The sequence below is a fragment of the Abramis brama genome (assembly GCF_963993115.1).
Source record: "Abramis brama genome assembly, chromosome: 4".
NCBI lineage: Eukaryota > Metazoa > Chordata > Actinopteri > Cypriniformes > Leuciscidae > Abramis > Abramis brama.
This window is the reverse complement of record NC_139966.1, coordinates 3,389,927-3,534,105: the sequence shown is the minus strand read 5'-3', so window position 1 is coordinate 3,534,105 and position 144,179 is coordinate 3,389,927. Positions and strand designations below refer to the sequence as shown.

General features: G+C 38.7%; 6 protein-coding genes and 3 long non-coding RNA genes across 20 annotated transcripts in view; 3 read left to right on the top strand and 6 right to left on the bottom strand.

The window, feature by feature from the left end:
* LOC311081592 (cytolytic toxin-alpha-like) overlaps nt 1-41,400 on the bottom strand; it is an 83,504-nt gene extending 42,104 nt beyond the window's left edge. For all 11 annotated transcript variants that reach the window (XR_014605938.1, XR_014605939.1, XR_014605940.1 and 8 more), the window contains exons 1-3: nt 41,289-41,400; nt 17,726-17,843; nt 17,490-17,586 (exon numbers count right to left, since the gene is read on the bottom strand). Coding sequence is in view for 5 of the 11 variants with exons in the window: in XM_084112138.1 (XP_083968264.1) it covers nt 17,490-17,586; nt 17,726-17,809 (181 nt within the window). In the remaining 6 variants the exon portion in view is untranslated. The remainder of the gene's footprint in view (nt 1-17,489; nt 17,587-17,725; nt 17,844-41,288) is intronic.
* A 14,779-nt stretch (nt 41,401-56,179) lies between these two features.
* LOC311080684 lies at nt 56,180-57,549 on the bottom strand. The gene is made up of 3 exons (XR_014605675.1): nt 57,405-57,549; nt 56,596-56,726; nt 56,180-56,361 (listed from the first exon to the last, which is right to left on the bottom strand). It is a non-coding gene; the product is annotated as an uncharacterized lncRNA (long non-coding RNA).
* Nucleotides 57,550-59,722: 2,173 nt separating this feature from the next.
* LOC311080685 lies at nt 59,723-61,103 on the bottom strand. Its single transcript, XR_014605676.1, has 3 exons — nt 60,878-61,103; nt 59,955-60,062; nt 59,723-59,777 (listed from the first exon to the last, which is right to left on the bottom strand). It is a non-coding gene; the product is annotated as an uncharacterized lncRNA (long non-coding RNA).
* Nucleotides 61,104-72,837: 11,734 nt separating this feature from the next.
* LOC311081828 (tripartite motif-containing protein 16-like protein) lies at nt 72,838-89,292 on the bottom strand. 2 transcript variants are annotated; one of them, XM_084112533.1, is made up of 10 exons: nt 89,101-89,292; nt 86,306-86,581; nt 86,012-86,074; nt 85,771-85,833; nt 85,385-85,419; nt 80,678-80,773; nt 80,347-80,580; nt 77,999-78,155; nt 77,806-77,853; nt 72,838-74,092 (listed from the first exon to the last, which is right to left on the bottom strand). In XM_084112533.1, the coding sequence occupies exons 2-10, from the start codon at nt 86,562-86,564 to the stop codon at nt 73,578-73,580; spliced, it is 1,470 nt and encodes a 489-aa protein (XP_083968659.1). In that variant the 5' UTR covers nt 86,565-86,581; nt 89,101-89,292; the 3' UTR covers nt 72,838-73,577. The 2 variants fall into 2 exon arrangements, with proteins under 2 accessions (XP_083968659.1, XP_083968658.1); XM_084112532.1 differs by lacking the exon at nt 89,101-89,292 and having other exon boundaries at nt 72,839-74,092; nt 86,306-86,654.
* On the top strand, nt 89,154-92,877 carry LOC311081829 (E3 SUMO-protein ligase ZBED1-like). The gene is made up of 6 exons (XM_084112534.1): nt 89,154-89,765; nt 91,009-91,129; nt 91,228-91,367; nt 91,463-92,259; nt 92,361-92,639; nt 92,737-92,877. The coding sequence occupies exons 2-5, from the start codon at nt 91,066-91,068 to the stop codon at nt 92,563-92,565; spliced, it is 1,206 nt and encodes a 401-aa protein (XP_083968660.1). The 5' UTR covers nt 89,154-89,765; nt 91,009-91,065; the 3' UTR covers nt 92,566-92,639; nt 92,737-92,877.
* Nucleotides 92,878-103,282: 10,405 nt separating this feature from the next.
* Nucleotides 103,283-105,118, top strand: LOC311081452 (zinc finger BED domain-containing protein 5-like; the record flags this gene model as incomplete). The annotated part of the gene is made up of 1 exon (XM_084111989.1): nt 103,283-105,118. One exon carries the CDS (start codon nt 103,283-103,285, stop codon nt 105,116-105,118), a length of 1,836 nt encoding a protein of 611 aa, XP_083968115.1.
* Nucleotides 105,119-106,439: 1,321 nt separating this feature from the next.
* LOC311081586 lies at nt 106,440-120,186 on the bottom strand. Its single transcript, XR_014605937.1, has 5 exons — nt 120,063-120,186; nt 119,677-119,783; nt 110,501-110,575; nt 109,043-109,181; nt 106,440-107,108 (listed from the first exon to the last, which is right to left on the bottom strand). It is a non-coding gene; the product is annotated as an uncharacterized lncRNA (long non-coding RNA).
* An 11,880-nt stretch (nt 120,187-132,066) lies between these two features.
* LOC311082035 (uncharacterized protein) lies at nt 132,067-134,584 on the top strand. Its single transcript, XM_084112781.1, has 4 exons — nt 132,067-132,329; nt 132,900-133,135; nt 133,239-133,423; nt 133,559-134,584. The coding sequence occupies exons 1-4, from the start codon at nt 132,074-132,076 to the stop codon at nt 134,331-134,333; spliced, it is 1,452 nt and encodes a 483-aa protein (XP_083968907.1). The 5' UTR covers nt 132,067-132,073; the 3' UTR covers nt 134,334-134,584.
* A 1,353-nt stretch (nt 134,585-135,937) lies between these two features.
* On the bottom strand, nt 135,938-139,186 carry LOC311081529 (G2/M phase-specific E3 ubiquitin-protein ligase-like). Its single transcript, XM_084112076.1, has 4 exons — nt 139,023-139,186; nt 138,382-138,554; nt 137,014-137,228; nt 135,938-136,395 (listed from the first exon to the last, which is right to left on the bottom strand). Exons 1-4 carry the CDS (start codon nt 139,164-139,166, stop codon nt 136,151-136,153), a joined length of 777 nt encoding a protein of 258 aa, XP_083968202.1. The 5' UTR covers nt 139,167-139,186; the 3' UTR covers nt 135,938-136,150.
* Nucleotides 139,187-144,179: the final 4,993 nt, after the last annotated feature.

Here is a 144,179-nt window from a genome sequence, read left to right as displayed (position 1 = left end):
TTGGAGTCGCGTTCACGCAGAAACAACATACGCATCCACGGGATCCCAGAGGGGGCAGAGGGAGACAATATACCGGAGTTCTTAGAGACATTCATTAAAACGGAGCTGTCCCTCCCCGATATCACCCTCTCTATACAACGCTGTCACCGATCCCTTGGAGCCAAACCACCGCAAGGTGCTAACCCGAGGTCCATGGTTGTCTATTTCCTGGAGTATAAAACCAAAGAGCTGGTGCTCCGCAGCGCTTGGAAAAAAAATAACATCCAATGCGACGGAAGAAGAGTTTTCTTTGAGCAAGACTACCCAACCGAAATAGTCATGAAAAGAAAGGCTTACTCCACCATCAGAAAGACACTTAAAGAAAAGGGGCTCCGTTTTCAGACTCTTCATCCAGCAAAACTCAGAGTTTTTCTTGACACTGGTGCAGTTATCTACAACAGCGCATCAGAGGCGATGGTTGATTTGAAGAAAAGGGGATTGATGTCGAGCGGGGGGGCCGGGACCCCGGCTGAAGACCGGGCTACACCCGCGACGAGACGGAAGCAACCTTCCTGGGAAACAGCAGGTGATACATCACGTCGTCACCGGGATGCACGCATGAAACACATCAAGGAGAAACTAAAGGGATTTCGACGCAACGAAGGCGCCATGAGTGACTGAATAACTTTTGAAAAGACCGCCCGGTAAGAGTGTAGCCTATCTTATGTCTCTATCGGTCCGTATTTCCAGGAGGTAATATGAGACCAGGCGAACTTTCCTATTCATGTAAGTTCGAGAAATTGAAACTGACCACATCTGGGAATGTATGGCTGTTTTTTCTTTCTTTTTGTTTGTTTTTTCTCTATGTGGACGGCTCTGATTTTATTTAGTCAGAGATTTTGGTCCACGGTTAGAGGGGCCCCTCCCAGATGTAGGGCTTCCCCTCTAGTTTTGGAAGTAGAACTCGTACTTCAGAGATGGAAGTCATTAATGTTAAGCGTGTGTGTTTATGTGTTAAGTTTGATTTTGTTTTACAGACAGAAGTTCATTTGTTCAGGCCTTCTAGGGATGTTTAAACGTCTTGGTAAACATTTTGATTTTCATATTGACTGAAATGCCTCATCAAAAATATAGAATAATCACACTTAATGTAAACGGATTACATAATCCTATTAAAAGAAGTAAAGTAATCGCCAAAATGAAAAGGGAAAAACAAGATATCATTTTTTGGCAAGAAACACATCTTTCATATATTGAACATGAAAAGTTGCGGAAAATGGGTTTCAAAAATTCATATTACTCCTCCTTCGAAAAAGGAAGTGCGAGGGGGGTGGCTGTACTGATTTCAAATAATGTAAATTTCCAGTTCTCCTCACAAATTTCTGACAAAGAGGGCCGATACTTATTGGTCAAAGGCTTTATCGACCACAAAGAAGTTACATTAATGAATGTCTATAGACCACCAGGACATGATAAACAGCTGATCAAGAAAGTTTTTAATATGATCTCTACGGAAACATCAGGTGTATTGATTTGTGGGGGGGACTGGAACATCCAGCTACAGCCATCCTTGGACTCCTCAAATACAACAAAAAATATAAGACCTGAAGCGCTTTATGTTAAAAAAATGCTTAAAGAAATTGGAATGATAGACATATGGAGGGAACTGCACCAATATGATAAACAATTTACTTTTTTTTCTCACCCTCACTCCGCATATTCGAGAATTGATTATTTTTTTATGCTAAATTTAGATAGACATAGGATTATAAACTGTGATATAGGGATAAGAGATGTTTCCGACCATGCAGGGGTGTACTTAACTTTACATTTAGACAACAAGCCCAAAGAGACTTTGTGGAGACTTAACACTAGCCTTCTGAATGATCCTCAGTGTCAAAAGTATATAAAGACAGAATTTAAAGAGTATATGATTATGGGATGCTGCAAAAGCTGTTATTAGAGGTAAACTTATGATGTGGTCTTCCCAGAAGAAAAAGGAAAAAGATAAACAAATTAAAGACCTGATTGAAAAATTAAAATCATTAGAAAATAAACATATGGAGCATAATGACACTAGGGTTCTTAATGATATAATGGAGACTAAACGTACCTTCAATAACCTATATGAAAACCAAGTAGAGAAGAGAGCTAAACTAATTAAACAAAATTTCTATGAAAATGGCCCTAAATCAAAAAAATTACTTGCATGGAGAATACGTAAACAACAGGCTGAGAGATTTATACATAAAATAAGGGACCATAGGACCAAAGAGATGTATCATAATTTGGAAGACATAAAGAATGCCTTTGAAACATACTACACAAAATTATATGCTCAACCTCGAACAACTGAGTCAGCTGTCATATCATCCTTTCTAACTTCTTTAGACTTACCATCTATAGGGACAGAGCAAAACAAAATAATAACTCAGGAGATAACAGACGATGAGATAAACAAGGCAATATCAAGATTAAAAACAAATAAAATGCCAGGTGCAGACGGGTACCCATCAGAATGGTATAAAAACCTTAGAGAAATCATAACACCAATGCTAAATGATTGTTTTAATTATGTTCTTGGAGGTGGTGAGACCCCATTGTGCTGGAGACAAGCAGTAATCTCAGTTATCCCTAAAATGGGTAAAAACAAAACAGACTGCGGCTCCTATAGACCTATATCGGTTTTAAACATAGATTATAGATTATATGCGTCAATACTTGCAAAACGACTGGAAAACATAATCCCGGATTTAATAGACACAGACCAGACAGGCTTTGTAAAAAACAGGCAAACCCAGGACAATGTGAGACGGGCTCTCCACCTCATTGATCATATGAGGAACAGTGATATGGAATCCGTAGTTATAAGTCTTGATGCCGAAAAGGCTTTTGACTCTGTCAGATGGGAATATTTATATTTGGTCCTTAACCGATTTGGTTTTAATAAACATGTAATTGATGGTTTGATACTCTTCTCCTACTGCTAGAATTAAAGTAAATGGGGACTTATCTAAAACAATATTTCTTGAAAGGGGATGTCGACAGGGTTGCCCCCTTAGTCCCACTCTATTCGCCCTCTTCATAGAGCCTCTGACACAGGCAATTAGAGAAGACGATGATATAACGGGAGTAGTAATAGGAGACACACAACATAAGATATGTGCATATGCGGATGACATACTCGTGACACTTACCAATCCTAATATAAGTTTGCCTAAATTACTATCTCTTCTTAAAGAATTTGGTTCATATTCTGGCTATAAACTAAACCTGCATAAAACTCAAACGCTTACTTTCAATTACGAACCACAGGAAAATATTCATAAAATCTGTCAATTTAAATGGAAAGGTAATACAATTAAATATTTAGGGGTACAAATACCTAAAGAGATCTCGGCCATTTATGACCACAATTACATTCCTATAACAGCTGATATTAAAGCGGACTTAAACCGTTGGTCACTATTACCAATGAATATGTACAACAGAATAGATGCTATAAAGATGAATATACTGCCCAGACTGCTTTTTCTTTTTCAATCATTGGCCGTTGAAGTGCCCCTCAAGCAATTCAGTGATTGGAATAGAACTATCTCATCTTTTATTTGGGGAAAACAAAAACCAAGGATTAAATTTCAAACATTACAACTCCCCAAGGACAAAGGTGGTATGGCTCTACCATGCTTGGAAAATTATTACAGAGCAGCGCAGTTACGTTCTCTGGTCTGTTGGTGTGACCCCGTGTGTGATGCAAAATGGAAGGACCTAGAGAAAAATCAAATAAGCATACCTCTTCAATCTATACTGGGTGAAAAAACTCTACTGAAAAAACTTCTGAAAAAATTAAATAACTGGATGGCAGTCCCTCTTAAAATCTGGCACAAACTACTTAAAGATAAGGAATTTGAAAGAAATGCACGAATATTACGTTGGGTTAAATATGATACAGAATTCGCACCAGCTGGACTGGATGGTAGATTCAAACACTGGACCAATTCAGGGATCACTTCATACTGTATAATATCTTCCACTGACGGTTTGCATACTTTCAAAAAAACTCATAGATACATACAATTTAGGGAAAGAAGACTTTTTCAGATACCTTCAACTGAGACACCACTTTGATAAGCATATTAAAACTACCGGAGAGAAGGGAAGGGACCTGATTAGAGTATTTGTTGCTGCATATAAGGGTAATACTAACAGAAAACTGATATCCAGGTTATATTCATGCCTACAGCTAGACAGGGGACTCTCAACAATGTATGTAAAAAAGAGGTGGGAGAAAGAAGCTAACATAGAGATAAGCGAAGATGACTGGTTGAATATATGTAGGACACAATCTACCACTTCCAGCTCAGGTCTGTGGAGGGAATTCACCTGGAAAAACACTTTAAGATTCTTTATAACTCCTAATATAAAAAAGGCACAGAGTAACAATTCTGAACATGGTCAGTGTCGGAGAATGTGTGGTAATATGTCTGCTGGTCACTTTCATATCTTTTGGGAATGCCCTATTATTTCTTTGTATTGGATAGAGGTGGTGAAGGCAATAAAGTCAATTCTGTCAGGTCCATTAAGTCAAGAACACACAGACAATAAAAATAATTTTTATTGAATAGATTGCAAACAAGTTGATGTTCCTGAATTGAAATTTGGCGGTATGGCTCTGTTCAGGGAGTCCTCTGACCTTTCATGAGCACCATGAAATAGCAGAGAGTCAGAGGACAGCAGCATTAGGGAACGCTCACATAGTTTAGGACTGTGAGAGCTAAAATATCCCCCAAACAAAACCACACCTGGCAATCTCTGAGATACAGAGGATGATTTATTTTAACAATTATATGCTTAGTAATCTACGAATATACGGATAATTTGCAATATGTTATAATCATAACGTTATTTTGAGTAGATGAGCTATCCCCAGAGCCGCCTTAACCTAATGTTAGGCCCCGGGGCTGAGAGGTTTTGTAGGCCCCCCATCCCCTCGATTTATAGAGTCTCATTTTAAAAAAGTGTAATAGCCTATCTAGGTAATCTACATCACAAAATGCATTAGTTTCTTTCGAGACCTACAACAGTGAGTTTTTTATATTGTTTTTAATTTTAATATTGTTATTAACATATCACTGAGCACATAAACACAAGAAACTTTATTTAACAACCACACACTGCAACTAAATTTCAACTTTATGCAAATGAGAAGCGATTTTCGCGAGCGACAACCAATAGGAAAGAAGCCTTTCAATGGAGCTCAGCTCCCGTCACCGTCTCGAGTGCAGTGCAGGCAAGACAGAAGAGTTCAAGGGCGATTTCACTGTTTTATATGATTTGACTGTAACTAACCACAAACATGAATATAATAAAATGATGCATGGAAAAGAAACTTCCGACAGTCTCACTGAGTTTAATTCATACATTTATAGTTCGAGTGTTGTAGTTTTATGATGCAAGTTTAGCACTGCTGCAGTTCATTTTACAGTTTCCCCTGCATTATGTTGACTATTAGGGACAAGAAAATTGATTATTTGTCAAATTCGGATGACGTTTTAGTAATTTATGACAGTATGAGTGAGTTTAATTTGTAGATTGATCGATCGTTAATCTAGTAAATTATTTAATCCACTGAACACTGCTGTGTGGTAATATAAAAACACTCCCAACAGCATACTGTTTCTTTTGAGCCTAATTCCTAGTCAAATTAAAATGATATAGTTGTATAATATCACTTGTAATGGTGTTTTGTATAGATGTGGCCAGACGAGCAGTCTAAACGCCTCATTCGCGCCGCGGGACCTCTAGACGCGCATAAACGCGTCTGTGCATTGACTTAAAGGGATACTCCACCGTTTTTTCATATTAAACTATGTTATTCCCTTAACTAAGACGAGTTGATACATACCTCTCTCGTCTCAGTGCGTGCACTCAATCGCTCTGGCGCGCGGCGAAACTTTGTTAGCACTCAGCTTAGCCCAGTTCATTCAATATCTTCACTAGAGGGAGCGGGGGCCGGTGAGAGGATTTTTCACGAGTGAAGATATTACTGCGCCAAGTCGAAGTGCTTCCAAGCACTTGCTATGGTATTCCGCCATACAATATAGTTATCCATTTTACACGCTTAGAAAAGCGCAACGTTTTGTTTTGTGTCACCGTTCTAGGTCGAGTTACACTACGCGAGTAACTGTATTTAAATGTGGAGGTGTTTGGTAGCTTCTCTGCTTGGCCCATATTGAATGAACTGGGCTAAGCTGAGTGCTAACAAAGTTTCGCCGCAAGACAGAGCGATTGAGTGTACGCACTGAGACGAGAGAGGTATGTGTATCAACTCGTCTTAGTTAAGGGAATAACATAGTTTAATATGAAAAAACGGTGGAGTATCCCTTTAACATTGAAATCACTCGCGCCAGACGCTCTATTCGCGTTTGGTGTGAACGCACCATTACAATAACATTAGAGCGACAGCACTACCAACGCCCACAAGCGACTAGCGACAAAATCTGACAAGTTAAAACAATGACCTTTTCAGCTCATCATGAACCTGAACATGGGAGGCCCCTGAACTTGGGAGGCCCCTGGGCTTCAGCCCAGGTAAGCCCGTGCATTAATGCGGCCTTGGCTATCCCCCCCCCCAAAACAGAAATTGAGTGTCTCGAACGGTGTCGTCTGAGCCGCCCTAATTTAGCGATTTAAATAATAGTAAAAATTATTAATTAATTACTTAAATGACTATCCAAGACCGCAATAGTTAAAACATGCTGTTTACCTAGAATTATCGGTCTTTGACGGTCTACAATGTAGCGCTATGAAGAGATGACTAAGCCACCTTCTGAGAAACGAGCTAGATGAAGGAAGTAAACAGCTGGTAGAGCATCCAGGGGAGTTATACTGAGCAGAGCACGAGCAAAATAATGATCAATGTGTTTAATAGCGAAACAATCAGAGACTTGAGCTCATGGCTTTTTGGGCGTCAAGAATAGCCCGAACGGAGATCACGTGACCCTCCGGTAGCAATGGCTGTGTAGTTCGACTGCTCCCTGACTCGGTATCCTTAATCTAACTGTTCTCAATAAAATTATCAATGCTTGGTTAGTCTTTGCTGGTCTGATAACGGTGCAACAAATGAAGATGGCAAAACGTCAATTAACGTTGGCTTCCCCAGAGAAAAAACGAGTCAAAGACCCTAATAGTGTTCCTGAGGGGGAACTTCGCGCCATTGTTGCTGACGAGTTAAAGATGCACCTTAGCTTCGTCAGGGAAATGTTTAAGGAAGAATTCGCCCCAATCGCGGAGAGACTTGGAATCCTGGAAGAGGACGTTCGACTGGTCAGAAATAACTTTGACAACATGCAGGCAGCTCTTCGCAACGCAAAGAAAGACACCGTGGAAGTGAAGCTAGCAGTGGATTCCCTTCAGGAAAAGTTGGCAAGAATCGAAGACAAAAGCCGTCAGTCCAATGTCCGTCTAGTGGGACTAAAAGAGGGCGTAGAAGGAGATGACCCTCTGCGATTTATACAGAATAATCTTCCTAAATGGATTCCCTCTCTTTTTGGCAAAGTACTGGAGATTGAAAGAGCTCACCGTATATATAGCGGTGAGCGCGCAAAATCTACCCCGCGTACGTTCATCTTTAAGATGCTGAGGTATCAAGATCGGAATGCGATCCTGAATGGAGCTCGTGCCGCTGGACAAATTCTTCATAATGGGTCTCCACTGCTTTTCTTCCCAGACTACAGCACTCACACTGCATCTAAGAGAAGAGCGATGGCATTGGCGAGGAAGAAGCTAACCCAGTCGGGAATTACGTCTTTTTTGCTCTATCCCGCGGTAGTTAAAGTTACTCACCGAGGGAAGATCTCACTGCTTGAGACACCGGCGGAGGTTGAAAAGTTCATCCTTAATATGAATCCCACTGCAAAATCTTCCCGGAAGGGAGCAGAGGCGGTCGTGTCACAAGAATCCGAAGAGAAGGAGCATGAATCTGCAGTTCCCATGGAGGACCTTACTGAGACGGATTGATTTTCTTTTGTTCATCCGGAAAATGACCGGGTCAGGTCAGGTGTCGACGGACGAGCCGGACTGCTAGTTGGCCGCGTATCCAAAGACTGTTGCGTTAAGGGCAGGTAGAAGAGTGTGTTTTAACTCTTTGCTTGCTGCCCGTTCTTTTACTGTTCTTGTTTGTGTTTTTCTGTTCCATGCCCAAGTCCGCCCACGTAAGTTTAATTTGTTTTGTTTACTTTTATATGCGTAGTGTTTATATGCATTCATGTATGTATATTGCATATTTTCTGATTGCCGCCCACTGTCTTTCCTGGGGAATACTTTTTGGTCCTCCCGCCTCGTTCTGTTTGGTCTGCATAGCTTTTACTCATTCATTAAATTATGGCTTTACATATATTGTCATGGAACGTTAATGGGTTAAATAGCCCCATCAAGCGGACCAAATGCTTAGATTATCTAAGATGTAAAAAGGTCTCTTTTGCCCTTATACAAGAGTCTCATTTGAAGTCAGCTGACGTGCATCGCTTTCAGAATAGATACTTTAAAATTATTTCCTCCTCTTCGGCCGTCAATAAATCTAAAGGGGTGCTGATATTGTCTAGGCGTTCTACTAACTTTTCTGTTATACGTTCTGGTGGGGATAAAGAAGGCCGAATTACCTATGTTGTTGGTTCTCTAAATAATACTAAATACGCTTTTGTGTCTGTTTATGCACCCAACGAGGGTGATCCGTTATTTTTTCAAGAATTACTACGTTTAGTTGTAAGTTTGGAGGACTGTCTCGTGGTGTTAGGGGGCGACTTTAATGCTGTGTTAGATCCTCAGCTAGATAGATCTCATGCCTCTAAAGCTGATTCAAGGATTTCTGGTTGTTTTAACTCATTCTTGCGACATGGTAACATATGTGATGTTTGGCGTTTACAAAATGATGGTTCCAGGGATTATACATTCTTTTCAGCTCGTCATAAGAGCTACTCAAGGATCGACTATTTACTTATATCTCCTTCTCTAATTCCCTATATTAATAAAGTGGATATTCTGCCACTTCTTTTATCTGATCATTCCCCAATAATTTCTACTTTAACTCCTGTATCATTGGGCTCCAGACACAATCGCTGGAGGTTTAATACTTCCTTGTTAAAGGACAGTACATTTGTGGCTGAATTACGTAACTCTTTGAAGGAGTTTTTGCAGATTAACAGGGACTCAGCTTCTAACCCCCAAGTATTGTGGGAAACCACTAAATGTTTTGTTAGGGGTAAATGTATAAGTTATTCATCTTTCAATAAAAAGCGTAGAGAGAGTCGTATAATTGAATTAGAAAAACAGATTGATCTACTAGAGAAGGAACTAAAAGGTACCTTTTGTGAGACCAAAGCCAAAGAAGTTAACGTCCTTAAATCAGAATTAAAATCAATATATTTGCACAGAGCTGAATTTTTCATACACCGTACTAGACAGTCTTATTATTTCAATGGAGAACGTCCATCTAAGCTTTTGGCTTTGAGGTTGAAGGACAATGAATCTAAGGCCAGCATATCTGCTATTAGGCATGAGGGTTCAGTGTATACTCAACCTAAGGATGTAAATAGAATATTTGAATCATATTACAAACAATTGTACACATCAGAATCCAACACTGACCCAACAAATTTTGATTTATTCCTTAAACATTTAGATCTTCCCAAATTAAATGATTCTCAGTGTGATATATTGGACAGCCCTTTGACAACTGAAGAATTGAAGTCTGCCTTGGACTCCATGAACAGTAATAAAGCCCCTGGGTTAGATGGGATTCCCCCGGAGTTATTGAAGGCATTATGGGACATAGTGGCCCCCTTGATACTTAACTCTTTTAATTTTGCTTTAGAAAAAGGGGCTCTGCACAGGGACCAAAATACAGCCTTAATAACTTTGCTTTTGAAGAAAGGGAAGGATTCACTTGAGTGTTCTAGCTATAGGCCAATTAGCCTTCTATCCACAGATTCAAAGCTGTTAGCAAAAGTCTTGGCCTTAAGATTGGATCGGTGTGTTGGAGACTTGATCAAGTATGATCAGTCGGGTTTTTTAAGGGGGAGATTTGCTGCGGACAATATACGTAGACTTCTTCATATTATTCAACTAGCAGACACATATACAGCTTCCTCTGCAGTCCTTTCTCTGGATGCAGAGAAAGCATTCGATAGAATTGAGTGGGAATTTTTGTGGTCTGTCCTGGGATGTTTTGGGTTTGGTTCTTTTTTTGTGCAAGCTGTCAAAACTATCTATTTTGATTGTTCAGCTAGAGTTCTTACTGGCCCTCATATTTCTCCTTCCTTTCGTCTTGGCAGGGGCACTCGCCAAGGATGTCCCCTGTCACCTTTGCTTTTTAATTTATCATTAGAGCCTTTGGCCCAAGCGATCAGACAATGCTCTGCAATAGTCCCTATAAGCTGTATGAATACGTCTCATAAGATTTCACTCTATGCTGACGACATTTTGTTGTATCTATCAAATATCACAGATTCGGTCAAAGAATGCTTAAAATTATTTGATACATTTGGTAAACTGTCCGGTTATAAAATTAACTGGAGCAAATCCATACTTTTACCCCTTAACTTAGCAGCTAAATCAGAGATTCAGGCCTTACCCACTATGGTTCCAGTCAGCGACCAGTTTAATTATCTTGGGATTAGAATTTTTTGTTCACTATCTCACATTTCTAAGTGGAACTACCAGTCTCTTCTGGATAAGATTTCAAGCAATCTTCTGTGTTGGTCTCCACTCTGCTTGGCTCTTCATGGTAGGATGGCCACTATTAAGATGAATACACTTCCGAGGCTGAGCTTTTTATTTTCAACTTTACCTCTGGCACCACCTACTGGTTATTTTAAAGAGCTTCGTACAGCAGTAACAAAATTTTTGTGGAATTATAAACGGCCTAGAATTCGACTCAAATCGATGCACAGGCTAAAACCTCATGGAGGCTTATCGCTACCGGATTTTTGGTCCTATTATTTAGCATACCAAATGAGACCACTTAGGACATGGATGGATGTTGACTCCCCTGTGCCATGGCGGGCCCTAGAGACTAATATTATTTACCCATTGCGTTTACAGGATTTACCTTTTACTGGAATACCCAAGAAAGCTCTGGAAAAGTTTGGTCCAATTATATGCCATTCTATCAAAACATGGAGAATGGCAGAAAAGATCATGGGAGCTTCAGATTCCTACTGTGACTCTACCCCCATTTGGCATAATAGTAATATCTGTACAGGTAATAAACCCTTTGTTTCCAAATGCTGGGTTAATTGTGGGGTTTATACCCTGAAAGACTTGTACAGTGGTTATGGACTTAAGTCCTTTCAGATTCTAAAGGATGAATTCTCTCTTCCAGGATTTTCCTTCTTTCTGTATCTAAGATTGAGATCTGCGCTAAAAGCATATGGAGTACCCTGGTCGAATAAAATATCTTCTCATCCTATGATAGACTGGATAGATTCCAGTATGGCTTCTAGGGGTATTGTTTGCATAATTTATAAATCGCTCGTGGTACGACAGTATTCAAACATTCCGACTGAGGACTTCTGGGAGAGACAACTTAACAATGTGATTGACTGGGAAACTGTCTGGGGGAATTGTTTTGCTACCTCAAAAAATCCGGCTCACCAAATGATGCACTTTAAGTTAATTTATAAGGCATATGCCACACCCTGTTTACTATATAAAATGAAAAGAAAATCTGATCCTTTTTGTCACTTGTGTAATAGTAAAAATTTAGGTACATATATGCATATGTTCTGGGACTGTTGTCAAATTGTGTCAGTCTGGTCCTCAGTCCAGGACTTACTAACAGACCTTCTGAAGATTCCGATCCAAAAGGACCCTCTGATTTTCCTTCTGCTGGACGATTCCTCGCTGTCACTGTCTGTCAATCAAAGGAGGATTCTGTCCGTTGTCCTTACTGCTGCTAAAAAGGTTATCCTAAAGCTGTGGTTGGAACCAACTACCCCAGCTTTGTCTATCTGGAGGTCATATATACTGGACATTGCCCTTCTGGAATGTACCACAGCTAAAGTGCTCGGAGCCAATAGAAAGACAATACAATTTTGGTTGGACCTTATTGAGACTATCAAGAAGTTTTTGAGATCCTTCTAACTTTGGGTCAATTCTATTTTAATTTCTTGTCATATTTATTTATTCTATGTATTTATACATAGCCTTACGGTTATGGGCGATCTTGGGCTTTGTTGTAAATAGTTATATACACAAAATGTTTAATAAATAAAGAATCACAAAAAAAGAATAGCCCGAACGTCGGGACGGAGGTATCGTTCGTAAGCAGCAGAAGACCACCGCCCCATAGCTTTAAGGGTTAAAACCGGAGCAGATGCTGCCGCTGTTGTTGCTGCGCCGATGCGCAGAGAATGAGCAGTATAGCGGTCTGGGGGCAGTCCACAGAATTGGCAAAGGAGGCGTAGGTGACAAGAAAACCAGTTTCTGGACATTGTTTTCCCTGCCTGCGTGACGAACAGCGGCTCCTGCGGATCAGCACTGGGGCGGTACCTCAAATAGGACAACATGGAAATCAGAGGACAAAACACAGTGTTAGACTCAGAGATGTACACGATTACGCCTTTAGAATTTTTATCAGTTTTTGAATGTTTTAAAAATAATGTGAAATGGTGATCATGAATTGAGACATCAGAAATTGTTAGATTGAGATTTGGGTCAAATGAACAAGTGCGTGAAGAAATTTCACCACCCCTTAGAAAACCAAAAAAGGCTGTGAGAATGACTGTTTCTAACAACTGATCGGTGTACGGCCCAAAACACCCATCCCGTAATTTTGATATGATTTGTTTAACCAAAGGTAGAGTAAAAGGGAGACGTTTATCATTGCCTTGTGGAGATTGTCTTTTGATCCCGTTCAGCAAAAGGCGAATGGAAGGATTTTCCAAAATACTGGAGGCAGATGGATCCAGGCAGTGCATATGGAATTGAATGCCAGCGACCGTACTTTTGATTGAAGAAGGCTGCAGTTTTCGATCCTCGAAGCAGTGGACTATAAACGCACTAACATATGATATATTGACAGGCAGAGCAGCTACAGATAAAGCAGCACAAAAACTGATGAAATAAGACCATGCAGAGTCATACGATTTTAATGTAGAACTAGCCAAACCCCCCCGCATGTACTGCGCAGCAGAATGCATATAGGATTGAAGAGGGTTATTCAATCTAGAATGGTTTGGCTGAAAGGCGGGCATTCCAGGCTTGATTGTGCTGCAGCTGGACACAGGAGATGAAATTTCTGAAAATTGAAACGAGACAAAGAATTGGCCACTTGGTTATTCAAACCGGGAATATGTTCTGCATGAAAATGATAGTTCCCCATAACTGACAGCCATGTAAGACGTCTCATGAACCTGTTGATAAATGGAACGGATGAACGCCTCTTATTAATTATATTAACCGCAGCTTCGTTATCGCAGAAAAACATAATTTGTTTCCTAGCCCAGTGTTTACCCCACAGAATGCATGAAACGATGATCGGATACAATTCTAATAGGGCTGTCGAGAAATCACCGGCAGGTAAGGAACGCAATTCTTCCGGCCAGGCGGACGCAAACCATTCGTTTTTGAAAATTCCCCCGAACCCTACGGAAGGTGCAGCATCAGTATACAGATTAAGAGCTAAAGATGATTCCATGAAATCATTAAGAAAAAAGGAAATGCCATTCCATTTATCTAGAAGCAGAGACCAAAATTTTAGCTCAGATCTACATCCTGCGTCTAACGTAACTATATCACTGAGAGCTTTTGCAGATTTAGAAAGGTCAAGAAGCCTGGAAATAAATGATCTGCCTTGAGGAATTACTCTCATCGCGAAATTAAGGTGCCCCAAAAGAGAGAGCAAGTCCCTTTTTGAAAAAGATTTTGAATTTTTTGCGACTTTCATAACTTGTCTTATTCGAGCTAATTTCTCAAGGGGGAGTGAAGCTTGCATGCGATTTGAATCGAGAGAAATGCCTAAGAATTCGATGACTTTGACTGGACCCACGGTCTTTTCCTCCGAGAGAGGAACGCCTAAAAAAGTGCGTTTGAGAGTCGAGATAGAGAAGTCTGATTTTTCGGAAGGAAAATCTACCAGGAGAAAATCATCTAAAAGATGAAGGACGAAGAATAATTTCTCGTTATTAAGAAGAATCCAGCACAAAGCCTCAGACAAGGTATCGAATATTTTTGGACTGCTACGACAGCCAAAAGTGAGTCTAACCGCAAAATACAATTTTTTTCTCCACTCGACACCGAACAAATGCCACTGTGAGGGATGCAATGGCATAACTTTAAAAGCATCGGAAATATCTGCCTTTGCAAGCCAAGCTCCACGTCCTGCCTTTTTTATGAAATTGATGGCATCATCGACGGTGTTATAAAACAGAGAAAATGGGGCTAAAGGAATAAGGCTATTGATGCTGTCAGCCAAACCATTGTGGGGAGCAGAAAGGTCGATAATTAAACGTTTTTTACCCGAATATTTTCGAGTGGCTACCCCTATAGGACTTACCCTAAAAATCGGGAAAGGAGAATTATCAAATGGGCCTATCATGAATCCTTTCTTAACCTCTTTCTCGAGCAAGGCATCCACAATTTCCGGCTCCTGAGATGCGGACAATAGGTTATGGCAATGAAAAGATACAGCAGGAAAATGCAGCAGGCCAGCAAAAAAACCCTGAACAAGACCAGTCAGTAAATAATCCACAAAACCGCGGTCAGGATGCTTTCTCAACGCCTGTCCCAGCTTGGGGACGTTAATGGGAGTTGATGGTTTTATTTCTTTCGCTCCATTTTTATGAAGCGGGTTCTCCTCGGGCACACAGACTTTGGGTGGGCGTTCCCACAGTAGCTACAAACATGAAAATATTTACAATTATGCATCCTACAAATATTTTCATTGAAATTAAAGCAGATAGGAGTACCAAAGTTATTCACCTGGGGGCCAGATTTGTGGCTCGGGCCGGGATGAGACATGGAAGAAATAGGCTTAGATTTAGAGCATAAATTAGAAGAATGCGAGAGAGAGCCGCAAACAGAGCAGGACAGGATTTGGTGACCTGTGAAGTGTCTACTTATGAGCGCGAGATCGACCACGGACCAGTCTAGTCTCTGATTAAAGCGTTGAATGAACATGGCTGCCTTTGCAGAAAAAGACTTGTGATACTCGTAGAACAGAACCCCACCGTAAGAGAGAGCTAGGTCAGAAATAATGGCCAGATAAGTATCTAGTTCGGCTCTGCGCGCTGGTTGGACCTCACAAATAACATCCCTATAAACTCCAAATGCGGTACAGAACTCGGGAAAAGTTAGAATTTTTGAAAGTCTAGGGTCCCCATCTTTTAGCTCGACCTGTACGTCACCACAGTCTACTATACGCCGTTCACACAGCTCGGAGCCCAGCAAGAGTTTAACGAGGTTAATGTCATTACCTGCCAATATCTGTCCCCTCAGCTGATGAGAGATAGCAGCAGCTGGTGGGAAAAAAGGCGAGCCAGTGGAAAGAGGTACGGCGGTTGCTAGGGTCCTTTTAGGTACAAATTCCGTGGTGACGTCATCAACTTGAGGCTGGCGCGGATCGGAGACAGCAGCGGTTGAAGCCAGGGTGGATGTCGATTGAGCAGAGACGGTGGTCGAGGAAGGTCTAGAAAGGGAGCCGCCTTCCAGTGTTGATATCCTAGCGGACATGTCGAGGAGAGAAGATTGGACATCAGAAAGTGCCATAAGCACTGGATCATCTGCTGAAAAAGCACTTTGGCCCGGACGAAAAGAGCAGCTGGCCCGTTTTTGTGCTGGGGCTTTGCTGGCCATCTCAGGATTTTTTCGCTTTGAGGTGTGCTTTTTTCCGGAGGACTGGGGAGGAGGCACCGGCGGAGATTCAACAACTGGAATAATTAGAGAATCGCAGAGGAGGACAAATAGGTCCTCGTGAGAGGCGCCACGCGGAGGCTGGATGTCATTTGTAAATAGGGTTTCCAGTATCTTTGCCACGGGCCAATCGCCGATGCATGGTTGGGACGAGGATTTATTCGCCAACCGCCGAGAACTCCTACGAACGGTAGCGTTATCTTCCGGGCAGGCATCCTGCCCCAGCTGGTCCGATGGTGATGCCCGGGTTTCCTCAGAAGAGTCTTGCCATTCTTCCTCGACAGCGGCGGAAGTCATAGCCGACAATAGGGTGAGTAGAATCAGTACTTTTACGTTTAACAACATGAGTGATTTATTAGTGTACAGAACAGCAGTAGTGAGCAGCAAGCATGTATGAGCAAACTGAATGTGCTTTAAATAGGGCGCCTTGTTTGAGCTTGGCCATTGAGCAGCGAGGGGAGTTAACCAGCTAATGCAGCTCAGCTGGAGCAGATCAGCTGACGGGGCAGTGTTGTTAGCAAATAGCATTAGCAGCGTCTTGACTACCTGGCCTGCCAGAACTGACGCTGACGCTCAATTAGTCGGCTCGGAGCTTGAGTTTAATTTCAGTGTTATATATTTAGGAAATCTACCTACAGGGCTGAGAAAGGTAGATAGATATTTGTTACAAATACTTTTAGCAGGTAGCAAGAAAGCAATAACTAGGAAAAGGCTAAGTAAAGATTCCCCGACAATTGCTGAATGGATAGAAATAGTTAGGGAAATTTATGTTATGGAACATTTGACTTTTTCTTTAAGACATGCCCGAAAGAAATGTGAAGCATATTGGGAAAAATGGATATCCTATCTGAAAACAAATTGAGATGTATAAGCCTTTATTTATTTATTTTTATGTATTTATTGTTTTCCATTTTCTTTTTCTTTTCCTGTTTCATATGATGCTGAGCAATTCTGTTAATCATGATTTTGCCTGATGTCCCTTGGTCTGTCTGTCTGTTTTTATTTATTTATTTTTTTTATTTTATTTTTTTCTTGTCAAAAATAAAAAAAAAGAAAGTTTAAAAAAAAAAAAGAAAGGTTGGGGCATGCCAAATGGTAGGGGCGCGGAGAAGGGTCTTTATTATTGGTCGTGAAAGCTGTCGGCCAAGGTGTGCGGCAGGGTTAGTTTCTGTTGTAGCAATTGACCTGTCGGCACACCTCCTTTCTGCACGCTAATTGCTCCAACCTGCAGCTACCCCTGTCTTGTTTTCTGGTCTGCTTTAGTAACACAGTCACCAAGCAGTGTCTTTCCCATTGGATTATAGATGGTATTGCTCTGTCCTATGAGACTCTCATAATGGCTTTGCATCTGCAAATCCACAAGGACTTGTTGAGTTCCCTTCGAAAGGGAACGCCTCAGGTTACGCATGTAACCTGGTTCCCTGAAAGGGGAACTAGATGCTGTCATGGTGTTGACACTATGGGAATGGCATTACAAACCCCTCTTAGGGAACTGGGTTACATACATAACCAGAGCTAATTTTTCCTTCAAATGATATTGAATCTGTCCAGTGATATTTTTGATAGCACATTCACATTTTGTAACAACATTTCAATCTTACCTGGATGTTTTTTGTTTCCTTCGTCTGCTAAGAAATGAAGTCCTCTGGTGTCTCTATTTAAACTCTGAAGTTCATCAGGTTTGGGTTGTAACAATTTCTATTTTTGAAGGAATGGTTCATAAAATCATTTTCTAAAAAAAAAGTAAAAAAAAAACTTCCACAAAGATTTTTTATCCTTAATCTCATGAAATTCATCTTGTTACACTTGCACATTTTGTCTGAGGGAGTGCACTTACCTGTGCATTCACCGCAGCTAGGGTCGCCAACCATAGACAGTAGATGCAGCTCGGCTGCTTCAGGTACGTCAAAAGTGCCGCCATCTTGGAATCGTCAACAAGGAGACCTGTTTGAATGCTTGAAAGGAAAGGAGATGCCTGTCACGACCTTTTCTTGTCTAGTTTCATTGTCATATTCTGCTTAGTTTTCCCTGTCACCATTTGTTCTCGTTCTTTGTTTGTTGTTTCTTAAGTATTCCTTTCTAATTACAGTGAGGAAAATAAGTATTTGAACACCCTGCTATTTTGCAAGTTCTCCCACTTGGAAATCATGGAGGGGTCTGAAATTGTCATCGTAGGTGCATGTCCACTGTGAGAGACATAATCTAAAAAAAAAATCCAGAAATTACAATATATGATTTTTTAACTATTTATTTGTATGATACAGCTGCAAATAAGTATTTGAACACCTGTCTATCAGCTAGAATTCTGACCCTCAAAGACCTGTTAGTCTGCGTTTAAAATGTCCACCTCCACTCCATTTATTATCCTAAATTAGATGCACCTGTTTGAGGTCGTTAGCTGCATAAAGACACCTGTCCACCCCATACAATCAGTAAGAATCCAACTACTAACATGGCCAAGACCATAGAGCTGTCCAAAGACACTAGAGACAAAATTGTACACCTCCACAAGGCTGGAAAGGGCTACGGGGAAATTGCCAAGCAGCTTGGTGAAAAAAGGTCCACTGTTGGAGCAATCATTAGAAAATGGAAGAAGCTAAACATGACTGTCAATCTCCCTCGGACTGGGGCTCCATGCAAGATCTCACCTCATGGGGTCTCAATGATCCTAAGAAAGGTGAGAAATCAGCCCAGAACTACACGGGAGGAGCTGGTCAATGACCTGAAAAGAGCTGGGACCACCGTTTCCAAGGTTACTGTTGGTAATACATGGTTTAAAATCATGCATGGCACGGAAGGTTCCCCTGCTTAAACCAGCACATGTCAAGGCCCGTCTTAAGTTTGCCAATGACCATTTGGATGATCCAGAGGAGTCATGGGAGAAAGTCATGTGGTCAGATGAGACCAAAATAGAACTTTTTGGTCATAATTCCACTAAACGTGTTTGGAGGAAGAAGAATGATGAGTGCATGGGGGTGGTAGCATCATGCTTTGGGGGTGTTTTTCTGCACATGGGACAGGGCAACTGCACTGTATTAAGGAGAGGATGAACAGGGCTATGTATTGCGAGATTTTGGGGAACAACCTCCTTCCCTCAGTTAGAGCATTGAAGATGGGTCGAGGCTGGGTCTTCCAACATGACAATGACCCAAAGCACACAGCCAGGATAACCAAGGAGTGGCTCTGTAAGAAGCATATCAAGGTTCTGGCGTGGCCTAGCCAGTCTCCAGACCTAAAACCAATAGAGAATCTTTGGAGGGAGCTCAAACTCCGTGTTTCTCAGCGACAGCCCAGAAACCTGACTGATCTAGAGAAGATCTGTGTGGAGGAGTGGGCCAAAATCCCTCCTGCAGTGTGTGCAAACCTGGTGAAAAACTACAGGAAACGTTTGACCTCTGTAATTGCAAACAAAGGCTACTGTACCAAATATTAACATTTATTTTCTCAGGTGTTCAAATACTTATTTGCAGCTGTATCATACAAATAAATAGTTAAAAAATCATACATTGTGATTTCTGGATTTTTTTTTTTTAGATTATGTCTCTCACAGTGGACATGCACCTACGATGACAATTTCAGACCCCTCCATGATTTCTAAGTGGGAGAACAAAATAGCAGGGTGTTCAAATACTTATTTTCCTCACTGTATTTATAGTTATAGGCTGCCTGCATTTTTCTTATAAAATAAAGATACTATTATTATTATTATTTTAATTACTATATTATATTTAATCTTAAATACTGTATGTTTATTATAATGAAATGGTGTTATTACTACAATTATAATTATTTTTTATATTTTTTTAATCATAATAATTATTATTAGTCATATTGATCTATCTATTGAAATTGTGCAGCCCTAGTTGCTCCTGATATCAGCTTGTTCACAGTTTTGTTGTCATTTTTTACAGGGACCAGGGGGCCGTTCTTCGTACGTCGCTAACTCAGTTAGCTGGATTTGATTGTCGGCGATTTGGTATGATCTTGGATTGTTTGGTTCTTCGACGCTCATCCTGGACTTGCTGTCATAGCAACAGGTGCGCAAACTTAAACCTGCTCGGGAGCAGAGGCTTATCTCATGTTAACAGGATTAGATCCCGGCTTCATAAGCGGAGCTGATACGGGAAGTCCAGCGCAGTGCACTTTCTGAGATATATATATTTTTTCTCGTGACTTGTGAGATTGTTGTTTACATTATTAATTTGTTGGAAACGCACATTTATTTTCGACTTGTCGGAGTCGGGCTTTAACTACAGCACAAACTGTTTGCATTGCCCTAAGATTATTTGTGAGTGGCTCAATTCCTTTACACTATTGGAGATGCGGAGAACGTTATGGAAAGTGCTGTCGTCTCATTCGGAGTTTACCTGGCGTTTTTAGGTTTAAAAAAACAGTTTTAGTTTTTTTGTGGCATTTCCAAGCCACTTAAGAGCCAGTGTTGCAAAGCAGTTTTTTTAAAGCAGTTTTTTTTTAGGCTATCATATTTTTTTATGAAGATTATGCAATCATGACCACATCATACATTTTGAGCGGGAGTACGATATTTTTATTGCTGCCGCACATTCGGACAAGCCAGCAAAGACCCAAGCCTACATCCTTCTCAACATTGCTGGCCCAGATGCCATCGAACGAGAGCGTTCTTTCGCCTACGCTGCTGAAGTGCGCGTGCCGGGAGATGGCGGAAGGATCATTACACATGCTGAATCTTGAGAGGACCCCGAATGTTTGAAGAAAAAAATTTGTGAAATCTGCAATCCTCAAAACAACAGGACGATGGAAAGACACACATTTCATACCAGAGGTCAGAAACAAGGTGAGAGCATTGAATCATTCATTAGTGATTTAAGGATTAGGGCTAAACTCTGCAGTTTCGGAGTGACAATTTGAGAAAAGCTCTGTTAAGAGATAGCGAGCTAACACTTGCCAAAGCCATTTCAATCTGTCGGATAGGCAAGGCAAGGCAAGTTTATTTATATAGCACATTTCATACACAATGGCAATTCAAAGTGCTTTACATAGAAGAAATTAAAATAATAAAAAGAAATAAGACTAATTAAAACAGTTTAGAAAAATAAAATAAAATACAGTACAGTACAAACAGTCGGACGAACATTGGCACAGTGCTCATTCAGTAAATGCACAGCTAAACAGAAGTGTTTTGAGTCTGGATGTGAATGTGACTGTAGGAGCCCGTCTGATCTCCTCTGGAAGCTGGTTCCAGCATAATAGCTAAAAGCAGACTCGCCATGCTTAGAGTGAACCCTTGGTGTTTCTAGCTGATATGATCCGAGTGATCTGTTGGGTTTATATTCTGTGAGCATATCTGCAATGTATTGAGGTCCTAGGCCATTGAATGATTTATATACCAGTAATAATACTTTAAAATCAATCCTAAATCTAACTGGGAGCCAGTGTAAAGACCTGAGGACTGGTGTGATATGTTCATATGTTCTGGTTCTGCTCAGAATCCTGGCGGCAGCGTTCTGTATGAGCTGCAACTGTCTTATGGTCTTTTTGGGAAGGCCAGTGAGGAGTCCATTACAATAATCCACCCTGCTGGTGATGAAAGCAGGGGCGTCATGAAAGCCAAAATTCTGGGGGGGCACAATCTGAGAAGTTGCAATTATTTTCTGACGGGTGATATGGATCATGTTAGGAGGGATCAGGGGGTTTCTCCCCCTGAAAATTTTTAAATTCTGGCTGCTAAACATACCATTTCAATGCAGTTTGGGAGGGACAGAAATACCTTAACGGAGCTAGCAGCAATAACCCTCCTCTATCTGAGGACTAAGTTAAAGTATCTATTTTGTAAGTTTATGTAAAAGACAGGTTGATGAAAGAACTGTAAGCTCAAATTCAAAAGCTTTTGAAGTCTACTTCATTAAAGCATGTTTACACACACACTTACTGTACACTTAGGCCTACTACACATGATTTTAAAAACAGTACCATTGCAGTTTTTATGTTATGATTTTAAATTGGCATGTGACCTAAGAACGATCTTACATTAAAGGTACATAAAGGTGCTGAGGTCTGACTTTGTGGTGCTCTGAAATTAAGTTATTTTAATATTAATATGTGATGAAGGACTTTGAAAGAAGTTTGACAGATTTCAGTGCTGAATAAGGTTAACACTACCCCGTTTATTTGAAAATGGTTAATATTTGACAGAAATGTAAAAAAGTTATCAAATCAAACGTAATATATTATATTTAATATCATCCGATAACTAATTCAATGCCGATTTGTTGCTTTGCCCACTTAACACTTCAAGACCATCTGTAAAACATTGCCAGCTCAACGTGCGAGACGCTTGAACATACACAGCAAAGATTCTAGAGCGCTACGCGCGTAGACACCATATTAGGAAAAAGGGGCGGGCTGATGCTGACCGATTTATTACACATCCAGAAGAATACATTTGAGTCGTTATAGGCTCTGGTATATCTGGCACGTGCCCCCTCACTTTGAATGGGCATGATGCCACTGGATGAAAGCATGCACAAGTTTCTCTAAGTCTTGTCTGGAAACAAAGCATCTAATTCTTGCAATATTTTTCAGATGATAGTATGCTGATTTAGTTATTGCTTTGACATGACTACTGAAACTAAGGTCTGACTCTAGTGACACACCGAGAATCCTGACTTGATTTTTTGTTGTTTGACCCCTAGAGTGAAGGTATGCGTTCACCTTGAGAACTTCATCTTTGTTTCCAAACGCAATGACTTCAGTTTTGTCTTTGTTTAACTGAAGAAATTTTTGGCACATCCAACTGTTGACTTCATCAATGCATTGGCACAGGGAGTCAATGGGGCTGTAATCGTTAGGCGATAGGGTTAAGTAGAGCTGTGTGTCGTCTGCATAGCTGTGGTAAGCAATTTGGTTCTTTCTCATTATTTGGCTCATTGGGAGCATATACAGGTTGAACAGGAGTGGCGCAAGAATTGAGCCTTGAGGGACTCCGCATGTCATGGATGTCCACTCAGACTTATGGTCTCCTATACTCACATAATAACCTCTCCCAACTAAGTATGACCTGAACCAGGCATGTACTGGTCATCGGGACTACCGGGAGATTATTAATCGTAAATATATTCTTAAGTATATTGTTGTATAGTCCAATTCCGGGCTTATGTGTCTCTCTCATGAAGCCGCATGAAGCTGATGCGAGCTACGAGACTGACAGGTCTAAACGTGTGATGAGCACACGTGACGTGTTCACTGAACATTGGCCAATCAGAATCAAGTTCAAGTTCTAGACTTGAAAAGCGGCTGCTTTATAACTGCAGCGATGTGATGATGTGCAATGAAATTCAAGATGTTAAGTAAGAAATAATTGACGACAGGCTGTTGAATTATTAGAAAAATAATGCACACCCGAGGTGGTAATGCGGTCACGACGCGAAGTGAGGCAAAAATTAGTTTTATTCGAATTATTATTATTTTTCTAATAATTCAACGGCCTGAAGTCAATTATTCCGCTTATACTACAGTTACCACACCTCGAAACATTGTTCAGATTATGTATTTCAAGAAGTTGGTAAAGTTTTTGTCATTAAAACGCTCTTGTATGTAGGACTAATTTCTTACGCATCTAATCCAATGCCTCTGTTGCTAATTCCAAAACGTCATTTTAGAGTTAGTAACGGAGGTTTGAGCCACTGATAGCAGACTAATGCTGGGGACACGGGTCACGACTAGCTGACACATTCTCTGACTGTTTTCATCGACTGCAGCAGATTTTAAACACCGACTTTGAACACAGACTGAACGCGCTGAACACGCCTTTGGGGCATGATCAGTCATCAAATTACATTCATAAACCGGCCTTAAAGTGTGTCCCTGGCTTTATGCAGTTATTAATGCAGTTATTAGAGAGAGAGATGTTGCAATAATGAGACAGAAAAGCATGTGCGTCAATATTATTTATTTATTTATTTATTTATTTATTAATTCAATTCGTTTTAATTCATTCGTTCATTCTTTTTTTTCTATTATTGACAGATGACAGTAGACTAGCCAAATAAATGAAAAAAAAAAAAGCCTTTTAACAAGTAGGCCTATCAATAATTATGTATTTGTTATTATCTGCAATAAAAATCCGTGCTGCAGGACTATCCATTTATTTAGCATATATTCAGTTTTATTTTCTATTGATTATAGATAGGAATATACTTTATTTATTAAAATTAAACTGCATGTTTACATTGATTGTGAAGCTAGACATTGAAAATTGCAGATCAAGCGCATGGGGCTAAATGCTTTTTCTTGTTATGAATTGTATCCTATTTTCCGTTATTACAGTTGACTAGTTGGCCCGCCTCCAGCCGCTCGTTTTTTTCCGGAAAGACTCGGTACAGCCTATCTTTCTTTTATAAATATAATAAAACTAAAGACTTTTTGGAGATATGAAGGATGCAATACTACTCTATAGGTACTCAAGATTAACAGGAGATTGAGTGAAAATGAGCATTTCACCCCCCCTTTAATGTACGTATAGACATGTAGTGTGTGTCTGTTTACATGCATAGTGGGCCGGTCTGGATGTGTCATGATTCTGCACTCATGTCCTTGATTTTCTTTAGTCTTGAGGCAGAATCATGACAGACCCGTGTTTTATGTGCAAACACATGGCCTTTTGCTGGCCATGTGCTTGTGCTGTCTCGTTCCTTGCCCCACCCCCCTTGTTATCCTCGTTTAGTCATCATTGCTTTAACCTGGTTACCTGTTTCCCTCATTAGTTTCTCCCTATTTAATCCCCTTGTGTTTGCTGTCTGCCGGTCCATTGTTACTTGTTACATGATACAAGCTGTCATTCTTTATGTGAAACCAACCGTGAGTAACCTGTTAAATGATGTTTTATTAACAAGGTTCGGGAGGAGCACGTTCAGATAATTAACACAAGTGGAGAGCACTCAGCAATCAATGGTGAGAGGTGTATATATACGCAGCAGTCTCACCTCATTTCATTGACAGTTTTTGCAGCATCCCTCCACCACCCCTTCTCCACGCTTCTAGTCCTAAACACTTACATACGGGGGGAGTACTCTGGGTTCGGGCCGAACTCCGAGCTCGGAGCCCTCCCTCCGGACAGCACGCCAAATACGCATTAAACTTTACCCCTTCAAAATTATATGTAACTGTGAACTCGTGAAAAGTCTTGTGAAGAGTTTGATCTGTCTTAGCTGTTAATTTATTGTTCAGTTTTCTGAGTCTTAGTCTAGTCTTGTTAGTCTTACATTGTCGATCCTGTCTTGTTTTGCCCCCTCGTGGGTTTTGTTTTCCCTGTTTTTCTGTAATAAACGTAGTTCACTTGCATACTGTCTGCATTTGGGTTCATCTCCTTGCACCATCATAACAGGATGAAGTCCAGGGCTGATTTTTCGTCCCAGTCCAGCCCTGACCTGAACCATTTAAGGACTATCCCAGAAAGCCCCACCCAGTTTTCCAGCCTGTCAAGAAGTATGTTGTGATCGACAGTGTCAAATGCAGCACTGAGGTTGAGTTGTACCAGCACTGATAATTTGCCTGAATCAGTATTTAAGCGAATATCGTTTATTATCTTTATGAGCGCTGTCTCTGTGCTGTGGTGCGGTCGGAAACCAGATTGAAAATTGTATGTGTCCAAATTGTAAGTATCCATTCGAGCATAAGGCCATCCTTAAAAATATTTTGGTTTGCAGTTACAGCCAAAAAAAAAGAAAAAAAACGGGTCGGTAGGTAGGTATATATATATGTATTTTTTTTTTTCAAGATTCAAAGTAAAAAAAAAAGTAAACTTTTGGTGATGGTGATTTACATAGGTATGGATTTAAACAAATTAGCATATTGTTACGTTACTGACTGGGTCTTCAACCCGTGCCTTCGGGCGCATAATTGCAAACCTCATTTTGATGCAGGCTATATAGACCACAATCATTTGAAATCTTTGTCAAAAAACATGTTTATTGCATGAATTCCAGCTGCATTCATTTGAAGAAGAAAAAAGTGAGGCAGAATCAAGAAATAAAGAAGCCTCTAGATTTCAATTAAAGTGGATTTTCAGAGGAAAACAAATAAATTAAAATGACTAGAATTCACAAAATAACAGTTAATTGCATGGACATGCAATGTAATACCCATGAGAAAACATGTTAATGTGTTACTGAATGTTTACATCCATAAACAAATACTGTATATCATGGAATGTGTAGGAACCCTGTTAACATGACATCCCTTTGACCATTGCTCTGGCCAAACTATAGCATCTTTGGAAAAGGTGCCCTTTTAAGTGCAGGCTTGTGCTTGCACTGTGGGCAGACTGGCAACACAATTTTATAATTCTTCAGAAGGTCTTTGTCCTTCTCAGCCCCAGGTGCTGCACAATATGCACATACATCCTTCCTAACTTTCAGGTTGTCTGAAGCATAGTAGGCAAACTCTATTGGAGTCGGACACACCAGCTGCAACCTGATGAACACTGTGCCATGCAGGGAATCTTCTCCTAAGACAAGTGGATATCCTTCATTATTAACTGTTATCCTTATCCTATAGTTTTGTTTTATAACCTAAATGGACAGAGACTTGCCTTCTACGGTCAACATGGAACCACAGTTGTAGTCATGCTTGAATAGCATTCTCTGGAGTGCCCGCTGATCACGAACTGTCAGTGACTTGGCATAGATGCAACGTGGTTTTCCAGTCATAACACTGGATTGTAGCTCGTGCATTCTGTCCCACAAGAAAACTGTTCTTGCATCCCTAAATCAGCCAAAGAACAACAATAAAGTTTGCTTACAAATGGCAAGATTGCTTATGTGATTTCATGCAACAAACACCACCACAACACTGTACATCAGTTAAAACCTACAGAGAACAGCAGATAACATGACAAAGTTCAGGAGTGTGTCAAATTCTTTAAATGCATACCTGTTGTGTTTCTGCGACAGATGTCAGAGTTTCCTTGCTTCCACTTGGCATGTCTTTTTCAGATGTTTCTTGTCCAAACAAGGAATCAAAAGACTGAAAGAGTGCTCCATCTTCTGAAAGCAGAGGATCTGGTGTCCAAGCTGGTAGGTCTCCCTCAACACTGCTTCTCAAGGGCTTACAACAAGCACAATCACCACATTTGCGAAATTGCACAATGTAATTTCTCTCCCTACAATGTTTGGCCATGAATGTTTTGTAGTTTTCCTTATTTGCAAGGTCTTTCTTGTGGTACTTGCTGATCTCTATTGAAGCATCAATTTTGCCAATAATATCAGCCTGTTCCTGATGGATTGCAAAATCAGATGCTGGTTCCAGAACTGTGAATGGCCTTTCTTTCAGCTGAACACGAGTGATGCGCTCTTCCAGTAAATCTTTCATAGATTTGACAGATCCACTCCACTCATCTCTGAGCTTCTCCACCATATTGGCTTTCTTTCGAATATCCTGCATCCCACCACAGCTTCTCAAAACCTGTTCAACTTCTGCTGAGCATTCCTGTCTGTACAGAGAAATTTTTTGGAAGGCAAGGTTTAGAACAGACATGATTCGCTCCACTGGATTTTCCCAGCTGTGTCCCGGTGCTGTGCGTCCAGCCACAAGAATGTCCAAGTCTAGCGCCCTGAAAACAGCAGCCAGGGACAGTTTTACACCTTCATAGGTAACCCTGTGGTCAGGCCCTCCGTCAGAATAAATGATCAAAAAGGGCTTCACCTTGTCCATGTCGTTTCCCAGAAGCCTCATCATCTCTGTTGCGTGCCGGAAGGCACTGCTAGGCTGGAATATGGAGTCCTTCAGGAGCACAGTGACTTGACCCCTATAGAAGAAGTCATCAACAGTCTCTGGTATCTCAACATTGAGGTACACAGATGGAGTAAATGACCCTTTCTGTTGCTGGTCATGGTCGAGGGCTCCGAGCAGACCACTTGAAGCTACTAAGGACTTTTTCTCCCGCACTCCAGATGACATGGCTAATCCTGGCTCTCCGAAATCTATTTTAGACTTATCATCTACACAGAGAAACGTTGTTAAAACCCTGTACTCGACTGCAAAGGGCCGCATGTACTTAATGAAAGCTGTGCAGTAATGGTCATCTGGGTGTGATGACCGTAGCTGTCTTGTCTGAACCTGAAATTTCATGTGTACTTTACTTTTGTACAACTTTGCCACATTGCTGTAAGCATTTTTGGGAACAAAGGCAAACAGTAGAGTAGTCTCACTGGGGATCGGAGTGTTTGGTGGACACTTCTTGGATACTCTTTCAATTAGATCCCTCACAGAGATGAACTCGGACAGGTGGGCGACCCCATGACGTCTTTCATCAGCTGCAGTTATCTGCTCAAGTTCCATGTTCAGCTTATCAAAGAAAGTGTCAAAGGTGTCTTGGGGACGACCTTTATTTAGATGACGAAGGTCAGTGACAAGTTCAAGGTCCTCATCTAAGATTGTCTCACTCGTTCATCAGCAGCCAGGTTTTGGTCATCAGATGCGTCAGATAAGTATTCAGCGTAGATGTGACGTAGATCATGTTTCGGCAATGAGTTGTTTGTTGCTGACGATACGGTCTTGATGAAATCCTTCCGCATTGCTCGTGTATGATAGACGGGCAACTTGGATTCCATTGTTTTCATTATTTGGACTGCCTTGGTCATTGACTCTTCCTCCTCTCTCATGGCTGGAACTTTCCAAAAAATGCAAACCCCCCCAACATTGCCACCAGGATCATACCTGTATAAAAGATTAAAGATAACCATTTAATAAAGGAGTTTCTCCCTCCATCATATCAAAAAACATTGAATACAAGTAACTTAACAAGTGCTGTTGAAATTAGCAAGAACTTTAGAGAACATTAAATTTGGGTACACCAAAAGCAGTAAACAGTTTCTACACTTCAAACACAATGTTTCAATGTTGAGTCCAATCATCACAAGCACTATGTAAAAAAAATATCCTTATGATCAACTCATACCTTATTTGGTCAACAGCCACTCTCATAGCATCGAATCCATCAAGAAAACGTTGCCGTTCTGTTCTGTTCTTGAATGGTGATGCTGCATGTTGACATTCATCAAAAATTATTGGCTGGTAAAAGTCCTTGGTGTTCACAAGGTCCTCAATTAGGGAGTACATTGTTTGTTTTGGTCCTCCTTGAAGTGTAGGACTTCGACATTTTCGGCCAGTTTTCTGACTGGATGAGGCAGAGACTGACGAACCAGTTGAGCCTTTGACGAAAGGTCAAGGAATTGGGCATATTCACTCATGGAAACTGCTAGCTGTTCCAGGTCCTTGGCATAGCCCCCCCCAAAGTGGAGGGATACTCCACTTTAAAATGAAAACTCTGTCATCATATACTCACCCTCATGTTGAGCAGAATATCAGAAAGGATGATATTTAGAAGAATATCAGTAACCAGACAGTTTCTGGTCTCATTGACTTGCATAGTATATATTTTTTTTCCTACTATGGAAGGACTATCTGGTTACTGACATTCTTCTAAATATCTTTCTAAATATCTTTCTAAATAAAATTCATACAGGTTTGAAACAACATGAGGGTGAGTATATGATGACAGAATTTTCATTTTAAAGTGAAGTATCCCATTAAGATCCTGCTATCAAAATTGTGCTGTTGATTCATGCTGTTGTTCATTTTGATTGCATTAATTACCTTTCTGGAATACAGGTTACGGATCCAGACTGGTTCAGGGCTCTTCTTTGATTTTTTTCTTTTGTACCATCCAGATACCACAACGTGTTTACGATTGCAAGCACGTAACGGCTTATATCGACATTAGCCATTGATCCAGGGAACTTTATTTCTTGTTTCTTCATGTCAGAGACCACATCATTAAAATGCCGATCTTTAGCTGTAACAAAACATAACATTATCGTCTTAAAATGTATAGCTTTAAAAATGTTGTAATGTTAGAAAAAGTAAACAAAAAATATATATCATATGAAAATATATTATGAAAATATATATTTAATTTTAATGGTGTTACTGGTTACTATGTTATACTGTTTTACTTGCATCCACCGCTAGGTGTCAATGCAACCTACAAATGAGAGAGCGGTTTGCTTTCTTGGGCTGTCACTTTTGTGGAAAAAATCCTGTTCGATTTTTGAGACATAAGTCTTCATTGAGTCGGTTGTAAAATCGATTTTGCATGTCTAAAGACGTTTATATACGGCAAATACCACCAAATATAGGCAAATCCACGGACAACTAACAGACATTAGGACGAACGTAAAGAGGGCGCTTGAGAAGAGCACAAGTCAGCAATATTTTTGATGATTTATTGGCGTGAAGTTTCGTGCACAATGACAAACAGGAGTGCAGCATTCTCGAAAAACAATAAGCAGAGTGGACTGCCATAACATGAATGAAAAACATTACTGCAGGCTTCAACATGGCTGTCTTTACAATTAGAAATGTAAAAAAAAAAAAAAAATGCGATTCTAGTCCGAATCTGTATCTGTATGCATGCCATGAGACTGTCTGAATACCGGCAGAATTCACATTTTTGTTGTAAAAAGAGCCACATTGTGCAGACGTATATTTGCTGTTATGTGTGTTTGTCAGAGCCTGCAGTTGCGCGTTCGCTGCGGGCGTACGTTATCGCCTTGCAAGCCTATAGCACAACTTCATGTATTGCCTACTCCTTGGTACACAAATTTGAACTTTAAGAATTTCGAATAATGACCGCCTAAATGTAGGCTCATACAGACGTATTTCACAAGCATATCTCAAAATTCTCCATCTCATACACTATTGAAGTTAGCTTCTAACGTTAACAGGAAGGCTAGTATGAATGCTAGCTTTAAATGTAGCTTTTCAAAATGCCTGCTCTGCTACTCAAGAATGCAAACTCACCATTATTGCAGGAACGAAGGATCGGGTCCTTCGGGGTCTTCGTCTGGCCCATCATGATGGAAAATGCATTCCTTATGTTGTTGGGTGGTGGCTCACTTTGAAATTTCAATTTAAAATAAACCACTTTGATTTTAGGGTCAAATTGTCGCACGTCCTCAATAGTTTGAGTTTCCTCCACCAACATTTTAGTGGTTTCCTTCAGGTCAGTCGACACCGTTAGAATAGAGGGGAGAAGGGATAGGAAAAGATCTGGGCACAGTTTTTCCAGAACTTCGTGCCAAGTTAAAGTGGTGTCGAGTTGTTTTAATGAATTTTTTAGATGTATTATGGTGCCCGAACCCATATAGCTTTGAACGTTGATCGCGAACATTTTGTTTACTGCAGCCGCAGCCATCATTCAAGCGCGAACCATTGACTCACAGTGAATGAAACGAAGCGAACGTACAGGCGTGTGACATCCGTTAACCAATGGTGTAAAAATAATCATAAATGACGTCACAGGTTTTTATTTAAAAGATAGAACGTAGCCAACGTTTGTATGTAGGCCTAGGCAATTTATATTCACAATACTTACTAAAATATAAATAATATTTTATTGCTTTTGTATTAGTTGTTTGAGGAGTAAAAAAAAAAATTGGTCGGTCTTAACGCAAATTTACAACCGGCAAGTCGGTCGGACTGAAAAGGAAAATAAATAAATAATTGGGTCGGTGCTAAATTGACAGGGTCGGTCGTGTTACGGCAAACAAGAATATTTTTAAGGATGGCCTAAGAATTTGTTCAGCTGATTGAAGACAACTTTTTCAATGATCTTGCCTATGAAAGGAAGATTTGAGATCGGCCTATAGTTGCTTAATATGGTCTTATCCAGATTGTTCTTTTTCAGGAGGGGCTTGATAACTGCAGTTTTCAGGGAGTTTGGAAAACTACCAGAGAGAAGTGAGGCATTTACCACTTCTAGAAGATCTGCTTCTAAACTGTTTAACACACTTTTGAAAAAAGATGTGGGAAGTGTGTCAAGGGCGCAGGTTGATGTTTTAAGGTGCTGTACGGTTTCTTCCAAAATTTTGCAATCAATTTCTTTGAAATCAGACATAGTAACTACTTTCTCAGGTGGTCTGATCTGTCTGACCCCAGTGCAACTCAAGGATGTGCTGATCACCTTTCTGATATTACTGATTTTCTCAGAGAAGAAAGAAGCAAACTCACTGCACTTGTTGTCTGAGAGCATTTCACTGGGAATCTGGCTTGGGGGGTTTGTCAGTGTCTCTACAGTAGCAAAAAGAGTGCGTGCGTTGTTTAAATTGCTGTTTATAATATTTGAGAAGAAAGTCTGTCTAGCTTTGCCTAGTTCCATATTGAAAGCATGAAGGCTGTCTTTGTAGATGTTATAATGGACTACAAGTTTAGTCTTCCGCCACATGGGCTCTGCTTTTCTGCATTGTCTTTTCATACACGAGATGACCGAGGAAAGTAGCAAGAAGTTATCATCACAAAGTAATGCTGTCAGTGTGAATTAGGCAGTTAGGTTAGTTTCAAATAGAATGCAGTATGCAATAGCACCAAGTCGCATCAGCGGAAAGAGCCCCTGCAGCTCCACCCTGTTCCAGATCTGCCATGGTCCACAGTGGCCGCAGACATTCTTGATTGGCATGGCAAACATTATCAAGTTCTCGTGGATTCGTATTCCGGCTGGTTCGAAGTCGACCTCCTTCGAGACTTGATCAGCCGTTATATCCAAATTAAAAAGACACTTTTCGGTACATGGTACGCCTCACATACTCCTCACCGACAATGCTAGACAATACACCAGCCAGCATTTTAAGGATTTTGCTGAGCAATGGGATTTTACTCATACCACAAGCAGCCCAGAGTTTCCCCAGTCAAATGGACTTGCGGAAAGAGCAGTCCGCAGTGCCAAGCAACTCATGGAGAAATCACACAGGGATGGGTCTGATGTGTTTCTCAATATCCTGAACCTCAGAAACATTCCCTGTGACCCAACATTAGGCTCTCCTGCTGAGCGCCTTATGTCTCACCAAACTCGCGCAGCCATTCCGGTGAGCACTAAACTGCTGGAACCTACCCCGAGGAATGTCAAGAAAGTCACCACTCAACTCCTCAACAAAAGACTCACACTGAAGCGCTGCTATGACAAGTCGAGTCACCAACTAGTGGTTGTAACGCAAAGAAGATGGCCAGATTACCAGCTCTCTCTCTATATATATTTAAATTACTGAAATTACCAACAAACGAACTCTGTCCTTCTTGAACTGTCTACAAACAACAGATGGCATCTATCAGCTCAAGTAACTCATTGATGGCTGTCTATAGACACCTCTTTTATGAGTTTACACGGGAAGCCACGAGCGCAAGGCGCCACAATGTCTGAGATTACGCAGATCCCCTAGGGATATTCTTAGACACTGATTTACACTTAAACACTGATTTATACGTCAGAAAACAACAAGACTTTGTCTGGCCAGATGCGCTGGCTAATGATCTCATCAAACCAAACACACACACACACATAGGCAAGAGAGCAAAAGTTCAGCGGCAGCGTGAACTCTCAGTCCTGGTCACACACACACACACACACACACACACACACACACACAGAAACACACATGGATCCTACCACGTGTGATCAAAATCATTTGGTACAATGTTTAAAATGTATTTTCTTGATGGGTGCATGATCCCTTGTCCCAAACATTATGCCTATATAACTTTATTGGTTTGTAATCAATGTGATGTGACTATAATCGTGTATCTGTGTGTCATTATGTCATAGCAGTGCCATTCATGGTATCGTCTTGTTCCAGAGATCCCAACGGTCTCGAATGTTTAACGCAACATATCAGAGGATGCATTGTTTTATTAATACCAGTGATATTAATGTTACGAACGAATCTATCGTTCCAATTTCTAAGAGGAAGGGGGGTATAGATCTCGAAACGTCAGGAGGTGTGCCCGATCCGTTGTTAAAGACGGTTGGCCCACGTCCATGAGAGGGCGTGAGTTTTGGCCCCTTCAAAATATCATGCTTCCCTTCGCTCTTCTCTGATTCCTCTCTTCCTTCTTCGACCCCGCTGATTCCACTTCCTCTCTTCTCCGGTCGCTCTCATCCCGGACCTCATCCACGTGTAGCGCAGCTCCATGGCAACCAGCTGAACAGGCCTCGCCGTGGCCTCTGGGACACAAACCCCCGCGCCATGTAAAAGTCTGCTGCCTTAGAAACCAAGATGTCTGGCCTCTTCCGCACGGAAGACGAACTTTCTCGGTAATGTTACATCCAGTGAGCCTTTAAACTTCGCGGCACCTGAAGACGCAACAGAAACAGGACACCATCCGCGCTGTCCTGCCAGTTTCAGCATCGCGCCGAACAGAGAACAAACGTGCAAGTGACGGTAACCTTATCTGATAAAACTGCTTTCCAGGTTGTCTCGTGAATTTAGGTTTCTGTATGTAATAATTACTAGCTTTTCTCTTCTCTTTATTCTCTTTTATTTCTTTCTTTCATTTCATGTTATCCTGATCACGTATTTTCTTGTTTGGTTAAATGTGTGTTTGTTTTATTGTTTTGTATTTTTACGTACGTTTATATTCGTAACTCATATAATCTCTAGTTTTGCATTTATTAAAATTCATAAATACTTTTCACTGTCTCTGTATTTGAAAGCCCACCATTCTAAAGTCAATGAAACAAAAGATCTTAAGCTACAAGCTCGATATTAGACTACATTCAGTAGTTTTAATTAATAAACTCAATAAAGTTTAATGTTCGTGGCCAGAACCTAAACTTTAGTGGAGTTTGTGAATACCCCTTCTTAACTGTACTGACCTTACATCTACTCACTGGCCGAGTTAAAGGTTGGTCAGACCAGTTACAGAACGAGGTAATCTCGATAATTGATAAAATAAATGTACATACGACTTATGAATTATGACCATGAGTCATAAATATTAATATTCCCAAGATTCCCCATATTCTTGAGCTAATTCATATTTACCCAGAGTCGTATTCGTTACATGGTCCGCATGCAGACAGCAATGTGAACAGTAAAGGAGATGAGTAAGGAGCCACGGTCCTACATAGTTCAAGCAGATGGGAAGGCTTATAGGAGAAATCGCCGCCACATACTTCCTGTGGCTGAGCAGCCATTACCGCAGCTCCTTGACGACCCAGACCCTCAGGACACCAGCTCCCCTATGGTGGACAGTTTCCCTTCACCACAAATGGCGACACCAAACACTGCGCAACCAAAGACCCATCCTCCCCCCAGCCCAAGTCCACAGCGCAATCACTCATTAAGAACCACGACACAACATACACCACACGTTCAGGTCGCATCTGCAGACCAAATCCCAAATACATGTGAAAAAAAAAAAAAACGTTTTCTTCTTTGTGTAATTTCACCCCAGCTATCCAGCGTGTTCAGTATTGTGACATTTGATGGACTTAAACACTCTTGGTGATTAGTAGGCTATGAAGGGGCCTAACTGTTAAAGTGCAATGTGGGGTATTCACGGGGCCGTTTCTAGGCATAGGCAAACTAGGCGGTCGCCTAGGGCGCAAACAGCTGGGGGGCGCCAGTGAGAGCCCCCACCCCACCAAGAGATTTTTTATTTATTTATATTGTATTATTATTATTAATTATATTCTATTATATTTGCACTAAGTGCCTGTCTTTTTGGCAAAAAGACGCCCACCACTAAATATCTACAAGTGGCATAGGGCGTAAGGCGTATCTTTTGACGCGTTCGACCCGAGTTCGAATCCGCCTTTTGCCGAACTCGCTCTTCTCCCTTTTCCCAACACATGAGATGTATAATTTATAGCCTAGCATAAAGGTCTCTATCGTTATATTTTGCCAACGAACTAAAATCGAAACCGTGATATGGCTTTGTGCCTTTATAAAACAGCACAAGACTTTAAGTATCCTATAGGCATTCTGTTTGTGCTGCGTGAAAGAGAAGTGCGCACTTTGCTCACGCGATCAGCATGGTGATCTGGTGTTTTCTCCAAAATAAAAGCTCAAGGGTTTATTTCTTGCAAGTGAGGAAATTAGGACAAAATTATTGTAATTTTCCTATACTATAGTGTAATGTAAAATATCCTTTTGAAATATTTTAATTTATTTTTTATTTTATTATTATTATTATTATTATTATTATTATACATTTTATTTATAGGCGCCTTTCTTGACACTCAAGGTCACCTTACATCATCATCAACAACAATAACAATATTTAAAAACAATGAGATACAATACAATTAAAAGAAAATGCAGTTGTGGTCAAAGGGAGTACGCTATTCTAAACAAATGAGTTTTAAGTTTGGATTTGAAAAGTGTAAGAGAATCAATATTACGGAGGTCCGGTGGAAGCGAATTCCAGAGCTGAGGAGCAGAGCAGCTGAAAGCTCTACTCCCCATAGTAACAAGGCGGACACGGGGAACGGTGAAATGAATAGAAGAAGAGGATCTAAGAGTACGAGCGTGTGTAGTCATATGGAGAAGATCAAAAAGATACGAAGGGGCTAAATTATGAATGACTTTAAAAGTAAGGAGAAGTATTTTATAGTTGATACGATAAATGATAGGGAGCCAATGGAGCTGTTGTAAAATAGGAGTGATGTGATGAATAGAAGGGGTACGAGTAATGATACGAGCAGCTGAGTTTTGGACCAGTTGAAGTTTATGAAGAGTTTTATGTGGAAGGCCAAACAAAAGAGAATTACAATAATCTAAACGGGAGGTAACTAAGCTGTGAACAAGAATGGCAGTGGAGTGAGGCGTAAGGAAAGGACGCAGACGGTTGATATTACGAAGATGATAATAAGCAGACCGGGTAACATTATTAACATGAGATGTAAAGGAGAGGGTGCTATCGAAGATGACACCCAGACTCTTAACCTGAGGGGAGGGAGAGATAAAGGAGCAATCAATGGGAATAGAAAAATTATGGAGTTTGTTTAATGTTGATTTTGTACCTATAAGAAGCAATTCTGTTTTATTGGCATTTAATTTAAGGAAGTTTGAAGTGAACCAGGATTTTATGTCAAGAAGACAGTTAGTAAGGGAAGATGGTGGAAGTGTGGAATTAGGTTTGGTTGAAAAATAGAGCTGGGTGTCATCTGCATAGCAATGGAAATTAATCTGATGTTTACGGAAGATGTAACCAAGGGGAAGAAGATAAATGATAAACAGTAGGGGCCCCAGAACAGAGCCCTGGGGCACACCTGTAATGACAGGGACAGAATGAGAAGTGAATGATTTTAACTGAATAAACTGAGTGCGTCCTGAAAGATATGAATGAAACCAGTTAAGAGGTGTGTTAGTAATTCCAATAGAAGAGAGTCTGTTCAAAAGGATGGTGTGTGAAATAGTATCAAAGGCCGCACTCAAATCAAGCAAAAGAAGAATGGATAGTAAACCAGAGTCAGCCGCTAGGAGAAGGTTATTAGTAATTTCAAGTAGTGCTGTTTCCGTGCTATGAAAAGGACGGAAACCAGACTGGAATTGTTCATATAAATTATTGTAGGAAAGATGAGTATGAAGTTGAGCAGCAACTATTTTTTCCAGAATTTTGGAGATGAATGGAAGATTTGAAATAGGACGGAGATTATTATAATCGTTGGGATCTGAACCAGGTTTCTTAAGAATGGGAGTTACAGAAGCTGTTTTAAGAGAAGAAGGAACAATTCCAGTGGTAAGTGAAGAGTGAATAATGTTAGTAATGAGAGGGGACAGAAAAGAAACAGTGGCTTTCACAAGCACAGTTGGAAGGGGGTCTAATCTGCAGGTTGAAGATTTGGATTTTTGAATGAGTTCATTAATTTCATTTACTGAGGGTAAGGTAAATGCTGAGAGTAGACAGGTGGGAGCAAATGAAACTGGGACAGGTGAGTTCGGACCAGAAGTAGACATAAGGTGCTTGTGGATATGTTCAATTTTTAAAGAAAAAAATGATAATATAGAATTACAAAAATCAGAGGAATATAAGTGTGGAGGAAGTGGATCCCGAGGTTTTATGAAGTTTGTAATGAGAGAAAAAAGGGCCTTTGAATTTCCTTCACTTGAACTAATTAAACCAGAATAATAGGTGGTTTTAGCTTTGGAAATCGAATCTTTGTAAAAAAAGAATGTGATTTAAATACATGTCCTTGTGCACAGTGAGATTCGTTTTCCTGTAAAGTCTTTCAAGTTGTCTTCCTTTTGTTTTTAATTTTCTAAGAGTGGGAGTATACCAAGGTGCAGAAAGAATAAATGAAACAGTCCTGGTTTTGAGTGGAGCAAGATTATTAAAGAGGTTATGAAGGTTGTAGTTGTAGTGAGAGAGCAGTTCATCCGGGGTAGAGAAACTGTCGATACTGGGAAAACTAGTGATGCTAGAGGATAAAATGTCCAAGTTGATATCCTTAATATTTCGGAATGTTATAGTACGTGGGAGATTAGATTTGGAGAGTGAGAGATTAACAGTGAACGAAAGCAACATGTGATCGGAAAAAGGAAAAGAATCTGCTTTACAGTTAACAGGTGTAACACCTGAACAGCAGATTAAATCTAAAATATGTCCTTTATTATGTGTGGGAAAGTTTATGTATTGCAGAAGTCCAAAACTATCCAGACAGGATGAAAAGTCTTTGGTGAGAGTGTTGTCAACATTATCCATATGTATATTAAAATCCCCCAGGAGTAATATATTTGATGAAAGTGTGGATAGGTGAGTCAGAAAGGCAGCAAGGTCATCAATAAAATCCTTGTTAGGCTTTGGTGGGCGGTACAAAGTAGCAACAATGGTGGGAATAGGTCCAGAAAGCTGATAAACAGTAGCCTCAAATGAGTGACAGACAGGAGCATTGACAGGCGCTGTCCTCCACTTCTCACGATAAATTATCGCGAGACCTCCCCCACGGCCAGAGTCACGTGATTGAGAGATGTAAACAAATCCCGGAGGAGAAGCATCATTTAGTGAAATAAAGTCATTTGGCTGCTGCCACGTTTCTGTTAAACACAAAAAGTCAAACTTACGGTCAACGAGGAGATCCTTCACAAGATGCTCCTTACCCGTAAGTGAGCGGATGTTAAAGAGACCGAAGTTGACAGTAGTGTTACTGTTTTTGACAGCCGTGTTAGCCGACCTAGCTAGGCGGGCCAACACACTATGATCAGCGCAGCGACCGGCATTCCTCAATGGACGTCGAGTAGTGGACCAGAAGGACTTTATGGAGTTGGATTTATCATACTGAAAGTTCCGACGAGAGCCACGGTGAATGTATTTCCGACGAGGCAGGTATAAAATATCCGGGTGTGAAAGCAGAGCTGGTGGTGGTGGATCGTCATGTAGATATAAACGGAACCTCAGAAGCTCAGCTGTAGAATACTGGAACAGTGCAGTCGATGAATGAGAAACCAAGGACAGGACAGTCCAGGCGAGCACAAGCCACACATAGTTAATCCACATAGTTAAAGGAAAACCGGAGAGCAGCGGCAGCAAAGACGCGCCAGCGTTCACTCGACCGTGATATTTTAATTTATATAGTACATGTATAGGCTATATGGACTGTATGTCACAGGAATACTTATATAAATCATAAACACCAGTGATAATGTAATGTAGACTTGAGACTCTATAACTAAAAATATGCTTGAGCCCTCTTTAATGTCCAGGTACAAGTCAATGCTTTTTCTTTGTTCAATGTGCACAGTTCATGGGTTGAAGCCGGTTGAAGCTCTTAATTTTGAGCTCTCAAAGTGCACCAGATTGATGCATTTAACCTTAAAATGTAAAAAAAAAAATCTTGCGGGGGAGCATGCCCCCAAACCCCCCTAGTGGGACAGAGGTCTACCGTCTACCCAACATAGTTTTACAAAACCTTATGGGAAAGAACGATAATTTATGAACTTTACTCCTTCCAGCATAGTTCAACAAAAATCTTGCCTAGGGTGCCAAAAAGGCTAGAAACGGCCCTGGGTATTCATCTAACCTAATTTGTTTGATTTATATTACAAAGTTATGTTTACCAGTATTGCCTTGTTTGATAGGGCTAAAGACTAAAAGGAAGGGATGTAGGTCATTTGGTTAAATGATTATGCAGTTTGTTTATTACGAGCCACCGTACTGTGTTGTGGCATCCAATCAGAATGCCCGGTGGCGGGGTGGACTTTATCTCTGGTCTGTATCAGCTGGCAGTTATCGAATGTTGAGATTAAACGTAGTCACTTACATTCAGTGTGATCATTGACTCAAGCTAACATAATCAAACATTCTACAGTTTACATTAGCTCTGTTGTTATGTATCGTCAACTGTCCCGCGTTCTCATTAGTTTACATCAGCTCTGTTGTTATGGAAAACTTATAAACTGTTAAAGACAGGCCAACCGTAAGCAGACCTGTAACTATACAAGGCTGTTAATCGTAGTCTATGTGTTTGTCAAGTCATCAATTTGCATTATTTCATTTTATATATATATATATATATATATATATATATATATATATATATATATATATATATATATATATATATATATATATATATATATATATAGCAATGAGTTTTTTAACCGGGTATGCTGGGTGATGCGTTATGTACCAAACACGTAATGTATGCATTATATATATATATTATAGGGATGCACCAATAACCACTTTTTCCAGAACGAGTCCGATACAGATACTTTAATTTTTGGTACTCACTGATACCAAGTTACGATACTGATACCAATACCTGTATTTTCACTGCATTTGTAATTTTTAAATGTATTGGGTAGAGAAACCAAAAGAATGTAAATCATATTATTTGGCTTAATTTGTTCAGCAAATATATATTTCCTTAAGTTATTTTCATGCTTAATTAAGCCTGCTAAAATGCATTGTGTGTGTTTCTGTTACTGTCACGGTGTATATTTGATCTATCATTTAACAGCACAGCACATATTTAGAGCTGCTTCAGCAGGGCTCAGTCTTGGATTGGGTCAGTGGTTCAAATGTTCAGAGGCCAGTGAAATATCACAAAATGATCTATTGCAATTTTGATACTACAGCAAAACTATAAGCCTAATTAATGTCAATTTAAAACATTATTAAAGACAAGTAAATAGTAATAAAATATGAACAAATAATCAGTTTTCAAAAACATTTTCTGAAGGTTCCAAAACAAATTCACAAAGCAACCATACTTTAAAATCCCTGATAATAACACCACGTTTGGCACAAACCAAGTCAAACAAGTCACAAGTCAAAAACCATATATATAGGAAAAAATATATATTTAACTTTTTTTCCATGATACCACAATTGTTTGATTAACATTAATGAGACAGACAGACTATATATTATGACCTACTTTACAGTAATATAAAAGTTAAAATATAATGTAATAGTTAATTCAAACTTTGCACTTTCTAGTCTCTCTTCTAGTCTCTTTATGGTTTCACAATTTCTAATGTCTATCCTCTGAAAAACTTGCATTATATTTTCCTTTCAGTGAACCTTTACTCCAACACCTTCACACTGACACTGCCTGTTGATATTGTTTTAAAATCACATCTTACCTGGAGTCTCTGCTCTTGATATGGTAAGAAGTCTGTAGTGATATTTATAGAACTGTTACTGAGGAAATGTCTCACGCAAAAGTGTGTTGTCAGTAAAAAAGCATTCTCAGAGATGTTGAGAAAGGTTGGAGGGGAGGTGGCCCAGTGGACATTGCCCCTTTGACCTCGAAATGCTATTTAGAGTGAGGTACGGAGTAGAATTGATCAAAATGTTAGTTTCTGAAAACTGTATCCAGATCCAATCAGTAAAGTCACACATTCAAATGCATACATCATGCCCTGTCCCAAACGGCACACTTCTGCCGGATTCACAGACAAGGCTTGAGGGTTAAAATGCATGTTTAAACTGTTTTAACTGAAAGCATATCTTTTTCTAAGGCAGGTTTATAAAAACTACTTTAAGGTCCTAGTTTAACTAAGGCCTAATCCTGGCTTAATCTAAACCCTATCTGTGAAACCAGGCCTATATGTGCTTAGCATAAGTGAACACACCCATGCTAAAGTTGACTAAAAAGAGGAATAAAAAAATTATCTTTTGGAAATTGATCTTAATGCCTTACTGTTTGTCTGGTTCGGATATTTTTTCTTTTTCATCGGAACTCTGTGTTGATTACTCCGTTTCTCACTATTGCTCACTGACCTGGACTGTTGTCACTGCACTGACCACCTCTGCTGTCTGCAAGACGTTGAGAATACTGTGCGTGTCTGTGCAGCTGTTTCGCGCCTGGTTGGATTACTCCACTTTTTCACTGTTTAAACTCTGAACTGAACTGTTGATAAGTCTGCCATCGGGCTGCTGCGAGCTTTCTTCCCTGTTACATCTCTACCACACTCGGCTCCTCAGATGGGTGAGTTACCGCTCTCTCTGTCGGTTGCGCTGTTTGTTTACTGCTTACTATCTGGGTGCGTTGCCTCCTATTTAGTCAGCTGTTTTGGTGAAGTGACGTTCAGGTTTGGCTAACGTGGTTTTGCTTTCACTTTCTCAGTATCAACATGCCTTGTGCAAAAACATTTTTTTATTTTTTCCTCTGCCTTATTTTTTGTCTTACATCTGTGATGGATATTGAATATTCTACATCACAACTGAGGGCCTTTAACTGCCGCCCTCGTCTTGATTCGGTGACGTATGAATACTGCCAGAGACTAGGGATTCTCCGTCGCCCAAGTGACATACACCATTCGCGGCGCACACTCTTGAGTTCCTTTTGTTCAAAGCCTGATGCTCCTCCTTGCATCTGGACCAACAATAGACTATCGTCCATGCCTAGACAACTGCCTGCCGGTCCCACCATTCAGCGCTCTCTGATCTATCTCACTGATAGCGATCAGCAACATACACCTAATTTGAATCCCTCGCACCATCACTTTGCACTTTTGAACTTTTGTCGATCAATTTCAGACAAAGCCCCTTATCTCAATGAAATGATCACTGACAATAACCTTGACATTTTTCTTCTCACTGAAACTTGGCAAGTTCCTGAAGATTTTCTACAGTTAAATCTACTTACGCCAGATGGATATAATTATCTGTACAGACCGCGACCCCATGGTAAAGGGGGTGGTCTCGCTATCATCCATCGTGATAACTTCCGTATCAAGCAACTTGACTTTCATGACACCAATACATTTGAGTACATGGTTTTGAAGGCTGACTCTCTCATAATTATTTTGCTCTATCGACCTCCTAAGAAACTTCCAGAAACCAGAAACTTCTTTTCTGAACTCAGCGAACTGTTGACCCTTGCCTGCTCATTGTCATTTCCCATTCTACTGCTTGGTGACTTTAATATTCATGTTGATGCACCAACCAGTTACTTTCTATCTTTGAATGTTTTAATCTAATTCAGCATGTTAATTTTCCTACTCATACGCGTGGTCATACCCTTGATTTGATTTGTACATCAAGGGCCAATATCTCTTCCATCACTTCTACTGACACTGGTATTTCTGATCATAAACTCCTTGATTTTAGCCTCAGCCTGCCTATGCGTAAGAATTGTTCTAAAACTGTCATATCTTACCGCAATCTCAAAGCTGTTGACACTGCATTATTTTGTACCTCCGTTTCCTCTTCTAATCTCTCTGATGTCTTTGATATCTCTTCACCCTCACTGATACTATCTAACTATAACTCCATAATCTCGGATATCTTAGATAAGCATGCTCCTGTCAAGACCAGAAGTGTCCCTTCCACACATTCGTCTCCTTGGTACACTCCTGAGCTCCGTATCTTAAATGCCACTGGTAGACGGCTTGAGCGTTACTACAGGAAAACTGGCCTGACTGTTCACCATTTGGCATTTATTGAACATATCAAAAAGTACAAATCGGCCCTGAACCTGGCTAGTTCCAGTTTTGTATCTGCTACAATTAATAAATCAAGCAACAGGCCAAAAGCATTATTTAACACAATAAATAAACTTACCAAACCTCCATCTCATGTTGCTCTAGCTTCTGATGAACTTTGCACTTCATTCTTGACTTACTTGCTAGAAAAGACAGATGCCGTAAACCAGTGCCTCTTTAATGATGCTACTAACATTAGTTATCTACCGAATCAACCTGGTCAATCCCTGCCTCTCTTTTCTCTGTCTACTCCTTCTTCTGTCTCTGAGTTAATCTTGAAATCCAACCCTTCATCTAGTCATCTTGACCCTGCTCCTACTACTCTTCTGAAACTTTGCCATTCAGTTATTTCTGCACCTATCTCTCACTTCATCAATGCATCTCTTACCTCTGCTTCATTTCCTCTGTCACTCAAAACTGCAGCTGTTACCTCTGTTCTCAAGAAACCCAACCTTGATCCCTCAGTTTTATCTAATTATCGTCCCATTTCAAATCTCCCCTTCATAGCTAAATTACTGGAAAGTACTGTTGCCTCCCAGCTTCAGTCTTTTCTAGTTGAAAATAATCTTTTTGATCCTTTTCAGTCTGGTTTTCGCCCTTTGCATAGTACTGAAACTGCACTAGTTAAGGTACTGAATAATCTGCTTCTCTCTGGTGATTCTGGTTCTCTGTCTATGCTCCTGCTGCTCGACCTCAGCTCTGCCTTCGATACCATCTCCCATCAACTACTCATTTCGCGCCTTTCGGATGTGGGTATTTCTGGTGCTGCTCTTTCCTGGTTTTCTTCCTATCTCTCCGACAGACTGTTCTACATTTCACTTCAGGATTTTCGCTCACCTACTGTCCCCCTGAAGCAAGGTGTCCCTCAGGGATCTGTTCTTGGGCCATTATTATTTATAATCTATATAATACCTCTTGGTCAGATCCTCCGCCGTCATGGTTTTAATTATCATTTTTACGCTGACGACATTCAATTATATACTACCTGTACATCAACTTTATCTCTCACAGCTGACAAAATCTCTGCTTGTGTACATGAAATAAAAGATTGGCTTCATTCAAATTTTCTAAAACTGGACAAAACTGAGATTATTTTCACTGGACCTCTGTCACTCAATAATAAAATTCCTACCAACTTCACCTGTGAGATCGCTGGCTCTCTTATCAAACCATCTAGTACTGTTAAAAATCTTGGTGTAATTTTCGATTCCACTCTATCTTTCCACTCTCACATTAATTCTATCACTAAATTGGCATTCTTTCATCTACGTCGTATCGCTCAGCTCCGTCCCTTTATCAGTATCTCAGATGCTGAAACTGTCATCCATGCATTTGTCACCTCACGTCTTGATTACTGCAATGCACTTTTCATTGGCCTATCAGCTAGCTCCATTTCCAAATTACAATACATTCAAAACTCTGCTGCCAGACTACTCACCCACACCAAGCGTTCTGCACATATTTCCCCAATTCTGCATGATCTTCACTGGCTTCCTGTGGCTTATTACCGTTTAAAATTCAAAATTCTCCTTCTCACTTTTAAGTCTCTGCACGGCCTGGCTCCCCCCTATCTCTGTAACCTGCTTCTCCCCTACACCCCTACTCGCTCTTTACGATCCGCTGATTCCAGCCTTCTCGTCGTCCCTCGGCATCGCCTTGCTTCAATGGGGGGCAGATCATTCAGTGTTGTTGCGCCCAAAATGTGGAACTCTCTCCCCCGATCACTCTGTTCTGTTAACACTATCTCTGAATTCAAATCCATGCTCAAAACTCACCTATTTTCTGAATGGTATAATTCTTAACTTTCCATTTTTATTTTTATTTCAAATTTTATTTCAAATTTTTTTTTTTTTTTTTTTTTAAAGTTATATCTGTTTGTATTCTGCTGGTTGCCGCCCCATCTATCCAATTCTCACTTACTGTACTTGCACTCTCAATTGCCTACTGTTGTTCTGTCTGCTGTCTTTGTCAACTGCCTTTATTGTTGTTTGTTTATTGTAAAGTGTCCTTGAGCTCTGGAAAGGCGCTATATAAATAAAACTTATTATTATTATTATTATTATTATTATTATTATTAAATAAAATAAAAATAAAAATGAGGAAAACTCCAACCTTTAAGGACACCAATTTTCTTTGTGAATGAATAAAGTATCGTAAATAAATAAATGTTCTTCCTTAAAATACAGGGTGCATAAGTCTGGACACCCCTATGTTAAATTCCCATAGAGGCAGGCAGATTTTTATTTTTAAAGGCCAGTTACTTCATGGATCCAGGATAATATGCATCCTGATAAAGTTCCCTTGGCCTCTGGAATTAAAATAGCCCCACATCATCACATAGCCTTCACCATACCTAGAGATTGGCATGGTTTTATTTCAGTTAGCCTAATAGCTGGTTTGATTGAGAGATGATCTTATGGAAATTACCCCATGCCCCATGGTTGTATTATTAAAACAGAATGAATATGTTGAAAGTGAACTCTGAAAGGTGAATATGGATTATTGAGTTTTTAATAATGAAAATGTGTGTGAAATGTTTTGAATTTAAATATTCACAGCTTAAATATACAACCATGTTGAATTTCAGCCCATAAAAATAATACAATGCATTACAATGCAAGTGTCACCATTATGTTCAGTTATATTCAGTTCATAGACCTTTAGTTTGTTTTCATTCCTCACATGTGTTTCCTTGTTGGCTATGTGTTTCCCGACACTGATCAGTCACCATGCACACTAATCACATTCATCACATCTGCTCATCGTTTAGTTAATCGGCACTGTGTATTTAAGTTCTGAGTATCATCAGCATAACAGTCAAAAAAACTAATGCCATGCTTGCTAATGATATCTTAAGGGCCTGAGTGTGCTCGTTGTACCATGGCGTTGGACTATTTTCTTTAATCTTCTTTAAGCTCAAAGGAGCAACTGTGTCTAAAGTAGGGATGGACATTTTTCAAAAATATTGTATTCGAATATTTAACATGGTAAAAATCGTAATATTCGAATATTCGTTTATTTAAATGATGTTTAACGAGAAATACATTTTTGTCATTTTACATTTTACAAGTTTTTGTCACCATATCTGAACAAGCTTACGATTAGGCAATATACACCACAAGCTTAAGTTATATTTTAAGGTTTTCTTTTAGTGAAAAACATGAAGCAATATGTGTAAACAAAAAATATAAAGAACAAAAGCATTTAAGCTCAAGCAGCGCGAATGAAAAAAAAATGCTATTAAAGCAGACTGCGCCAGTTATCGTATAGAATGTACATATACACTTGAGTCAGAATATGGCTATCGTGTTTATATTGTTTCACATGTTCATGTTGAGAAAAACAATAATATCCACATGATTGAGTGAGAAAACGTCTAACAGCACATTTTCTGTTCTTAAACTATGGCTCAAACTCATTTTGCTATAAGGCATCATCTCGTCTCACGCGGGGTTCAGATGCGCTTACCAGCAGTCGTGATGCAGTGATGGACCAATATTTTTTCTCTATTATTTTTTTCAATATTATTTAGCAAGATCATTTTCATCTAAGTAATTACAAACTTCGCGAGGACGACATTGTGATTAAATACAATCAAGTTGTTAACGCTCCACAGCGCTACCCAATGCATTTAATTATATCTGTGAGTTAGTGGTTGGGATTTATCATGGATTCACTGCATTTACGGCCAGAAAAGCAACGTAGTTGCCTAAATAGGAATAGTATTTTAGTTTTCGAATAATAATTACAGATCGAATATTCAAATATTCGTGCACACCCCTAGTCTAAAGTGCTGGAAAAGAGAGAGTCAATCATTTCTGTTGCAATATCGAGTTCTTCTGAGCCAGGGATGGGCGACTGGCGGCCCGCCTCCTCATTCAGTGCGGCCCGCGGGTCAATTTTCAAATACCATAGAAATGTTGGTTTCACGGGTTTTACCGCATCTGAACAAATTCCAAATGGTAATGATACAGTATACCGATAGAGGGCGCCTCCTATGCAAAACACTTAGTCGGACCTGCTTCACTACAGTCAACGATGAAGAGAAAGAACCATGAGAGGTAAAAAAAAGAATCAAGAGAATCGTTCTTTTCAGACGAGATGGGAAACAGATTATCTGTTTACAGAATTCAAAGGTAGACCTATGTGTTTAGTGTGTTTGGAAACAAGATCAGTATTCAAAGATTTCAACTTAAGTCGCCATTACAATACCACACACAGGGACAAATATGGAAAGTACACCGGAGCTGCTAGGGCTGCTGTTATAGCTGACCTGAAAGTGAAGCTCGATCAACAACAGAGTATTTTTACCAGAATTACATCCACACAGGATTCTGCCCTCAAGGCGTCTTACTCTGTGGCACTGGAGCTTGCTAAAGCCAAGAAGCCCTTGTCAGATGGCAAAATGGTGAAGAGGTGTGCAATGGAAATGGCCAAATCATTTGGAGACGAGGATATGGCTAAAAACTTTGAAACTGTCTCCTTGTCCCGTCGCACAGTGACACGCAGAATTTTTGACATCCATAATCACGTCGATGGCAAACTGAAACAAGTCATGCACGACTGCAAATACTTCTCATTAGCATTGGATGAGAGCACAGATGTGATGGATATTAGCCAGCTGCTGATTTTCACTAGAACAATTGGTGTCGTTGCACAACACTACTAAAGGGACGGATATTTTCAACGCCGTTAACAGTGTTGTGAATGAGTATGATGGCTTTGACAAGCTGTCTGCCGTCGTTACTGATGGCGCACCTGCGATGCAAGGAAAACACAATGGATGAGTAGATTTTAGCGCTGAATCTAATCTTTATTTTAATTCTACAGGAGGCTCTCTGTGCCAAGACACTTAACTTCAGTCACGTTATGGATCTGGTGACTACAGTTACAAATCTCATCCGAGGAGGGAATAGGTCTCTCAGTCACAGGAGGTTTGTAGCTTTTTTGAATGAAGTGAGTGCAGCGTATGGGGATTTACAAATGCACACAGAGATTAGATGGATGAGCCGAGGAAAGGGTCTGGAGCGTTTTTTTGCGTTGCGCACCGAACTTCCTGTGTTTTAGGAGGTGCCTACACATAAAAACTCAGAGACATAGAGTTTCTTTGCGATATGGCCTTCCTTACGGACGTTACCTCACACCTCAATCACCTGAACACACAGTTACAGGGGCGAGGCCAAACTGTATCCGACCTTTACGCACACATGAATGCATTTTGGCGTAAATTAGAGCTTTTCAAAGAAGGATTTTCATCTAATCGTCAAAAATGTGCACACTTTCCCGCTTGTGAAGAGATGCGGAGAGATGTCCCTGAATGCAAGAACATTTTTCACAAATACAGAGCCGACATCGAAAGTGCCGCTTACATGATTTCCACGCCATGCAGCCACGAATAGTGTTATTCACTGATCCCCTATCTGCTGCTGTCAGCGAGCAACCCTCCGAGTTGCAGCTTGAACTCTGCGAAATTCAGTCAGACCCGTTTTTCAAGCAAAGCGCAGTGAGAGGGGAGTTTCATTTTGGAGGTTACTACCAGAGTCCCTGTAGGTGAGATATAGCCTATGGTGGAAAGTATGCTTATGTTTGTCTGAGAGCCCACAATGTTTGCACTGGAATAATAAAAAATAAAAAAAGTTTGCTACTCAGTAATGTGTTTTGTTTGTTTATGTTAAAAGTTCATTAAAGAATAGAAGCAGAAAAAATTGATTGAGTAAAAAAAAACTGAGTATGGAAATGCAGGTTGATTCACTAAACATTACAGTTTGTAGTCTGTGATACAGACATACATATGTTTTGTTCTTCTAAAATGGTAGCTCTAATTTTCCAATATCCCATTAAGTTTTTTCACTTAATAGGCTACTTTTCCAGTTTTGTGCCATCATTTGTTGTTTTTTGAGAGCAACAATGTTTGCACTTAAATAATAAAAAAATGTTTGCCACAGTAATGTGTTTTTGTTTGTTTATGTTAAAAGTTAATTAATGAAAAGTAAAAGGAAAAAATAATTGAATATGGACATGCAGGTTGATTCACTAAGCAGAGTCTGTAATACAGACATACATACATTGGCCCTCATTTATCAAAAGTGCGTACACCAAATTTCCAGCGTACACCCAAAACCACGGTGACTTTGAAATTTATCAATATGGACGTTGGCGTACGGCACGCTCAAATCCTACGCCAGCTCAGGAGGTGGTGTACGCACGTTTTGAGTGCGGGAATGCGCAGAAAAACAATTCCTAACACCACAAAACGCACTGACAAACTAAAAGATATGATATATTATGACCCACTGTAAAAAAACAACATAGTAATTATAAACTTCAGTGTTTATTTTTGTGCAACATGGACTTCAATGTTTAATTTGTGTGACTTTACCAAAGCATTTGAATTGTAGGCATATGTATTCCTTAAGTTGCGAGCCTGTGCGCTTTACCTGACGTTTCAAGCCTTGTTTATATTTTCGCCTGGCTCCGCAGACTGCGCGCGCACCTCCCCAAACGGACGAGGCGAAATACTCGACGCGCTCGCCTTTGCACTATTCTTTGAAACGATGGTTAGGCCAGGGTTAGGCCCGGCAAGTGTGCACGGACTGGCTTTAGTAATGCAAGGCTTTCAATGACCAAAAAAATAATTCAGACTGACAAAATAATAAAAATGACATTCTTCTTCTTTTAAATAATAATAATAATAATAAAAATGACGACATTCTTCTTCTAAATAACAATAAATGTCATTGATAATAAAAATCTAGAAATCAATTTTGTTTCTTTCCACTTCCCTGGTTTCGCTTTCTCTTTCTCAAAGAAGTTTCTCTTCTTTGCCGTCTTCCGTGTGTCCATGGCGTAAAATGAGGGCGTGGGGGGAGCGGAGACTTGAATATATAGGGGCGTGTTATTCTAATGACGCTCGTTTTCAGCCGCGGCATTTATCAAGCGCAGGTATTGCGTACACCTGGATTTCAAAGGTACGCACAGCTTCATAAATCAGGCGGTGAGAAGAGTGTAAGCATAATCTTACGCCAACATATACGCCCGTTTCTACGCAAGAATGATAAATGAGGGCCATTATGTTTTCTTCTAAAATGGTACCTCTAATTGTTGAGCTGAGCTGCAGACCACACCCCTTCTGTCTGGGTGCTTTGGTACTGGGTGTGGTTCCCAGCTGCAGACAGCTAGTTAGCCACCAGGTGGGAAGAATCTGGTGATTAAGGGAAGTGGAGTCACTCACAGGATGGTAAGCAGACTGGGAAGATGTGTGGAGAAACTGGGCCTGGAAATGATACTGCAGGACTAAAGCTTGTTTGAACAAGGAAGGAGTCGGTGAGCATTCGTTTGTGCAATGTGGTGGATTTTAACATTTAAGTGAATCATATAACTATACAAAAATGTGTATATTTAAAAAGAAAAAAATCATGTGTTTGAATTGTAAGCTTAAGTGTTGTACATTTAACATCATGAAGGTTTAAAAGTACAGTTAAAAGAAATGTGTTGTAAAGGTTGAAAGTGTGATATTGTGTATTGTGTTAACGCTGCTAGAGTTTAAGGTTAAAATCATTTGAGTAGTGTTTTAAAAGTGTCTTCAATTTATTTGGGTGCTTTAGATATGGGGTTTCTTTTTTACTTATTGTCAAGACTAATTTCTAGTGTTTAGAATTAAGTATTTGATCCTGTGTTATGATGCTTTATTATGGTTACTTGGGTTTATTGTATTTTTCTTGACCCACTTGTGTGTGTTTAAGGTTTTTTACCTGCTTTTGACCACGACAACTTTCAAATAAAAGAAAGAAAAGAAAGAATTGATTCCTGGTCATTGAGTAAAATCCAGTCCAAACCTTCAGAGACAAGCATACCCTTTCAAGTGGGGGAAACTGCAGGGTTGAACCTCACAAGAGTGAGGGCACTTGACACTAATTTTTCCAATATCCCATTGGTGGAAGTGCAAAGTCACATTTGGCCCTCTGATAGTGACGATACAATATTTGTGGCCCTCACTATCATCAAAGTTGCCCATCCCTGTTCTAAGCTATCTGGGATGCTGAGGAGATGAAACTGATGAAACTGATCAGGAATATTATTTATAAAGCAAAAGTGGTAGAAGTGATAGTTTTTATTTGTAACACGAAGTCGGCTTTGCAGCCTTGGCTAAATGATAAATAACATTAGATCTAGAGTATGATTACGACAATGAGTAGGTCCTGACACGTGCTGTCTAACTCCAGTAGAGTTCAGAATGTCTTTAAATGCCAATCCCAAAGCATCTTTTTCATTATCTTTATGTATATTAAAATCACCAACAATTAGGATTTTATCTGCAGCCAGTACTGACTCTTTGATCAAATTCTTTGATAAAGTGTGTATGATGCCCTGGTGGCCTGTATACAGTAGCTAGCACAAATGTCAAGCGGGATTAATCATTCACTCTAGTCAGTGGTCACCAACCTTTTCAAGCCCAAGATCCCTGACCTCAGCTTTGATGAAAGGCAAGATCTACCTGTAGATTTTTCATGTGAAATTCATCCGTTTTCCGAAGTTGTTTTTACAAGCAAATTGGCCAATACCGATACCAGCTGCCGTTTTTTTATTTCTTCGTCTTCTTTAAGCAAATTTATTTGTTGTTTATTTGCTCTATAACAGTCCAAACTGGCCTTTAAAAAAACTGTAGCCATTTGAAATAAATTCAACCACTGCATTTTAATCCCAATCCAAACAAAGATGCTACACACATGTAGCATGAGCAGTTGTTTTTTATTTACACTAGATTGCGTAATTTCAAGACTTAAAGCAAATATAGAATGGTCTGACTTTAGGTTTGTGAAATCGTTACATAAGACACACCTGCATAAAACAAAAACTGACGGACTGAATGAAAATGCAAATTCACTCTCAGACAGCAGGTGGCGCTTATGGAAAATATGCGTTCCTTTGGGTACCGCTGTAAAAAAGCAGCTGCGCTTATAAACACGACTTTATACGAGGTAAGAGGAAAAGAGGAAAAATGCCATCGAAACTATTCAGAAGACAGTCAGTTTCCTTCAGAGATACATTCGTATAAACCCACCCAATTCAATATTTATTTTTCTTCCTATATTTCGAGCATCACGAACAGTGATCTTGCTGTGTCTGGTGCACATCTTTGCGTCCGTCTTCAGTGTGTCCTTTCGCCTGTGTTAACGTCCTGTTAACAGACTTCGTAACAGTTTGTAAATTTTGAGGTTGCACAGATTTTTGGGAGCATAAGTGACCACTTCAAGCATCAAACATTTAACACATCAAAAGAAGTATATTTAAAACAAGACTTCTCAGTTATTCTGAAGATATTACTATAAATTAAAGCAACTCCTCCCCCTTTGCCTTTCAGACGAGGCTCATGTTTATAACAGTAATCTTGCGGGGTGGACTCATTTAAAGTAATGCAATTGTCTGGTTTTAGCCAGGTTTCTGTCAAACATAGCACATCTAAGTGTTTCTGAAGAAAAGGATCAAATATTCAGCAACCCAAGCTTTTATCATTTGCTCATCTGTATTATATTCGTTTTTTATTTGTTGAACATCAATAACATTTTGACCCTCTGTGTTGGGATTTATCTGACTTCTGTGGCTTGAAACAGCCAGCAGACGGTGTGTTTGTCCAGTCTGTCTGCTTCCTGACCTGAGCCTTGGACCTTAGGCAGGCTTTATTCATATATTCATAAGTTTTTTTTATCATTGCTACAATTTCAAGCAGCCGATGATCCACATACAGGCTTCTAGCCAACGGCTATTTTGCAGCCCCAGACGCTGGTTAGGCTTTTATTCAACAATTAAACCATAATCACACAAAAAAACAAAGCAAAGATTAAAAAACAAAACAAAACAAAAAACAATAATAACAGAAAGCTAAGACAGTGTACGACCATCAGTGTTCACAAACCTGCTTTTGTTTGAACCACTTTTTTAGATTTCTTTTAAAGATGTTCAACTATGTTTGCATTTTCAGTTCAACTGATAAGCTCTTCCAAAGAAGTGGACCATGAACTGAAACTGTCGATTGTGCAAATTAGTTTTTTCTCTTCGGTATTGTGCAATTCTGATTAGTTGCACCTCTTGTAGTGATCCCCTTACTACCTGGAGCAAGATTATTTACACATTTAAAAACCATTTTAATGAGACTTTTAATTTTCACAACTAAGCAAACAATTTTTTTAAAAGTATTACAACAATGCCATCTAACAGGTTTCTTGTCCAAACTGTTTAGTGTTTGTTTATATAGAGATCTAACAGGTTTCATTGTCAGTTGAGAAACCTGACTCCAGATAGTCACACAATAAGATAAATGCGAGAAGACCATTGCATGTGTACAGTTTCTGCCTGATGTTTACATTTCACACAACTTTCCTTACACGTCCAGTAAAATACTAGCCTAGAAATCTAGACGCACCCTAGCGGCAGCAAAATTATTTTGCAGCCAGGGTGGGTCTAGACACTCTCAATAGACCTTTTTGCTGCAAAAACCTAAATTGGGTCAGGCCAATCACGTCGTGTATAGAGTAGGCGGGGGCGGGCTTAACATATGACGACAGAGTTGCGACGGTTACCTGCCACTTGAAAACAAAGAATGGCTGCTGCGGATGGAGAACAACGGTCTTTCGAATCGGCTTTGGCCGCAACTCTGGAGGAGTTGGAGTTAAGTTTTTCTTTGAGAAAAGAACAAAGAACGGCACTTAAGTCATTCTTAAAAAAAGGAAGATGTGTTCGTAGTTTTGTCGGCCAGATTTAAAAGTTGAATCTATCAACTAAGCTCCGCTGGTGGGAGAATGCTCTGGTTGGTTGAAGCGCTGTCCTATTGCGTGCAGAGGGAATTTGAAAGACAGCCGTTTATCCCGCCCATCAGATTGACCGTGTCTATGGTGAGTTTCCAGACTAAACATCTTGATGTACGTCTGGCTTGCCAGGCTAGTAAAATACCTTCCCTGATCATCCCCTGGGGGATGGGGGGTGACACGCCCCCAAAGGAAGAACATTTTTAATTTTTTTTTGAAAAATAACTCCTGAAATGATGACTTCTGGTGAATATTGTGGAAACTAATTGATATATTTAGATAAATATATTTAATATATGTAATACATTGTAGCATATTATAATACAACTTATTAGGCCTATATTTATAGAATAGCAAAGTAGGCCTAATCAATATACAAGACTGAACCACATAAGTTAGATGTGAAATATAAAGCCTATCATGATCATTTTGCCAACAATGAACCATGGATTTGTTTAGTTTATAATATGTTTTTTTTTTTTTTAACTTAAACAAATACAACATATAACATTCAAAACTTATCGGCTTAGACTGCATTTGAAGAAAAATAAACAACAGTTTTCTGTAGCCTTGTGCAAACTTATTCAATAGAATTAGACTTCTAGAATGTTCTTTCCAGTGCAAAAATATATATTTTTAATTTAATTAGACAACATTTTAAGGAGGTGTAGTGCAAATATATTTATATAATTATACTTCCATTATAGTTAACTTTCTTTCCAGTGCAAAACAATAATATAAAAAACATAGCCTAAATAAAAAGACAGCTAATAAAGAAAATCTAAAATATTGCACTCAAATACTGCATTCAAGCAATACAACACCTGTATGTATGCACATGGAAAATCTCACAGAAATAAATAAACCTCCAGACTAAGCACATTGTGCAGCTATTTTTTCCATGTGTACTTTTTTTTTTATTTCTTTACAATGTTAGGCTAAACCTGTACTATCTCTTTTAATATAATCACTTTCTTATGAACTATATTTGAGTTTTAAAAATCCACATGATTACATAGCCTACCATATCAGCCTCTGGAGACGTCTGACGGACAAGGAACCTTGACATCGCTCGTACAATTGGCCTTGTATTCATTGTCCCTCACGCATTCCAGCCACGGGTAGTCATTTTCCCAATCAATTCTATATTTTTGTGCTCTTTTCTTTTTCGCCGGCTGCTCGGAGGTAGTCATTTTTACATTTCCCGCTGTTGTTACTTGTCGTCATCGTTGCTACGATACGTGACTCACAATGACTGAAACGACCAATTAAAAGGGGATTCTCTAATGATGTTCCAAGATGTTGAAAACGCTACGCTGATCACCCTTACAAAAAATGACTGCAGTTTTTTAGAAGTAATACTGCAGTTTTTGTTACATATAGAAAATGCAGTTTTTTGGACACGAAAAAACTGCAGTATTGCAGTATAGCTGGAGTACAACTGCAGTTTTACTCAGTAGTAGTACTACAATATAACTGTGGTATTACTGCAATAATACTGCAATATAACTGTGGTAGTACTGCAATAATACTGCAATATAACTGTGGTAGTACTGCAATACATAATACAACTAAAGTGCAATTAGCCTACAATACTACCAAAATGCAATACTAATAAAATGCTGTACAATACCATTGAAATACAACCAGAATAAGTTTATTTTTACACATCTGCAATATAATGAATTAAGTTACAAAACAACTGCAATGCAACAAATGTGAACTTTACTTTTTTTAATATAACTTCAAATAACAGGCTGGGAGTTAGACAATGTATTTAAAGTGTTTATTTATAAATCATGCATATATCTTCCCCCACATTATTCAGAGAGGTTGCGTTTTTTTGATGAGCTTATCCTCATTATTCCACTTGGTTCTTTTAACTGCCTTCATCTCAGATGTGGAAACAATATTCTGGATGTAGTCTGGAAAAACAAACAAAAAGAATCAGAGAAACTCTTTCAGTTACACTCTTCACCTCAGGGATATATTATGCCTAAAATGAATCTGCAAGTTAATCTCTTAAATTTAACTTGGTGTCAGCAAGTGTTTGTGGAAAGTATTCATATTAATTAGTTGTTTTTTTATGGTTTACTGTTCAGCATTAATAATAGCTTTGAAGTTTGAACACTCCAGGTAAAAGAAGTTAAATTACTCACCCTCGTGTCGTTCCAACCCCGTAAGACTTTCGTTCATCTTCAGAACACAATTGAAGACCTTTTTGATGAAATCTGAGATCTTTCTGTCACTCCATTCACAGTCTACACAATTTGCCCAATAACATGCATTTCTGGAAAAAAGCAGAAAGACACAATCATTTTTAAATGCTGGGAGTGCATCTGTTTCACCCCAGCCATTATCTTCTGTTTTTACATGTTACCAGTGCATCTTTTTTTTTTTTTTTTATTGTGAATAAATATTTTTTTATACAAAAACAGTTCATGTAAAATTCACTTTATAAAAGACCCACACTTCTAACTTTCATTCATGGTTTAGTGTAAGATTTTTGCCCATCTTGTGGAAAATGCTGTTTTAAAGGTTAAAAATCATCAGTAGATCGCTGCAGAGCTCAACTACATTTATTTGAATGAATAAACGAGGGAGAGAGAGAAAGATTGTGCATATGTGAATTACCTGTGTCTGTGCAGCATCACTCTAGTGAAGCTGTCAGTTTAATTACTCCAAAAACAGCAACGTTAAGACCTTGTTGCTTAGAAATATGTTTCTGTGTGAGAGGGACTGTATGTGTGTGTGTTACAGTAAAGCAGCACATTAATTCAGAATGATGATTAATCTGACTGTAACTATCTGTGCATTCATCATTTGAATGCACACCTTCCAGTCAATCAGAATCGAGTATTCAAACAGACTATGCTATAATACAAAAGAAGAGAGTCCACGAGCAAACTGTTGAGAAATGATGTTTAGTACTGAGAATAATTGCTGTGGTAGAACTAGATTTCATTACATTTCCACTCCTTCAGCTCTCTCTTGGTTTTTATCCTGAATCTGCGCTAATATTGTAAATCTTCTTTTAGCTCTTTGATTTCATTTTTTAAATCCTCAATCTCTTCACGTCTGAATTCTTTAATGGCTGAGGAAACGGAGGACTTCGTACACTTGATTCCTTCAGCATTCCCTTGGTTCCTGAAGTACAATATCAGTCATTATGCATTCTAAACTATAAAGATAATAGTTTATAAAAGGTATAATAAAGAATGTAGCTTACCGTTATTTGAGTGCATCTTTGTTTAACCGCAGCCATTTGTAGCGTTTATACGCCCACGTATAAATATTATTAATTATTATTCATAACGAATTATGATCAATAATTAATAATTTAATTATTTTCAATTATTTACTGTAACAGAATCAATAATATGATCATTTATCAGTTCATCCAATGAACAGAAAGCATAAACAATTATTAACTCTAGGAAATATAATACCTTCCTGGCCAAGAAAGAATAACCCCCTAACAGTAAATTAAGAAATAGGGTAAAAGCATAGGTAACTTTTGATCGAAGTTCAAGACAATAAAATTTGATAAGCACATACACAAGCAATCTCTTTTCAAATACAAACAATACTTTATTGATTATATACTAACACGTACAGCTAATGTCTAACACAAACACACACACACGCACACACACACACACATTCATACGAGTTGCAGAAAGGAAGAGAGTGAGGAAAGAGTGGGTTTAAGAGTGAAAGGATGAAATCTCACGATTCCATAAGCACTTAGACATGACCTGAACGAACCATCAAACATTAAATTAACCCTTCTATCGTTTTAGGCAGGTTATTAAAGTTATATAAATACACCAGTTTAGCTTTCAGTCTGGAGGTTACTTGCTTGTCTTCTCGTTCCTTTTTGGGAATTCCCTTCGTTGCGTAACAGAGGGTTCCCCCGGGTTCGTTCGTCGGCTGTGGTCTCCTTGTGCCTGGGTCTGCGGCGTTCCAGTCACGTGTTGTGCTGGCGGATGAATTGAAAGTCTTTGTCTGAAGCTGGCTTTGCAGAAGAAACATGGCTCGAAGTCTTGTCGCAAAACTTAACTTAGAACCGAGACTCACAACGGAAAATAAAGGAAATGATAACTCAGTAAAGAAAAGAAAATTTAGACGAGAGTAGTAAGATGGCTTGAATAAATCTAACCCATCTGATCTTAATTTGGGTTGGTCTGCTCCTCAGTTACATGGTTGCTCTGGTTCAGATCTTCATCTTTTTCTGCCCATCTCTCTTGAGAGTGATAGCAGAGCGTTTCTTGAGGGTGAACCCAGAGAGCGAGAGCACAGAGAGAGCTTCGAGAGCAGCGAGAGAGAGCTTAGTTTTTGGGTCTAAGGTTTTAACTAAAAGTTTGTCCCCCCTCCTGAAGAGATCGGACCAATTAGGCACTGGCTTTTGTTTGTCTCATCGTAAATTATGCATTATCTGGGGTGTTGGTGTGTTCTCTAGCTCTTAAGCAGAGAGGACAGAGGCCACAGGTTAGACATGATTTCTAATTAAAAGAAGATCAAAACATATTACACCGATATCATTCAAGCCATCTTGCTAGTTGTGTTCGTAAGATAGCATTGATATGAAACAGTACACACTGTCATTCACACACCTAATAATTATAACAATTACATGAATTATATGGGATTAAAGCATATTAAATGGACACATATATCGTAGAAACACATAGAATGATGTATGATGCTTTGATGTATGATGTAAAGAGTCCATTGAAAATTGTTCTTGAATGAGTTTTACGTATACTATAGGAAGAATCTCAGTTTTCTGGTTTAGAAGAGACAGAACTCTGTTTGTTTTGTTCAGAGGTCTTAAGGAGGAGGGGTCAGGAATGCTGTGGTGTCATTTCTGAACCAATTTGTCTTTTAAAAAAAACCCTCATATTGACAAGTTCTTCCTTTAGCTGGGCTCATAAAAGTTCTTAGTTGGGGGTTTTCGTTGGTTTGGTCATTAGAAGGGTCTTTTGCAGACTCTGTGGCGCCAGGATGGGTGACTTATGGCTCTGGACTGTGAGGACACTGTCTTTATCTTAACCAGTCCGTAGTTGGCCACAAAGCTAGCCATTGACCAGTTATGTGTTAGTGCTGGGGCTGTAATTAGTCAGCCTGGTCGGCGCCTGGATCCTGTGACAAGATGGATGAGGATCATTTGACGTTCTGAACAAATCTTCTGTTTTGTTCGGCAGGAAGTAGAGAGTTTGAATTAATTTTCTGGAAGAAAATTAGTCTGTGGTTGGTTTCTTCTCATTGTCGTTACACATTATTTTCTGTTGGATTACATTTTTGGTCTTCTGTTTTTAGTTGTTACCAGAGCATTTTCCTGAAAACAGCAATCACACAATAAAAAGTATTTCTAAAAAAAATCCTTTTCTGCACATTAATGTCAAACTATTTAACATAATTGGTCAGCATTAATAATGGCTTTGAACACTCCAAGTAAAAGTAGTTAAAGTAGTTAGTTCATCCAAAAACGATAATTATGTCATTAATTACTCACCCTCATGTCGTTCCAATCCAAGACGTCCGTTCAATCTTTTTGATGAAATCTGAGATCTTTCTATCACTCCATTGACAGTCTACACAACTTGCACAATAACATGCATTTCTGAAGAAAAGCAGAAAGACGCAATCATTTTTTAAATACTGTGAGTGCATCTGTTTCACCCCAGCCATTATCTTCTGTTGGATTACATTTTTGGTCTTCTGTTTTTAGTTGTTACCAGAGCATTTTCCTGAAAATAGCAATCACACAATAAAAAGTATTTCTAAAAAAAAAAAAAAAAAATCCTTTTCTGCACATTAATGTCAATTAACTATTGAACATAATTGCTTGTATTTTTTATGTATATCAAGTAGTGTCCGATATTCCAAAGAAATTTAACGGTAACACTTTACAATAAGGTTCGTTAGTTAACTACATTAGTTAACATGAACTAATAATGAACTGCACGTATACAGCATTTATTAATCTTTGTTAATGTTAATTTCAACATTTACTAATGTTTTATTAAAACCTTGTAAACATTAGTTAATGCACTGTGAACTAACATGAACTAACAATGAACAGCTGTATTTTTATTAACCTTGACAAAGATTTACAAATACAGTAACAAATGTATTACTCATGGTTAGTTCTTATTGTAAAGTGTTACCAATTTAACATAAAACAAATATAAGTACAATTATCATTATCATTAATAAACTGAATTTTGTGTACAGTGAAAAAAAAAATTAAAATAATGCTGCAAACAGCACCATCTTTTGTGACGCAACTCTAAAAAGTAAACAGTGTAAAACTACAGTAAGCGCGTTTCCTCTTGCTCACACCGGTTTGAATAACATATAACGTTACTTAAAGTCTTTTTACATATCTCTAAAATTAAAATAAACAGATTTGAGGGCATTATACGTTTTACTCACCGCTAAACTGAATGACTTGACAAGGCCAACCTCGCTTATTTAACTTCTTTTCTTCCAGAAAACGCTTCTCTTCCGTCCCACTTGTGAATGACCACGGGTTGTATTTCTGTCATGTCTTTGTGTTTTAATTGTGAGAGTTCACAATTATGAACGTATATGAATGATGTCGTCAGTGAATAATCAACCAAACCGTATTTTATGGAGCAGACACTACGGGAAAATACGCTGACTGACCCGTACCCCTAACGAGCATCAGCTGATCTCGAGACTCGTTGTCAGGACAACGACCGCTGCGCGTTCGCGCGAAGGAAGAAGATCTGGTCACGTGCGGGCAATTTATGCGGGTGAAAAAGTTCGTCACACAATACAGCATAACTGCAGTACAGATACAAACGGTAGACCTATGAAGACTTCAGATGCAAAAACCAAAAAGTCCATCTGAAGGTTTTTTATTTATTTAAATAAGCTTCTTTTTTTTTCTTCTTTTTTTTATAAAGCTCCTTTATTTAGGTTCAATAATTTCACTTTCAACTAAAATGACCTCATTGCCATCAAAGTGAAATTACTAAACCTAAACATAGGAGCCTGATTAAAAAAAAGCTCATTTTTGCATTTAAAGTCTTCACATGCATATCAGTGCATCAGTGTTATTGTTAAAATCTGGTTTCAATACTTCATTATACTGCAGATCTACAGTTGTACTGCAGTTATACTTCACTATAATGAAGTTGTACTTTTTGTACTGCAGTTTTACTGCTGTTGAACTTCAATGTACTGCAGTTATATTGTATCTATACTTCGTTATACTGCAAATCTACAGGTGTACTTCATTGTACTGCAATTATACTGCTTTGAACTGCAGTTTTACTGCAGTTGTACTTCATTGTACTGCAGTTATTTTTTGTAAGGGCATAGACAAACAGGGGGAGAAATTAGTATCTACCGCACCGTCGGGTTTTTTTTTTCTTATCATAGCCTACAAATGTCTTCGTTCATAGTCTGACATATATTAGAAGCTATATGTGTCTGTCATGGATTTGCACTGAATTGATTCTCAAAAATACGGAACAAAGTGCGTTCCGTATCAGTTCAATACGGAACAAGACTTTTATGTGTCAAATACGGAACGATTCCGTATTATACGGAACGGTTGGCAACCCTAGCGAAGGGATAGCCTAATACGTGCATGTCTTTTCAGCGCTCCAGTGAAGTTCACTTAATTTATTAGAATTTAGTTTCAATATTACTTTAGCTCTGCGCTTAATCTGACTCCAATTTCAAATGATAATCAAATTTAGATATTGTTTCTTATTAGAAAATAGTCATAATATAAATTATGAATTAATTTAGATCTTTGATTATTCTGAGCATCTCATAATTTCAAATATTTGTTCATTAAGGACCCGGTGTCACTTTGAAACGTCACGTCGTGAATGTGTGCTCACGATCACGATCCAGCCAGTCCTGAAATAGCCAGAGGGTGCAGTGCAACTATTCTACCCTAAGCGGCCGCTCACTGCTGACTCATAACAAAGGTGTAATTTTTTTAATAGTTGCGAGCTTATGTAGCTGGTCAATTTAGGCATTTGAGTTTTATTTTTATTCATTTTTTGTGTGTAATAAGAAATGTAGTATAAACTGTTAACTTCAGCAAAACTTGTTTTCAATGTAGGCCTACTATTTTCAATGGTTCCGATCAAGAGTTCCTATCAATTGTTGTATGTGGGGCATTAATTAGTGGGACTCCAAAGGAAACTATATCGCTTCTCCTTTAAGCGTTCGCGCTCAGACGCATGGTGTATGCAGACGGGGAAGCGGAGGTAGTTTTTCTCTCTCCTATTTGTCTTGTATTAACTGATTTTCTGTAATGAAATCACTTTATTTATGATGTCAAAACACTGTTAAGAGGTTATATCATAATGTGTATCAGTGTGATTCGATTATTTTCTTTGTAAGTTGCTCTTTTAACCGTGTTAAAGTTAGAGCCTCGTTTGCACCTGCGTCTTTCAATGCAGGAACGAGAGAGTAGGCCTTCTGGGGCCTGTTTCAGAAAGGAGGTTCAACCAACTCTGAGTTAAAACTTGAACTCTGAGTTGACTTACCCTGAGATGGGAAACTCTGAGTTTTCGGTTTCAGAACAGCTGAATTGAGTTAGTTCAATCAACTCTGAGTTGACCTACTCTGAGTTAAAGCAGCACTCAGTAGCTTTGGGATTTCTTCGCTGTATTCTCGCTTTTTGCTTGCAGGTTTCTCTCTAGAGCCCCCCCCCCACAGCTTCGGAATAGATATTTGACAACACTGTTGTAAAAACTCGTTGGCGATTCTCAGACACGATGGCTAGTAGATCAACGACATCAAAGCAGACGGGACATTCTTTAAAACGTCTTCTTCATTCGTGTTCGAACAGCGTGAGGGAGCGCAATAATCACAGTATTTGAGCAGATTTCTTTTGCCGTAAAGCAATTGTTTACATCGCGAGACCTGATATCACGCGATACTTCCTGACGCGGCGGCCGCCGGCCCGCCGGCTCAAAGTTGCAAGTGCGGATTTTCCGCTCACGGGCACCAGGGGGGTGCGAAACGACCACCATTCAACCCTGAAATAAGTAATATAACCATACCAATGACTCCGAAGCTGTTCAGTTAAGGTAAAAAAGTTACTTAGTTCACCTTTAAGCGCGTGCACCACAACTATAAAAAGCCATCATCAATGGAGCGCAGATATTATGAGTCACCATGGCAACAGCGCCAGACAAAAAGAGGTCTTCATATTTCTCACCAGTACGAACATTATTACTGTAATTTTACAGTATTAGAACATTAATACTGTAATTTAATTAAAGGAATTACTCTTAATTATTCTGTAATTTAAAGTCAAATCTGATGTAATTGCATTAGACTATAGAACAATTCTGTATATTTAACACATTTTTAAAAGGTATATTTGTAATGTAACCTTCTCCCTCTACACACTTTGGTCAATTCAAGAATAGTTCATGCAATTGTATATTGTTTATTTGAAAGCATTAAACGTACAGTTTCTTGTCTCTCCTTGTGTTGTTCAAGTGGTTGAGGTTGACATGGGATTTAGTAATAAGTAGACCAATGCTTTCTAAAGATAGTCATTATTACATTAATCTAATTACACTGTTGAAGATGTCATTTGTAGTTAGTAATACAATTAACTTACCCAACTGTTAGAATATCAGTGGGGAAACTGGAAGAACAGTATGTTATTCAACCTATTCATGTAGGGGCAATCCTTCAGGCATTAAAAGAACATGGCAGCAGCTGAAAATTAAATATAAAAACATAATTCAATCAGGTAAGGCTTGAGCATATTGAGTGTAGGCTACCTGACTTTACAAACATTTGACATATTAAATAACTAAAGCATCCAGTTTCTAGCAGTGCAGCAGCATTTACAGCTGAGGGAATTCCTGGAGGGACTTCAGAGCCAGTCACTCCCGAAGATCCAAGGGCCTCATAAAATGTAGAGGTTTACATATGTGTTATTTTTTTCTATAGGCTATTTTAGAGGCCTACAGAGGTTAGGTTAATATTATGTGTCTACACATCAAACAATCTACACATTCTGATTATTTCACATTTTTATGTGGAGTAGCTGATAGAATCAAAGTTTAAATCTAAGTATAAACAGGTATTCTTATTTGTTTAGAACTAAATTATGTAACTCTAATCTACTACTGTATTTTCAGTTGCCAGTTAAGGAGTTTTATAGACTTCATCTTATTAAAACAAAATAGAAAAAACTGCAGTAAAAATAGCAATATTTTATTTATTAATAAAAGATTAATTTTATTAATAAAAATGTACTGAAAGAATGAATGAGGTGTTTAAACACCACTTCCTCTTTAAAAAAGGGGAGAAGGCCGATAGAAACTCTGGGTTTACCGAAGAAAACCTGCTCCCGACCAGGTTAGGTTCACAGAGTAAGTTACCATGGTAACTGACTCTGAGTATAAGTTACCTCTCTTTCAGAAATGGGCTTGACTTACTCTGCTTTCTCAGGTTTAACATACCTCCCATTCTGAAACAGAAAACTCAGAGTTTCCCTCATTTCAGGGTTAACATACTCAGAGTTTTCACTTAACCTCCTTTCTGAAACAGGCCCCAGGTATGTCCCTAATTGTGCCTCACTACTCTATTTAAGGTATGTTTTTTTTTCAATTTGTGATCTTTTATTTGACTGTTTACTGTAACGAATACGACTTTGGGTTAATTTGAATTAGCTCAAGAATATAGGGAATTTTGGAAATATTAATAATTATGACTCATGGTCATAATTCATAAGTCGCATGTACATTTATTTTATCAATTATAGAGATTACCTTGTTCTGTAACTGGTCTGATCGTTATTCGTCCCGCGAATAAATGTGAGATTATCACAGTTAAGAAGGGGTATCCCTTTACAAACTCCAAGAAAGTTTTATCTTCTGGCCACGAACATCAAACTTTCTGAGTTTATTAATTAAAACTACTCACTGTAGTCTATATATATATATATATATATCGAGCTTGTAGCTAGATCTTTTGTTTCATTGACTTTATAAAAGTGGGCTTTCAAATACAGAGACAGTTAAAAGGATATATGGATTTTAATAAATGTAAAACTAGAGATTATATGAGCTACAAATACAAACGTACGTAAAAATACAAACAATAAAACAAACACACATTTAACCAAACAAGAAAACACGTGATCAGAATAAAATGAAATGAAAGAAAGAAAGAAAGAAAGAAATAGAGAGAAGGGAAAAGCTAGTAATTATTACATACAGAAACCTAAGTTCACGAGACTCCTGGAAAGCAGCTTTCAGAGAGGGTTTTAAAGTTACTTGCACGTTCGTTCTCTGTTCGTCTGAGGCTGAGGCAGGAAGCGAGGGTGGTGTCCTGTTTTCCGCTGCGTCTTCCAGTGCCGCGGAAGTTTAAAAAGGCTCACTGAAATGTAACGTTACCGAGAAAGTTCGTCTCCCGGGATGGGAGAGGCCGGAAATCTTGGCTTCTAAGAGGGAAATCTATGACTCGAACATGCGTTCGTTCGATAGAGAAGGCCAGGGCCTTCTTCAGATGTTCCTGGAGAAGCGCTGCGCCGGGGCGGCAGCAGGAGATGAGAGAGGAAGAGAGCAGAAATCAGAGCAGGGATCAGAGCGGGATCAGAGAGGGTTTCTGCCTTTTAACAGACCTCTGTTTACGCCTTCTCTCGAGGCCCAGCGAATCAGATTGTCTTTTCTGAAGCGGGAAAAATTCTCTTTGTGTGAAGAAAAACACGCCTCCTTTGACCATGTGTTTTATGAGGGAAAGGATCATATTTAGGAATATGATATTTCCTGGAACAAATGCAGATTATTGTACTTTGCAGTCAAGATTCGACTCCGTTAGATGGAGAGGATTACAGAGATATCAAAAATAGAATATAGATGCTGTAGCAATGCACAGATACATTATTATGCATTAGTATAGGCATTTTAGTGCTATTAATGTTACAATAGAACATATATGCTTTCCTATGGTTTACACACACCTCTTAACACAAAAAGGGATATATTTAGTACATTTAAGACTTTATTGGTGAAAAGTCTTTTCCTGTGGTGGGTTTCTGTCTGAAAGTCCACGAGTGTGTGTGTGTGTGTGTGTGTGTGTGTGTGTGTGTGTGTGTGTGTGTGTGTGTGTGGAATGTCACGAGGCTGTGAGGTTGGGGGGAGTACCAGCCAAACTGGCGCTGGCAAATTGGTCCTCGTGGGGCAATTATTAACCAGCAAGGCCATCACATGACCACTTAATGCGAAAAACAGATGTCATTGTTGCTACATTACTATGTAATGTGTGGGTTTAACTTGATAGTTGTGTACCTCCAGTATATACTAGGGCTAATTTCATACTAAATGCCTTTAGCATAAATGCATTTTCATACAATGAGACTGTTTGTTTAAAAAAGGAACTTTATTATACACACAGTAGTTCAACAATCAGTTTAAAGTACATTCATATGTGCATTTAAGTGAATTTATAACATGTTGGTATGTTAACTTTCTCAAATGTGTTATTTAATTTCCACTTATGTTTCCTATGAATGCTGTCCTGTTATGTGGGGTAATTCAGCACCATCATTTACACGTTAAATGCTATATAATGCCCTTGTTAAAGCGTTTGCGCTCAGACACATGGTGTATGCAGACGGGGAAGCGGAGGAATGAGAGAGTAGGCCTTCTGGTATGTCCCTAATTGTGTCTCACTACTCTGTTTAAGGTGAATAAACAACTCAGAGTATCATCACTTACAGTCGTTGTGTGGTCGTGTTTTCATGGTGTCCTGTGGTTAGTTACCACTTGAAGTCTGCTACACTTGCAACGTGCTAAGTCAGTGATGGTCAGAAATCGGAAGGCCTCCTTATGATGTGCCCCATGCTCCATTCATTAGTGCCTTCGGTTTGATCTATCCTGGACAGAGATTTGCGGAAACACCAGACTGCACTTTAATCTACTGGAAATAGTGATTTCTGAAAGATGCAGAATAAATCTGTCACGATTCATGAATTCACTGTCTTCTTGTCTCGTGTCATTGTTGTTGTATGTGTATGTGTGTGTGCATGGGCGTGGTCCGGATCGTTACCGCTGATCAGCGGTGACCGCTGCAGCTGATCAACACACCTTTTTATGCTCACGTTCTCTGTCCTCTTATTGTCAGATCGTTGTGAAGTTTTCCCGTGTCCTGTTCCTGGTTTCTGTCTGGCGTTTCCTGTTGGCCTCCGTTGGTGTGTTCCTGTTTGATGTTCAGCGTTCTCTCTGTTATTCGTCTGGATTCATCTACCCTGTTCATTTCACGGATCACCACTCACCACCATCACTTCCTGTGTTGCCTGTCGAGGTCCCTGCGCCACTCAGCTGTCATCGTGTCCTGTGATTTATTTCCTCTGACCTATTATACTGAATAAACTTATTCACTTGCATATTTGCTTCCTCATTTAATATGACAAAATCAAGATGTAACATTTATTTGTCAGGTAAAAATGTATCATGCCAATTACACAAGTAAATGATTAAAAGCCAATTCAGAAATAATAGATACATGACATCAATTACTCGAAGATGAATCTAAAAGTAAACAATGCATTCCTGACAGAGACATGCAGTGGTGTGTGAGAGTTTTCCAATGGGAGAACACTGACACAGCACTGTATAGGGGATGATCCTGGTTACAGGTTCCCACAGACTGCTCTGTCACCTTCCCTTAAATACCCAGACCAGAACAATAAGGTTATACAAATATTGTTTAGAGTTGTTTTGGGTCAGTTTCTGTACCCCAGGGGGGTAGCACCTGGTTTCAGGGGAGAAGGGAGATATCTTGAAGAGACATCACCCAGAGAGGAGAACAGGTCTCCTAAGTTCTCAATCTTTCTCATAATACCAGTGACTGCAATGAAATTAAGACCATTTTACCAATCGCACTGAGACACTTAAAATGATACCAAACATGAAAAGGAAAAACAATAGATTCAAAAGATACATCATATGTGATATATAGACAATCTTAGTTAACTTTCAGTGACTTGAGGGGGATGCATATAAACAAGGAGACAAGTTTTGACAAGACAATGTCCTGTGCTCTCGATCTTCTGTCCAGGGTGCATTTTAATGCTTTATTGCAGGGTGACTTTTGTTTTGGCAGGAAAATCAGTTCTTACAGTCTGTTCCTTTCCTAGGGTACATCATCTCGTCTGAGGGAGTGGGTATGGATCCTGACAAGGTTAAGGCTGTGGTAGAGTGGCCAAGTCCAGATTCCCGTAAGGCCCTACAGAGGTTTCTGGGGTTCGCCAATTTCTATTGCATTTTATTCGAAACTTCAGCCAAATAGCCGCTCCTCTGACTGCCTTGACCTCCCCCAGAACGACGTTCAGGTGGCCCTATACAGCCGAAGCTGTATTCACCAACCTGAAAAGTTGCTTTGTTTCGGCTCCCATCCTGATTGCCCCTGATCCTTCACGTCAGTTCGTGGTGGAGGTCGACGCGTCAGAGGTGGGGGTAGGTGCAGTTCTTTCCCAACGCTCCCTACAGACGACAAGATGCATCCTGAACACAACTATGACATTGGTAATAGATAGTTGTTAGCAGTCAAGTTAGCGTTGGAAGAATGGCGTCATTGGTTAGAAGGGTCGGGGGTACCTTTTATCGTTTGGACCGATCACAAGAACCTGGAATATATTAGATCTGCCAAAAGACCTAACTCCAGGCAGGCTCAGTGGGCACTTTCTTTCGGTCGTTTTGATTTTTCTCTCTCGTATGACTTACAGTCATAAAACCAACTGTAAAATGTTCATGTAGGTGCCAGACATGATGCACACTTTTAGAGTTTCGATATTTAATCAAATAAATTGTCAAATCATGTGTAGGCCTACATATTGCTATTTTTTTCAGTACCACATGAGCTCATATTTATTTTAATATCAACTATCTAAAAAGTGTGCATCATGACACCTACATGAGCACTTTACAGTTGGTTGTATGACTAAGTCATTCTCTTCAAATGCTATTGAAGTTAGAAACGTGTGTACCAATGTCTTATGTAACTTTAGAGACGGTCCCTAAATGTGTGAATATCCAGTGTCAGCGAACTTATCACTGGGAAACGCTTAGGATGAAACTTTGTGCGTTACGTTCATATGCTGGTCCATCTGCTTGCGTGTAGCCTTTTAATATAGCCTACATCCCCAATAAGGTGGGAGTCTTTTAAATCACTGTATTTTGTCCATCGAGTTACTTTGAGTGTCCTGAGACCGCAGGGGAATCCTGGAGAGTGACGTATTGAGGGAATCCCCAGTTCTGCAGCACAGCACCACAATATACAGTTAAGAAAACTAAACAACCGAGAGAAATATATGTCTACTACCTCAGATTTAACATTTGATCTGTACATCAGCATCGGGGAATAACATAATCTCGGTCACGACAGAGAAAGCTGTGCAAAACTTACATGTACAAAAGTAACAGTGAAGACTTCAATGTAAACACAGCTTTTGTGTCTTTATCAGCTTTTCCATATGATAATCATCACAATTCATCGGCATGATAATAATCACAAATAGCCTACTGCTTGCTCCATTTCTGAGAATGAGTTCTCTCACCCGTTGCTCTAGTGTTCTTCGTCAACAGCCGCTTACACCCCCTGCTGGTGAGGCCGACTAACAGCTATGGAGATCATCAATCGGCAATCTACTGATATTCCTGCCGTTCCTGTCAAATGCTGAATTTCAGCCCATAAAAATGCAAGCCCTGAAAATACAATGCTTTAAAAGGCAAGCAGGGTTAATGCAATGCAAATTTTTTCAAGTAGTGCAATTCAACAAGCTTTTGAATTTATTAATATTCATTAATATTGGCCTATCAATATTAATGAATCTCATTAATATTGATAGGCCATTGCCACTCCCACGCATAAACCTCTTCTGACAAAAAAACTGTCTTACAATGTTTAAATCAATGTATTGTTTTATGTGAACGATTAGGCAGGATGATTTTCACATCATTTTGAAGCCAGAATACGAAGCGACAACATCCATTAGTCAAAAGTCTTATGGACACATATTTATTAGGAGTTTTGTGGTCTAATTTCAGCAACTTTCATTTTTATTTTTTTTCAATAACCACGCATAAACATTATTCTCTTAAAAATACAAACATGTACATACATTATGCTCACATATCATGGTAGTCCTGTTTGTGCTATATAGAGTGAATTTACACCTTTGCCATTAACATGTTTATAAATAACTGAAAAAAGCACAAATGTCAGGGCATGTCAAAACATCTCAAGGGCCCCAAAAACACCTTGGTCCCCAGAGGATTAAACAACAGCTGCCGTTCAGCATCTGTATCGGGAAGATGAAGGGTCCACACTGCACAGCCAGTATAGAAATGAGCATTTTGATAGAATCGAGAACCATCAATGTACACACGCACTTGGCCTAGCAGTGGCTGGTCATGGACAAGGCTTTGTGCCTCTTGTTTGGGCTGGCATGTGTGTGGGTGTACTTTAACATCTCCGAGCAGATGTGGCAAAATTTGAGTGTGCTTGAATGTCTGCTAACCATCTTGCTAATCTTTGGGAGGAAACTCCCTTTATTCGACCCTGTAACAGCATTCGTACAGGTGAGTGTGTATTGTGTGTATAACAACAGATTGAAAACCTGCAATGGGTTCTGTTGTTTTTAGCATCCAATGCACTGCAAGCACATGCTGTGTACATGGGTCGAATCCTCTTTCGACCAGAGATTTTGTTTGGCTGTAGTAAGCGATTGGACGCAGTTTTCCTCCATATTCCTGAGCTAAGGCTCCGCTTAATGTAATTTCATGTGCGTCTACTTGAATGTGGAAAATTTTTGATGGGTTGGGCAAACCCAGGGTGGGCGTGGCGCACAAACGCGGTTTCAAATCTGTAAAAGCCTGTTCGTGTTCACCAGTCCATTCAAGGACATCATTTGGCTTTGTTTTCCCTTTTAAAAGCGAATACAACGGTGCGGCAGTATTTGCAAAATCAGGGATGAAATCTCGTAAATAGTTTGTTGTACCTAATACTTTTTGCAGCGATTTTAAAGTATAAGGTCGAGGCAGTTCGACAATGCATTTTTTTCTGTCGTCTGACTTTGAGTCAGAGTGTATCCTAAATAGTGTACCTCCCTTTGTGCAATTTGGGCTTTTTCTTTGTTCATTTTAAAGCCTGCGTCCCCTAGCATATGTAACACTTCATCAATCAGCTGCAAGTGGTTCTCAAGTGGTTCCTCTGTGGCTATCATCAGTATGTCGTCTACATAGTGCACTTCTTTGCCAGTCCCTAGTAAGGGACTGAGCACATCTGCCACAGCTCAATGAAAAATGGCTGGGCTGTTGTGAAGGCCCTGTGGCATTCGTTCCTAGGTATACTGCATTTGATATACAGTAAATGCTAGCTTCCGTTGGTCTTCTCGTTTGACTTTAATAGACAAAAAAACATTTTTGATGTCAAGCACTGTGAACCACGAAGCATTGGTTGAAACTTGTGATAAGATTGTAGCTGGATTTGCCACCATAGCTGTTCCTTTAGGCATAACTTTGTTGAGACGCTGATAATCAATGAAAAAAAGCCATTTACCGTACGCACTGGCAAACATGGAGAATTTGTAGTTGAACTGCTTCGCCGAACTGTTATTTGGTGGAAAGCATTCGTGAGAGTGCCGAAATTGCATTGCAATGATAAGATCTTTTCATACGCGATCAACAGACTGTCTGTCATCTGCTCAATGCTCATCACTGCAGCCTTTCATGTGATGGGAATAGATCCTTATGATCAATACTTTTCATGATTCCTTAATCTCGATAGCTATAATAGTAAAAACTTAGTAAAAGTTTAGAGAGAGTTCCACATGTAATACTAGCTATTTCATATGCAAACATGTCAGCCAATCACAGCAGTAGGCGTTTACACTGAAGTCTCACAGCAGAGCTAAAATCAGGCTTGGAAAAATGCCTTTTATTTATAAAATGACCATTTTTGATGTTAAAATCATACTAACATTATAAGGGCACCCAAGGAAACATTATAAAATAATAAAATGATCCAGTCTATGACCCCTTTAAAAAGATTTTGCAGTAAGAGTAAATGAAGAGTTGTTTGCTGCATTTCTGGCCTTGCCCAGTTCTGGCCGTCGCCCTTCCTCGCTCTCCCGGGTGAACCTCCTACACCATGGCCCTACTGGTGAGGTGGGACCTGACTTGGAAGGCCCAACTCAGAAGACATAGTGGGGTCTGAGTGTGTGGAGCAACAATTATCTGTTTCCACGGGTCGGCAAGAGGTGCATGAGAAGGCTTACCTGGGTCCTCGAACCGCACCAGGCTTTCGGCTAACACAATGCTAAATCATAAATCAGATTTATGTACAATAATATTACAATGTCCAGCCATCGATTTAAATAGTACATTGGGTTTAATTTATCGTTTAATAAATAAATACATAGATCCGACTATTTTAAGATGAAATGCAAGGGTGTTGTTTTCAGATTTATCCACTCTGGGACCTGGTTTAAAAAAATAGTGGTTTCAGGCTCCCAAAATGCCTGATCCATTTGGACGAAACGCTGATACGATACATTTTTGTGATACAGCTAAACGCGTCTCTGTGTGGGAAAGGCCTACAATCAGCTAAAACGCCTTACAAATTCACTCAAAAACATTTATTTTTATCTAACTCAATAATAATGGAAACATACGTGTGTGTAAAAATATACATAGTGCTGCTCACAGAAACATACAAATCAAGATACAACTTTATTAAATCAAACATGGCACACTTTTATAAACTTTATTCAGTGATTTAATAACGAAAATATGATTGATGAAAAGGATATAAAGAAAATTATGTGGAGCATCTGAATCCACCCCTTCACCATCAACACGAATAAGGTTGAGAAATGCATGCATACAGATTGTCACTCACCATGACACACACACACACACTGTTCTTACTATCTATATGAGGATTTATTACACACATTTATTCTGACATTATATTTCAGTGACAGAAAGTTCAGCTGTGTTATTAATGTAATGAAGAGACAATAAGAGACTCTAGAGCATCATCTCACTGTCACTGGTTTATCATGAGCTCAAAGCATTATGGGTAGAATCTCCCATCAGTCTATTCTGAATCATCAACACAGTCTCACTGATGATCCAATATCAACCCTAAACCCAGGATAGAGTGGCTGAGTGAATGTGGTCTGGACTGTGTGTATGAGGCTCAGTGTGTCAGAGACGCTGTAGAAGGACAGAGTTCCTGCACTGTGATCCACATACACTCCTATTCTACTGCTGGACACTATAGGGAAATACGTCGATGTTTTATTGTGTATGAATACAGATCTGGAAGGAGAGCAGTACAAACCCCAGGACTGATCACCAATTCCAAACTCACATTCACATCCAACCTTCCTGCTGATGCTCTTATATGACACTGATATAGACACATCTCCACTCCACTCAATCTCCCAGTAACAGCGTCCACTCACACTCTCTCTACACAACACCTGAAGATAATCATCAAATCTGTCTGGATGATCAGGATACGGCTGATGCTCTGGGTAAGTGTAAGTAATCACTCTGTTCTTCTCAGACAGAAGGAGGCGTCTATTCGCTGTGTTCGGATCCAGAGTGAGGCGACTGAAATCTGATGGAGATCAAACTTATTAGAGAAAAATATTTTTTAATTTAGCTGAACATCAGTAACTCAGTACAGCTTGACAGATATCCTGTGAAAATCATTTATATAATCAATTTCAAAACTGTTCACTCATGTTTTATTTCACCTTCTATAGGAAGAACATGAACAGTTTTTTTCTGATTGTTTTTAAACCCGTTCACATCACCAGCAACAAAGTGATATGATCCCATTCATTTTGAATGAGAGCTGGTGACAGTGACATTGGCCATTACCAACAGGATGGAGGTGTGTTCAGCGATGCTATAAAATTGAGAAATGTTTAACTTTATGCTAATGAAGAGCAACTTTTAGGAGAGACAACCAATAGGAGTAAAGATACTGTCAGTGAAGCTCACACTTCGTCCACCTCAAGTGCAGGTGTAACGCTCACTTACAGCATTTATTGTAATTTGTAGTTGAAAAAGACAACTGCGTACCTGGTCGGACGCTAAGGGCATGCCAGTGTCCAGTGTCTGAAGCATGTGTGAAAACACTATATACGGAAGTATAAGAGGTTACATCTACAAGTCATGTACATGTAGTACATGTCTTCACTTTTTTGTCTTCAGGAGCCGTTTGTTTCAGCGTTAATTTTGACAGCATATTTTGGTTTAGTTTTAGTTATAGTCTTTTGACTAAAATGCCATTTAGTTTTATTCATTTTAGTCATCTGAATTGTTTTAGTTTTAGTCGACTAGATCTACAGTAGAATTAGTCAACTAAAATCGAATGGGTTTAGTTGAATTGCAACGAATCAGTTAAGCTTCAACTAAGCTTAGTTCTAAGCTAAGTTCTGCTCAGCTACTGTTCAGACGCTCTTGCTTACTGCTCTAAGCTTTGCTCTAGCGCTTTCATATTTTTATATTTTATCTAATTTTAACTTAAGCAAATCAGCACAGTGCTCAAACGACATAGCTTGGATTACTACAAAAAAGCAGAATTCTTTTATCCGACCAGCTTCCCACTGAAAGCCATCGGCTTACATTCCGGGGAAAGGAAAACACAACTGCCTACATTCAAAAGGATAAGAGAGAAAATGCCTATTCTGGTTCAAGAATCTACTTGCTGCACTAACTGCCACAGACTTTTACAAAGGACTACAGTTATTTGAAACACAGTTACTTGCGGGACCACCAAACCAGACGGAATACACAGCCAGTGAGTCCAATGAATCTAGTGCTCCTCGACAGGCCATACTGAGTGTAGAGAAACAACCCGTAACCGATCAACACACAAATCGATGGCACAAACAGGGAGCGAGACCCAAAGGCACTCGAGACATCAGATTGTCACGAGCATCACATATTGCCGCAGTAGCATCCTCTACCCCAGATACGGCTCTGACAAGGATTGCAAACACTGGTCTCCTACCACCGCCTATACATCTTGAGAACAGATTTGAAGTACAAATGAATGTAAATGAGGAATCCCCAAACGTGATTGTGATCGAACACAGACTGAATGGGCCAGTGGCTAACACTGATGCTAACTGGCGCTCAAGGTCGAGCAGACAGCGGCACTCAGCTCAGAGAGCAGCCGAGCCCAGGACTCTGATAGTGGGAGACTCCATAATCAGAAACATTAGCAGCAGGGATACAACAACGTGCTGCCTTCCACAAGCAACAACTTCTGATGTAAACAGGGAACTTCAGAACATTCTGATGAAACATAAGACTGCAAATCGACTCATCATACATGTGGGGAAGAATGATATTCATAAAGAGCAGTCAGAACTCCTTAAGAAGGATTTCAATTAAAGTAGTCACTATGTCTGATTTTGAAGAAATTGATGGCAAAATTTTGGAAGAAACCATACAGCACCTTAAAACATCAACCTCCGCCCCTTGACACACTTCCCACATGTTTTTTCAAAAGTGTGTTACACTGTTTAGAAGCAGATCTTTAGAAAATCATAAAATACTTCTTGACAGGCTGGAGAACTGGGTGGGGCTTTCTGGGATAGTCCTAAAATGGTTCAGGTCATACTTAGATGGGAGAGGTTATTATGTGAGTATAGGAGATCATAAGTCTGAGTGGACATCCATGACATGCGGAGTCCCTCAAGGCTCAATTCTTGCGCCACTCCTGTTCAACCTGTATATGCTCCCAATGAGCCAAATAATGAGAAAGAACCAAATTGCTTACCACAGCTATGCAGACGACACACAGCTCTACTTAGCCCTATCGCCTAACGATTACAGCCCCATTGACTCCCTGTGCCAATGCATTGATGAAGTCAACAGTTGGATGTGTCAAAACTTTCTTCAGTTAAACAAAGACAAAACTGAAGTCATTGCGTTTGGAAACAAAGATGAAGTTCTCAAGGTGAACGCATACCTTCACTCTAGGGGTCAAACAACTAAAAATCAAGTCAGGAATCTTGGTGTGACACTAGAGTCAGACCTTAGTTTCAGTAGTCATGTCAAAGCAATAACTAAATCAGCATACTATCATCTGAAAAATATTGCAAGAATTAGATGCTTTGTTTCCAGACAAGACTTAGAGAAACTTGTGCATGCTTTCATCACCAGCAGGGTGGATTATTGTAATGGACTCCTCACTGGCCTTCCCAAAAAGACCATAAGACAGTTGCAGCTCATACAGAACACTGCCGCCAGGATTCTGAGCAGAACCAGAAAATATGAACATATCACACCAGTCCTCAGGTCTTTACACTGGCTCCCAGTTAAATTTAGGATTGATTTTAAAGTATTATTACTGGTATATAAATCATTCAATGGCCTAGGACCTCAATATATTGCAGATATGCTCACATAATATAAACCCAGCAGATCACTCAGATCATTAGGATCATATCAGCTAGAAATACCAAGGGTTCACTCTAAGCATGGCGAGTCTGCTTTTAGCTATTATGCTGGAACCAGCTTCCAGAGGAGATCAGATGTGCTCCTACAGTAGTCACATTCAAATCCAGACTCAAAACACTTCTGTTTAGCTGTGCATTTACTGAATGAGCACTGTGCTACTGTTCATCTGACTATTTGTACTGTATTTTATTTTTTATCCTAAACTGGTTTAATTATTCTTATTTCTTTTGATTATACAGTATTAATTTCTTCTATGTAATGCACTTTGAATTACCATTGTGTATGAAATGTGCTATATAAATAAACTTGCCTTGCCTAAGCATTTCTCTAAAATTTCCAAACCTATTATATACTCGAGACAATTAATATGAATGATATTAAGGTTTGAACATGCAATACAGACACAGATTTAACTGCTGTGATGTTTATTTATCTTAAAATGAAATAAAACCACTTCTCGTAAAGAAAAAAGAACATGGTCTTCTTTAAATTAATTACTTGTGCGCTGTCTGAGAGGCGGCTTTTTATTTAAATATCTTCTTTTTGTTTGGGAAATTTTTTTGTTGATGTAAATTATTTGTCAACTAAATTAAAACCGGTTTGTTAGCGTGTTTGAAGCCTGGATTATAGAAAAAATCCCTGGCAAGCGTTTCAGGAAGTGTTTGCCTCCGTGTCCTAGATATCTGACAGAGGCAGGGCTCCTCCTCCATCAAGGAGACAAGGCGCAAGGAAAAATATTCTAAAGATATGTACACATGAGCGTCTACCAATAACATTAGAACGACAGCACTAGGAATGCCCATGAGCGACTCATTGTGTGTTGGTGATGTGAATGTAACTTTAGTGACTTACATTGTAAGAGGTCGCTTCTGGTCCTAGAAACAATGTTGGTGAATGTGACTGTGGAACAGACACGAACAGCGTGAATATCATGTTAAAAGATTCCTATGCATTTATTCCTAAGACATTTCTAATATGATGTTCTACATGATATGAGATGATGGAGGACTCATTTCTGAGAGCAGATGAATCTCCAGCACTTTACCTCTGTCTGAGATCTTTTTGATCTCCTCTTTGCAGAAATCCTCCAGTTTCTCTCCCAGCTGACAGACAGATTCTCTCAGGCCATCAAAAGAGAAGAGAGAAGTAAATGGGATGTTGGGTACAGTAGATTCAGGAGGTGCTGAGAGAGACTGGAAACTCTACAGAAAACAGAAATCGAATCTCATCACCTCCACACTGAATGATGAAATTTATACTTACACATAAATATCCATGTAACAAGACATTCATGGCCATATGCAGGATTTTAATTAATACAAGGTCCAACATCTGAGCTTGCTAGGGGGATTCAGAAGCATGTACCCCTAGCAAGATGTTTGTAGGGCAAAAATGGGATTTCAATTTTGCATATAGGTTTGGAGTGTAAATGATAACAGGGGATCTGAGGTTCATTAAATTTATACACAATATGCACACTTATTCATTTTTAATCTTATGCCTGTTAATGTTTCTGTCAGGATCCTGTCACCTAGTCTGTCATATTTAGGGTTTTATGACAAGATCCTGATACTAATTTCCTAGTCCTTGTTTATGTTCGGTTAGTGCACAGCTTCAGGAATTTTCCCTAAACTTCCCTGTCCTTTATCAAATTGGAGCATGAGGTCTGATTCATGTAGATCTATTTCTCCACTCTCCTTGCCTTCCAAGTCTGTGACAGTGGCTACGTTTACATGAAACCAAATAATCCATTAGTAATCGGATTGAAGGCTCAATCGGACTGAAAAGTAAACACCTTCATGTAAACACCTTAATCGATCCGATTGTGCTCGATCGGAATTAAATTTCCATTGGATTGAAAGGGGTGGTTTATTCCTTTTCTAATCCCATCAAAAGAAGAACATGTAAACACTTATTCGGATTTAAAAACCTAAACTGAAAGGACTGCACATGTGCAATGACCTAAAAATAGCGTAATGACAAATGGTTGCTGAACGAGTTGTTTATCCTGTTGAATAAGGGGCCGTTCAAATATCGATTTTTTTTTTGCACGTGCAAATTTGTTATTTCAAATGTAGGCGCGCTCGTTTTTCCAGGCACGCCTTTGCCGCGGCGAGATGAAAATATCTCAACTATTCAGAATGCTGCAAACTCTTAAGGCTATAAGAAGACACTGAGTTACAGTACAGGTCATGGTCATATAGAGGTTTTCCAAGACGGGTTCTACTCGGAATAAGTTTCGCAAGGGTCAGTCAAAGACATTGTGCTGTGCTTGTGCTGTGCATCAGGTGCAGAAGCTGGCTTCAAAAAACAGACGAATGAGTGCTGCCAGCATTGCTTTAGAGGTTGCAGAAGTGGAAGGTCAGCTTGTCAGTGCTCAGACCATACGCCACACAATGCAACGTCCCACCAGTCCTTGTTTCAGACTCTCATCCACAGACGACTGGTTTTGGGCATTTTTATTGCATGTGGTTACTGCACAACGGTTCATATGCTCATTGTCTCCAAATGAAGACCAGAAATGGATAAATATTAAGTCTGCTGTTAAAACAAATAAAGAACCAATGTAGGAGAATGGTTATTATGGGCAAACAGCAGGAAACTCGATATATTCGTGCAGTGTGCGCATGTAAAAAAATCTATCCTGATTTGAAGCTTGTGACATATAAACGCGCACATCAACCAGATCACGTTTAGCGTTCATGTAAACAATACGTTTGGATTCATCAATCGGAATGAATTCAGTCCGATTGAAATAAAAGTTGTGCACGTAAACGTAGCCAGTTTGAAGATCACCTGACTAAATTTTGGTGAACATTACTCAAAATTTGTATTTTAAATAAATGATTTCATTACAAAGTTAGTGGGAAATAGGTTCCACCAAGCTCATTGATTTTCCATGATGTAAGACAGGGGTTCTCAACTTTGGCAGTAAAGGTCCACTTTCCTGCAGAGTTTAGCTCCAAACCTTGATCAAACCCACCTACATGTAACTTCATAGTAATCCTGTAGACTTGATTAGCTTGTTCAGTTTAAAGTGTTGGTGACCCTACATTTATTTTCCAGAAGAAATAACTCAGAAAACTGTTTCCTAAGACAGGGAATTTCTATGCTGTTCCTGGATTCCCTCAACAGTATGCATTTTGCATGTCTCCTTAATCAAACACATCTGCTTCAGGTCATCAGCTCATTAATAGAGGCTCCAAGACCAGAAATTGGTGTTTTAGACAAAGGAGACATACAAAATGTGCAGGTTGGAGAAGATTTCCAGACATAAAGATGCTGTCTCTTCTGCTGATTCTAGTTAACTGCTCTTTCTGCTTTTGTGAAATATTTCTCATTAAGGCTCCTGTCATAGCAGCATCTTACTCTAGTCCACTAGATCTCTGTTACCTGCAGGAAATGGATGTGATCCTGTGTGTGTGAAAGCTGCTCCAGCTCAGTGTTTCTCCTCCTCAGATCATTGATCTCCTGCTCCATTTGCTTCAGTCCTCCTTCAGCTCGACTCAGCGCAGACTGTTCCTGATCTCTGATCCGCTGTGTCACCTCAGAGCGGCTTCTCTCAATGGAGCAGAGGACCTCAGTAAATATCCTCTCACTTTCCTCCACTGCTGTCTGTGCAGAGCGCTGTTAAGACACACATCACAATCACAGATCACAATCACACAATGGGCTTCAGTGGGAATGAAAGAGGATAGTCCTAACCAAGACTTCTCAAACTCACCTTATAAGACTCCACAGCCTCTTTCAACTGCTGAATGTCTTTCTCTCTCTGCTGGATTCTCTTCTGGAATGACCTCTGCGTTACCTTCAAATCGAACTGGATGACAATCCAAACGGTCCGTGTAGGTTGCGTCCATCCATTTTTTGATTTAGCATTGAAAGGAGAAACATGAAATAATGGCAACTTTTATTCATTTTTCATTTTTTCTACCACCAAAAAAATGAATGAAAAACAATAATTCTATTTGATTTTTTGTTTTTAGGTTCGGGGATAGAAAATGGAAAAATAGCTTGAATATCCAATTTCCATATGTTAGATAAAAAAGCCCTTTCCATTGATTGGTCAGCAAATTATCAGCATGTTACATCATCAGTTTTGTCAGGACCACTATCGTCAAATACTATTGACAATAAGCATACCGTTTGGATTGGCGATATGGTTCTGTTCAAGGCAATAACTCCCTGCAGAGAGCAGGGAGAGCAGCAATAGCCCCAAAAAACAAAACCACATGCTGATATCCACAAACACAAACTGACAACGAAAGTCTGGATGCATTTTTTTTTTAATGCAGTTACCCGAGTGAGCTAAGACACCTGAAATATCTGAAAATCTTGAGCAACAGCATGTTGCCAACAATTCAGGAAAGACTTAAGAAAATAAATGGATTATTCATGTATAGTTAAAGAGGTGTAGATGGCTAAGTCAGAATAAAGGCTATAATGGCTGAATTAAAACAGAAGAATAATGATAAAAGAATAATGAAGATTAAGTTTCATCGCGGCTGAGGTGTGAAAGATCCTTCGATTGGCATCAATAAGCATGAATGGGCCAGTTCTCTTCGCCAGACATTAGTCAAAGACTGTAAATGGGTGTTTACAGGGCAATAAAATATTTGATTAGCATCTTATCAGCCTTCTCTAAAAAAAACCTTCCCGACATACTCTTACTAAAATCTTCACAGCAAGGATAATTTTAGAGATATCATCTTTAAATCTATCAGCAGATTTAAAATGAAGCCTGCCCTCACTTACATTCACATAATATTTTTATACATTTAATATATATATATATATTCTTAATATTTTTTGTTTTATGTTTGAGCTTATATATCTCAATTTTAATAACGGTATGATTAATTTTGAGTCTTGAACTGTAAAATTCCAAGGGTTGGCTTTCTAAATATATGTTGGTTATGTGTCTATTCAGAATGAATTAATACGTGCACCCATGTTACGTTGAATAGGTTTAAACGTGATATGACAAGACTGAGATGAATCAGTAAACAGTACTCTAATTGACACCTGAATCTGTCTATTTAATCCATTAGAAATGTCAAGGACATGGTACAGTAATTGTACAAAATTGTACAGTAATGTCAGGTGACATTTCATTTTTGAGGGGAGAGTGTGGTAACTATAGCGCTATGGTGACAATTTGTAAACCTCCCTTTAAAAGGAAGTACAGATGCATGTTTTGCTGTGTTATTAGGGGCCAAGCACTGAAAGTGCGTAGGCACCTATTGAAATCGTTGGCGTTCTTCTTCTTATTATTCCGTTGTTTATTCTTCTTCAACTCTGGGAGTCTATGGCAGCCCATAGAACTGCTTGCAGGAAAGTTATGAAATTTGGCACACTGATAAAGGACAGTCTGAACAGTCCCCTTAGCAAATTTGAGTCTCTAACTCAATTCCAATAGCGCCACCAACTGTCCAAAGTTTAACTCCTGTTTCTGCTAGTAAATTTTGAAACATAAGGGCTAGAAACTAAATTCCTTTCCCCTCTGATTACTTGGCTCAAGATGATTACCATCATGAATTTTTTATTTTAAAAACCTACTTTTTTCGAACTCGTCCTAGCCGTCTGCTCCGATTTTCACGAAAATTTAACCAGATAATCTTCAGACCATGCCAATTCGTCAAACCGTTCTTGAATACCGCGTAAACTAATTTTATGTAGCGCTTACGAAAACAGACTTAAGGCTGTATCTACGTAACGCTTTATCGTATTCAGACCAAATTTGGTACGTCATCACAAGCATGACTTAAGGCGACATGCACCTACTGGTCTCAAGATATAAAAAAGGCTATTTTTGCTTATAACTTCTGAAAAGGTTGTCTAAAAATCATAAAAGTGGTCTTGTGGCAGCTGCCACCCCTGGGATACAGTCTTGCCACCCCATTTATAAATCAGATAATATTTTTTAAGTATATTTTATGTTCATAGCCTACACGTTGAAGGCCAAGGAGACCCGCACCAAACTCCTCTCAAACAGAAATCGCCGATTTAGAATCCCCGCTAAACTTCACCAGTGGCAGCAGGGCAGCCTGGGCAGGCTGCACAGTGCATCTGTCTGCAGTACGCAGTGTCTTGCAACCCGACTGGAGAGACTGAGCTGCCCCAGAGCCTCTGAAGGTGAAGTGAGTTTCCCCAGGTGTAGTTTAAACACACGTTTAACTTAGTTACATTTGTAATGAATGTATTGTATGCTAAAGACGATTCAGCATCAGCAAAAACAGCGAGTCTATTACGTTAGCCAAAATCAGCGGTCAAATCGCTCCTCGTGATTTGTAAGAGCACTCTTCCCTTTGATTAGCCTAATTTTGATTTTAGTAAAGACAAGAACAGCTTAATAAAAAATATAAAATATTGTTTGTATCCATAACGTTTACTGATGGTCGCCGTTACGCCGACGTAGCCTACGTTACGTGACAACACAATACAGTGCCAGTTAGGATATCGATCATTTGATTAGCTAAGCAGTCCTATTAAATCCAATTCCTCTCAGATATCACAGCAATGAAACCAGGTTACAACTGGGGAAATAACAAATACAATAGGATTAAGTGTGGGCGTTAATAGTTGGGAGAAAATGATGCACAATAATGATTAGATCTGCATTTGGTCTTAAAGAGGCAGCAGTCTAATAATCCTGCTGACGATTGCTCCATTAATGTGAATCAAACAACAAAAGGCAAAGAGAAAATCAGTCGCAGCTCTTGAATGATATAAGCTTTAATCTATCTATGATAAACTATGCAGTGTTATTTTAAATCTGACTTTATTAGATGTCTTTTTAGCCCATATTACTCCTGAACAGTAATGTCAGTAGACATTACAAAAATTAAAGCACTGGATATATAATTTGTATATTTGTTTAATTGTATACTTTTTTTGTTTGACCACGTGTTTGTACTTTGTTTTTGGTGTCCTATGTCTTCTGTATATAAAGCACAAAAGCCTGCACCCTTCTGCATAACATACATGTTTTATTTGTTTTGTTAAAGCATTACTTTTTCTTTTGCTATAGATATTTAGTTTACATTTCAAAATATAAAGCAATATTAATTGTCCAAAACAAAATTTCCCTTTTTTTTTTTAATATAACAAAAAGAACCGATAAGAATACAGTTAAAATACCGGATCATTAAGGAGTATTGGTAAGAGTAGTAATACCGAATGATACCCATCCCTATTGGCAGCAACAAATTAAAAGTTATGGCCAGTTAAATTAACTGTGATTAAATTCAGTATATATACTCAAATTCTCAAATTCCTGCCCCCCTCTTGCCACCCCATAAATATTTTTCTAGATCCGCCCCTGGCGAGCCACACGAGAAAACACTGTATCCGCGCCACTGATCGCAACGAGCACTTTGATCACTTGATTTACAAAACATTTCAGCGCTAGATCGTCTCTTATTTAAAAAACGAACAAAATGAATGCTCTGCCAGTTAACTGGAGATGTTTTATTTGTAGAATTGTTATATTCGTGTCGCGAGATGTTTTAAAAAGTGGTGGACAAAAAAAAAAATATGTAAAAAAAAAAACCAGCAGGATTGCGAGGCCCCCTAGTGGCACGAGGCCCTGTGCGGTTGCACAGTTCGCACAGTCTATGCGACGGCTCTGTGGGGACGTTTACATGTTTGCATGGTTGATTACCATATGAATAGTCTGCGCTGCACGTATGATAATGAGCTCAGACAGGAACGACTGTACCTGGCTACCTCTTGGTACCTCGTACGGTTACATAATCAGAAAATTATGTAGACATTTCAAGATTTCTATAGACACTTTTCTCATGTCTGTGAGGCAAGTTTTCGAACGGAGAAGTCTTGTTGTGCTCTATAGAGATGTATATAGGAATGTATATAGGAAAGAAATGTATGCAACAGCCAAAGAGTATAAAGAGAAACTTTATAGTAACTAATTTGCAGAGCAGTATACACCTGATGAACTCTTATTCTGCGTGATGGAAAAGACAGTATTCAGAAGACTTTTCAATGAGTTGAAAAGGGATGTTTCAGGGCCGCCCACTCATTCCAAACAAATAAACAAAGTGACTTCAAGCCCAAGGTCCGGTAAATAGTAAAAGCATATTATTTTTTATTTTAATTTTTTTACTTAAAAAAAACCCATCCTAGCTTAATTTAAATTTTTCCATTTCTTACAACAGAAGAAAATACCCTTCTCATTTCTCTTTATTACTAGTAGAAAATCATATGACCAGAAGGCACACCCCAAATAAATTTAAAGTACTAACACAATCATCACTGAGTGGTAAATGATCTAGCATAGAAACAGAAAATAGGTTCAAACCACACATTTACATAATATTATAAATGAACAGTGTCAGGATTTTTATCTTCATTGACAATTTTTAAGGTTTTAGTTCATCCAAAAATGTAAATTATGTTATCATTTACTCACCCTCATGTCGTCCCAATCTTGGTCGGTTTTCTTGTCTATTGTTTCATGAGACAAAAGCAACGTGTGTGATTTGTATGTGATTTGTGTTCTGTATACATGAGCTGATCAATGGTTTTATTTGAGACTGAATAATTATTTAAATTTTGCTCTGTTCATCATACAATGTGATTATAATCACTTCAGAAGACTTGGCTTAAACTACTGGATTACTTTTACATGTAAACAATTGTGTTATATTTATATTGTGTCAGCCTTATCATTGTTTTGTCCTGTAATTGCTGCTTGCAATTATACTTTCTCTTGCACCTACACAGTAGTCCATATGCCTGAAATAAGAATAAACCCAAATTTGTGGTTTCTCTGTACAGACAGCGATCAGTATTTACCCTCTATTGGTTTTGAACTGGCTCCAACAGGAGCAGGATCCTCAAAACTGCCCTCAGCCTGAGCTGTGTGAGAGAGAAAGATATCAGAATGAAAATACAGTGACATTAAACCACACAAACACATCAGCAAAGCAAAGTTTAGGCTGAAAGCCAGTAGTTATTTATTTATGAGTCATTCTATAACCCAGGATAGAGCAGCTGAGTTTGGGTTTTCTCTGTACAGACAGTGATCAATATTTACCCCCTATCGGTTTTGGTTCGGCTCCAACAAGTGCAGGATCCTCAAAACTGCCCTCAGCCTGAGCTGTGTGAGAGAGAATGAAAATACAGTGACATTAAACCACACAAACACATCAGCAATGCAAAGAGGAAAGTTTAAGTCAACAGTTAATTTATTATGTGAAACACCAATAACAGAAAAGTATTATATTTGATACATGAAAAAGGCTTTATATTAAAAAAAAAACTTTTTTTAATTCAACTTTTTATTTGAAATGGCACATTTAACAACTTTGTTTTAACTGTAACCTGTTACCTTGCTTGTGTTTGTTCTCTAACTGTTCAGCCACATGGTTCTGGTTCATCTTCCTCAGGATCTCCACCATGACCTTCACAGCTTCTTCTGGTCCAAAACGCTTCATCATCAGATCCACCGTGTCAGGGGTGTCTGCCTTATCCAGAGCAGCACTTGAAACACAGTAATGGTTCTTGAAACGCCATTTAAACCTCTTCAGTTCATCTGGGTCTAGATCATCCAGAGCAGCCAGAAGATTTTCTGAAACGGACGCCATCATCCTTCACTGATTCACTTCTGCAGGACAAGTAGGAAAAGAGCTGATCAGTCATCTGATGTGTGTTAAACGACTTACTTTGAAAGCTTTTCTGAACAACAACAGGAAAACAAGTTAAACCGGCTAACCTGCCCCGGGTCAGGTTATGTTCTCGAACTGAAACTGGACTAAGCAGCTGTGAGCAAAGTGACACTTGTCTGACGCAATAAAGAAGTCCCTCAGTTTCTCTGGATCCAAATTAAAGGTCACATCACCTGTGTCCCAGTTCAGGGGCTGCATCCTTCAAATGTGGCCTACTGCGCAGGACAGAGCGAGTGGATCATTCGCAGCCTAGCCTATCCCGCTACACCGACGGCAGGATTATCATCAAAGAAAATGGCGTGTGATTGTTCTTCTGTGGCGGCGGATGAATACACTAAAAAAAATTATTATTTACTCAAATAGCCAACAAAACAGGTGTTAAAAGCCAGGGGTTTTTCTTTCTTAAAAACGTGAACTAAATCCCTGAGTTACCACTGTGCGCCTTCACTTGTTCTAATATTTCATTATGTTTTAGGCAGCAAGGGGCAGACAGCTGAGTTTATTCAAATGAGGGCTGAAAATTATCATTTATTTACCCAAGGCCAAAAATATTTCCCAAAAAATATTGGAAACTTGTGTTTTATAACAAATAGCCCTCAACCCATACAATACCCACAAAAATAAGAAAACCAGTAGATAAGTCTTTCACTTTTTTAGTTTTTTGTAGTGCTGTCATGCAAACTATGGCTACAAATGTTTTAAACAAATTAGAGTGTCCAGAAATATGATTTCTGGACTATTTTGTATGCATGTACTGTTTAAAAATATGTAATATTTTTATATTAATATTATATTAATATTATAATATTTTATTACATGGCTTGGCTGAATTCCAATGTAGAATGTGGTCTGTTATTTCTTGATAACAGACCGCTGCGAAGTATAACAGACCGTTGCCATGAAAAACAGCGCGTTGCTATGGACGCGGAACGGACTATTTTCTTTGGCGGAAGCAATACAATCGTTTTTAAAACAATAAACTCCTTTTTAACTCAATAATTTGTCAAATGAATTATTTATTTTGTAGGTAGCCATGTAATAAGCGGGATAATGTATAGAGAGGCGGTCGTTATAGCGAATAACAAGCCCAACAGGCTGAATGAGACCCCGACGCGAAGCGGAGGGGTCTTGACAGCCTGAAGGGCTTGTTATTGAAGGGCTTGAAGGGCTTGTTATTCGCTATAACGACCGCGTCTCTATACATTATCCCTTACTTAAATATTCATATTTAAAAATGTTCTTAGTGTTTTCTTTTTCTCAAGATTTAGGACAATTCTGGATAAAACGGGCTGGCTGGGGAAGGTTAACTCCCTTGCAGGAAAAAAAAAAAAAAAAAAAATACAAAGTATGGAAATTTCAACGCATTCTCATCCTTGGGCGTCATATACATGACGCTTTTGACATTTCGTCTACATCGAACGCACATGGCACCCTTTAGCGTCAATATGACACGCACAGAGCTTTGTTCGGTTATGGGTAGGTTTAGGTCTGGAGTAGGGTTAGGGTTAGACCGCTAGGAGGCGCCTTCTGGCCCATTTCTATCTGCGTCTCATATTGACGCTAAAGGGTGCCATGTGCGTTCGATGTAGACGAAATGTCAAAAGCGTCAAGCGCCCTAGGATGAGAACGGGTTGGGAAATTTATAAACCATTGCTGGAATTTATTGTGCTCTTGTTGTTAACAGGAATGGTTTATTTTCTAATTATTAACAAAATAAATTACTAAAACTATTAACAAGATAAGTTACGTTCAAGATTAGAAAAAACAACATACAATTTTAAATTAACAGTACACAAAAGAGATTGGAAGAAAAACATTTTCTGTAGACTTTTAATGAGCTGAGCAGGAGATCCTAGTGGTGCTGCTGGACTGGGATGGGCTGCACAATAGAGACCCTGGTAAGGCCTCTGCCGGCAGGTATTCATCTGGGATGAGTGGATATTTCCACTGTCCAACAGATTAGCAAAATTGTATCCTGCCAATGCCTTTTTTGATCAGTTATTGTGATTTATTATGAGTGATGTAGATGACTGCTGCACTTATGATAGGGCGCATGTTAACTAAGAGAATGAGCAAAGAGCCCCTCCCTTGCGTGCGCTCTCTCTCTGTCTTCAAACTAGCGCTGGCAAAGACAGCGCCTGTGGCTGAACCTCAAGGACAGGGACAGAGTGTTTCTGCTTAATGCCCCAATCTCACCTGGCCTGTTTGGTGAACACAGTCATCAGCAAGTTTCAGGAGGTGAAAAAACATGAGGAAGCTTTCTGTGAATATACTGTGAACTGTGAATATACGCAGTCAGATCAGAATAGCCAGTTGCACTGATGGATACAGGGCAACATAACAGCATAATCACATATCAGTATGTACATAAGCACAGCGTCAGCAGCCTTAGCAACAACAACCGTGAGCCCATGTAGTCAATAGCAAGACTAGGAGATAAGTGAGGTTAATCACTCACCGAAAGCACTTGCGACACGATTTATGGCGTCACACTGAATTTGCATGTCCCTTAGTACAGTCAGCCACCATAGGCAGCACACGAAGAGCTGGTCCGTTTGTCCGCGACTGACCACTGCACTGAGTGCTGGGAATATGTCTTCCATACACGACAGGAAGCTCTTCCATTGTCTTCCATACACTGCACTGAGACAGGGGGCTGTTTATATTGTGCGAGTGCTTTTCTGTACACAGTAGGCACCGCCTCTGAGGCGAGGGGCTGCTTATCGTGTAAAAGATGCATGTATGAAGTGCCATGTGGGACCTGTGCCGACATGAGGACACTAGCTGCATTCTCCGCGCTCGGCTCGCAGCTCTACCACGGTGGGAGAGCATAACAAGCCAGGCTTATGAAGATTCTTTCTTTGTTGCCACTCGGCGCTGTGGACGGCGGGGAAAGCATGATACCTGCAGGCCATACCAGGTATGGACCACGGCTCAGCGCTGCTCCAAGGCAGGGCTCTGAACTGGCATCTCAAGAAAAAGCTCTGAAACTCATCTCTGGGAAAACAAGGCAAACCAGTTTTTCAAAAGGCGAGAGTGAAACTCTGGGGAGAGAACACGTCAAGACACGCATAACTGATCATGTATGCAGTAGATGGAATGAGATAGTCTGAGAAGTTACAGGTACAGTAAGAGACAGATGTACTTATTTAGCAGACACTTTTATCCAAAGTGACTTTGGTGATAAGAAGCATCATCATGAATATATTACAATGTTTATGGGTGTGAATTAGTTAAGTGTTTGTAGAAGTAGTGTGTCTTCAGTTGTTTCTTAAATGCATTGATGGTCTCAGCAGATCGGGTGGATAATGACAGCTCATTCCACCATATAGGACCAGAGAGTGCCAGTGTGTAGATGAGGCACAATGACTCGCTGCCACAAGAGCTTAGTTTAAACTTGCTTTAATGCCGACTGCAATGAAAACAACAGGCAGCAATATCACATTCTCGCTCCGCCCATGCAAATGCCTGGGACCAACGCCACATTCCACAAACTGGTGCAACCTCATTTTTTCTTAAGAACATATACCCTTTTCTCCAGTGACTGCTGAAGCACACAAGATGGGGATAATTATGTTGGATATCTGTTGGATATTTTAATTTCATTGAATCATAATCATGCACTGTTTGTTGGCTAGAGGAGAACTGAGCGCCTGAGCCTAGCTTCTGTCACCTGATGGAGTTTTGGTTCCTTGATTAGTTGGGGACACATATTCAAAATATTATTGATCTGCCTGCCTACACTAGTGATGTTACATATGACACTGAAGCTTCGATGCGCGTATCACATAAGCGAAACAATTTGTAGTGAAGCCCCATATCGAGGCGTGTATTGGTTTACTAGAGTCACGTGATCGATGACAAACGAAGCCTCACTTTCTGTCCAGTCACGTGCGCGTTTCGCTTTGGGTGTCAGAAGGCTCGAACTCCATTGTCATTGTTGCCTCAGTCTGGTTGATGGGTTTGTGAGGAGAGTACTGTACTGTGAAAGTTAATCAATATATTACGAGTAAATTAGCAACATTTATTTTTCTCTATTTCTTACACTATTATTTTTTGTTGTTGTGTCTTTTTGCTTTTGTAAAATCTTTGCACTTTTTGGTGATTTTAGGTAATTTGGTGTTGGTATTTGGGGTTAGGGTGGGATTAGGGGAGAGGGGATTAGGGGATAGGGTGTTGGTGTTTGGTGAAGGGTTTGTATTTAGAGCAATGGCAACAGCCAAAAAAAGGAAGACTTCCCCTATGTGGGAATATTTTGAGCTTATAGCTTCCAATGTATGCATATATTATTTACATAAATTCAAATTATTAGTTTTTACTTATTATATTGTTGTATGTTATTTCTTACTTTAATAACTTTTTTTAGAAGGTGAGATGCTTGGTGTGTGACAAACAGCTTGTCTATGGAAACAACACATCATCCATGCTAAGGCATTTCAGAGCTTTACATGAGACTGCACAGCCCCACAACAATCCAAGCACACAAAGTAGGACTGTTGCTTCATGATTTTTATTCATAATTGTGAATGCATTATCATGATTTCAATTAATGTATGTATAATATATATGACTTCTTTCATTATAGCATCTCGCAAGCAAATGGTTGATGAAGCATTGGTCAACATGGTCATAAAAGACTCGCAGCCATTTACAGTGGTTGAGGATGAGGGTTTCAAGGGCCTCATCCATGCCCTTGATCCTTCCTATATAATCCCAACCAGACAGGTGAGTAGCAGAGGTTGATTTTGATGTATACTCTATATAATAAATCTGTATAATAATATAATTGTACTAAAACTATGTTTTGTGAACTCAAAAAGGCTTTAAAGAAAATGGTGGCTTCAAAATATGAAGAAGCAAAGAGGATGGCCAAGGCAAACATGGAAAAAGCAACTGCTGTGTCTATAACATCGGACATGTGGACTTCTATCAACATGGATGCATATCTTGCAATAACCTGCCACTACATTGATGATAGTTATAAGCTGAATACAGTGTTGTTGGATGTTGAGAAGTTCCCAAACAGGCACACAGCGGAAAATATGGCCCTGGTGAAAACGAATATCATGATGGAGTGGGCAATCAAGGACAAAGTGAAGTGTCTTGTCACAGATGCAGCAGCAAACATGATCGCTTGTGCAAGAATTCTGCAAGTGAGACATTCAGTTTGCATTGCACATGCACTTAACACCATGGTTAAGAAGTCTTTTGATCAGGTACCAGCTCTGTGTGACATTCGAAACAAAGCAAAGAAAGTAGTCACCTATTTTCGAAGCAGCACCTCTGCCAAAGAAATGTTGACCCAGGTGCAGCAAAAGATGAACAGGCCAGCTCTGAAACTAGTGAATGAAGTGGAAACACGCTGGAACAGCACTTTTCACATGCTTCAACGGCTGCATGACGAAAGGCAAACTGTGGGAGCATCCCTTGCCTCACTTAAAACTGATATTGCTCCACTTCATGCACAGGACTATGAAGCCATACAGCAAATTCTGTGTGTTCTCGCCCCATTCCACCAGGCCACAGTAGAGCTGTCCGAGGAAAAACGAGTGTCTGGCTCCAAAGTAATTCCATTGCTAAAAATGATTCACCATTCATTACAGGTTGAACAACTAAGGTATTTATTTTTATTTATGTAGAATACTAGTTAGCAAATTTTGATGTTTTTTATAATTTTTTTTTATTATTGCATGGAGTAAATCATTTTGTATTTCATAGGTTAACCATGCCAATCACAAAAGAATTAACTGAAAACCTCATCAGGCGTCTGAGGGAACATCTCTGGAATATGGAGTCACTCAGCATAATGACCATGGCAACTCTGCTGGACCCAAGGTTTAAAAAGTTGGGAAAAAGTTTAAAAACTAAAATGACCGAGGCTGTCAAACGGCTAAAAACAGAATGTCATCAGGGCCGAAGATGAAAGACCATCCACATCATCAAGCACTCAGTCGACAGAAGCGCCATCATCAACCCAACAGCCCAAACCAAGCTCAAGTATGTATTTATTATTATTTTTTATTTTTTTATTGTATTTTATAATTGTTGACCGTTGATGTGTGTTATATATACAATTTCTCCTCACACTTCTAAGTTGGAAACCTTTGGCTTCTGTTGGACACTGCTGTGGACCAACACAAACAAAGCTCAAATGCCACTTCGGATGCAATTGTAGAAGTGGATAAATACCTTTCAGAGACAAACATACAAAGAACTCAAGATCCACTTGAATACTGGAGAATGCAGAAACAAGTCTACCCCCACCTATATACACTGGCATTACAGTTTCTTTGTACCCCGGCCTCCTCTGTACCATGTGAAAGAGTGTTCTCTAAGGCTGGGGAAGTACTGTCCAAGAGGAGAAATAGACTCAGCCCCAACACTGTGAAACAACTTTTATTTCTTAATAAAAATAATTAAAAACTTTATCACCTTTCTGTCATTCCTACAGTTACATAAGCACTATCATTAACAAGTGTCATAAGCACAATTAATAACAGATGATCCTATCAGACAATGTCCTTGTTGAGGAACTTACTGTATTGGTGCGTGATGATGTTCCTTCATCTCCTCCATCCCACAAAGATAAGACTCGCCATTTACCAGGGAACTTTACTTCAGACAGCACCAAAGGAAGGCGTGAGTGCAGGATTTGTTCCAAAAAAACTCCTGTTTTTTGCAAGACTTGTTCAACACCATTGTGCTTTCAGCCAAAGCGTGGCTGCTTCGCTGTTTGGCATGACCAGCACTGACTAAACAGGACTTAGCATTTTGCTGGAGACAACAACATTGTTGATTTTTTTTATTTGCCTTTTCTGTTGCAAAGAAATTCAGATATTTTTTATATATATTTTTTTTTTAATATTTCATAATATTTTACTTATATTTTTATTGTTCTGTTGTGCAAATAAATCACTTGTATAAAGTCTAATGGTTGTGTGGATTATTTTATAATTGAAAAAGCATGGAGCAGTGTATATGATGACTAAAATAGCTTGCAGTACCCTTCATAACATTTGGTCATTAGGTTGCTTTTTGAGGTATCCAAGGAGGCTTCTTGGTACCTGGACATAGTCTTGGAAAAAATATTGCAGAAATCTCATTTTTCATAATATCTTCCTCAAATGTGAAATATAAACTGATGAGACTTGTTGCTTTCAATCAATTACCTAACTGGATTCATCCAGGTTTGTTTTCATTTATTTTTTCATAAAATAATAAAATGTTACTTGCAGTACAAATTATTTTCAAGACACTTTAAATTCTATACATTTTTGTCTGTGTAAGTTTTTTCAACTTTTACATTTGGGTAATAAACTCTAAAGTGTCTTCTTTTTAAATATGTCTAAATTGTGAATGTAGAGCAAATTGTTCAACAACTACAATTATTTTAGTTTGGGGATGTCATTTCTGGGGATGTGCCTCAGGCAGGGGAGGGAGAAAGGGAACTGACATAGTCTTGGAAAAAAGCTTGCAGAACCCCATTTTTCATTATATCTTCCTCAAATTTGAAATATAAACTGATGAGACTTGTGGCTTTCAATCCTTTACCTAATTGGATTCCTCCAGGTCTATTTTTATATATTTGTACATGAAATAATAAAACATTCTTTGTAGATCACATTATTTATGAAGCACTTCAACTATTATAACTTTTTATTTGTTTGAGCATTATCAACTCTGATTGATTGTTAGTAGAGTGCCAAGTGTCTTCTTTCCAAAGAGACCTTAATTGTGCCTGTGGTACACTGTTCTCAGGAGCTATATTTATTTGAATTCAGGTAGGCCTATGTCATTTTCAGCTGTGAGCCCCTGAATGGGGGTGCAGGTTAACAGGTTAAAACTCTTGTGTGATTGTGAATGTAAATTGCTAGTCTTGGATCAATGGCAAGCTATACATAGACTGTATGTTATTCCTTCTAGTTGAATGGAAGAAAAGTGAAACAATTTAGCCTATATATTGTATATTTTAGTGTAATGCTGTGTTTATAATAAGTTTTTTTTTTTAATGATATCTTAAAAAAAAAGAAATACATTTTCCAAAAAGCAAACGCATGTTAATAATGCATAATGTAATAATTTTTTTACAATGACAGAACTGGTGGAGGAAAAAAAACATTGGAGATGATCAGCCTGGAAGAAACTGTACTACTTTCCACTGAGAATGATGTACCGCCCCAAGAAGAAGATTTGGTCACGTCACCGTCTAGCTTACAGGTCTTGTGTGAGGATGATGTAATTGGACAGAAGGCATCAATAGTGTATGAATTGAACTTGAAACAGCTGGTTACGTGTCTAAAGCTGCCTGTTTTGAAATGCAATTTCACAAATAATGTGACAAATCAGGCTTGCCAGGCTTCAGCACCATTTGAAGTAAATCTGACTACAAGAGGCACAGGAACAATCATTGAATGGGTGAGTCAAAAAGTATCTACATACCACAGCAACGTATACATCTACATTATTTATTTAACTTTAATTTATACAGAAAAGTTGAGTTTGAGTTTGTCTAATTATAATATTGTTTTAATATTTTACAGATATGTTCCAATGGACACAAAATATGGAAGTGGAACTCACAGCCCACACTTAAATATGGGATCCAGGCAGGGGACTTCATGATGGCTACAAATGTACTGTCTGGGAATAACTACTATAAAGTTTCCCACCTGTTCAAATACATGAACATGGGATTTGTTGGGAAGGACCTTTTCTTTAACATACAAGACACCTACTGGGTAGGAACAATCAGGGAATTTTAGGAAGTGAAGAGATCTCCATCAATCCAACGGCTGCAGGATAAAGACAGTGTTGTAGTGCTAGGTATGGGCTTCTTGAAAATAATTTCATTTCAAACTACATTTTTGTGTGTAATATCCTTAATTCATGATTTAGTTTAAATTTGTTGTTTTATATATATATATATATATATATATATATATATATATATATTTTAAAGTACAATGTTTCTAATCGATTTTGATCTGGTTTTTATTTTAACCTGTCTTTAACTTTTTTCTAGTTTGTCATCGCATTTCTCATTTTGAAATCATTTTTGTTCTTGACTTTTACAGCAGATGGAAGAATGGACAGTCCAGGACACTGTGCACAGTACTGCACCTACACCACAATGGAGAACGAATCACAGGAAATCATATCTGTTGTGACCATTGACAAAAGGCAGACCCAGGGAAACTATGTAATTATGGAAAGAGAGGCTTTTGTAAGGACCATGGACAAGCTTCTTACTGAAATAAAGCTCACAGAAATATGTACGGATGCTCACAATCAGATTTCTTCTCTTATGAGAAGTACGGTAGTTATTATTTACTGAATAAATATATAATCTTTTGTTTAGTAGATGTGGATGTTTTTTTTCTATTGCATATATTAGCTTCAAAATAACTTGTTTTTGTTTTGCTTCAAAGATCCTAACTCTGGTAGGTGCAAGGACTCAGGAGTACTTCACTCATGGGATATGTGGCATGGTGTGAAGAATCTGGCCAAGAAGATCACAGCAGTGGGTTTTTATATTTTTAAAGTTTCAACTTGGACATGTGAACATATTTTTATAACATAATCTAAATATGTTTGTTTTTTTTCATACTAAGGCAGGACAGCTGTCAGGGCAAAAAATACTTCTGAAGTGGACCAAAGACATTGTTAACCACTTTTGGTTCTGTTGTAAGACAGCAGAGACTGATGGGCATTTCCGGGTAAGTAATACATTTAAAATTTTATTCCAAATTTGCAGAGATGGGGGACTCGAGTCATATGACTTGACTCGAGTCAGACTTAAGTCGCAAATTTTAGGACTTGAGACTTGCTTGACAAATATTAATAAAAGACTTGACTTGACTTTGACTTGATATTCATGACTTGAGGTAAATGACTCGAAATAACTTGTCTTTTTTAAAATAAATATCTGTATTTGAACGCACTGCAACAATCACGTGACGCAGCAGGAACGCGCGCTGTGTGAACAAAAGCCGTAATAATGCAGTGTCGTAGTGATGACGCTGAAGCGCAGGATCGTTTGCCAGCTGTGAAACGGTACGTAATGAGCAAGTTTATGATCGAATCAGAGAGAAAAAAATGCACAAGCATGCTTTCTCGAGAGAGAAATCGCAGCTCATAAGCAAACTTAAGACGCTGCTGAGACATTACAAGTCACATCGATGTCATGTGTCTTTACAGGATTTTTACGGGTTGTGTGTGAACGCACTCTCTGATGATTCCGGAAAATCACTGGCAGTGTGAATGAACCTAAATCAAACTAACCCGAGTCAAATCTCGGGTCACTTTATCCGTGTATTTTCCGGAATCTCTGTGTGAAAGGGGCTTTGGTCACACACCCTGGCGAAGGCTCATTAGCCGCAGCGCATAGGTGTGCAAGTAGCTACTTGTCATCTGATTTTAAAATATTAAAGCCATGATGAAATAAAGGCTTTCTATATACCGGTATGCTATTTTTAATAATATTCGAGTGCCTTGGATTAATGATTTTTTTATGATCTGAATAATCCCTTACATACAAAACACAGCGAAAAACACAAAATTTCTTGAAAATTAAAATCGGGTTAAAATATGCCATATTCCAGTTTTTCTTACCTGCATACATCCCTTTGTACTGTCTAGTTATATGCTACCAATATAGTCTGCTATCCCAGGGTTGACTTGAATGTTAAAAGAAATATAAAAAAATTTTAACTGTAATTTAATAATAATTAATAACAGTGGTATTAACTAGCGATTTCTTTTTACTTATTCTATGCCCCATATACTAGCGTTATAAGCTAATCAGTTTTTAGAGATAAAACACTCGATTATCATGAAAACAAATCCCAGAGAACGGTTGACTCGGTTCCCATGTGTTATTACACCCCAGGTTCATTTTGCGCCGGAGTTGTCCTTTAATAGCATAATAGCATGTGTACAGTGTCTAATAATTGGATAGTTTTTGGGGATGCACATAAAAGATTGTGAAAAGACACCTACACACAAAGAAAAAAAAAACATACAGACTTTCGAACCGAACCATGCATACAAAAATAAACAAAACAAAAATTCAAACTTGCAAGCACAACCATGCACACATGCAAACAAACAATACACTCTTCACTCATACACACGCACACACATTCACTCACAAATATTAATGAATCAATCACACTCAATCAAATCACCTCTCTCTCTCTCTCTCTCTCTCACACACACACAGAGAGAAAGTCAAACACAACCATGGACATGCAAACAATACACCTTTCACTCATACACAGGCACACACATTATTCACAAATATTAATAAATCACTCACTCACACAGATTAATAATGTACAATAGTCAATCCACCTGATTGACAGGTGTAAGTTTTGTGTCAATTCAATTATTACTGTTTTTTTCTTGTTATTCTTTTGTTAAAAAGGAAAGATCTAACTTGTTGGGATGTGTTCATGTTCCATGAAGGGCATGCCAGTTTGAAGAATGCCATTTGGTGGCATAGGAACCATTATACTTGAATTGTGAATTGTTTAATATATTTTAATGGTCTACTGCAATGTTTGAGGCATATTTATTTTTCATGCTTTAATGGTGGCCTAATTTCAGTTACATTTACATTTTAGGCTATGTAGTTTGAAATTTTATTTATTTTTTCTTTTTTAGATTTTTAACCACTCAGCTGTGTGTGGAAATGCATATTTAAAAAAATGTTGCAAATAAAACCATAGTCCACAACTTATGTAGTTTTAACTTATTTTAATATATAAATTCAGTGAAATCATCAAACGTTTGTATGACTTGCCAGTGACTTGTGACCCAAGCTACGACTTGACTTGACTTGCTTGACATAAAGCAGTGACTTGACTTGACTTGACTTGCTTTTCACAAAATTGACTTGGACTTGCTTGAGACTTGAAGGTTAAGACTTGAGACTTACTTGTGACTTGTACATGTGTGACTTACTCCCACCTCTGCAAATTTGTATAAATAACTACATAAATGATGTATAGATTTACTCCAATATTGGTAACTTTTTTGAGGAGGCCTTTTAAAAAAAAAGTTTTATCATATGGCTAAACAAACCTGACCTTGATCATGAAAAAGATTCGTATTCAGAAATAACTTTGTAAAAAAATAATGGGCAGTGTACAAAATACATTTATTTGCAATTAAATTTGTACACACAGCTGACTCGGAGGTATGTATTTAATCTTTTGACACTCATCCACAATTAGATCAGAGAACACTAAGTACAACACATTAACATCTAAACTTGTTTTGTTTTTACTCTGTCTGATCTAATCTGCAACTATTTCTTGTAGAAACTCTGGAGCAGTGTGCTTCATCATGTTAGCAATGAACACGCATGGTACCTTGGCCAATGCTTGCATGATTGTCTGGCAGAAAATCAGGAGAAAAAATGGCTGGAGAGTGGGTCACAGGCTCACAAGGCACTAGAAAAGATTGTGCTTAAAGGGATATTCACCCAAAAATGAAAATTCTGTCAGTAATTACTCACCCTCATGTTGTTCCAACCCCGTAAGACATTCACATAGAGCCTCTTTCACCTAGCTATCATCATATAGAGACTGTGTCTGTTCCCCGAACTTGGAAATCCAAAAAACATTTAAACCCATCTAAGAAATTTAAAATTAAAAACTAAAAATTTAATTGATGTTCAACAAATAAAAAACAGCTATAATACAGATGAGCAAATGCTAAAGCTTGGGTTGCTAAATATTCGATCGCTTACTTCAAAAACACTCATTGTTAATGATATGATTTCAGATAATAACCTAGATGTGCTGTGTTTGACAGAAACCTGGCTAAAACCAAACGATTACATTACTTTAAATGAGTCCACCCCGCAAGATTACTGTTATAAACATGAGCCTCGTCTGAAACGCAAAGGGGGTGGTGTTGCTGTAATTTATAGTAATAGTTTCAAAACCACTAAGAAATCAAGTTTTAAATATAATTCTTTTGAAGTGTTAGTGCTTAATGTAAAAATATATAGTGTAAACGATAAATCACGTTTGAGATTTGTGCTGGCTACTGTATACAGGCCACCAGGGCACCATTGAAAAATAAGCAGATCTAGCAGCTTTTAAAGCCTCTCTGTAAGCAATCGAGCTCTCCTTCCATGAAATGCGAAATACCTCTAGTTTTGTTTTCTTCCAGTTGCGCTCCATTTTTCTGGCTGCTTTCTTAAGGGCGCGAGTGTGCTCGTTGTACCACGGCGTTGGACTATTTTTTTATAACATAATCCTAGGTATTTGTTCGAAACGGTGGCTAAACTATCGAAAAATAAAGCTTCAAGCCACACAGCAGTAATGACTTTATGAACTTCTTCACTGATAAGATTGATAATATCAGGGACAAAATTATAACTATGCAACCGTCTACTACAGTATCGCATTAGGCAGTGCATTGTAGTCTCCCTGAGGAAAAATTTGATTCGTTCGTTACTATAGGAGAGGAAGAATTTACTAAACTCGTTAAATCAACTAAATCTACAACATGTATGTTAGACCCTATACCGACTAAGCTACTGAAAGAGATGCTTCCAGAGGTCATAGATCCTCTTCTTAATATCATTAATTCATCTTTGTCTCTAGGATACGTACCAAAAAACTTTAAGCTGGCTATGATTAAACCGCTTGTTAAAAAAACGCAACTTGATCCTAGAGAATTAGTCAATTACAGGCCGATCTCGAATCTACCTTTTCTGTCAAAGATATTAGAAAAAGCAGTATCTTCACAACTGTGTTCCTTTCTTGAAAGAAATTATATCTGTGAGGATTTCCAGTCAGGATTTAGACCGTACCATAGTACCGAGACTGCTCTCATTAGAGTCACAAATGATTTGCTCTTATCATCCGATCGTGGTTGTATCTCGCTATTAGTGTTACTCGATCTTAGTGCTGCATTTGACACCATTGACCACAACGTTCTTTTAGATAGATTAGAACATTATGTTGGCATTACGGGAAATGCACTAGCATGGTTTAAATCATACTTATCTGACCGTTATCAGTTTGTAGCAGTAAATGAAGAGATGTCTCATCAATCACAAGTTCAGTATGGCGTACCACAAGGCTCAGTACTAGGACCGCTGCTGTTCACTCTGTACATGCTACCATTAGGAGATATCATTAGGAAACATGGAATTAGCTTTCACTGTTATGCTGACGATACTCAGCTCTATATTTCTTCAAAACCTAACGAAACTTACCAATTCACTAAATTAACAGAATGCATAGCTGATATAAAAAATTGGATGACTCGTAATTTCCTACTTCTAAATTCTGAAAAAACAGAGTTTCTAATTATTGGACAAAAAACTTCCTCACGTAATAACCTAGAATACTGTCTAACACTTGATGGCTGCTCTGTTAAGTCCTCGTCGTTGGTTAGGAACCTGGGTGGGTGGGTGTGTGTGTGTGTGTGTGTGTGTGTGTGTGTGTGTGTGTGTGTGTGTGTGTGCTCTTTGATACCAATCTTTCATTTGAAAGTCACGTGTCTAGTATCTGTAAAACTGCATTTTTCCATCTTAAAAATATATCTAAATTACGGCATATGCTTTCATTGACAAATGCGGAACAGTTAGTTCATGCGTTCATGACCTCAAGGCTAGATTATTGTAATGCTCTACTGGGTGGTTGCCCTGCACGCTTAATAAACAAACTACAGCTAGTTCAAAACGCAGCAGCTCGAGTTCTTACCAGAACCAGGAAGTATGACCATATTAGCCCAGTTCTGTTAAAACTGCACTGGCTCCCTATTAAACATCGCATAAATTTTTAAATATTGCTGATTACTTACAAAGCACTAAATGGTTTAGCTCCGCAGTACTTGAGCGAGCTCTTAACGCATTATAGTCCGTCACGTCTATTGCGATCTCAAAATTCCGGCCAGTTACTAATACCTAGAATATCAAAGTCGACTGCTGGTGGTAGATCCTTTTCCTATTTAGCACCAAAACTCTGGAACAGTCTTCCTACCATTGTCCGGGAAGCAGACACACTCTGTCAGTTCAAAGCCAGATTAAAGACACATCTCTTTGACCTAGCATTCACATAATACATTATAGACTTCTATAATTCAATGTTAGGCTGCATAGATTAGGTCAGCCGGAACCGGGAACACTTCCCATAAATCCTGATGTACTCGTTACATCATGAGAAGAATGGCATCTACGCTAATTTTAGTGTCTGTGCTTATCCCGAGGTTTTCCTGCAGCCTGCCGGATCCAGGTCGTATCCAGATCTGATGATGGACCTTCGCCTGGACCGATGACAACGCAGTGCTGAAGTGCCAACTAGTCTCTCCCTATGGAGGATCCCTCTACCACTATACAGATAAGGCGTTGTCGGGAAAATTCGTTTCGCGTTCCTACCCCAAAGCAACAAAATAAAATACAATTCTTTATCAAAATTTATAAGGAAAGACAAGTACTTTGTTTAGGCTTGGTTTGTAGGGAATTCCAAACCTGGGTATATTCAAACGCACATAACTATAGAACCCATTCTAAATGTGCATGTGAACGCTATCAGCGTTTCTCACAGATTCGCGTTTAAAGTCTGTGTAGAGAGAATGGTGTCGTCTTAGCGGCCCCTAATTTAATAACAAATGATCGTTGCGACGGAAGCAACTCAATCAAAACTAACTTTAGATGGAAAATAACTTAACTCTGCTATAAAGCCAAAACAATCTCTGTTACCTTAAATTATACGCTTATCTCTGTAAAGCTGCTTTGAAACAATCTACATTGTTAAAAGCGCTATATAAATGAAGATGACTTGACTTGACATTCGTTCATCTTCGGAACACAAATTAAGATATTTTTGATTAAATCTGAGAGTCTACGTCACCACGTATCACACATGACCAGACGCGCTGCGCTTAAACACTACGTGAAAGATCCGAGGCCCAGAGAGAAGGAAATGAAAAGTAGAATAAAGTCGCTATTTTTGTTTGTTTTTGCGTACAAAAAGTATTCTCGTTGCTTTATAAACTTACGATCGAGCCACTGGAGTCACTTGGACTATTAACGATGTCTTTAATACATTTTCTGGGCCAGCAAGTTTCAGTCCCTTAGAAGCCTATGGAGGAGAGACACATGCCTTTGGTGTGAGAGACCCGGGTTCGAATCCACTGTGAGACACCAATGTGTCCCTGAGCAAGACACTTAACCCCTAGTTGCTCCAGAGGCGTGCGACCTCTGACATATATAGCAATTGTAAGTCGCTTTGGATAAAAGCGTCAGCTAAATGAATAAATGTAAATGTAAATGTAAGAGATGGCTGAAAGATGTGCACAGATATCTGCCATTCAGGTAACTACAGTAACCACATGACTATTTCAATTTGAATTAGTTCAAAACGGTTTAATTATGTACTTTATTTTGTTACATTGAAAAATGACTATCAAGTAACTGTGTATGTACACATTTAAAAATAATTGTTTGAAAAGTAATCAAAATGTGATGTAAACAGCAAGACCAGGGGTCTAAAAATGATTACATGGAGGGTCTAGTGCAGTGGTTCCCAAACTGGGGGGCGCGCCCCGGAGGTATTGCAGGGGGGGCGCGGCACGGCTACGGCTTCCCGGGTTAGTTACAATGCTAGCATAACAGCATGGACAAGTTTGTGACAGCGCTCCCAGCTAAACGCAAACCAGATGATGAATCTTCACCAAATGTAGCAACTTCAAAAGCAAAGACAAGAAAATATGACGAGGCATATCTCGCACTCGGCTTCACCAGCACAACAGTGGGTAAGGAGGAAAGACCACAGTGTGTTGTGTGTCTAAAAATACTAGCTTGCGACAGTCTGAAGCCGAACAAATTAAAACGCCACTTGGAGACAACACATCCCGAGCACAAAGACAAGCCGGTGGAGTTCTTCAGAAAAAAACTCACACAGTGTCGTGCACAGCAGAGTCGCTTTACTAAAGCAGCATCCCTGCCTGCAAATGCTCAACTCGCATCCTACAAAGTTGCCTACAGAGTTGCTCAGTGTAAAAAGCCACACACTATAGCCGAGGAATTAATACTTCCCTCTGCGATCGACATGGTCTCAACTATGATCGACGAAGCCACTGCCAGCAAGCTAAAGGCCATTCCTCTCTCAAACAATACTATCTCAAGGCGTATTTATGATATGTCAAAAGACATAGAAGAGCAGCTAAATGACAAGATACGGGACCGACGCTTTGCTCTGCAGATGGATGAGGCGACTGACAGTAATAAAGACTGCTTATTGATAACATACGTCAGATTCATTGATGCCGATGATTTGAGGGAGGATTTGCTTTTCTGCAAACAAGTGACGAGCAGAGCCACTGCAGACGAACTGTTTAAAATAATTGACACTTACTTGAGAGAGGCCGATCTGAAATGGGAGGACTGTGTGGGGATCTGCACAGACGGGGCTCAGGCCATGGCTGGGAGAAGAGGGGGGCTGCAAGCGCTCATCAAGCGCATCTCCCCTAACGTGCAGTGGACACACTGTATGATACACCGAGAGGCGCTGGCGTCTAAACAGCTGAGTCCCGACCTGCACGATGTTATGACGGATGTCATCACTACAGTGACCTACATTAAAACACGACCTGTCAAAGCACGTATTTTCTCTGCACTGTGTGAGGAAATGGGCTCCGACCACACAGCTGTTCTGTTTCACAGCGAGTCCCGATGGCTGTCACGTGGGAAGGTTTTATCCAGGGTCTTTGAACTGCGGGATGAGATCCGCATCTTTTTGGAGGAGGAGGAAAATGAACTTGCCCACAAGTTTAACAACAACAAGTTCCTCATGAAACTTGCGTACCTCAGTGACATGTTTCAAAAACTCAATGAGCTAAATCTGCAGATGCAGGGCAGCAACACACACCTTCCACATCTGGCAGATAAAATCACATCATTCACAAGAAAGCTTGAGATGTGGGAGCAGCGAGTTACAGAGGGAAATATAGACTCGTTTGAGAACCTGAAGTCATTCATTGAGGTCAACAAGCTGCAGAACACAGTGATCCCATGCATGAAAGCTCACATCTCTGCCCTCCAAAAGCATTTCCAGAGGTACTTCCCAGTGCAGGATCCTACACAATATGACTGGATCCGAGACCCCTTCAGTGCAACACCACCTGCCGAATTCAGCACTACAGAGAATGAACAGTTCATTGATGTCACCTCTGATTCAACAATGAGGCTTGAGTTTAAGTCTAAGACACTAGCTGCATTTTGGATTGGAGTGGAGAAAGATTTCCCACTGCTAGGTAAAAGAGCTCTGGCCACACTCCTTCCATTTGCCACGTCTTACCTATGTGAGATAGGTTTTTCTGCTGTGGCCTCCATCAAGACTAAATACAGATCAAAGCTGGACATTGAAAATGAACTAAGAGTAGCAGTCTCACAGCTGCAACCCCGATTTGAGAAGATCTGCAGCATGAAGCAAGCCCACACCAGTCACTGAAAAGATGTGGACATTAAAGGTGCAGTTTTTGCAGAGTTAAATGTTCAGGATTTTGTTATTTTCTTCAGAGAGCTGGTAAAGTGTAAAAGGCCACTTTCATGCAGGAATGGAGTTTATAAGAAGATGTGTTGAAAGCCATGAACACCATTACATGGTAAAATTTTATGATACATGATGCAGTGTCACTTTTAATAATTGTGAAGGTGATTTGTCTTTTTTTTTTTTTAGTTTTGTTCAGGAAGAAGTTGCCATTTTGTATGACTTACAATGTTAAGTAAAGTCCAGTGGAGTTTAGAAACAAAGGATTTGTATGTTTGTGTCAGTGTGGGGGGGCTCGAAAATATTCTTATCTTCAGAAAGGGGGGCCCTGCAGAAAAAGTTTGGGAACCACTGGTCTAGTGTATGTTGTTTTTTGATCTTTAACTTCAGTTTTTGCACAATTAAAACCTACACTGCCAGGTGAGAGGAGATCCTAACCAAGTAGTGACCTACTGAATAAATTTGTTACCAGTTCAAAGATAAAACCAGCATATATTATGTTGTCCATGCAATTTGATTTAGATCTCTTTAATAGACAAACATGTATTTCCACAAAGTAAATTATCATCTGAGTACATTGTCAACACTGTTTGCAGTAGAGGTCTTCACGGTTCCACATTATTGGACCTGTTCCAAAAAATAACCAATGCTTGTATATGTACCGTGTTGAGACCCGTTTCAATTATAATATATCCGACCCATCTCCATGAAGACCTCTAGTCTGTGTTATAATTCTTCAGACATTATTTCCACAGATCTACCTGTCAACTGGAGTCCTTTCACAACCACATTCTTATGTATGCAAGTAAACGTTTCAGTTTCTCGCCATTGGTTTATGAGGCACGTATTCTCCTGGTAGCACTTGACTACAACCATCATGAAAACAGACCGCTAATGCTCAACAAAGAAGGACAATTGATGAAAGATTACCAATAAATTATCAGTGCCCACTATTTTTAAAGCATATTTATCTGCAGTGTATAATTTATTTGTAACATTTTAAATATACTAAGTAATAATATATATACTATATATAATAAGACTTGATCTATATTTTTACATGATGGGAAATTATACTTTTATTACTGTATATTTAAATAAAAAAAATTCCCCTTATAGGGCCCGGCACTACACACCAAGAGAACAACTGAGCAATTTGGTTTTTAGCAAATCGTTTTTTTTTTTGTTTTTTTTTGTGAAGAGAAAACTTATGTTCTAAATGCATTTTACATATTTTTTCCGAAACATGACATGTAAATAAAAATGACGCAAGTTTATTTGTTCAATTCCAACACAAGTTTTTATTTTTATTTCCAAAAATTAAATTACTTGTAAATCAAAATCACCTATCTCTGCTGTCTAGATATTGATAAAGAAATTGAGAAAATAAATAAACATCAAACACAAATGAAAACAACAACAACAGTAAGGTGTCTTTATCAACTAAAGTTTATAAAATTGTTTCTATGAACCCAGTGTATCTTCCAAATGGGTCCGGGTAATTATCACGTATTCTGGACACACAACAGCTGGGGATGACAACACGGTTTCCCGCACCAAGGGCACCATAATTCCACAAAACAAAATTTCTGTAAGCGGCATAGCGGTATTCCCGGTTGTCATCCCCAGGCAGCTGTGTGTCATGGAGAGCATAAATGTCATTTCTGAGCCGCCGTGATAATCTCAGTACATGCTCATCTAAAATATACAATGACATGTGGGGCAATATACTGACGCAGTTGGCCTCGCTCTTGCCACAAGATTTATTCTCCAAGTCGGATCCCATTTCCCTGCATCTTGAGCAGCTGCACCATCCAGGCACACCTGGTAATGGTACTTCTGTTCCCTGAGCAGCTGGCTGGAGCACATCGAAGATAAGGCCAGGCTCTCTATCCATGACTCTGATCAGGAGTGAACGAGCGTCATCTGGATCCATATTCCGGATCTGCTCCTGAAAATAACAATGTGAAGAATTTAACAAATGTAACCCTGACTCTAAGAATAATCCAAAATGATTCTCTTTTTAACATTCTTGTCTCTATTAATATTTTTATTTTTTTTATTTCATTGATAAAAGGAAGTTTAATCTTGTCCTGAGACTTGCAGTCTTCCCTAAGATACCCGTGTCTGGGACTTTCTTTCCTCTTGCAGCCTCTGCACCCTTACTCTGTCCTCTTCAGAGATTCCAAGTGCTGCTCTAGTCCCTCCTCCTCTAGTCCCTCCCCCTCTAGTCCCTCCCCCTCTAGTCCCTCCTCCTCTAGTCCCTCCCCCTCTAGTCCCTCCTCCTCTAGTCCCTCCTCCTCTAGTCCCTCCCCCTCTAGTCCCTCCTCCTCTAGTCCCTCCTCTTCTAGTCCCTCCCCCTCTAGTCCCTCCCCCTCTAGTCCCTCCTCCTCTAGTCCCTCCTCCTCTAGTTGCACTGCTGTGTCCTGCAGTACTTTCCGCTCTTGTCGTCCCTCTCCTTCTACCTACAGTCCTTCCTCTTGGTGCTTCGATCCCTACAGCAGCTTCAATCACTCCTGCTTCACCGATGACTTCGACTGCTCCACTTGTTTCTGCTCCACTGCTTGCTGCTCTTCTGCCTGCTCTTGCCTTTCCCTTTCCCCTACCTACCGATCTTCCTCTCCCACTCACTCCAGCTGCTCTACTATCCCCCTTCCTGTCCCTTTCCTACTTTCTCTTGCAGTTACTCTTCCAAATATCAAGTCTTTCTTTCCATGCTGGGGACTCCACATCTCATTGCTAATATCTAATGATGCTATTGAGGCATCCGGTGAGGAGCCATCTGTCTCTCCCTGCAATATATTCACATGTTGACAGGAAAACAAACATTATTTTTAGATGTTGTATCATACCCCATACTTGAGTAAAAAAAATAAAATAATAATGAATTGTTTTTTGTCTATGTAAAATTCTTATTTATAAATTATATTGTAAAATATTTTTAATTTATTTCTTGCTTCATATGGGTTTTTGACTATTCTTTTATTCTAAATACCTACATATTGTTTGTTCTTTGTCTTTGCTAAAGTTAGATTTAATATAATACTTTGTTTTTAATTGTCAAATATTACTACAAAATTCAACAAAAAAAAAACTATTGAGATACAGAAGGGACATGATCAGTTCACCATAGGTCTTTTTTTAATTTGATAATTAGAAAATAAATTGTTTAACATTATAATTCGATAAGTACAAAACCATAGCAATAAGTCTTATGGTCACATAAGATGCATGTGTATGAGATGTGATCATAAGACTTATTGCTATGGTTTTGTAATTATATAATTACAGTTTTCTTTACAACACGTTGTTGGCATAGCACAATATAATATAAGTGCTACCTAATTGTGAATTAATTTTACAGCGAGTTGAAGTCTCCAACCCTCGTTCTGGAGAGCAAACGTTACCATCCTGTACGTTAGGTTTTCAATCCAAACACACACAATGACACCTGATTCGGCTTATCAAACCTATAATTATTACAATTAGATGTGATGAAACAGGTTTTGTAGCGAAAATAGTCTGGACAACATCTCTCCAGGACGAGGGTAGTAGATGCCTGATCTAAACGTTAGTAGCAGCTAGACTCAAGTTGATAGACAGAATGTTCGACAAGCGCGGATGCTATGTCAACATACCTATAATTTGAGTAACTCAAATTATGATGCGCAGTTAATATGTCAACATACCTATAAGTCACTCAACTTATAGGTATGTTGACAGCGACCGCCCGCACAACATTCTGTCTCACACTTTAGCTAACGTTACTGATAAGTTTGTTAACTAACGGTAGCTCGCGGCTATTTCATTAGATTGACATTACATAAAGTGAAAAGCCGTAACTAAACGTAACAACAATAGAGATGTAATATAACAATACATTACCTCGTCAGTGAGCATGTTTTCTGCTGGAGATGCCAGATTCGCTGGTTGACAGTGACAATGACAACAACTCCCATGAGCCCACGCACTTTCCCGACGTCATCAAAGTACGTCTGTTGTTATTATTTTGAATGAGTGACCCCTAGTAGCCAAAAAATACATATTGCACGTTTAAATAAACTGAAAACACTGTTATTTTACAGGTATTTCCTGAATAATCACGATCATATACCTTCATTGTAAAAAAAAGAAATAAAAAAAAAGGGTCAAATGACTGGCAGCTGCGGCTGCCAAACAAAAACCATAAAATTAAAGTAAAATATGCTAATTTAAATAAAGTGTAAAAAACTTTAAAAATAAATTTGATGTCACCATGATTGAGATCAGTGTCTGCTTTAGTTGGGCTCATGACCCTTGAGTTTTTAACTTTTGTTTTTCTCTGGCTGCTTTAACTGTGTATTTAATACACATTTGTTAGAGCAGTAAATGCAGGAGAAAATATCAGATGATCTTGGTCATTAATTGATGATGTTATAGTCATCATATGATGATCTGATTCACTGATATGACAGTCAAATCTCTGAATATAATTACATAATGTGTTGATGGAATTTAGCTTTATACAAAGTCTTTAATTAATGTCATGATTTTTCACATGACCCTTGAAATATTGTGGCATCAGTATTATAACAATCTGAATTAATAAAAAAATGGTAACACCTTACGGTAAGGGTACATGAATTATCATGAATTTGTGTATAAATTAATTTATGAAATATGCGTTCATTCATGCATTAATATCCTATGGTGGGGGTAGGGTGGGAGAATGTAGGGATGAGGAAGAGCAGAGGTAACAGTGTTATGGCTACAGGTGTTTCTAAATTAACATAAAAAACTTCAACATTAGCCATGATGGTCAGGGCTATATTTAGGACTAACAAAATGGCCCTAAAGGCAAAATTCAAAAGCAGTAACACTGCCCACTGTAAGCAGTTCACTGCATTTGGATGTGGCCTTTAAGGCAGTTAGCTATTGTATTTAAAAACATATCATTTCCCCTAGGTGTGAAATGAACTCCATCTTTCAAAAATAGCCCAGGACTGGCATGTCTAATGTGAGGGTGCTCAATCATGGCACCATTTAAGCTACGAACAAATGTAGTCATAACACGGTTAACAAAATACTTTGCCTTGTTAATTTTCACCGGATTGGCACCAGCCTTCCACCGGCACCTCTGGGTCACAGCTGAAAACATAATCTTCATGCCCGGGTGCCGGAGTTTAAGCTGGTGCAGGTCCTCCTTCATGGTCCTCCTTCAGGTTTTTTATGTTAACAATACATGTAGGAGAACATAGATCAAGGGAGCAACACCTCAAAATATAGATGACAATCTAATTTGTTGTTGTCCTTTTAAGACAGACATAATATTTCAGCTGTCAAATAGCCAAGACTAGTACTTACAGTTTTCATGTGCAGACGATGGTGCAGACAGCATCACAGGTGCAGTATCACGGGTGACCATCTCAAAATCGATCACTAAAAAAATACACAGCTTGTTAAAAATAAACTACATAATGTAAATAGGTAATAACCTATGGTAATAACATTTTTATGTTGGTCAATACGAATCTAAACGTTACAAATCTTATAACGTTATATTCAGTTGACATCCAAATAGACACTCATGAATTCAGGTTAATTGATTTGCTTCAAATAGTTTATTTGAGATGTAAGTTAAGTAAAGTTAATAATGTTAACGTTAATTCTTATTCATGAATCATGACAACTGTTAGTGTTTTCTGCAAGTCATCTAACGTTAGTGTTGAAAATAAACGTTACCACATGTATTAAAAGTGCTGCAGCGTTTTCAACCTTGTGTACTTTAATATTTTGTAAAGTTTTGTTGTGTAGGTTCAGGTTAATTTACCTCAATGGTAAGCTTGGAGTTCAAAATTCAAAATGAACCGCCGGCGCCAATATCTTGTAGTATCCAAGACAACAACTTCATCGCGTGATTCGCGTCGAGGAAGGTGGGCGTGGTTTCAGCACCGGCAAACACATATAATATATATATAAAACAGTTATGTCCGGTCGAACGATGTATTGATTAACTTACATCGTTTCGAATCGCAGAGCTCGTCTCGCCTGTGCATGTGAGAATATAGCTGAAGGATGGTGAACAGTGGATGTGTGGAAAAACACAGAAAATTACATTGATTCAGCAGTGAAAATGCCGCCGAAGAAGTTAAGTGATGTGGCTGAGGAAATCGATGACATTAAAGTCACGTTGGACTTCCTCAAAACACAGCTCACGGAGGTAAAGGAGCAACAGATCCGTATTTTGGATTTGGTGAAGGAGGTCCAGTCTCTTCGCATCCAGAACGCGGAGAAAGACATGAAAATATGCAGCTGGAGAATCGGGTTGCAGACCTCGAACAATATTCGAGGATGAACGACATCATAATAACCGGGTTCACGGTGAAACCCCGATCGTATGCTCGAGCGGTGGACGCAAACATCAGAGATCCAGCAGCTGAGATTGACACCAGCTCGACAGAGCAACAAGTGGCGAGCTTTCTACAATCACAAGGAATTGATCTGGATTGTAATAATGTAGAGGCTTGCCATGTGTTGCCGAGGAGGAAAGCCAGCGATAAATCTACTGTCATCATGAGATTTGCAAACAGAAAACACAAGATTGCGATTTTGAAGGAAGGAAAAAAGCTCAAAGGAACAAACGTTTATATCAATGAGCACCTCACAAAGCACAATGCAGACATCGCAAAGAAAGCCAGGTACCTGAGAAAAATGAAGAAAATACAACATACATGGACTGCCAACTGTAAAGTGTTTATAAAACTAAATGGAAGCCCAGAAGATGCGAAGGTATTGGTGGTGAGCATAGACTGTAAAAAAATATGGATGTAGTGTTCGTGACGTCACCCGTAGGTTTCTGAAGAGCATTTTTGAAGCCTGAAGTAGGCGGAGCCGGCCGTCGCCATCTTGGCCTCGCGTCACTCCCAGATAACAGAAAATAGGCAAACAGGCGGGGCGTGGGTGGAGCTGAGGAGCCGAAATCACCTAGCTCGACGTCATAGATATAAACACTGTTTTATATCTATGATATATCTATAAACACTGTTTATATCTATGGCTCGACGTGATCGAGTTAGCTGATGATGTAAAGCCAAATAAAAGTTCCTGTTTTTGCTCTTCGAAATATTATATTATAATATTTAAAAGACACGGCTACAAGTGAGACTGTGTATTGTGATTCTGTACTATTCTGCTAACGTTAGTTGAAAATGTATTATGCAGTAACTTAATATTACTCTGAGTGTGTGTGTGACATGTGCACGTCAGTCACTCTTTATGGTCCGTCAAGTTCGTAGAGAGCTTATTCAGTCCATTTTAAATTCTGATTTTGGCCGCCTCTCAAATGGGTTATAGATATATTGCCTATGAAGTTAAAGTAAATGCGCTAGAAAATCCGCGCTCATTCATGGATGTGCATTTATAGCATGGACGGAGAAAGCGCCGACGCCTGCATGATTTCATCTAACGGTACATAAGCATATTATAATCTATATCTGTTCCGTGAGAGCAGAACGAACGAGCCTTTATTGACGTTTTTAAATCTGAAAACTCCAAAAAGCAACGAAATTGTCAGACATCCATTAGTGCATGTTCACAGAGGAAAACTGAAATACAGCGCTGGTTGTTCTCTCGAACGATACTCGACGACAACAATCCTAAGCCGTGGGCGAAGTTAACGTTACTTAATGGGTGTATTCAATAGTATGAAATAATCCCGAAAAAAAAACACAAACACTGCAGAGATGGCAAGTTCAGCAGCTAACATTTGCTGAGGTGAAGTGACGGCTAGTAACAACAGACAAGCGGCTAGCATTGACATCAGCGACAATCCACCTGTCACTCAAGTGGCCACACCCTTAATTATGCAGAACTTTAAATATTAATCAACTAAACGGATGAGTTATAAAAAAATTCACCCCCCTCACAGTTGTCATGAAGGGCAAAAATAGCTTTATAGACCAAAAAAACATACAGACACCAGGCTGTAAACACGTTTTTTTCTGCTGTAAAATTTGGTATTTTAACATGGAGGAGATACAGATTTGACTCACTTCTGACATCAGCCTCAAGCGGCCAGTCAACGAATTGCAGTTTAACTCACTTCCGTGTTGGTTTCAAGAGAAAGACGGGGAGGTTGCCGCTTGGTGGTGAGGGGTTTGGAAGAGCTGACTGAGTATGAGTAAACAAGGTTGTCAGGCTACTGGAATACGAGGTAAGCTGACTGACATACATACTCAAATAAGACACTCTTCTGAAGCAGAAGATACAACCAGTCTGGAGTTGCAACTATTTGAACATACTGATTACATAAGTTTTGATATGGAATATGATATTGATCCGGACAAGAACTTTTTTACTTGTGCCAATAAAAACTGTGGCTACTATACAGATGAAATGCACACAATCAAATTAATAAAGATGGCAGACTCTCCGTTATACATATAAACAGTAGAAGTCTCTATGCAAACTTTGAAAATATTAAGAACTATTTGCATGGTTTGGCACAACCATTCAGTATAATTGCTTTATCTGAAACATGGATGCATAAGGAGAAAAAAGAAAATTTTGAGTTGGATGGATATGATTTTGTACACATGGACCGAAAACATGGAGCAGTAACTTGAGATTTAGTGTTGTGGAGGATATGAGTCTCATTGTTGAAAATATATTTGAATGTTTAACAATTGAGTTACACAGAGAACATAGGAAGAATGTGATTCTAAGTTGTATTTATAAAAAACCAGGCTCATGTGTTGAAAAATTTAGTGAATATATGGAGGAAATGTATACCAAAAAAGCTAGTAAAACAATCATTGTTTGTGGAGACTTCAACATAGATATGCTCAATCCAAATAAGCATAAATTGACAGAAAATTTCATTAGCACAATCTATAGCTTGAATTTGTACCCTAAAATCACTAGACCTACGAGGATAACGACCCATAGCGCTACACTAATTGATAATATTCTAACAAATGAAATCTTTAATGATGCAATAAGTGGAATATTAATAAGTGACATCAGTGATCATTTGCCCGTATTTACAGTGTTTGATAGCGATTGTAAGCCTCATCAGGAACCACTAAGTAAATTCAAAAGATTAAGATCAGAAGAGTCCTTGAATGTTTTTAAGAATGATTTATTTGTACAAAATTGGGACGGTGTATATGACACGAGCAATGTACATGATGCCTATGATGAGTTTATGAGAATATTTAAACAACTATATGACAAAAATTGTCCATTGAAGAAAATATGTACAATTTCAAATAAAAAAGGTCATCCCTGGATTACAAAGGGATTGAAAAATGCAATCAAAAAGAAGAACTTGCTTTATAAGGAGTTTTTTAAACAAAGAACCAAAGAGGCGGAAAATAAGTATAAGAAATATAAAAATAAATTGACTAATATCTTGAGGAAAACTAAGAAAGATTATTACAATAAATTAATAGAAACTAAGAAATCTGATGTGAGGGAAATGTGGAAAATATTGAATAAAGTAATAAAAAAAATCTTCTGGCCAGTTAAGTTATCCTAAATATTTTAATATGGGAGACAAAGACAATTATAATATGATAGAGGTGGCAAATACTTTCAATACATTTTTTGTCAATATTGGGAAAGAGTTGGCAGAGAATATTCCTGACCCCAGAAATGATCAATATGGTTATTGCTCTATTGAAAGAAATGTAACTTCAATGTTCCTTTCTCCGGTGGAGGAAAGTGAGATAATTCAAATTGTTTCAAAATGTAAGAATAAAACTTCAAATGATTGTAACAATGTTGATATGACGGTGGTGAGAAATGTTATTGATGCCATTTCAAAACCTCTTACCTATATTTACAACTAGACATGTGCCGGTATTCGGTAATGCGATAAATCGCGGTAATGTCTATGCATGATATTGTTATCGCGGGCACTTCAAAATACCGTGAAAAATAATAGATCAGAATTTATATTTATAGAACGCGCATTAGCTTATTTTCCATCAACCGCTTAAACAAACACTGTGTGCATGCGCAAAACACATGTGCACTCTGATGTAAACAATCCCCACATGAAGCACTGCGTGCATGCGGCGCAGTGCGCACTCTAGTTAATGTAAATAATCCTCACATGGAGAAGAAGCATGGCGGAAGGAGGAACACTGCCGACGATTTATCCCCCTTCTAAAAGCAGGGCTGTCAACTCTACGCATTCAGCGTGAGACTCGCGCAATTTACACTTTTCACATGCTCTCGCACCACACATCCATTTTCTCACGCAGAGAAAAATCACGGAGCAAAGAGGACACTGACACCGACAGACTAGACAGAGCAGGTTACTTTTAATATGAAAAAAATTCTGAGCTCTCAGGTTCTGTCCATTTTATTACGAAATTCAGACAATAAATACCGTTTTGGCGCTTGTAAATGTGACGTGACCGATCGCTGTAGCGCCTCAGTTCAAGTAAACCGATCATCTGTTACATTTTATTTAAAGATACAGTGCAACTTACAGAAAGGTATTTATGCTTCATACATAATATCGATCAATCAGTGTTTTTCAGCCACGGAAAGAGGTCAATAAAACTGCAGGTGAACAATTATGTCACAGAACGTACATTTACCTCAGGAAAGCCATTTAATGACCAACATGTTAGTTGACTAGAAAAAATAGCTATAGAGGAGTATTTTGCTAAATATGTGCACTATATTACATTTGTATTATATTTTTACTTGTGTCATAATTGTTATTATAATGAAAACCAAATTATATTTAATTTAATTTGTTAATTTTTAACCGTTAATAATTCCAGCTGACAGGGCTCTCTGTATGTTTACAGCATTATGTGAGATATATTTTTTCTTGAGAAAAATTAACATGTAGTCTATGTACTGTAGCCTACCTAATATTTATCCAAAGAGTCAATATTGAATCAAGATTGAAATCAAATCCCAAGAACTGAATTGAAATCGTGAAAATTGTGTAAAATTCTGTTTAGTTACCAAATGTTTTGACAATCACAATTACACCTATTGTGATGCAAGTTGTTTTTTTTCTACATCCCCCCCCAATCCATCCGCTTCTCTGGAGCAATTAAAATACCGTGATAATACCGTATACCGTGATAAAAGCTCAATCAATTAATCGCAGCATGAAAATTTGATACCGGCACATGCCTATTTACAACTCATCATTTCAATCTGGCACATTTCCTAATCAAATGAAAATAGCAAAGGTCATTCCACTCTATAAATCAGGAGACAAACATCAATTTACAAACTATAGACCGGTTTCTCTGCTTCCACAATTTTCAAAAATTCTGGAAAAACTTTTTATCACTCGTCTTGACAACTTTTTGGAAAAAAATAATATAATTAATGAATGTCAGTATGGATTTAGAGCAAAAAGGGCAACATCACTTGCATTGTTAGATTTTATAGAAGAAACATCAAGTTCAGTAGATAACAAAATGCATACTATTGGAATATTTGTTGATCTACAGAAGGCGTTTGATACCATCAATCATGAAATTTTGTTAGGAAAATTAGAGCGATATGGGATCCGAGGAAAGGTATTAAACTGGAAAAAAAGTTATTTGACTCAGCGAAAGCAGTTTGTGAAGCTGGGAGATTATTTTTCTGAATGCCTGGAAATTTCTTGTGGAGTCCCACAGGGGGCAGTGTTAGGCCCGAAATTGTTTCTTATTTACATTAATGATTTATGCCAAGTGTCAGAAGTATTGAACTTAGTATTGTTTGCTGATGACACTAATATTTTTTGTTCAGGCAGTGATCTTCAGTTGCTAGTGCAGGAGACAAATAAGGAATTAGAGAAGATTAAATTATGGTTTGATACAAAAAAATTATCACTAAATTTAAAGAAAACAAAATTAATGATGTTTGGTAATGGTCGAAATAATTTGCAAATTGAAATTAAGATGGATGGAGTGGTCATTGAAAAGGTTAATGAAATAAAAATTTTAGGAGTTATCATTGACAATAAAGCGAACTGGAAACCACACATTAGTTATGTTAGGAGTAAGGTTTCAAGGAGTATAGCCATAATTGGCAGAGCAAGACCAGTTTTAAATCAGAAGTCTTTACATTTGCTTTATTGTTCATTAGTTTTGCCATACTTTACTTATTGTGTAGACATGTGGGGAAACAATTATACAACAACAGTTCAGCCACTTGTCATTTTACAGAAGAGAGCTTTAAGGATCATTCATGGGGCGGGTTATAGGGAACATACTAATATATTTTTTATGGAGTCCAAATTACTAAAATTTAAAGATTTGGTGGATTTACAGACTGTGCAAATCCTATATAGGGCAAAGTGTAATGATTTACCTCAAAATGTACAAAAGTTATTTACTTGGATAGAAGGAGGGTATGTGTTGAGAGGAAAACTAAATTTCATATTACCAATGGTACACAGTAGGAAGAAAAGTTTTTGTGTTTCCATACAAGGGGTGAAACTGTGGAACAACTTAAATGAGAAGCTTAAGAAATGTCCAAATATAAAACAATTCAGGAAAGGATTTAAAGAAATGATTTTTGAACGTTATAAAAATGAAGGAAAATGAGTTGGTTAAGCCAGAATGTCTGTTGCTAACATATTGTATAAATGTATGAAGATTTATGTGTTTGTGTATTGCAAAAAACAAAAACAACAAAAAAGTGGATAATACCAATGGAAGTAAACTAATGTATTAAGAGTTTAAAAAGAGGGGTGGGAATTAACAAGTGTTAAACTTCAGCCCATTCCTTTTCAAGCAGCAGTGAATTTTATTTGTTGGATCATCAGTGTTTTTTCGATTATTGTCTTATGTTGTACATACTGGACACTTTTTCATTGTATGCGTGAAAAAAAAAAAAAAATAAATAAATATCCGGGAGTGACGCGCTGCCAAGATGGCGACGGTCGGCTACGCCCACTTTAAGCTTCAAAAACGGTCTTCAGAACTCTACGGGTGACGTCACGGACACTACGTCCATGTGGTTTTACAGTCTATGGTTTTAACGCAGTTAGTGGAATTGTCAGACGTTCCCTTGTGCATTATGAGCTGTGGTTAGCGCATCAAATCATTCTCATGTATGCAGCTACACACACTGGGCCAGTTGATTTTCAATTAACATTTCATGTCGATAAACAATGGTTGCATATTGTTAAAACTCATATAGCCTATAACAGTGGCTTATGGGTCAAAGGAAAACAAATGTCCTGCAAAAATCGTCTTTAACATTTAAAAACAGATTCCAAATTCCAAAGCTTGTATACTATGTAAACAATGTGTAGTCAGAAAAAAATTAAGCCTATAATCTGAACGCAAATGCGAAATGTCATGTTTTTTTTAACAGGAAAAAATGCCAATATGCCATGTTAAGCTTTTTCTTTTTAACAGGCTCAGGAAGGGAAATGCCATTAACGTGAAACGTCGCGTTCATATAGGCTCTTGTCTGTAGGCTATATAGATTTCCTCCCATAGCGCATATTATAAAGAAAAAGCTTAACGTCAATGCAGTAATGACAGTGATATTTAATCTCAGTAGCCTATACACCTTATTGAACATACAACGTGCTATTACACGTTAAGCGTTTTATAATGGTTTTCTATGGGTGTTGTTCATAATCTGATGCAATCTGTTTGCCTCTATAAAGTATGCTTTATTAATAAGGTAGGCCAATATTGTGTACTAAATTTGGTGCTTCAATATCACTCACATTAAGCGTCTTAAATGAGGAAGAACGCTTGATTATGCTGCCGTTGTCTGTTCTAGCAGAATACTGCCATCTAGTGGTAGCAGGTTTACTCAGACAGCTGTGTGTGGATCGTGCAAGGCGAAACCGCGAAATGAAAGTCTCAAAATCCAAATGAATCAAATAGGATCGACTCAGAAACGAGTCAATGAATGCACGCGTGTCACCTGATCCACACATGCACATCTTACTTGTTGCATGCACAAATTCTGGCCTACATTAATTTAAAATCGAGGTTTTGCATTAACAACTATGTCTCTATTTGTACAAAATGCTGCACATTCATGTGATTTTGGGTTTTGCACACACAAGTTGTATTGTATTAGTTTAAATGTAGTGAAGCACATTTGTGAATTTGTCAAATAGTTGGGTAGTTGTGTACACATTATTAATTAGCACCAGGCCTATTCATTTGTAGTTGTTTGTGTGTGGGTTGTGAAATGCTTAAAAACCGCGAAAAGAAAGTCTCAAAATCCAAATGAATCAAATGAGATCGACTCAGAAAAGACGTCAATGAATGCACGCGTGTCACCTGATCCACACATGCACATCTTCTGTGTTGCATGCGCAAATTATGATACACTAATACAAAGGAAAACATTTGGATTCACAAAAATGTCTCTATTTGTACAAATTGCTTCACATTCATTCAATTTTGAATTTTGCACACGCAAGTTGAAAGGTATCATGGATAAAACATTTCTGCAACATGTAGGCTATCAAGTTCATTGATAAGAGTGCTTGCACGTGTTTATCATTTTTATACTATAATCATCCCATATGAATATGATACCTCCCGCGGCCGATCTGCTGCGGAGTCCTTTTGCTGTGTGGGAAGCCACATTCCACACGACGAACGATGGTGATGACGTCATCCGATGGCGTCGCCATGGTTGAGCACTTAAAAAAATTAATAACAACATGCACAACATATATACAAGAATACTTTTACATCCACCTGATTTTATACAACTTTAGCTACATCTACATACAACTCCCATGAAATTAGAACAAAAATTCAATTGTATATCACCATTTTTCTTTTTGAGGTATGGAGTTTAACTTTTGCTCGACCATGTGCGGAGGAGAGAGTGACCTAGTTTCACGAAAACTCGACATAACTTTCACATTTCAACTCAAACAACAAAAATCTTTTTCTACTGCTGTCCTTTCACTTACTTGCTATTTATTCGCCGATTTGAATTTTCACTTTGACTGTTGGAAGCTTAGTTTAGCCGGCTCGCGGAAGATTTTTTTTTTTTTAAACAGCAGTCTATATAAGGGCGACGCGCAAATGCGCGTGCACATTTCTCTCACTTCACTCTGTGGATGTGCAGACACGATTTCGCTCTCTCTTAAACGTCGACTTTCAGAAAGAACATTACTCAAGACAGCTTTATTATATATATTGTATAATATATTCTTATTGTGTGTATATATATACACACACAAATATATAGGCTACACACAATCAGCCGCCTGAAGAAGATAGAGCAGGCGCGTCGTTAGACATGGGCATCCGGGGCTTCAGTGACTCAAATCACCCCACTCTTCAATGACGCAAATGCGGCGCGCCCTGTATCACGCAAAATAAACTAGCATGTAACGTCGTGTTTTGTCGTCAATTAAGTATTGAAATAACCAAATGATCGTTCAAGACATTCTTGTAACTATAAGCAACCCAATTTGTCTAGATCTGTATTATTTCCTTTGTATAATGTGCTTAAATATTGCTGCGCAGTCGTGTGATTTAGTCTGCTTGATTAACATTATTATAATGTATTTCTATTTAACTCTGATATGTAGCCTATATATAAGGTCCTCGAATGTGTTCGAATATTTCACCAGCATCAGCCTTTTCACAGTTTCTATCACTCCGCTTGTCTGTGTTTGCACAACTTGCATCATTAGGCCAGTAATGGTGACAAGTGACTGTCTTTATGAGTGAACAATTGAAATTTAATTTAACTGATTTAATAGTGCCAAAAACATTGATTAACTCAAGAAAGAAACAAGTTGCTGAAACCAATCTTTAATGCTAAAAAGTTTACATCTATGCAAAATAATCCTTGAAAGATTTCTCATTTAAGGCCGTTCCTGTTTGGAATATGTGATTGTGTGTCAACAATAAGCAGAAACAGGCGGCGCCAGCCGATTTTGCCGGGGCTTCAGCCCCGAATGTTTTGAGTGTAGCCCCGAATGTATTTTGAAAATTTGACAGACAAATATGAAACCGGATAATAGCTTATGTAAACCATGTCATAAGTTGCCTTATTTTCATTGTGCTTTGGCTTTGCTGCCGTCTCTGAAATCTGTCTCACACAGAGACGCGTACGTGAGTGATTTCAGCCTAATATCTCCAGGATTTGCGCGCAACAGCGAACAATCTCACAGAAATTACTTTTTTTAAATATATATATAAATAACGCAGTCAGCAGCACCGCACAGTCCTCTACCTGTGGATTTAGGCTGAGATGATCTCATCTAACATCAGATGAGATGTTGTCACGGTATATGTCAGAATATAAAACTCAGAAAATCAAACTTTCCTGTCGTGTCAGTCGTGTGCTCGAGACGCGCACTCTTCAATATCACGCACTAAATGCAATCAATAGCCTACATCAATAGCCTACATCTAGCCTAAATGATCGTTCATGACATTCTTTTAACTATAAGCAATTAAATTTGTCTAGATCTGTAATATTATTTCCTTTGTATAATTGACAGGGTCAATTTTCACAAAATCATATAATGACCTTGTCTTTGTTTTAAATTATATTGTATTTTTATTGTGAGTGCATGCGTGAACTGCTGCGCAGTCGTGTGATTTAGTCAGCTTGATTAACATTATTACAATTTCCTATTTAACACAAATGTTCTTTGCTAATTACAGAAACTATAAGCAAAATTCATAAGTATAAATAAGTTATATATAAGTTATATTTGTATGGTCCTCGAATGTGTTTGAATATTTCACCTGTCAGCTGCTTGACAAATAATTTATGCTACTGCCCACTGACATGCTTTTAAAGCTATTTTTGGCCTTCAAACACCTTAAAATGCAGATATCTAGGTCCGAGAAATCCAAATTTTCTCGGGGGAGCATACCCCCGAACCCCCCGAACTACATCACGTTTGAATGTGCGTGTCTGTGTGCTAATGTGGGCTGGTGTGGCTATAGTGTCAGGACTGAATTTGTTTGCCCCCTAGGCCTACAATATACATTATTCTTTGCATCGAATAATGTTATCTAATTACCGTCCCCCAGCCCCTGATGCTTTTAAAACCTAGAAACACCCCTGAGCAGAAACATTTTGCATTTCCATTTTATAGTGTGGATCATTCATTTCAACATTTATCCTCATTCTCATGTTCAAGAATCTGTTTTTTGCTTGACAAATAATTTATGCTACTGCCCACTGACATGCTTTTAAAGCTATTGTTATCAAAAAATGTTGGTCTTCAAACACCTTAAAATGCACATATGTAGGTCAGAAATCAAAATTTTCCCCGAACCCCCCTAACTACCTCAGGGCAATTCCACGCAAAGGTCATCCTTACCATGACAAAATAAAGTTTTTACCTAAAGATCAAAACCCCTTTTAAGTTGTCCATTTAGGTCTGTAATATACTGTATTAGTGTGCTGTATCAGAAATTTTAAGAAAATTGCCTTGTTTTTCCACCACATATGAGGTGAGCAACAATGCTAAAATTTTAATTTCAACCAGCCATATTTCATGCTTTCAAAAGAGGTATCAAAGACCCTCCTTTTAAAAACTTAATTTGAACATAAAGCATTTTGCTGAAAGATGGAGGCATGCCTGATAAATAAATATACTAATTTGGTCATAACAGCACTGCCTGTTGAATTTATAAGGGCTTTAATAAAGAGGTCTCGACGCTTCAGTGCTCTGTCACGTCCGTAACGTTTTAAAGATTAAGTTTATATAATATAACAATTATAAATGCAAATAACTTGAAACTTTATATGCAAAGCTAAACTATGTTTATGCTTACTAGGATCGACATTTCATTCCACTACTTTGCTCTGAACAACCATAATAATGCGTTACGGACGTGACCGTTACGGACGCTTCACATCAAATCATATGCACTTGTGATCGGTTTCAGGCTTACCATATAATCAGTGCATATCCAATAATCGCAATAATATTTGTGCTTTGTTAGTTTTAATATGAAAAAATGTCTCAACTTTCAAATTCAGTCTATTTTATAACAAAATGTAAACAATAGAGACCGCTCTTTAATACCAGCGTGGTATATTTCTGTATAGCGCCTCAGTGCGCAGCGGATAAAGTGCACATGAATGGATCTTCTCTTCCTCTGCCAGTTACAGGACGAAATATGAATATCCGAAGGTAGTATATGATACAGTACAACTTAAAGAAGAGCATATGTCTTATAGCCAAAGGACACTTCCTTCGGGATGTCGCGTTTTTCCCTCTTGGTTAAAACATGAATATTCATCATAATCCCACGATCAAGCTGACAAAATAACAGTGATATTGCAATCATTTTGACTCACGACTTAAAAGTAGTTTAAAAGTAGACATTTCAGACGTCCTATAGGTATATTTCTCACGTATGTGAGGCAAGTAGCCTACATTATACGCGGAGTTTCGGTTCATTTATGAGGCGCGCTCCACTTCACGCGACGGCGCCTCTGTGTGCTGATTATATTGTCTGCTATAGCCTATTTGCTTCTTATTTAAAAAAATACAGGCAATTGGTTGATGAAACATTAATTAAAATTAAGATACAATTTATACAAAACGAAATTCACATTAAAGAAAGGCTTTCTACAAAAAAACTAAAGAATTGGTCAAAATCATGTCTGCCCACTGATATACCGTATCCGATATATTTGCATCTTATGATCTTACTCATGCTGTTATCCTTTCATATAATCAACATATGAAATAAAAAATACAATTATTTTATTTAAACATTAATATGAGACTAAATGCCTACTCAAATGTAATGTTGGAGCGGGATTTGAGTGAACGCCGTCATACCGGTGAGCATGTTGGGGGAGAGGTACGATTTTCGAACAAACATCGAATATTATTTTTGCTTATAATGCCAATCCTTAATATTTGGTGTTTTAAAGGCCTGTTTGAGGTCTCTGTGAACGTTTTAAAGCAGTATTTTAGTGCCGCTTTCAGAGCGGTCACGTCCGTAACATTGTTTTTTCCTCATAAATGCGAAAACAAAAAATAACAAAATGAATATTTTATGTTCTGTGGAGAGCCAACCCTTCTTCATTCGGTGGGTACTATTACTTTTGGTTTTCGCAGTGTAATTCACAGAATTACTAAAAAATATTTTGGCAACAAAAAGTTAGAGATTTTTTTTGTCACGTCCATAACGCATGTGTATTTCCCTCATATTAAATATAAAACGCATGCGTAGACTGATATTTTTCTAATGTCTGGACTCCTTTATTAAGGGAGTATGGATATATAAACAGACGTTTACAATATATTGGTATTAAATGCATTTTCTGAGAATTTATATTTCAAGTTTTGACTGCAAATGTCACGTCCATAACGCTGGAATTGCCCCTCACCTTTGGATGTGTGTGTCTGTGTGCTAATATGGGCTGGTGTGGCTACAGTGCCAGGACTGAATTTAACCAGTCTGCCCCCTGCATATAGGCCTAAAATATACATTATTCTCTGTATCGAATCATGTTATCTTGTTACCCAGCCCCTGATGTTTCGGGCTCAGCCCCTGGTGCTTTTAAAACCTAGAAACGCCCCTGTGTGACACAGATCGGATGTGTTCTATGACAGTGTAAACAGAAAAAAAAAAAAACGCATGCATTCTGATATTTCGAGTTCGGTTTCAGGCCTCATTCATATGTGGAAATAAATCTGATATGTACCAATGCGACTGTCATGTAAACAGGCAGATCAGGTTTTCTGAGGCATTACGTTAGGCAACGTCTCCGCGGTTAAAGCCAATATTTAAACAATATGCTCCCACCAGTCCTGAGATCTCTCTCACACACAATAACAAGCATATATGTGCAATGATGGCACTTTTCGTCCTCCTCCGCCTCAAAATCATGGTGATGTTTGGCGAACTTCGCATACATCGCAGAGCTAGGATCAAGCATATTTCGCGTCCGCCCATCTGTGCAAGAGAATGAACCCTTTAAGCATGCATGATGTTTCAGAAAGTATAGCAAGTGTGTACACATGAATCGGATATGGGTCAGAGTTGAAAGAACGTGTTCGGACAGTCAAAAAATCAGATAAAGGTACAATACGGATACTCCGCAACGGTTTCCTCCATGGCCGTATTCTCCGTGTTTCTTCTTTTTCATTTTTATTGGCGGCTTGCTTCTTATATAGAGCATTACTGCCATCTACTGTGGGCAATGAATCAGAGACTTGTAATTTCCCTCATCCCAGACCAGAGAAAGAGTTGCGACACTCTTTGATGTCGCCGCTATGGCTGTCACGTGGTTTCTCTCTATGGCTCTGTCCCAGACTATTCAGAACCTGGCCTTTCGACATTGCTGCGTGTTCAGCTCCTCCATCTACAGCCCAGGTCTTATTCTCCGTGTTTACTTCCTGCCCTCCATTTGAAATCGCCCCGCCTTCGCGCGTCATCATAATCATGTGACTGAAACCCACCTATTGTGGACTCTTGTGAGGGAATAATAATTCCATCATGCGCCTGAACACTAGATGGCGACGTTTAAAGGAACACGCCGACTTTTTGGGACTTTAGCTTCTTCACCGTATCCCCCAGAGTTGGGCCCTGTCCCAAACGGCACACTCCGGACTTGTGGACTTCCTCAGAGTCCACACTTTGGTGACGTCATTTAGTGCAGGCCTATAGGGCCCTTGGCGCGAGTCCACGAGGGCGCATTGAGAGGTATTTTTGGGACAGACTGGATCGGCACGCTGGAAATAACGGCCTGGTTGTTGTTGGACAGGAGAAATCACGTTTTTGCGCTCCGACGTCTCATCTGCATGTCAATTACACAGCCTAATTTTACAGTTCTATAGTTTGATATTGTGCATATCACCTGGGCATTAAACAATAGATATATCATGCTTATTTAAATGATGTATACAGATGTATAATAATAGGCTACATAATGTTCCATTTGAACTAAGATTACAATTTTAAAACATAATTTAAACATTTCTTTCAATTCACAGGTTTCAATATTCATACTATGTTTACAGTAAAGCCCTGACATTCGGTTCTATTTATTTAATGAATCATAATGCGATCGTATTATTAAACGCGCTATTATTATGTTTGAGACATCGACCACTGGTCGATGACCATAATGTTTGTATAAACTGTAGGTAACAACTGGTAAAATGTACATCTAGCTCCACCTCACTTCAGTAAACGCATAATTTAAACATTTCTTTCAATTCACAGGTTTCAATATTCATACTATGTTTACAGTAAAGCCCTGACATTCGGTTCTATTTATTTAATGAATCATAATGCGATCGTATTATTAAACGCGCTATTATTATGTTTGAGACATGTCAAACAACCAATTACAGTTCGTTTCGTTCAGCGTCACGCTTCGGGGCGTGGAAATGTCCCCACAACAACAGACCGGCGTGCAACAAGTCAGTCAGCAAAGAAAATCAAAGAAGGATCTACTTCACTTGATCTTCCATAATAGATAGGAGGGGACACACACCTAGTAAAATTGGATCTGCTGGGAATCCTTCTAAATGCTGATAAAGGGTCGGCCAGGCTTGGAAAATAATACTCTTCCCAAATCCCGTCGGCAAACAGGCTAAAATATCTCTTTTTGTCTCCACTAAGTGCCTCAAACAAAACTCCTGGACATCTCTTAAAGAGTCTGTGCCGTGAACCTCGCATACTTTTGAGAATCCTACGTTTAGCTGATCTTGATAAATGCTCATTGTCACTCATGTAAACACAACAGTTTTTCTCCCGGCGGACCGGAAATAAACGCGACACTCGCGCCCCCCAGAAATCCGATAAAATTCAACCAATCAGATGACGACTTAGACATTCCTGAAGTGTTTCCAGTTAAGTGTACCATATGCATCAGACGTTTAGCCAACGTTCCGTGGGCGTCACGTCTGAGGCTGAGACTAATTTGATAACAACCTGCCAGCGGTAATTGGGTGATCAGATGATGACTCGGTCCTTAAAAATGCCTCTTCCGCTCGACATGGAGGACGGTTGCGGCTTTGGGTCGGTCGCAGCGGTTCTGACTTCCTGCCAGCCGCCAGATCAAAACATTATTTTCATGTGTCCTTTGGTTATGTGTTCTATTTAGAATGTGGTGATGTAGTAGAGACCTGCTCTTTTGTCTTGGAACCTATTTATCCAATGTTTTTAATGAGCACAGTAAGGTAAGCTTATTGTAGTTTATTTTATTTTATTTGTGGTAGGTTAATTACGTTGCTGTTTAATTTCGTTAGGTTGGGTTTTGTTTGTTATTTTGGGCCTTGGGTCTCTCTGACGAAAATACCACTTTATTCATTTATTTCTGTTGATTCATTTTTGTTGTTAACGAATATATATATATATATATATATATATATATATATATATATATATATATATATATATATAATTTTTTTTTGGGGGGGGGGGGGGGGGTTAAGGGGGGCATTAACTGATTTATTATTCACTTTTTGTTTTTGTTGTCAACGAATTATACTTTATTTTTATATCTTTTTTATTTATTTGGGCCATGGGTCCTTCTAACTGATTTATTATTCACTTTTGTGATAATGCAATAAATTCATTGTATTCGCCTTCTTTGGTATTCGTTATTGGTTCTTTTTTATTTATTTATTTTTTGATCTGACGGCCTGTGGAAAGCTGGTCGTATTTGTTTATTGCGTCTCACCCCTAGCGGATGTAATAATTGGTAAGTTTCGTCTGGGCGTGAATACGCCATACTGAACTAGTGATCAACAAGACATCTCTTCATTTACTGCTACAAACTGATAACGGTCAGATAAGTATGATTTAAACCATGCTAGTGCAATTCCACTAATGCCAACATAGTTTTCGAGTCTATTTAAAAGAATGTTGTGGTCAATAGTATCAAATGCAGCACTAAGATCGAGTAACACTAATAGCGAGATACAACCACGATCAGATGATAGGAGCAAATCATTTGTGACTCTAACGAGAGCAGTCTCAGTACTATGGTACGGTCTAAATCCTGACTGGAAAGTGGAAATCCTCACAGCATCATTTCTTTTTAAAAAGGAACACAGTTGTGAGGATACTGCTTTTTCTAGCATCTTTGACAGAAAAGGTAGATTCGAGATCGGCCTGTAATTGACTAATTCTGTAGGATCAAGTTGCGTTTTTTTAACAAGCGGTTTAATCATAGCCAGCTTAAAGGTTTTCGGTATATATCCTAGAGACAAAGATGAATTAATGATGTTAAGAAGAGGATCTATGACCTCTGGAAGCATCTCCAATTGAGCTTTATGGTGGCCTGTATACAGTAGCCAGCACAAATGTTACACGTGATTTATCATTTACACTAGATAAATAATTACATTTTTAGCCTTGAATGGGTTTAGGAGTTTTTTGTATGTCCTAATTCAGGGAACAGACACAGTCTCTATATGATGATATCTAGGTGAAAGAGGCTCTATGTGAATGGGATTTATCAGACCTTGGTGACGTGAGACAGCTAGCAGACGGTCGGTTTAGCCAGTCTGTCTGCTTCGAATAGAATCGCCAATAGCGTAATTTTGTGAGCATTTGTGTATCCTGTGTGTGCATATGTGAATGAGTGTGTGCATACTCTTCTAGCTCCATACAGCTCCGACTGGCAGCTAGTCCTGGTAACTGTAGTTACAGTCCCTTCACACCAGGGGTATGTTTGAGAATGATCTTAAAATGTTCTACGGTGAGCTCGCTCAGCTGCTTAAGAAGATGGATGGTGGCCAGATCATCATCGCTCTTCATCTCTGGCAAACTTTGGACTTTGATGGCCAAAGTCTCAATGTCGGCCAGCACTCTCATACGCGTCTTCTCATATTCCTAAAATTTAATTTAAATTTAGCATACATTTATGCTAGCGCCATGCTATGCTATACAGAAAAATACAAAGAAATTGCAAATAATGGATGCAAATAAGTATTTCTATTGACAATGAACAATCAACACATTAAAATGGAAAGTTTCCTCAAAAATTCTTCAAGATCTTCCGAGATGAAGGCCTCATCCTAGTGCAGAAACAATTTTAAAACTCTTCCACTGACACCATGTACACACCTTTTGTTTAGTGTCGTGCTCTGTGTTGCTTTGAGGATCTTCTGAATTCTGACCAGCCAAAAGCGCTGTTAAAAGACAAAATTGAACACAATTGAAAGAGCTTCAAATTTACACTCGCAACTTCTTGATAAAGTACACACTTTTTCTTTGAAACTCACGAAGTAGGGAATGTTTTGGATCCACATTTATGACTGGGCGATTCCGCATTCTCTTGGCGCAGGCAGCGAAGTTTAGTGTATTGATGGTTTCTTTGTAATTGCAGCTGGCTGGTGAGAGGCAGGCTATTATGAGGGTTTGTGTGTTTCCGCCAAGAGAGTCTTGAAGCAAACAAGTTAGAAAGGATTCACGATCCGGTATATGACTGGAACTATCCACCAACGCAGTTATGACTTTGCGAAGGGTAAAAATAGAACGGTTGATTTTGTGGGCTTCTTCAAGGCGATCTGCAGAAGCACCGGTTTGGGACTGTCCTTCGCTTCCTGCAAGGTCCACGAAATTGAGTTTTCCCGCATGTAAATGCTCTTCACCAGCAGCATCTAAAATTACAGAGATGTTGCATATACCGATATGCAGATTTATTCATGCAAAAACTAAGACACAAACCTGTGAAGCAGCTTTCCACGTAAATTGTGAAAACACAGTGTGAACGAGACGACGTTTCGTTCGTGAGTGTTGGTTCCACAGTGCGTTTGTCTAATCCCTTAAACATGATTCTCTCACATTCCTCAACACTCTCCAGTGTGCATTGACAGACCCATTGCAAAAAATCCATGTTCAGGATGCTCCTTCAGCTAAAAAACACATAGCATTGTTCAGCGCATTTTAGCTAATTTAGAATGGCTTTGAGTAATCAGTGTAAGAGACATACTTGTAACTTCTGTTTGGTATTTTCTCCTAAAAGATCTTGGATTTCCTCGTTGTATATTTCCATGCCAGAAACATGTACACGCGATGTTTTGTTCTTTGCAATAGAACATTTCAGGTTAAATGTCACTTTACAATTTTAGCACAATAAATATATAGTATCTTGGCTCTAAACATTTTACTAACCACAAACCACCTTTTGAATGTTAGTGTATTTATAATACTATGATGGTGAAATGTAATACCTGAATTGCCTCAAAGATGTCCTCCAAAGCTCTATGAATGATTCCCCTTTTGGTGGTTGAATTTGGCAATCCTTGCATGGTGAAAGTTTTCCCTGAGCCAGTTGAACCATAATTTAAAATGGTCCCATTGACGCCTTGAACAACACCCTGTTGCAAAAACACAGACAGACAGACAAGATAGAAAGACAAAAGATAGACAGACAGACAGATGTTACATGGTGGCCCCACCATTAAATATACAAAGCACGACTTTGGACTTCAGGATCATTAAATAAAAAAACACCCAAAATTTATTTTTTGGCTAACACAAAAATATCACACACACACACACACACACACACGGATGCTTTCATCACAAACTACCCGAACAGATGAAATCTAAGAAACCGAAGAAATCTAACAATAAAAATAAACCCATAGGGAGTTACCACAGGGAGCTCGCTCATTCGTAACATGGTTCATGTACTTTTAGATAACCATAACTTGCTCAATTCTCTACCGATTTTCAAACGGTTTGGTTTTTTATAAACGTCAAAGATGTAGTTATGACACTGCATATGAATAATTATACCAATGGACTTCCATATGAAATAATTATAGCCATGTTAATAACGTTTGTAAGAAACCAAACCGTTTGTAAATCCGTCAAGATTTTAGCGAGATAAAAGGATTTGTGTGCGTGCTCACCTTAATTCACAGCTTCCCTGTGGCGGTGATGCCGGAAGTGACTCCGCCTTAAGACATCTAGACTTTATATGATATCTAAGTTATGGTCATAACTACATCTCTGACGTTTAATGTTATAACAAACCAAACCGTTTTAAAATCGGTAGACAATTGAGCAAGTTATGGTTATTTAATTACGAGTGAGCGAGGTGTACAGAGATAGATCACACACACACACACGCACAAATCAACATTAATTTACCTTTACAAGAGAATGAACGGATCCGTGATATAACTCCTCAGTAGACTGGTCGACATCGTAAACTGCGTCAAATTAGAATTTTTCCGGAAGGCCTTTCGATGCTTCTGGCTTCTCAATTAAACAGTCTCTGCCGTCAGTGGAAATCAGCGTTTTCTGATTCAGGCTTCTCTCTTTGTCGCTTAGTGGTCGAATTCTGACGGCAACATTGACTGATTGTGATTGCATTTTTATCTGTGAAATATGCATAGATAATAGATAATAGATAAATATGCTGGACAAACATATTTTAGAATCTAGATAAAGTTTTAGACGAGTTGCCAAGCAACGTCAAACATGCCGCGTCATCCAAATTCCGATTACGTCACAGCCGCCAGCCGCAGAATCATACATCATCATATGGCAAGCCATTTTAACATTTAAAAGCTAATTTTGACTATCCGGAATTAACATTGTAGATATCAACAATGTCTTTCTGACTAGTCGTAATTACATTTTGGATAGTTGGAATTGTCATTCAAGATATCTGTAACGTAATTGTGACTAGTCGAAAGGACAGATAGAGATATCTGTAATTCAGTTTTGACTAGGCAAAACAGAATTACAGATATCTGCAATGACGTCATTGAAAACGACATTAAACTCGTCACACATCTTAAATGACAATTGCAGATATCTGTAATTCAGTTTCACCTAGGCAGAATTAAAGTTAAAGATATCTCAAACGTCATTATGACTAGTGCAAATTATTGTGCATGACGTTGCTCTATTTTAGATATCCATAAATACGTAATTTCCCCTCCCCGCCCTAATCAAAGAAGAAGTGGGTTCATTTCCTTATTTCTGTGAATAGAAGAAGAAAGCAGTCATGGCGTTGGCTGTAATCGAAAAAACCACCAGAAAATGGCATGAAATTCAACGAGCCCTCACACAGGGGATTTGTGGAGAGAGAGAACGTCGTTCTATTGAACAGTGTGAAAGAAATCTCGGAAGAATTGAGCATTTGCTATCACCAGACACAAACAATGAACTCAAAAGCAGTTTGGCTCAACTAAAAACTCGAATAGACGCAGATTTCCATGCTGGGGAAGACAGACGTTTCTCTGTCAGGCGCATTAGTTCAGGTGAGTCTGTTTATCACTGCATTATCATTGCATTAACGTTAAAGGGGAAATCCGGCCGTTTAAAACATTTAGCGGGGTCTCCAACACGTCGCTCGCGAGCTGCCAGTAGCTCGTTGCCTGATTTGAGGTAGCTCGCCAAGGGGCCGTTCACATATCGCGTCTTTTGCGCGCTCAAGTTCATTCAAATGTAGGCGCGCGACATGACAAGAACCAACCAATCATTACAGGTGTTTTTCTCTTATTTGTTAATAAATCTTGTAGCAAAGCTACAGCAAGCATTTTTCGGTGGTGGAAATCTTTGTCCGTTGTGGAGAGCAGCGCATGGTTGCATAGTAACGACAGACGCCACAGGCAAATCGGACCGAATCTTACTATTAATAATAAAAAATAAGCTAATCATGTGCATTGTAAATATCATTCATTTATCTTTTTTTGACTCATTCTTTTTATAAAAAATGATTTAAAGGCTGAAATATGTGAGGTTTATCTTTTTATAAAACCTTTTTTGTCACAACTTAATTTGAACTTGATGCATAGTAACGTTGCAATTAAACACTGTTCTTTTTGTAGGGAGAAGAGGCCGACCAGCCATTGATGTTACCAGAGAACACATTGAATTTCTGCTGAAGCAAGGCCATACAATTTCAAAAACTGCTGAAATACTGGGATGCTCCTCATCATTTCTGTACAAGAAATCAAAGTTGTTGGGTATACCTGTTAGAAGTATGCTGTCTGCAATAGATGATGGTGAACTAGAACAACGTGTGAGGCAACTTCAGAGCCAATACCCTAATTCTGGAAATGAGGTAATTGGAGGTCTTTATCTTTAGGCTGTATTTAATTCACATTTGTGTGCCATTGTTTTGTGAATATCATGTCAATTTAGATCTTTTCACAAATCTGTTGCAGATGATAAGAGCCCTGTTGCGCGCACAGGGTGTGCTTGTTACACGGTCCAGGGTGCGTGAGATGTTGACACGGGTCAATCCTACTGCTGCTGCAAGGAGATGGAGCCAGACAGTTGCAAGACGTGTTTATCATGTACCTTACCCCAATAGTTTGTGGCACATTGATGGGAACATGCGTCTCATAAGGTTATTATTACCTTTTTAATATTTTGAAAAGAACTTCAGCAAATTAAAAAAATGGAGTTTACAGCTATATTGTTTGCAGTCTACTGTCAATAGTATCTTCATTTTCAAGTAATATTTGTTTTTCAACCTTTCTAGATGGGGCTTTGTGATTCATGGTGCAATTGATGGATACTCCCGTCTGATTACTTACCTCAACTGCAGCACAGACAATCGTGCCACAACAGTGCTTTCTCAGTTTTTGAAAGCAACATGCCTCTATGCCTTGCCATCAAGAGTCAGATCTGACCATGGTGGTGAAAATGTCCTTGTGGCTTTATTCATGCATCTAGTTCAAGGACTTGAACACAGAGGTTTCATAACCGGACAATCAGTTCACAATCAGAGAATTGAACGCCTTTGGCGTGATGTATTTTTGCATGTGTTGCAGCAGTTTTACCTTATGTTCTACTCCTTAGAGGATTCAGAGGTTCTAAACCCAGATGATGATGTCCACAGACTTTCACTGCATATTGCTTATCTTCCTGAGATTCAAAAAAGACTGGAGCAGTTTAGACAGGCCTGGAACCTCCATCCGTTGCGAACAGAAAATAATCGCACACCAACTCAACTCTGGACAGAGGGCATGCTCAAAAACATTGCAACAGACAGCACAGCTGTCAACAATGTGTTTGGGGAAAATCCCTACAGCGACCAAAACATTGATGCCATCCTAGCGCAGTATGGAATTCAAACACTGCCTACACTTGATGAGGAAGAGTTCCCAGCTGTTAATGTAGAGCCACCTCAACTCATCCTCACTCAGCAACAACAGACATCTGTACACAATGCAATCCAACACCTTTCTGATCTAAAGATAAAATATCAGGCTTGCTGTACTGCAATTATCAGTATTTTGCAAACTCAGGTATAGTCCAATTCCAAGCCCAGAGACAAAAGTTTATTGGCTGCATATATTATCCAGGACTGACTGTAAGACATTTTTAGTTTAAAGAGCTTTAAGTTATATTTTCTGTTCAAATAAGGCGGTATGGTCGGTGCAGCTGCAGCTGATGGAGCTAATGTCAGGTGTGCTAGATTTGTGGGTGCCAGTCCAAACATTGGCAGTAGCTAACAGCACTGTTGGTGCTGTGTTATGTTTCGTCTTTCTTTTTTTTTTGTAGTATTGTTGGCTGACAATATTTGTATTGTTCCTTTCTACTGTTGTTCCTTTTTTGTAGAAAAAAAAAAACAGAAAATCATCTAATTAGTATGAATGAGATTTAAATGTTGAACTCTTAATGTAAAATATCTGTATAATATGTAAAAATGTGAAATATCTTAAGGTTTAAATTGAATATGAATCAATAGACAAGACTTGAAAATGCATGAAAAAGAAATTCAATTAATCCTTGGAAAAATGGAGAAGGATCTAACTATTTTGAATGGGATTGACAAAATGAATAAAAAAAGATGAATAAACTGGTAATGTATGAAAAAAGATTGAATGTTTAATGGCTTGAATGAAAATTTTAGATCAACAGGATTAACTGCCTAAAAATCCTTAAAGGGATAGTTCACCCAAAAATGAAAATTCTGTCATTTACTCACCCTCAAGTTGTTCCAAACCTGTATGAGTTTCTTTGTTCTGCTGAACACAAAGGAAGATATTTGGAAGAATGTTTGTAACCAAACAGATCTTGGTCCCCATTGACTTCCATAGTATACTATGGAATACAGAAAATATATAATTGACTACAGAATACATTGACTTCCATAGTATACTATGGAAGTCAATGGGGACCGAGATCAGTTGATTACAAACATTCTTCCAAATATCTTCCTTTGTGTTCAGCAGAACAAAGAAACTCATACAGGTTTGGAACAACTTGAGGGTGAGTAAATGACAGAATTTTCATTTTTGGGTGAACTATCCCTTTAACATCAATCCATTAGTCACATTACTGGGGAATCCATCCAACCAAAGGATAGAACGTTTGTGGAGGGATGTATATTTACACGTGCTACAATCATTCTACAGCATATTCTACAGTCTTGAAGATTCTGAACTGCTTGATCCCAGCAACAACCTTCACATGGCATTGAGTCTTTGCCCACAGCTGAAAATTAAGAAATCCCAGCTGTAACTTTTGAACACTCAAATTAACCTTACTCCTCAGCAAATGGAAACGGTTTCCCATGGTATTGACCATATTACAGATTTGAAGATTAAGTTTCAGGTTTGTTGTGCAGAAATTGATAATGTTTTGGTAAACTAGTGTTGCAGATTAGAGTGTTATAAATAATGTTATTTTGTAATATTTTAATATGTAAAAGTTTTAACTACAAGAATGCTCTGTTGAAAAATTAATAGATACTTAGATGCTAACATTGAAAAAAAAAAAATTTTCGATGAAAAGCTGGTGAACAAGTGAGAGAACCTGAACAGTTAATGAGCAATGTAACAGTTTTCCACAATAAACACGAACATGCATAATGCAGAACAATGCATTTTATTTTGCAATGATGCACATCTCAAACATATTTGACTTCAAGGTGCTTCTTAATGGAAATTTAAATTTATAAAAGCTGTACTCAGTTGTGACTGTACCTAAAATTACTTAAGTGTAAAAAGGTAGGCTAATATTAAAGCTTAAAGCATGAGACTTCTGTAAGTCAAATCATTGACAACATTTTTATTTTATTGCTGAACTATTCCTTAAAAAGAGGAAAAAACAACATTTTAACATTTCATGCAACACCAAAATATGGGCTCTGCATGATCCCCTCTGTCATGTAGGTCTTGAACAGTTCATATTCTGTGTGTATCGGCAGTCGTAGTATAATGAGGCAAGTATTGGCCTCTGGAAAGATTTTCCTGTCTTGATGGAGGAACTCTATTTCCGGGCGGTGGGGGAAACCCAGAGGTGGCACTGTGGAGGCTCCAGTGGCAAACTCCATTATCATTTCAAGAGTGACTCCATCAGTCTCTCCCTCTGTAAAATATATGTACAGAAAAATCACAAACCTCAAAAGACTAACCTAAAATGTGTGGTACATGCAGTTCTTTGACAGCGATATTTTGTTCTAAACAGAATTAGCCAGCCTGTCTAATTATGACTACATCTAGCTGCAGGGTTTCTATATATATTGTCTGATTACAAAAAAAAAAAAAAAACAAAAACAAAAACACAATCCTAAGTATTTGTTCTGCATAATGGTTAGATTTACCAAAAATCTGATAATTTTTCACTTCAAACACTTGTTTTCTTTAAATCTAAGTCACTGTTTTTATTAATCACTGTTTATAGAGGAACAATAGCTTAAAACAAATACAAATGACACATTACAAGAGAATTAATGTAGCTTTTAAGTAGCGTTAGCATTCTAGCTATTAATTTAAATGCTCCTTTAAATGTGTCCTGCTCATAATGAAACCGTCTGAATATAAATATTTACTGTAATTGTAATGATTCAGGACAAGGCACAAATACAATTTGGAAAATGGATTCAAGTATTCACTCATTATACTGTAGAAATTTTAAACATGTTGAATTTATTTGTATTTTTTTTTACATGGCATACCTTTAACATTACATAAAAACATGTCATACCTTCAACATCGATCAACCAGTCCCTCCAGTAGCATATGGTCTGGTTTTCCTTTGCCCTTCTGTTGCTGCCTTGTGGGGAAAAGTTCACATAAAAAAGACTGCAGAGATCCTTTGCTTGAAGGGGCCTCTGCTCATTGACGAACATGTCATTAAAAAGTGCAGGATATTTCTGCATCTCTTCCAGCAAACCGAGAGTTTGCAACCCTTCTGAAAACCTGCATAACAAACAAAGCAGTCAATGGAAGTTTCAAGCTGATGATTAGTTATGTTGTCAAAAAGTAAAGGCTTAATTTACTAACTAAAGTCCTGGGGCCTCATGTACAAAGACTTGCGTGGAATTCATACTAAAACATTGTGTACGGACAAAGCTGTAAATGTGCGTACGCACAAAAAAAAAATCAGATGTATGAATCTCTGCGTACGAAGGATCCCACACATATTCTCTTTGTACATCCCAGTTAACGTAAAATTGAGCGCACATGCACGAGTACAACGCCCCACCCAGTCTCCTCCCTTAATTAGGGCAATTTAAATATGGTAATGAGTCCACTTTGGCAAAAGAAAGCAGTAAGAAAATGGCTAAAGCAAGCGGCAAGATTCGAAACTTTACAGAAAGTGTGTAGGTGCTACTATCGGAGGTAGAAACGAGAAAAAATATTTTATTTGGAACTTTGTCCTCCGGAATTAATAAAAAAAGGAAAAAATATGAGCGGGAGAGTTTGGCTGATGCCGTCAATGCTAAATTATTATATAAATTATTATTATTATTATTATTATTATTATTATTATTATTAATATTATATATATATATATATATATATATATATATATATATATATATATATATATATATATATATATATAATTTTATTAATATTATATTAGAAATTTATTTTATTTTATTTATAGACTAAGGGTTGTATCAATTTGCATATGCTTTTATATGTTCTTACTTAATTGCATAATTGATAGAATATTCCCTTAAGGCTCGTGTGACAATATATGTAAATTATTTTATAAATTGCAAATGAATCAATGCTTCCCTCGGTTGGTGGTGCGATAGACTTGTAGAACAATTCGTTGTGTAATGTTTGCAACTTCCCTTCATTGCCTGTAAGAGTCGCCAACGGACAAAAACAATGAGAAATGAACGTACACTAGACATGAAATTGGCGTGGAGGAACGCACAGTCTCGCGTTAATTTCACTGTTGTACATACGACCGTGAGTGTGAAAGCTGGCGTACGCAAAGTTTTTGTGCGTACGCAAGATTGATACATGAGGCCCCTGGGGTGTGGAAACCCATGAGGGTGAATAATTAACAACAGAATTTCAATATTTGGGCAGACTAACCCTTTAAATCACTTACTGGTCCAAGGCAGCCCGCAGTCTCCCATTCACAAAGAACTCTGCAGCTGACTGGACAAGAGAGTTCCTTTCTGTCAAGTGTGATATATATCTCAAGGCACCAATGATACTTAAGCTGTCTGCTGCTTCTGCAATGGCACAATTTGCCTCCTGAACAGTTGTTGCTTCCTGTATCTAAAACAGTTGCGAAAAAAAGAATGAAACTGTTAAGCAAAGAGAAACGTTCAGCCTGATGGTGGAAAAGCAGCTCTAGATGCCCTGTGTTCTGTATGACACTGATGCCTGCTCAAGCAGAGCTGAGCAACATGTACCCATTAACTGTTTTTATATGTACTTTGAAAGCTGTAGCTCACAATTATGGTAAGGGGCATTATATTTCTGACACACACTTGAGGGTATTTTGTCAATCACAATGCACTGGGTCAGCTGACCAATCAGAGCAGATGGAAGGAGGGCCTTTGTAGAAAACGCCACATTTGAGAGAGGCTGGGCATAGTAGAGGAGCTAAAATAATGCACTGCATATGAAAAATAATGTTTTTTTTAAACATTGAAGCATGTCAACATATTTTCCAAATACACATGATCTTTAATAATAGCATCATTTTTAAACAATTATTGAAATTCTCAAACATCTCTGTACCTTGATTAGTTGCTCCCTCAATGTATGATCTCCAACCTCATCCACTGAGGCAGAGGATGTTGGCATGCCACAGATCTGCTGAAAAAGTCTTTCAGAGAAGAAATGTGGGCCAACTCCTCCATGGACGACACACATAGCAATCATCTTCCCCACTGATGCATACAACCTATTCTCCAAAGCTAAAGTAAAACAGAAATTGCACAATTGGGAGCAAAAAGTCAGAATTGTTAGATAAAAAGTCAGTTACCTTTTTTATTTTGTGGCAGCTTCAACAAAAACATCTTTGCATATGAAACAGTTACATACACGTGTAACTACTGAATACTTTTACAAATTTTTATTATAACAGCTGTATAGATTAACAGTGTGAGTTGTAGATTATAGGATTATATTTAGATCTACCCTCATCACCTGAAAGGTTGCAGGAACGAGCACTGAGCATTAATCAAGTGAATGCAGTGATCTCATCTTTGCAACATGATTTCTGCGTTCTCACAAAATCATTTTATCTAATAGCGCAAACAAGGTGTAAATAGCATGAGACTACAGTGTAGCACTGTCATTATAACAGACATTTTACGAGTCTGGAATCAATAAAACCCTTGAATAAAACCCTTTACTGGACTACCAAGTTAGATATTTCTGAAACAAGCAGAATGTTTTAATAGTACAATGTGAAACTTAGGAAATTTGATTTGTCAGTTTATGAACCCTCAAAAATACAAACACAAAAGATAAAAAAAGACTATTCGACTGTTAAGGTGGAATCCAAAAGCATCATCTGACCAGTAGAGGCGGGAGAGAAAAAAAAAAGCATTTTTTCCATGAATACCAAATAGCTGAATAGCATTAAAACATAACCTGACACAAAAGCTTTCTTTTATAACAGGAGTACTGACCTTGTGTATCTAGAGCCAAACTCCGGTCTTTCTCATGGCCCTGAAAGACATTTGATTGATGGATGGCCCGCATCAACAACCGCAAGTATTCTCTAGTAGGGCCGCCTCCATCTATTGCCCCTTCCCCATTTTCCTCAGCATCAACAAACACTACATCTAATTTTGCTTGTGGGTTGAATCGTCGCCGCTTGATAGCTTGCAGGCTGCACTGTAGTATGTTTTCTCTGAACACATTTATTTGGTTTGCTGTTGGGCAGATGTTTCCATTGATTTTGCTTTGCAGTTTTTTTAGAATGGTCTGTAAGTCAACCCTGCAAGAGACAAAGATTGGATTGTTTTTAGTCAAATGCTGAACATTATGGTATATTTTAGAATATTGCTAGTTGCATAAAGCCCCGCTCACACATGCAGGGACTTCCAGTCACAAAGCAACCTCATCCCATTATTTTTAAATGAAGAGATGGTGGCTTTGTGTGCGAGTGTTTGTTAATTTGCGAATGCATAAAAAGTATTTAACTAAGTAAATAAGCATATATAGGAACATACTCATCTAGGGCCACGGACCTCCCTTGATCTATTAGGGATAGATCTACAATGTCTGATTGCTGGGGAGATGGAAAACTAAGTGGTGTCTCTTCATCAACATCAATGACAATTGGCTCTGTAGGTTGGTCTTCAAAATTAAAATTTATGAATGGAGTCTGGGCTATGAACAAAGCCGCAGAGGCCAGAGCGACTGGAGACTGGGCAGGGGATAGAGCCACTGGAGACTGGCCAGGGGATAGAGCCACTGGAGACTGGGCAGGGGATAGAGCCACTGGAGACTGGGCAGGGGATAGAGCCACTGGAGACTGAACAAAGGGCGAATCCACTGGAGGCTGGGCAACATTTACAGGGTCACAGTGTTTTTCCTGAAATGAAACACACAGACATTAATGTAGACTGTAATCGCAGACTGAACACAACTGTACTGACTATACATTTGGGCATGATGAGCTATAATCTGTCATGTACTGGATTTTATTTGGTAAATGTGTTTCCATCTTAGTTTATGTGCATGTTTTCATGCAAAATGCACAGAAATAGGTGGATGGACACATAGCGAGGTTTCAAACATGCAAGACCGATGGAGAGGGGGTTTGAGTCACTAATAATAACAATTTCAACTGATAAAAATGTTGATTTAATGTTATTCATGTTAGATTTCATCTTAACTAACAATGTGAACTTTTATTACACATTAATTCTAGAAGAGTTTTTAGAGTCTTTACAGGCTTTCCTGTAGCTCAAACAGTAGAGCGTTGGCACTAGCAATGCCAAGGTCATGGGTTCGATTCCAAGGGAAAGCAAGAACTGACAAAATGTAAAATGTGTACCTTGAATGCAATGTAAGTCGCTTTGGATAAAAGCATCTGCCAAATGCATAAATGTAAATGTCTTTACATGCAAGGCTCATAAATATTTTCTCTCAGGCTAGTAGCAAATTAAATGAAATTGTGGAGGATATTAACTGTGAAAAGATGATTGACAGGCCAGTTTATGGTGTCCGTTTTATGACTGGATAGTATGTCCCAAAAGCTTGCCTAGTCTTCTCACACACTCAAAAGTATGTACTTTTTCTTCACAAAAAGAGCACATACTTTTAGGGCATGGTATAAGTAGGTAAACTGGGACGCAGGGATTCTTAACAAGCCTTAAGAAAACTTAACAGGGACAATCAGGCCAAAAAATGATAACTGATCAATAAAAGGTAATGCATATGGCCAAATCAAAATCATTATGAAAAAAAATTAAAAATTGTTCAAGTGATACTGTCGTAGTAACTTACCAGATAATCAAAAGGGGATGTCCAAAGGACATACAATGTAGAGAACGGTTTGATTCCATGATCTGAAATTGACCCAGTAGAAGTGCTTTCTATAGCATTTGAAGTAGTAGCTTCCTGGATTCTGAACACCTCACTGGCCATTTCATCTGTTCCAATAAAATCAAACAAGACCTAAAAACAGAGCCCATGATGGCAAATATTAATAAATAAAGATATCCAGAAATGAGGAAAAATAACTAAATAAAACATCTATGTAAAAAACACCTTAATCCTTCACAATGAACGTCTTACTTGAATTGGATCAGACATGATGAACTTCCTCTTATTCACATCTCCATTTGGATATTTGGCTTTCAGATATTTTCCATCAAGAGGTTCAACACGGGCTGTCATTCGCTGGCGTCTTTCCTCAATGGCCTAAAAAAAAAAAAAAAAAAAAAAAAAAAAAAAAAGGATATAGAGATATATATATATATATATATATATAAACAAGTAATAAAACCTTGGTGAGTGTTTTAGCGCAATTTTCTGACCTCATGGGATCACAACACTAAGAGATAGTAAATCTTTTCCTGGATTTTTTTTTTTTTTTTTGTGCGTTCCCGAGATTAGACCTTCCTTAACAATGCCGAAAACCCGAAGTCTCTAGGTGGTCTGGTTGAGGAGTAGATAGAAGTGCAAGATTGGTGCGCACAGACAGAACAGAAATTTTGTCCGGTGGAAAATTGCGCTAAAAATTAAACAAAATATTTAGTGGCAGCACTAACCTTTTTGCGCTTTTCTTCCAGAACCTCATAGCTGTGCCTCCTTCTGTCCTGAAATACCATATATGTAATACACATTTTTTGTTTTAAACAAAAATTTAACCTTGGCAAGCAAACTGTGAATAGTCAAATTACCTTTTCTATATCTGCCAACAAAGAAGCATTATATTCTTCATCTTGCTGGGAACGTACAGCTCGCCACTCCTGAAGGAAATAAAGTACAACTATGAGTCACAAATCAGTCATATTTACAACCATTGACAACATCAAAAATAACTTCACTCACACGGAGATTTACAGATTCTGTTGTCTCAGCACTGAAGGAGATTTCATCAAGTGCTGTAGTGCTGGATGGTTGTTGTGAGTTCTGGGGAATGGCTGCGGATGGTGTCATTACCTAAGAGAAGACAAAAAATATATAATGACAAAGAATTTGTTAGTCACTGCACAGTAAAGAAGTTACTTGAACTGTCACCTAACATTAAATGTGCACTGTGCAAAAACATATCATTTATATTAAGGTTAATGAAAGGCCAATTCAACTGAATTGAAACTGAAAATATCCATCTGTAGAAAAAACTGTTATCCTAGGGAATGTAACTGCTCAGACATCACACAGAATACATCTTAATACTGTACATTTAAAAAAAAAAAATAACAAAAGGGTTTTTATTTGTATTTGTCACTCATCACTAAAAAGTGTATAGTGGACATAAAATCATTAGATGTGCAATCATTTTAATATGGACCTGATCTGAAACCACTTCTGAGGTCTCATCTACTGCTGGAGCTGCGAGTGGTGGGAATGAATTCTGGGACATGGCAGAGGGTGGTGATGTTACCTGAGCAGAGGGTAACTTCAGTTATAGGCATAGACATTACAGAGAACACATTTATATGATAGTATGATATAAATCCCTGTGCATAATTCCATACCTGCAAAACATTGGCTCGTGGCACGATGTAAAGCCTGCTTTTGCCAACAACAGCTTTTAGTTCCTTTACAGAACTAACTTGCAATTTCTGGATCTTGCGTCCTTTGCCTGTCCTTGCCAATTCAAAGCCTACCAAATTTAAACTGATACGAGGGTAGCTTTGGCAAACAAAGTTGTTTAATTCAGATAAACTCCAGTTTAACACAATCTTTGAGTTTGTGCATCCGGCCTCCGTTGACTCATGCACAGGTTTTCCTAAAAATGGAAAAGTAAACATCAGTATAATCAGTTCCTAGTGGCAAAGTAACATTCATTAGTTGCTGCAAGATCTTTCAGGACTCCTAGCATTCAGGACTCATTTTCAGACATAATCGTAGTGTTGCCAAACCCCAAAAGTACACCTGTATGACAGTTAACCTAAGATCATTTGTGTTTCTACAAAGTTTACAGCTTTGAATCTATGCTTAATGGGGTTCCATGGGGTTCATGCTTAAAATTACTGTAAGCAATTGTTAACATAAGATGTATGAGAGAGATTCACTCTAATACACTTTAATAAAGATGCTGGCATGCATGTTATTCTTGCAATGGAAGTGCAATAACACTTAACTTCCTTAGAACAAAAAAAAAGAATTCTCTGAATTCCCCTAAATTAGATTCTGCCAAAAAGATCTTTAGCTTAAAGAGAACTTACAATATATGGCAGAACGCTGTTATCTAAAGCTGAAGGA

Bases quoted from the DNA above. Each gene is read 5' to 3' on its own strand.
- LOC311081529 (XM_084112076.1), bottom strand. From the start codon at position 139,166: ATGATTGCTATGTGTGTCGTCCATGGAGGAGTTGGCCCACATTTCTTC. The intron at 137,229-138,381 runs GTAAGTGATTTA...TTTGTTATGCAG, and splicing joins CTGCGGGCTGCCTTGGACCA to GTTTTCAGAAGGGTTGCAAA. The intron at 136,396-137,013 runs GTATGACATGTT...TATATTTTACAG, and splicing joins CTGGTTGATCGATGTTGAAG to AGGGAGAGACTGATGGAGTC.
- LOC311082035 (XM_084112781.1), top strand. From the start codon at position 132,074: ATGGCGTTGGCTGTAATCGAAAAAACCACCAGAAAATGGCATGAAATT. The intron at 132,330-132,899 runs GTGAGTCTGTTT...TTCTTTTTGTAG, and splicing joins TGTCAGGCGCATTAGTTCAG to GGAGAAGAGGCCGACCAGCC. The intron at 133,424-133,558 runs GTTATTATTACC...CAACCTTTCTAG, and splicing joins GGGAACATGCGTCTCATAAG to ATGGGGCTTTGTGATTCATG.
- LOC311081829 (XM_084112534.1), top strand. From the start codon at position 91,066: ATGCTAAGGCATTTCAGAGCTTTACATGAGACTGCACAGCCCCACAAC. The intron at 91,368-91,462 runs GTGAGTAGCAGA...GAACTCAAAAAG, and splicing joins ATATAATCCCAACCAGACAG to GCTTTAAAGAAAATGGTGGC. The intron at 92,260-92,360 runs GTATTTATTTTT...TGTATTTCATAG, and splicing joins TTACAGGTTGAACAACTAAG to GTTAACCATGCCAATCACAA.
- LOC311081828 (XM_084112533.1), bottom strand. From the start codon at position 86,564: ATGATGGCGTCCGTTTCAGAAAATCTTCTGGCTGCTCTGGATGATCTA. The intron at 85,834-86,011 runs GTAAATATTGAT...TCTCTCACACAG, and splicing joins CGAACCAAAACCGATAGGGG to CTCAGGCTGAGGGCAGTTTT. The intron at 77,854-77,998 runs GTAAAGTGCTGG...TCTGTTCCACAG, and splicing joins CAAAAAGATCTCAGACAGAG to TCACATTCACCAACATTGTT.